The 144179-nt window shown below is 41.3% G+C and overlaps 1 protein-coding gene across 1 annotated transcript; it reads right to left on the bottom strand.

Annotated features, from left to right (window-relative positions):
- Positions 1–63852: 63852 nt before the first annotated feature.
- SV2B (synaptic vesicle glycoprotein 2B) lies at positions 63853–143355 on the bottom strand. The gene is made up of 12 exons (XM_060005477.1): positions 142890–143355; positions 114516–114696; positions 114020–114171; positions 100987–101120; positions 99454–99543; positions 93427–93537; positions 92543–92631; positions 85952–86116; positions 77962–78095; positions 74402–74602; positions 70196–70355; positions 63853–66905 (listed from the first exon to the last, which is right to left on the bottom strand). The coding sequence occupies exons 1-12, from the start codon at positions 143338–143340 to the stop codon at positions 66722–66724; spliced, it is 2052 nt and encodes a 683-aa protein (XP_059861460.1). The 5' UTR covers positions 143341–143355; the 3' UTR covers positions 63853–66721.
- Positions 143356–144179: the final 824 nt, after the last annotated feature.

The following is a 144179-nucleotide window of genomic DNA, read 5'->3' as shown; positions in this document are numbered from 1 at the left end:
CAAATGTTCATGTGCAAATGTATTTAGTACCCAGGGGTGTAGTGCTGGGTCATTTAAAGGGAACTGAAAAACACTGCTCCCAAATCCAAGGGAGAAAACAATAACATGTACACAGCACTTTAGGGTTTATAAAGTCCCATCACACACATTGTATCAATGGAACCTCACACTGTAGGGGGTTGGGAGGAAGAACGGGTGTTTTCACTGTTATTTTTATAAGTGAGATTAGCTTAGAAAAGTAACTTGCTCTAACCCACAAAACAAGGAAGTAATAGAAGTGACTAAAATACAAGTCCTGTGGCTCCCTTTCTATATGTTTATCAAAATCCCCCACCTGCCAATGTTAAACCATTCAATGGAAACAGTAAAAATCGTGCAGCCACTAAACAGAGGAGCGAGGCAACAAGATCACTTGAACTTTCATGGGGACATTTCATCAATTTGTTATTATTTACTTATTTATTGTTGTGGCTGTCATTAATAGAAAACAAGTGATGAATTATTAGTCTAAGCCAGATCGTATGTTAAACACTTCAAGTTCATGGTCTCATTGAATCTTTACAGCAACTTATAACTTAAGTGGTTTTAAACTTCAGAATTACACAAAAAGTACAGAGGAAAAGGGAGACTTAGAAAACATAAATTCTTGTCCAGTTCCTAAATCCTGATCTCCTTCCAAAGCCACTGTACTAGACTAGCATGCTTCCGTGGGACATTTAATGTATAGCAGAGTCAAATACCAACAAGGCCAATATCATGAGGGACTTCACATTATCCTGGGTTATTTGGAAACTCATGTGATGTCTCCCATCATCTAAAAGACAGGCATTTTCTCTAGTTCCACCCACTCAGTGAACAAACAGGTATGAACCCTTACCTGGGTCAGGTACTTCTCTGGGTTCTCCAGGTTTTGTGTACAGAGGTTTATATCTCAAATTCCGATCCTAGCCCTTCTCCTTACCAGCTGGAAAACCTTGGGCAAGTTACTTAGCAGCTCAGATACTCAATTTAATAGTCTGTGAAATAGGGGTGATAATATTTAGTTCCAACATCATAAGGTAAATGGAACCTCATGCATAAAGCATTTAGCATGGTGCCTGGGGCATGGTTGGTGCTCCACACTTATTAGCTATGGTTATTTTATATTTTGATGATCCTCCAGATAACAGAACAGATGTTAGTTTCATTTTATAGAAAGGAAACTGGTTCCAAGACATGAAGAATTTTGTATAATCTCACACATCTTATAAATGGTAAAACAGAGATAAGAAACCAAGTCTTCTAAATACGAAGAACAAATTTTTATTAAAACCCCCCAGAGCTCTCTAAGGAGGGTGGGTCTTGGTATCTGGAAGATTTTGAAAGTAGAAGCAGCACAGAGCCAAATTGCTCATCATAAAGGGTTGAGCGATTAAGAGACCCGGATGATTCAGAAATGGGAAGAAAGAACCTAGGAACAGAGGTTTGGAAGGGAGGGTCAGAGAAAAGGGAGGAATAATAAGACAGAAGTGGGGGGGGGGGGGGCAAGTGTGTGCTCAAAGGGATTTGAGAAATTTGCTCCAGGGTGTGCAATGTAAACTTTGCTTCCTTCTATCTTCCAAATCTCCATGAAAATCTAGACTACTTCTAAAAGCTTCTATCTTCCAAATCTCCATGAAAATCTAGACTACTTCTAAAAGCTCTAGTTTGAGTCTAGAGAGGTAAAGAGGAGCTGATCCCCATCTAAAGCTAATGAGGAGAGACAACAGACACACAAAAGGACAGGCCCCACCTAGGCATTCTCATGGAAAAGCAGTGGGGCCCATGCTATATGTTGTGTAAGAAAGATGAAAGGTGTGGAATCAGATTGTATTTATCAGATGAAGGCAAAAAGAGGGAGGAAGGGGAAGGAAATCACCAAATTCTGCACAATCTAAGAACATTTGACAAACAGCTTTAGCTTCTACAACACCGTTCTTAGTCTAGCCAGCTTGTGGTGGGGACCCAGATCATTCATTCAGGAAGCCATCCTTCCTGCCACAGAGCCTGGAGAAGGATCTTACATGTAAATACTCTTTGATAGCCCTGAAGGAATACGCCTCATTTAGAAAGGAGGAATGAAACTAGAGAATTGTCATTATTGTTCCTATTTTGCTTTTTCACCGTGGTAAATACAGGCATACCAGGAGTTTCCTTATAGCACACTGAAAAATCATGAAATCTCCTTCACTCTGTCCTTCCCCTCTCTGCTAAAAACAAAATGTGACTGATGGAAAACAGAATCTGTATTGGCCACACGTTCACTGAAGTTCAAATACTTGGATCGTTGTAGTTTAAAATCATATTTGCTTTTATGTCTTTTGGCCTAGACATAATAATAATTGCTGTAATAATTACACCTGCTGGTAGTAGGTAGCAAGAGAGATGGAGAAGAGAAACAAGGGCAGGGAGGAAGGCGGAGGTAGTCAGTAAATAAAAATAGACTGAGAAAAAAAAAATAGACTGAGAAAGCTGATCTCTCCTTAGGGAGTGAACAAATTCACCCCCCTCGTGCTTCATTTGGAAGAAGGCAGTCTCCTGGGTGCTCCATTCACCCTCCCTTCTCTCCTCATGCCTCCCTCATCCTCCATTCAAAAGGAACTAAATAAAAGACCAGGTGGGAAGGGAGAAAGATAATGGCACTTGGTACCGAATCATCTGGGTGTGAGTCCCAACTTCTGTCATTGATTAGCTGTGCAATTATAAATGGAAATAGGTATCTCTTTTGGCTTTGCTTCTTCTCATGCGTAAAACAAGGTTATGAGTATTGTCAATGAGATAAAGCAAGTACTCAGGACATTTCTGTGAATACTTATTAACATTAAAGGACAAAAAGAAACAGGAATGAAGATTTTAACATAAGACCTAAAACTGTAAAACACCTAGAAGAAAACATAGGAAGAAAGATTTATGACATTGGGCTTGGCAATGATTTCTTGGATATGACATCAAAAGCACAAACAATAAAAGTAAAATTAGACAAATGGGACTATATTACACTGAAAATCTTCTGTGCAGCAAAGGAATCAATCAACAAAGTGAAAAGTCAACCTATGGAATGGAAGAAAATATTTTCAGTGCATATATCTGGTAAAGAATTACTATCCAAAATATAATATATAAGGAACTCCAACAGCTCGGTAGTATAAAAACAAATAATCTGATTTAAATGTGGGGCAAAGAGCTTGAATAGACATTTCTCCAGAAAAAGATTTGACTTTAAATTGCTCAACTAAATGTGTCAGATTCACATCTTCCCTTTCACCCAGCTCTTCCATTACCACCCAACAGGCACATGCGTATCTTTCTTGTGAGCCAAGCGATTCTACCCATTGACCTGACTTTGTCACAAGCCCAACCAACCTCGGACGGCTGGTGCGGAGGCATGTGAAAAAGTCTGAGTCAGGAGCTCAGGGAGGCCCCCACCTGCCCACAGAATCTCAGTAGCCTGTAGGAAGGATGGTCTGAGTAGGCATGCACTCCTCTCCTTGCTCATGCTCAAGTTTTACTATTTTTGAGTGTTTTGACTCCAAATAGGATGTGGAGAAGACTTCTATGAAACAGAAAGTTGCTTGGTGAAGTTTGCATTTACTATGTCTGGCATGGATGTATTTGCTAAGACCACTCAAGTAAATATGGCAATGGAATTTCAATAACCTACACAGGGGTGAGCAGACTATGGTCCATGGGTGAAATGATTCCCATTGCCAGTTTCTGGAAGGCCTGTGAACCAAGAATAGATTTTACATTTCAAATGGTTGAAAAAATGCAAAAGAATAGCATTTTGTGATATGTGAAAATTATATGAAACTATGTGAAAATTACATAAAATGAAAATTTATTATCCGTAAGTAAAGTTTTATTGGAACACATCATGTGCAATCATTTTCATATTGCCTATGGCTGCTTTCCCACTACAACAGCAGAGCTGAGTATCTGCAACAGAGACCATATGTCCAGCAAAGCCTAAAATATTTACGATCTAGCCCTTTATAGAAAAAGTTTGACCCCTGAGCTATGGCACATTACTGCTTATAGGCTACAAAGCCATTTATCACCACATTGCAGGTCACCACTAAATTCCCTTTCATTCCAGCCTGACCGGTTTCATCAGCTATGAACTTATTGCCTTCATTCTTGCCCTTTTTAAAGCATATTTTTCATAACCTTCTTCATGCCATCTCCCTGTTCAAAAGCCATCTATATACTTTTACAGTCAGGAGAAAGAATCTTCCACTATGCCAATTGTTCTCTGTCATTTATAGAACAAATTCCAAAATAGTTGTGATGCACATATAAAGCCATTTAAATCTAACCTCGGTCTCCCCATCACTTCTGAAGCATCCTGCTGCCAAGATTCCCTCTCTGCAGCAATGCCTTTCACCTTCATCTACCTAACAGCTCCCTTACTGCCATCAAAGTCCAGCCCAAAGTACCACTCCCTTTTCCTCATATCCTCAATCAGAAAACTATATTTTATTCATCAATTGTTCCCCCAAAGCACACACTTTTTTTTAACGTTATTTTATTTTTTTATACAGCAGGTTCTTAGTAGTTATCTATTTTATACATATTAGTGTATACATGTCAATTCATCCCACCACCACCTCCCCCCAGCTTACCCCCTTAGTGTTCATACGTGTGTTCTCTACATGTGTATCTCTATTTCTGCCTTGCAAGCTGGTTCATCTGTACCATTTTTCTAGATTCCACATATATGAGTTAATATACAATATTTGTTTTTCTCTTTCTGACTTACTTCACTCTGTATGACAGTCTCTAGGTCCATCCACCTCACTAAAAATAACTCAATTTCATTTCTTTTTATGGCTGAGTAATATTCCATTGTACATATGTACCACATCTTCTTTATCCATTTGTCTGTTGATGGGCATTTAGTTTGCCTTCATGACCTGGCTATTGTAAATAGAGCTGCAATGAACACTAGGGTGCATGTGTCTTTTTGAATTATGGTTTTCCCTGGGTATATACCCAGGAGGGGATTGCTGGGTCATATGATAATTCTATTTTTAGTTTTTTAAGGAACTTCCATACTGTTCTCTATGGTGGCTGTATCAATTTACATTCCCACCAACAGTGCAAGAGGGTTCCCTTTTCTCCACACCCTCTCCAGCATTTGTTTTTGTAGATTTTCTGATGATGCCCATTCTAACTGGTGTGAGGTGATACCTCATTGTAGTTTTGATTGGCATTTCTCTAATAATTAGTGATGTAGAGCAGCTTTTCATGTGCTTCTTGGCCATCTGTATGTCTTCTTTGGAGAAATGTCTATTTAGGTCTTCTGGCCATTTTTTGATTGGGTTGTTTGTTTTTTTAATATTGAGCTGCATGAGTTGTTTATATATGTTGGAGATTAGTCCTTTGTCTGTTGATTCATTTGAAAATATTTTCTCCCATTCTGAGGGTTGTCTTTTCTTCTTGATTGTAGTTTCCTCTGCTTTGCAAAAGCTTTTAAGTTTCATTAGGTCCAATTTGTTTATTTTTGTTTTTATTTCCATTACTCTAGGAGGCGGGTCAGAAAAGATCTTGCTGTGATTTATGTCAAAGAGTGTTCTTCTTATGTTTTCCTCTAAGAGTTTTATAGTGTCTGGTATTACATTTAGGTCTCTAATCCATTTTGAGTTTATTTTTGTGTATGGTGTTAGGGAGTGTTCTAATTTCATTCTTTTACATGTAGCTGTCCACTTTTCCCAGTACCACTTGTTGAAGAAGCTGTCTTTTCTCCATTGTATATCCTTGCCTCCTTTGTCATAGATTACTTGACCATATGTGCATGGGTCTATCTCTGGGCTTTCTATCCTGTTCCTTTGATCTAAATTTCTGTTTTTGTGCCAGTACCATACTATCTTGATTACTGTAGCTTTGTAGTATAGACTGAAGTCAGGGAGTCTGATTCCACCAGCTCTGTTTTTTTCCCTCAAGACTGCTTTGGTTATTCAGGGTCTTTTGTGTCCCCATACAAATTTTAAGATCTTTTATTCTGGTTCTGTAAAAAATGTCACTGGTAATTTTATATGATTGCATTGAATCTGTAGATTGCTCTGGGTAGGATAGTCATTTTCACAATATTGATTCTTCCAATACAAGAACATGGTACATGTCTCCATTTGTCTCCATTTGTCATCTTTGATTTCTTTCATCAGTGTCTTATAGTATTCTGAGTACAGGTCTTTTACCACCTTAGGTAGGTTTATTCCTAGGTATTTTATCCTTTTTGTTGCAATGGTGAATAGGAGTGTTTCCTTAATTTCTCTTTCTGATCTTTCATTGTTAGTGTATAGGAATACAAGAGATTTCTGTGCTTTAATTTTGTATCCTGTAACTTCAAATTCATTGATTAGCTCTAGTAGTTTTCTGGTGGCATCTTTAGGATTCTCTATGTATAGTATCGTGTCATCCGCAAACAGTGACAGCTTTACTTCTTTTCTAATTTGGATTCCTTTTATTTCTTTTTCTTCTCTGATTGCTGTTGCTAGGACTTCCAAACCTATGTTGAATAATAGTGGTGAGAGTGGACATCCTTGTCTCGTTCCTGATCTTAGAGGAAATGCTTTCAGTTTTTCACCATTGAGAATGATGTTTGCTGTGGGTTTGTCATATATGGCCTTTATTAAGTTGAGGTAGGTTCCCTCTATGCCCACTTTCTGGAGAGTTTTTATCATAAGTTGGTGTTGAATATTGTCAAAAGATTTTTCTGTATCTATTGAGATGATCATATGTTTTTTTTCTTCAATTTGTTAACATGGTGTATCACATTGATTGATTTGTGTATATTGAAGAATCCTTGCATCCCTGGGATAAATCCCACTTGATCATGGTGTATGATCCTTTCAGTGTGTTGTTCAATTTTGTTTGCTGGTATTTTTTTGAGGACTTTTGCATCTATATTCATCAGTGATATAGGTCTGTAATTTTCTTTTTTTGTAGTATCTTTGGTTTTGATATCAGGGTGATGGTGGCCTTGTAAGATGACTTTGGGAGTGTTCCTTCCTCCACAATTTTTTGGAAGAGTTTGAGAAGGATGAGTGTTAGCTCTTCTCTACATGTTTGATAGAATTCACCTGTAAAGCCATCTGGTCCTGGGCTTTTGTTTATTGGAAGATTTTTAATCACAGTTTCAATTGTAGTGCTTGTGATTGGTCTGTTCATATTTTCTATTTCTTCCTGGTTCAGTCTTGGAATGTTGTGCATTTCTAAGAATTTGACCATTTCTTCCAGGTTGTCCATTTTATTGGCATAGAGTTGCTTGTAATAGTCTCTTATGATGCTTTGTATTTCTGCGCTGTCCATTGTAACTTCTCCTTTTTCGTTTCTAATTTTATTGATTTGAGTCCTCCCCCTCTTTTTCTTGATGAGTCTGGCTAAAGGTTTATCAATTTTGTTTATCTTCTCAAAGAACCAGCTTTTACTTTTATTGATCTTTGGTATTGTTTTCTTTGTTTCTATTTCATTTATTTCTTCTCTGATCTTTATGGTTTCTTTTCTTCTATTAACTTTGGGTTTTGTTTGTTCTTCTTTCTCTAGTTCCTTTAGGTGTAATGTTAGGTTGTTTATTTAAAATTCTTCTTATTTCTTGAAGTAGGCTTGTATAGCTATAAACTTCCTTCTTAGAACTGCTTTTGCTGCATCCCATTGGTTTTGGATCATTGTGTTTTCAGTGTCATTTGTCTCTATGTATTTTTTGATTTCCTTTTTGATTTCTGCAGTGATCTCTTGGTTATTTTGTAAAATATTGCTTAGCCTACATGTGTTTGTGTGTTTTACATTTTTTTTCCTGTAATTTATTTCTAATCTCATAACCTTGTGGTCGAAAAAGATGCTTGATATGATTTCAATTTTCTTAAATTTACTGAGGCTTGATTTGTGACCCAAGATGTGATCTATCCTGGAAAATGATCTGTGTACACTTGGGAAGAAAGAGTAGTCTGCTGTTTTCAGATGCAATGTCCTAAAAATATCAGTTAAATCTATCTGGTCTATTGTGTAACTTAAAGCTTTTGTTTCCTCATTAATTTTCTGTCTGGATGATCTGTCCATTGGTGTAAGTGATGTGTTAAAGTCCCCCACTATTATTATGTTACTGTTGATTTCCCCTTTTCTAGCTGTTAGCATTTGCCTTGTGTATTGTGGTACTCCTATGTTGGGGACATATATATTTATAATTGTTATATCTTCTTCTTGGATTGATCCCTTGATCATTATATAGTGTGCTTCCTTATCTCCTGTAATATTCTTTATTTTAAAGTCTATTTTATCTTATGAGTATAGCTACTCCAGCTTTCTTTTGATTTCCATTTGCATGGAGTATTTTTTCCATCCCCTCACTTTCAGTCTGTATGTGTCCCTAGGTCTGAAGTGGGTCTCTTGTAGAAAGCATATATATGGGTCTTGTTTTTGTATCCATTCAGCGAGCCTGTGTCTTTTGGTTTGAACATTTAATCCATTGACATTTAGGGTAATTATCAGTATGTATGTTCCTATTACCATTTTTGTAATTGTTTTGGGTTTGTTTTTGTAGGTCCTTTTTTTCTCCTGTGTTTCCCAGTAAGAGTAGTTCCTTTAGCATTTGTTGTAGAGGGCTGGTTTGGTGGTGCTGAATTCTCTTAACTTTTGCTTGTCTGTAAAGCTTTGGATTTCTCCATTGACTCTGAATGAGATTCTTGCCAGGTAGAGTAATCTTGGTTGTAGGTTCTTCCCTTTTATCACTTTAAATATGTCCTGCCACTCCCTTCTGGTTTGTAGAGTTTCTGCTGATAAATCAGCTGTTAACTTTATGGGAGTTCCCCTGTGTGTTATTTGTCCTTTTCCCCTTGTTGCTTTTAATGCTTTTCCTTTCTCTTTAATTTTTGTCAGTTTGATCACTATGTGTCTCGGCATATTTCTCCTTGGGTTTATCCTGCCTGGGACTCTCTGTGCTTCCTGGACTTGGGTGGCGATTTCCTTTCCCATCTTTTCAAATATTTTCTCAGGTCCTTTCTCTCTCTCTTCTCCTTCTGGGACCCCTATTATGTGAATGTTGTTGCTTTTAATGTTGTCCCAGAGGTCTCTTAGGCTGTCTTCATTTCTTTTCATTCTTTTTTCTTTATTCTGTTCTGTGGTAGTGAATTCCACCATTCTGTCTTCCAGGTCACTCATCCATTCTTCTGCCTCAGTTATTCTGCTGTTGATTCCTTCTAGTGTAGTTTTCATTTTAGTTATTTTATTGTTCATTTCTGTTTGTTTGTTCTTTACTTCTTCTAGGTGTTTGCTCTTTAATTCTTCTAGGTCTTTGTTAAACATTTATTGCATCTTCTTGGTCTTTGCCTCCATTCTTTTTTCGAGGTCCTAGATCAACTTCACTGTCATTATTCTGAATTCTTTTGCTAGAAGGTTGCCTATCTCCACTTCATTTAGTTGTTTTCCTGGGGTTTTATCTTGTTCCTTAATCTGGTTAATAGTCCTCTGCCTTTTCATTTTGTCTATCTTTCTGTGAGTGTGGTCTTCATTCCACAGACTGCAGGATTGTAGTTCTTGCTTCTGCTGTCTGCCCTCTGGTGGATGAGGCTATCTAAGAGGCTTGTGCAAGTTTCCTGATGGGAGGGACTGGTGGTGGGTAGAGCTGGCTGTTGTTCTGGTAGGCAGAGCTCAGTAAAACTTTAATCCACTTCTCTGCTGATAGGTGGGGCTGGGTTCCCTCCCTGTTGGTCATTTGCCCTGAGGAGGCCCAGCCCTGGAGGCTACAGGCTCTTTGCTAGGGCTAGTGGTGGACTCCAGAAAGGCTCATGCCAAGGAGCACTTCCCAGACCTCTGCTGCCAGTGTCCCTGTCCCTGCAATGAGCCACAGCCACCTCCTGCCTCTGCAGGAGGCCCTCCAACACCAACAGACAGGCCCAGTTCAGTCTCCTATGGGTTCATTGTTCTTTCCCCCTGGGTCCTGATGTGCACACTACTTTGTGTGTGCCCTCCAAAAGTGGAGTCTCTGCTTCCCCCAGTCCTGTCAAAGTCTTGCGATCAAATCCCACTAGCCTTCAAAGTCTGATTCTCTGGGAATTCCTCCTCCCATTGTCAGACTCCCGGGTTGGGAAGCCCAACATGGGGCCTAGAGCCCCCACACCAGTGGGTGGACTCCATGGTATAACTGCTCTCTAGCCCATGAGTCACCTACCCAGCAGCTATGGGGCTCAATTTTATTGTGATTGCACTCCTCCTAGAGTCTCATTGTGGCTTATCCTTTGCCTTTGTCTGTCTTCTCCTTTGTCTTCGTCTCCCCTGCTGAGTTCCAGTGTCTTCCTGTCAATGATTGTTCAGCAGTTAGTTGTGACTATAGTGCTCTTGCAAGAGGGAGTGAGCACTCATCCTTCTACTCCACCATCTTGAACCAATCTGATCAACACATACCTTTTATAAACTTCTGTGGTGAAACATACCATAGTACCTTGAAATGACTTATGTGTGTCTGTCTGTCTGTATGTATGTATTTCTAGCCTGACCCACCATATCCAGCAACCAGTGAGCCACAAACCACATTTTCTTCATCATTATGACTACAGCATTTGGCATGAAGAAAGAACATGTTATGTGTTTATAGAATTTAATAATAATAATAGTTATGATTCCTTTTATTGTCTTCTTTTATTTCAGTAGTTTAGGACATGATTCATATAAATAAAAGTGGCCATAGACATAAGAGGTCTCTACAGGTTTATCCTAAGTAGCTCTGTGACATGAGATAAGCCACTTGACTTTTCTGAGATGTAAATTTCTCCCATGATAGAAGATAAGGATGAGACCTAACTGGTTGACTTTATCTACCTCATGGGAGAGGATGATAATCAATCATAAAAATAACAGCCAGCATGAATTCACATTTATAAACACTGCTAGTTCAAAATATACTCTCATAAATGAGATATTTTATACTGGCAAAAAAAAAAAAAAAAATGAAGCCCAAATAACATAATGTCAGTAAAAGCTCTTTATAAATTATAAAGTACACATGTGAAATAAAATGGATTCTAGTTTCTATGGTAATAACCACCTGGCACAGCTCAAAAGATCACAACGTAGCCTGGCAGATAGCAGAGGCTGTTTGGAGGGCTCATCATACATTGCAGAGGAGCAGGTAATTTTATTTTGCATGGTAACAATATGTCTTCTGGCTTCCTCCACTTCAGCTTCCTCATGTGGAAATTAAAACACCTTACAAGTGTAAGGAAGTTAGATTTACAAGAAACTTGACATCCATTATCACTTTGCAAATCAGAAATCCATTCTTCAGAGCTGGAAGTGACTTGCCTTAGACCTTCCAGCAAATGAGAGGGAGTTGGAATTCAAACCAGGGTCCTCAGATGGTGAGTCTCTGATTTTTCCATCATACCAAGAGCCTAGAGCATTAGAACACTTGAGATCATCTATACTAACAACTTTAGAGATTAAGAAACTGAGACTAAGAGATTACACAAGTTGTCTGTCTAAGATCATATAATTAAGGAGAAAGTTAGGAATCTAGCCAGGATGCTCCCACCACCTCTGGTCCCTACATAGTTATATTTTATCTTCTGTAGTAACCAGCCTCATTGATGACCTCCAATGATCCCTATTCCCTGGCAATCACACTCTTGTATCATCTCCTCCCAAACTGAAGAGGGCTGACTTGTATAACCAATAGGATATTGTGAAAATGATAATGTGTGACCTTTGAGACTTGGTCATAAAAGACATCATGGCTTCTGTCTTACTCTTATGTATCATTTGCTCTGAGGAAAGCCAGCCATTATGTTGGAAGAATGCTCAAGGGCTCTTTGGAGAGGTCCACATGACAAGGAACAGAAACAGCCTGCCTATGTGCATGAGTCTTTTTAGAAATGGATCCTACTGCCCCATTCAAGCCTTTAAATGACTGCAGCCCCTGCCAATATCTTGATTATAGGCTCATGAAAGACCCAGAGTCAGAACCACCTGGCCCAATGGCTCCTGAATTCCTGACATACAGAAACTGTGTGAATAATAAATATTTATTGCTATTTAAATCACTTAGTTTTAAGGCAATCTGTTATGCAGCAATAAATAACGAATATACTTCCCATTGTGAGCAGTAATTTCTCCAAGGTTTGTGCACATTCACTTTTCTCCTCCTGAATTCCAAGCTTCTCTTCCTAAAATGTAGTCATAAATCCACTTTTTTAGTAGTTCCCTAAACTCACTTTCAGAGACATTAATCAAATGAGAAAAGTTACTTCAATAATCTGATTTCCCCATGGCCTTCACCCAGCTGCCCCAGAGGTTTTCCATCTTGTCCGCAAGCAATTTCCTCACCATATACTCACGTCTAAAGCCTGAGATAAAGTTGACTAGGCAGTGTGAATGTCACATACTCTATATCTCATCTGTCCTCTGAGGAACGCATAATAAGATCTGAGATGCATCTTGTTGAAAACTGGATGTTGAAATGATAGGATCATGACACTTAAATATATTCTTGTTTATTTGGTCCAGATCCCATGTTTCTCTCGTCTTTAAATACTTCTACCATCCTCCTGTCCTTTATGATTTATCATCCTTATTACTGAGAAACCAAAACCATAGAAACTGGTTGTTAACAATACTCATCCTTTTAAAAAATGTATTTATAAATCAGAGCCCCTTCTTCTTCCAAAGCAAATAAATTGTGAAACCTCTAGTCCCCCAGAGACTTGACTATTTATGCAACTCCCTTGAGAAAAGGAAATAAGAAGTGAAGATCCTGAACTCATCCCGTCTCTGCCCTAGGAAACCTAAGATACTTGTCAAGATGAAGGGAACAAGATGCTGGCCTATCAAGGGATTGATTGTTCCTCATCCTAGCTGTATGGCCAGGAGCAAATGTCATCAAGTCCTTACAGTGGGGATGAGAGTGAAGCAGAGCCAGCAACACCTTCCAGAAATATTCATAATTATAATGAGGAATACATTAGTTAACTGCAAGTGCTTCCCAAACTTTCAAGAGTATACAAATTACCTAGGGATTTTGGTAAAATGCAGATTCTAATTCATAATGCTAAAGGATGGCCTGAGATTCTGCATTTCAGCAAGCTTCCAGGAGATGCTAATGCTGCTGCTCTAAGGACCACCTTTTGAGTAATGAGGATATAAAAGAATCGTAGCTCTTAGCAATTATTATTGGTGTTGTTCATATGATCTCCATAGCAAGAGTAGTAATGCTGGTAAGTGGCCGAGTTGAGATTTAAATCCAAGACTAACTCTCCCTCCCCACTCCTATGTTGCCTCTGAAAAGGAGCAAGATATGCTTAGAGCAGGGCTGGGTGACAACTTCATAGAATCATTATGCCAGTGGTCTACCATGCCAGTAACTTTCCTTGTGACAATTCAACCCTGATATCTTAAAGGCTCCAGAAAGTAATTCCAGCAGAGGAGTGAGGAATTCGTTAGAGCCTCCACCACATTATCACATGCTGAGGACTTTCCAGGTTGCCCAGAAAGCATCTGTCAGCAAAGTTAGATTCTATCAAAAATGAAAATTGAGGCTTAATTCAGCCTGGGGAGGAAACTGATTAACCAGAAGATGGGAGATTAATCCCCTGGGCCACATCTCAGGGATGAGAAGGGGCTGACTGTTCTATGTGCATTAGAATCAATTAAGCACTGCCCACCCCAGGAATCACAGGGAGGAAACTCTCTCCCAGGACTGAATAAGCCCGGAGACAGAGGCACAGACCTTCACTCTTATGGCTTCTCAGTGGAGGGTTGGGCCTGAATAAGCAGACTTCTGGCTTTATAGGGGGTGTGACAAGGCTGCTGAGACAAGCCTGGCATTATCTTACACTTACAGCACCTTTGAAGCAGGAGTGCTTGGCATGTTTATATTATTTTGTCTTAAATATGCCAGTAGTCATGGGGAAAGGAAGCAGAAATAAACTCTGAGAGAGGAAGAAGTGGGCCATCCTCATATTCTAATACATTGGAGTCAGACACTGGGAGCTGGTTACAGATGCATCAGCAACTAGTTGCGGAAGGTTAAGGACTAGTGACGTACTTGCAATCACAGTAAGTTTAAAATTTGACTAATAAGACTTATGACTAATAATAGCTACTCTTCTGCCTCAGATGCTGCATTAGCATGATAAATGCATCATCACAGGCAATCTTTCCTGTAGCCTTACGGGGGATGGATCTGTGACCCCCGCTTTACCAAGAACTGGAGTGAAGTTGCTTGCTGGCTTCCAAAGGCACAGGTGATGCTACAGAGAAATTTGCCTTTCATAGCAGTTGAATATGTTGGTAGAGAAAAGAGATTGAGCATGAATCAGAACACAAGATTTGTGAAAGCACACGAGGGAAAAGAGAATAGAAGGGTCTCGTCATTACTGACGAAGATACAAGCATGATCACCCAATCTTTCCCAGCTATACAAAGCATTCACTAGAATATTTGTGAGCTTTATTTGTGGGCAGTGTGCTGGAGGTTCAGACTCGTTCTAGATGTGGCTACAGTTTCTTAACAATGCTTCTCTCTCGCCTCCACTTACAGCCACATTCATTGGAAGAAGGCAGTGATGATCTGAATTAATTCTCCCTAGGCTTGGCATCACAAAGCCAACATTTATTTTCACCCAGGTCACTGGTGTGCCCTGGAAACTGAGGAATAGAGCTACCTTTTCTGATCCTGTGTCCTCATCTGTAAAATGGGACTAACCCTACTTACTCTATAGGACAGTTGAGATGAGCAAACAAAATAATAGTTGTGAAAATTACTTGAGCATGCTGCACAAGTGTTAGGTGTGGAACATGTGGAGGGAAACCACTCTCCTTTCTTCCCCAGGGAAGCGCCCAGCCTCAAGCAGGTGTATTCCTATTTTCTAGTTCTCTCTCAAAGAGAATGGCAAAGGATGCATGAATCAGCCGAGCATACAGCACTGCCTTTTCTTTTCTCAGGGTCATTTTTCCTTTTTCTTCTCTTTCTACTGGCAACATGGCTTTTTTGAAGATTGACAGTGATGCTTATTTGTTGGGTCACTTCTTTATGACCAAACAGAAGTTCTCTTTAGGAAACTGAAACATGCCTCCTTCCAACATCCACACTGAGAGAGGGAAGTTGGCATGAAGATAATCAAAAAAATCACAGGCAAACTGGCCAATTCAGTTATATCTGACCTTAGGTCATAGACCAACCCTCCAAAATCTCAGGAGCAAACACAGCACACACTCCTGAGCATGCGTACACAAGCTATGCATCCTCAGTATGAAGGGAAACTCCCTGTCCCATCTCACACCCCATGTCAAAGCAGGGTCTCTACCAACTGTCAGTATCAGCCAGGAGGACCAAAGCTGGAACAGAAGTCAAGGTGGGGCCATTAACTAATGGTCATGGAACCAAAACCTCATTGACAGAGCAAAAACAAGGTTAGGAATGGGCTGAAGTCTTCTCAATATAAGAGCAGAACTTCCTAAATTCTGTGATGCTCCCTCAGGGCTAACGTGGTCTTGCCTCTGAGAGTATTCACTCAAGATCAGCATTCCTGGACATGTTCAGGCAAAGTCTGCAGAGTCATTCCAAGTTGGACGTTTCCAGAGAGGGTGGGAAGCTCCACTTCCTGAATAACTTCTCCAGTACTTTCCAACGTTTGTCTCATTCCCACAGAAGAAAACTTGGGAAGGAGGAACATGAAACTGGCTTCTACACCTGGTTTTTGTTCTCTTCTAAGTTTGTAATTATTTTCACTTCTTGCTTCTTTCTGACTTTTTTCTTTCCGTTCATTTCAATTCTTACACTTTTGGGGGTAAAATTAATTTGTGCTAATAATTTGAGAAAAGAAGTCCAATATTTTGAAAAACATTGGAGGCACAGAGGTTTTTTTAAAAAAATTTTTTTAACATCTTTATTGGGGTATAATTGCTTTACAATGGTGTGTTAGTTTCTGCTGTATAACAAAGTGAATCAGCTATACATATACATATATACCCATATCTCCTCCCTCTTGCATCTCCCTCCCACCTTCCCTATCCCACCCCTGTAGGTGGTCACAAAGCACTGAGCTGATCTCCCTGTGCTATGTGGTTTCTTCCCACTAGCTATCGGTTTTACATTTGGTAGTGTATATATGTCTCTGCCGCTCTCTCACTTCATCCCAGCTTACCCTTCCCCCACCCCGTGTCCTCAAGTCCATTCTCTACATCTGCATCTTTATTCTTGCCCTGGCCCTAGGTTCTTCAGAACCTTTTTTTTTTTCTTAGATTCCGTATATATGTGTTTGCATACAGTGTTTGTTTTTCTCTTTCTGACTTACTTCACTCTGTATTACAGACTCTAGGTTCATCCACCTCACTACAAATAACTCAACTTCATTTCTTTTTATAGCTGAGTAATATTCCATTGTATATATGTGCCACATCTTCTTTATCCATTCATCTATCAATGGACACTTAGGTTGCTTCCATGTCCTGGCTATTGTAAATAGAGCTGCAATGAACATTGGGGTGCGTGTGTCTTTTTGAATTATGGTTTTCTCTGGGTATATGCCCAGTAGTGGGATTGCTGGGTAGTATGGTAGTTCTATTTTTAGTTTTTTAAGGAACCTCCATACTGTTCTCCATAGTGGTTATATCAATTTACATTCCCACAAACGGTGCAAGAGGGTTCCCTTTTCTCCACACCCTCTCCAGCATTTACTGTTTGCAGATATTTTTATCATGGCCGTTCTGACTGGTGTGAGGTGATACCTCATTGTAGTTTTGATTTGCATTTTAGAGGAACAGAATTTGAAATCCTAAATTCTTATCCCAGGAGCTTCTTTGAAGAATATGCCAAACCCCTTGTCTTCCTCTTCTGCCGTTAATTTTGATTTGAAGTCATGTATTAACCTATCATCCATTTCCTTGCCAAGGAATTATGAGGGTGTCTTGAATATATTAACCTTACATATCCTAGGATTCTGTCATAGATTGGACAGTCTTTAGCTCCACAACTTCTAAAAGCGCGATATTCAAAGGGAAACTTGCAGCTTGACTATTCCCAAATTTTGTCAGAGATTTTAAAAAGCCCGGCTGCCCTATTTCGTCTACCACCACGTTGAAATACAAGGATCAACACTAGGGCTTAGAATATATGGAGATAATTAGGAATTCCCTAGGGAAAAAAAGGAAGTAAAGGATTAACCAAGGAGAGCTATTAAATAAGGATTAATTCTTTCTTCTCAGTTATCACACATAGAGTCTTCCTCCCCACTCCAAGCTCCTCCCCAAACCATCCTCAATCAAAGCAGGAGCCTATCAGAGGGAGAAGAATGTCTCTTTTTTTTTAATCCCTTAAATTAGAATTCTCTACCTGAAATTGTGAATGCTAGTTAATGATAAGCAAGGCCCTGGGGCCTTGAAAGGACCTATGAAGCAGAGTTTGAAATACAGAGCGACAGAATGGATTTGCCAGTTGCTTTGGTTATGCATCCAGAATACTTTTTAAACACAATAATATCTATCAACTGGTTAGCACCTTACATGTGTCTAGTTTGGGATTTTCCCATAAACGGAGACTGAGTAAGGAGTTCAGAAGGTGATGTCTGAATACACAAGTGAGGGAATGGAGACAGTGAGGCAGGGAGCAGGACAGGCCAGAAAAAGGTGCATTTTCAAAGTCACTGTGCAAAGCAGCAGGGCTGTGCTCTGCAGGGAGCTCTGAGGAGTGTACAGCACACAGCACAACTGAGCGCTGGGGCACTGACCCACTGCCTCCCCTTCTCCCTTGGATAGGGCCGCTCTAAGGGCTATTAACTGCTCCCAGCCCCACTTCCTGTTGCTACTGTGCACTGGCTGAGCCAGCTCCAGATGCCTGTGGCTAAAAGTGGAAAGAGGCTCTGTGCATTGGAGGAGGATTAGAATCGCCGCCAATGGAAGTGGGTGCACAACTGCCCAGCTGAGCCACAGCTGAAATCAGACGTGGACGGCCAGGATGTGACAAGCAACACAAAAGGGTCTGATACACATAGACACACATCATAACCCCTGTCTGCTCCTTCCACCTCATGACTTTTGTGCAACCTCTATGGAGAGCAATTTAGTCATATCTTTTCAAATAAAAAATATACATACCACTTGATCAAGAAGCTCAGATTCTAGGAATTTGCCCCGTGAATATTCTTGTTCATGTGTGAAATGTCGTATGTACAATGATGTTTACTGAAGCATTATTTGTAATGGCAAAATATTGGGAGGAAAAATCTCAGTGTCAATCAATATGGAGCCCATCAAATAAATAATGATATATCCACAGAACAATGGAATTAGGGTGATAATTAACTATATTCGATAAGTTGCATGAAACTGTCATTAACAAATCAGAATGGACACTCAATAGACAAGAAGAGCAGCCAACTGGCATGCCCATAATGATGCATAAAATGTCAGTCATGAATGGCAAACCTTGTAGCAGTTAAAAAATGAAACTTCCCTATAGTCACAGTTATAATTCCCGTTAGATCATCGTTCTGTTAAGAAACTCAAACTGAAAGTTCAAGCGTCATGCCCTCAATTCCCTTGGCTAAATTCTTCTGCCTTTGATGCTTATTTGAAGGGTGAATGGAAGGATATATTTAATATATTAGGCTTATTATGCAGTTATTAGTAGAGTGGTTTTTCTCCTGTCCAAATCTCCATTTTATTCTAGATGTCCAAGCACTTGATTGAATTAAAAGCAGGAGTCCTGTGTGTGAACAGCCAGACCTCACAGAGTTAAACTAATTCCACAGCAGGATCACTTCATCAAGCGAACTGATAAATCGCACTCAGCGGGGTTTTTCCTTCTTCCTGATAGCTTTCTTCTCAACTTTAGTATGCAAACAAAATTGTGTTAGCCTTAAGAAAACGTATCCAGAATCTTGAATCCTACTTAGTCTTCCCCATGGAAACCAAGATCCTGGAGAGGTATGTCCAGACCCATGTAAAACAAACCTCCCCATCCAGCCTCCTGCGTTCTCTGTCTCTAAAGGCAGAGAAAACTCACAAACCCAAACCACATCATGCTTTTTAAATCTCAGAAGGGGCTCACCTAGGATCCCATGCCTAGAATCATGGCTTAAAGTCAAAGTGAAAAAAAGCAATTCCTGGATTGGAGCTTCCTGGGGAGTTGGTTATCCCTATAGGGTCTCTCCTGCACCTATTCAAGCAGCCATCCCGTCCTCTGGCCTCAACATGTGTTCGGCCAAGTGTAGGATATAAACACAGTACAATACACCCAAAGCAACCATCACAATTTAGACTGTCAAGGAAGCAAAAAGCAGTCCCTACCTAGAGTTCTGTCTGGCATTCTGCTTTCTTTGCCAGTAGGGAGATATCCCTGGGGATAAAAGGAAAACCTCCTATATCAGGGTTAATTCCAAGAGTGGTAAGGATTCAGCACAGTGTAGGAGTTAAGCCTCTGTTCATTAAAACCATCGTTCTTCGACTGGATGTTTTATGAAGGACTGTGAACAATCCCATAAAACAGAAGCACTTGCCCCTCTCTTTTCCAACCTTGGAGATTACAGTTTGGATCCACAGTAGCTTAAAACAAAGTACATGGTGAGAAGGCTAGTTCATCACAATGACAAGGACTGCAGTAAAATTTCAAGGAGTTGAGCACCATTCAGCTCTGTTCACAGGCTGAATATGATGATAAAACTTGTTTATTCCCTAGTCTTCACTAGGGATTGTGGAGCCAAAGGGGCCATGGGGAGTTCTGGGGCTTAAGGGGGAAGCAAAGGGGCTTGTGGGGAAGTGAGTTCTCACAGCAAACAGGACAGGTGTGTGTGCTGGCATCTCTTTGGAACATCGGTCTCCAGACAGGCTTGTCCTATTTCCCTGTCATGTCACTGAACCTTGCCCATAACTGAAACAGGGATGCTAAGTTCACTTCATGAACTCTGCAAAGTCCAAAGTGTAGAAACACAGGTTAGTAATTTCCTGTCTAGATTTTGTAGTTAATGGAAGGGGAAACATGAGACAAGCATTTTTTAAATTTTCTTTTATAAATAAAATACTATTTAAATTAGTAGCATCAAATTTCTCTTCCATTAGGACACTTATTTTCCATTTGTCGTTAAAAACAAAAATTTCAGGGCTTCCCTGGTGGCGCAGTGGTTGAGAGTCCGCCTGCCGATGCAGGGGACACGGGTTCGTGCCCCAGTCCGGGAAGATCCCACGTGCCGCAGAGCAGCTAGGCCCATGAGCCATGGCCGCTGAGCCTGCACGTCCGGAGCCTGTGCTCCGCAACGGGAGAGGCCACAACAGTGAGAGGCCAGCTTACCAAAAAAAAAAAAAAAAAAAAAATTCAGATAAATAAAACACCTTTACCCCCACCCATTTCATTCCCTTCCCTTTACACATGCCCCATGACAATTACTCAAGTTTGGTATTTATTTGTCTCACATATGTCTCTATAATTGTATATGTATATACTACTGCACAATAACTAGTATTACTTTGCATGCTTTTAACTTTTAAAAAGTGTATGTATTTCATTCGCGTTTGGTATTTACCCATACTGGTGTGACTGCTCCAGTTTAATCTGGCACCATTTAATAATGCATTATATGAATCTACCACAATTATTTATCCCTTCTCCTGCTGGTGTGTAGTTAAGTTGTTTCCAACTTTTCACTATTACAATACTGCTACAATAAACATCAATGAACATCTTTGTACTTGTCTCTGGCACATGTGAAATGGTTGTGGCATGTTTTGAATAAAACAGTATATCTTGGAGATCTTTTTGTGCCTGTTCATGTTGTTATCCCTCATCTTTTTAACGCTTAAACAGCATCCTAGCAAATGAACTCACTAAAATATATTTAAATGTGGATTGCTGAACATTTAGATTGCCCTTCCCTTTACTTTGAGATATTAACAACAATGCTACATGTCTTTATGAGCTCACGTGACACTTTCTGTATTGTATGGACCTATAATTGCGATTGCTTGGTCAAGAAGTGTGTGCTTTCAATTTTGCCACCTACTGCCAAATTGCTCTCTAAAATAGCTTTACTGATTTGCACCACGACCAGCAGTGCATGAGGATATCCACTACTCTACCACCTCACCGTCTCTTAGTACCATCTTTCCTACAGGTTTTTGCAAGTTGATAGATTTGAAGTGACATCTCAAAATGTTTATTTTCATTTACATGATTACTTGTAAAGTTGAGCATCTTCTCATGTATTTCATCATCTGCTGATTGTGGGTCCATATCGTTTGTTCCCTTTTCTTCTGGGGTGACCGTTATAAAAGTCTGTTTCCGATAATCCCTATAGTCTAATAACTTTAGGAGAGGATAGTCCATTGAAAACTTAATTGAGAAAAGTCGAAGTAAATAACAAATAAAACGGCTAACAAGTAAAATAATTCTAAAATCTAGTAAGTAAATGAAATTAATGCATATCTGGTTCTCAGAGCTTTGGAAACTCGACAGCGATGGCTGTTCTATAAGTGAGAGATATCTGCTCAGAAGCATGTAAGTCTCTGCTAGCAGTGGAAACCCAACACTGCTTCATGCCCGCTTTGCATGAATAGGGGAATAGGGAAGGAACTAACATTGTCGAATATTGACTCTGTACACAGTGCTTAACAGATATCATCTCATTTAACCCTCGCAAAAAAACTGTGAAAGAAGTGTTATTTCCCCCCTTCGAGGATGAGGAAATAGAGACTCAAAGAGAATTAAATGTTTACCTTGAGGTCATGAAGCTTGTAATCAGCAGAGCCAGCATTCGAACCCAGGTTTGTCTGCCTCCAAACCACATGCACTTTCCACTGTACCAGAGATTCATAATCCTTATGGATACTGTAGTTTGAAAAGAAAGATGGCATTTGGAATGATAGCCATCCTTCCAGAAATAATTATTTAGGGAGCTTAATAATGCCCAAATTTTTCTGAATCTAACCATCAGGGACCTTCAGAGGCACACTTTCCCCACCACACTTTCCCTAAAAGGAAACAGTGGCCATCACATTATTGTTCAAATATTGTACCCTCTGTGGGGAATTGATATGCATTCTCTTCTGCTTGCCTTACACTTCTCCTCCTACTAGGAAAGGAGTGGTTAGTTTTTCAGGAAGCAATATTACCTGCTTCCTCAGGGGGTTGATGACTTGACAAGGCATGCTAAGGAGGAGAGATGAATCAGGTTTGAAAGAATATAAAACAAGGTTTTTTTCAGTGAGCACTAGAATTTATGCTAAAAATTTTTGAATTAAACACATACCCATAGAATATATTACACATTTTTTAAACTAGTGGTTTATTTCCCAACTACAGCTGTTGGGTGATTACAGAAGGAAGCCAAATTGAGCCCTGACAGTATGCAATTTGGGGAACTTTACAGGAATTTTTGAAGTAGTTTTCATAGCTCTTAAAATGTCTTGAACTCTGACAGACTTCCCAGGAGTTTTAGGGCAAAGCATTTTTTAAACTCCCAGTGGGGAGATGGCCAAGGTCCTCTGCATTGTACATCATCACCTGGATGTGATTTCAGCCAAAGCTCTGCTGGACAGTTCCCACTGCATCCTCCCACTTCCCACAAGCACTTTTTCACTTTCTGCCTTCAGATTCTTTTGAAGTCAAGGAAGCTTGTTCAGTCTTTGTACAGAGCCAGAAATTCAAGAGAGTTAATGCCTCTGGAGGCATTAACTCCAGAGGAGTTAATGGAGATTAACTCACCCAATAGGAGATAAAATCAGTAAGTAAATGTCCCATCTCTGGCCCTACAAAATGAAATTCTAAAGCATATTCTACATAGCCATTTACCCATAACCATCAATTCAATAATGAATGCACTCTTTCTTGGATTTCCTTCCTTCCCTCTCTCATTCTCCCTACTTTCCCCATCCCCCCTCCCCGGAGCACTTCCCAAATAAACTACTTACACTCAAGTCCTTTTCTCAGGTTCTGCTTTTGAGGGTACCTAAAATAAGGCTCCCAAATTCTCACATATATCTATGTATCATTTTAGATATAACCTCCTCCTTTAAGAAGCCTTCCCTGATTTCTTCTAAGTATTAAAAAAAAAAAGCATAGCTAAACTTCCGTTTTATCACACCATATTTTAATTAGCTACTTATTTTTCCATGTCCCTCACAGACAGTGAGCTTCTTGCAGATAGAGACTGTATACAATTGCATGCCGAATCCCTAGCACAATATCTGGCACATAGTAGGCACTCAATAAATATCTGATGGATAGATAGAGACAATAATGTGTAGGTACTGGGCAAAGTACTAGACCGTCATATACCAAGATGAACAATATTCAACATTCCCTTTGGTCAAGAGGATTCAGTGCATTGGAAGTGACAGATGTGTAAACAGATAAATTGCAAAGCATCATGTTTTGCTCTCCAGTGGAGACGTGAAATAAGCATTGCTTAAACTCTACCTTGAAAGGCAGAGAAAGGCTCTCAGAAAGATATTTGAGCAAGGACTTGGAGAAACTTGGTGTGTCTTTATTAAATTAATAAAGACAGTTAAAATAAAATGACTCACATGTGTTGAGCTTTTATTTGGTACCTGCTACTTGTACAAAGGGCTTTTCTGGCAGTATCTCATTTAACCTCCAGAGATAGATATTGAACAGTTCCATTTCCCAATTAAAGAGACTGGGGTTTGTGAGGTTAAGAATTTGTCTCAATTTGCACAAATAGCAAAAGGTAAAGCCAGGATTCTGGTTTATTTAATATCCAACATTTATTATAACAAAACTTGCTACTCTGGGGGTTACAATTCAAGATGGTGCTATAAGAGGATCCTGAACTCATCTCCTTCCCTAAATACACTGAGTCTACAGCTTCATATGAACCAACTTTCTCTGGAGAAAAAAAAACAACAACTAAAAACTGACTGAGCAACTCCTACACCTCAGGTGAATGAGAGAAGACCCACATTGAAGCAGGTAGAAGAGGCTGGGACACAATCTTTTCATAAACCCCAACCCCAGTGCTTCCACCTACAGTTGGGAGAGAACCCAAAACCTTCTCCCTGAGGAGCAGAATTTGGACCTCACATAGGGCACCACCAACATTTAAGACCTGCACCTTAGAGATGAGCCCCCAAAACATCTAGCTTTGAAAACCAACAAGGCTTGCATCCATGAGACCCACATGGCTACAGCAATCCGAGAAACAACTCTTAAAGGACTCAAATGCTCAGACTCACCCACCTCAGGGCCTATTGCAGAAGTGGTTGATACAGGGCACCCAAATTTCTACGGGAGAGGCTCACTGGCTTGTCTTAGAGCTCTGGCTAGGGGCAGGCACCTGATTGGACACACATTTGGGGGCATGCTCTTCAGACAGAGACTGACGGGTGCCATCTCTATGCTCTCTCTCTGCCTTGCTCCCGCTGGAGAGAATCATCTTCTTTTTTCTAACAAAGACTTTTTTCTCTCTTGCTCTTTCTCTTTTTACCCCCAGCAAGCACCATTTATATTCCTGTCCTCCCTTGCTCCAGCCAGTGGATGCCATTTCTTTTTCTTCTTTTAAATTCTAGACATCTTTTTTTTTCTTTATTTCTTTCTTCCTCTCTTTTTCCTTTCTTATGTCCCAGTGGGAGCCATTTCTACTCTCTCCCTCTACCTCACACTCCCTCTGCCATTCTCCAGACTACCCGTATCTCTAGGAAAGGAGCTTTTACACACATCTGGTTCCCTGGTTTTACATCTGGTGACTGGGTTTTTGTGGCTGATGCCAGGGGACACTTCTACATCACCTGGCTCTGGTAGCCAGTAGGGCTTATGCTCATGGGCTTCACAAGACTGTAGCCAATGGAGAAAGAGTTCTTAAATGGTTACCACCCCCAGGGCACAGCAAGAGGCAACAGACCTAGGAGTTTGGTCTTTCTATGGAAAAAGCTCAGTAGCTAATCATCATAGCTGCAGCCTGAGGGGCAGGCTTCTAATTAAACACACATCTAAAGGCTTACTGTAATCCCTTCCAGAGACTTTGGATGGTGAGCATTATCTTTATGCTCTCCCTCTGCCATGCTCCAGAGCATGAGAATCTCTCAAAGTGAGGGTTACATGCATCTGGTGCCCTGGTTTTTATTCTAGTGCCCTAGTCTTTGAGGCTTCTGCTCAGGGGATGCTCCTTGATCATCTGACTCTGGTGGCCAGGGGGACTTGTGTTCCTGGGTCCTACAGGACTGTAACAATCAGAGAGATAGTTCTTGGCAGGCCACCCCCTCCAGGACACTGCACAGACAGCAGACTGAAACACCCTCAGTCTTTCTGTGAAGGAGGACTCTTTGCTTGTCCTGGAGCTTCAGCCTAAGGGACAGGTTTCAGGCTTGGCAGACGTCTAGGGGCTAGAGACGTGCTCTCAGAGAACGCAGGCTGGGGATGCCATCTTTGGGCTCTACCAGAATGTTGCTTGTACAGTCATCTGGAGCCCCAACTTTTGCTACTGCTACCCAGGGGATACCTCAAGGTCACTTGGCTCTGGTGGGCAGTGGAGCTTATGCTTGTAGTCCCATAAGACTATATATATTGCATACTTTGAAAGCTGCTACCTAAAGCTTTGGCTTCAAGGCAGCATGAATCTAGCTGTTGACTGAGCTCCTACCCTTTGGGACACTGCCAGGTCTTGGCACACCTTCAACTACTCTGAGCCATTAAAAATGAAATAGGCTGCTTGGATAATCACAAAGGTTTGAGAGACAACCAAGGCCTAGTGCAGAGTTGAATGATGTTTCATCTCCTACATGAGGCCACTCTTTCAAGACTGGGAGAAGTGGCTGTCTTATCTTATGCATAGAAATCAATACAGAGAATCAAGCAAAATGAAGGAACAAAGGAATATGTTCCAAAAGAAAAAGCAAGATAAAACCTCAGAAAAAAATTTAATGAAACAGAAATTAGTAATTTGTCTGATAAAGAGTTCAAAATAATGGTCATAAAGATGCTCACTGAATTTGGTAGAAGAATGGTGAACACAGTGAATGGTGAACGTCTTCAAAAGAGATGGAAAATATAAGAAAGTACCAAATGGAAGTTACAGAGCTGAATAATACAATAATTGAACTGAAAACTAAACTAAAAGGATTCAAGAGCAGATTAGAGGAAGCAGAAGAAAGGATCAGTGAACTTGAACACAGAACAGTGGAACTCACCCAATAAAACCTGCTACTCTAGTGGGATAAAAGTCAAAAGATGGGTTATTCCCTATGTGCCAAGGACTTTCATGTGAATCCAGGCATGGGAAAAAACAAACAAACAAACAAAGCCTCAGGGAAAAGGGGTATGATGTCATTTTTGAAGAATGACAGGGCTTCCCTGGTGGCACAGTTGTTGAGGGTCCACCTGCAGATACAGAGGACACGGGTCCATGCCCCGGTCTGGGAAGATCCCACATGCCGCGGAGCGGCTGGGCCCGTGGGCCATGGCCGCTGAGCCTGTGCGTCCGGAGCCTGTGTTCCGCAACAGGAGAGGCCACAACAGTAAGAGGCCCACGTACAGCAAAAAAAAAAAAAAAAGAATGACAAACACTACCACATACCCCCACATAGCCTCAGCCACATGCTCACTCCACACCAAAGTTCAAGTTTATCCTTCTGCAGTTGAAGAGTTACAGGTTCTGCCTCCCTATCTAGTTAGAATGGTGTGTACCAGCCTCTTCCCTCTCCCTCTTTTGATTCAACTTTTCTTGAAAAAAAAATGTATACACACACACACACACACACACACACACATATATATATGTATACATATATATGTATGTGTATATGTATATATATGATTCTACTTGGAATCACTTGTTATTTCTTCAAGCACTTCTCAATTGTTTTAAATCAATCCTCAGAACCTCCCAAAAGGTGCATCTGTGCGCATCTCTCTCTCTCTCTCTGACACACACACACATGTGCCAAAGAAAGATCACCAACGATCACCTGAATTATATACATAAGGGTGATTTGGGGATATTACTCAGTAATTAGGAGATAATGCTAAAATTTTAAGGCTAAACTCTCAAGACTTCAAATTTCCTCTCAAAATGTGATCAACTCTACTGTAGAAGCAAATTATTTCAGCGCTTTCATTCTCAGTAGAGTCATAGTACTATTTTAGCAACTTCGTACAGGTGAAATATGCTTAACATGATCTATTACAGAAGTCATTTCATAAAGGTGGGAAAGAGAGAAAGGGGAAAGAAGAAAGAAAGAAAGAAAGGGAGGAAAGGAGGAAGGAAGGAAGAAAAAGAAAGAAGGAAAGAGAAAGAGAAAGAGAAAGAGAAAGAAAGAGAGAGAAAGGAAGGAAGGAAGGAAGGGAGGGAAAGAGAGAAAGGGAAGAAGGGAGAGAGGGACAGAAATTGACAGAAGGAGGAAAGGGGGAAAGGGAAGGAGAAGGAGAGGAGAGGAAGCTACTTTTCTTCAATGGGAATAAGTGTAGCTGCTGAATAAAGAAAAATAAATGGTAAGGAAATAAAATCCACTTTCCAGGTTTCTTTTCCATTAAAAAACAAGAAGCTTCTTTCATTGCCTCTGTTCTGCAGTACACCAGGCAGGAGGGGAAATTCTAGAGGAGAAAAAATATCTTTGCTCTTATTTGAAATGCAGCATGGATAGATGAAGAAATTGAGATCTTCTAATGGCTCAGAAATAGCATAACTGATTAAGCAAGGATCCTGGGATGAAATGAGTAACTCCACTTTATATTATTTAAAGGAACTGACTCAGAAGAAGGGAGAGAGACTAATCACAGAGTGATGGGCAGTTATCAGTACCATATCAAAGGTCTGTTAATGGGATCTTGGAATGAGAATTGGGCTGTGAGTTGGTTTAGTTGAAGACTGTTAAGAACCGCTTCCAGTAAGACTCTAATCCCCACAGGACTGAAGAAAGTGACGGCACTGCATAAAACATGACCACGGTTTATGGCACACTTTCTTGCAAAGATCTCAGGCAGCCTCTGAGGAATTGACAAAGCTATGATTCCATGTTAATTGATACAAAAGGCACTGCTTTCCAGATGACCTCACACCTAATTGAATAAGGCAGACACACTTACCGCATGTGATCATGTCTATTGCATGCATTATCATCATTTAGCATTTATCAGCCTTTACCAGTAGCCTGTAACAGTTAAGAGGGCTGATTCTAAGATCTGATAGACACAACCCCTATCAAAAAATTAGCTCTGTGAGTTTAATCATCTTTAAAATAGTGACAAAAAAACCCAGTACCTTCCTCAAAAGGTTGTTGTGGGTGAGGAAGACTAATGCATGAAAAATAAAATACCTGGCACACAGTGAACGTTTGTAAATATCAATATTATTTGCATTTTCTGAAAGCAGTGTGGGTGGATTTATTAGCTAGACTCTGTTCCTTGGGCAAAATCAGCTAATAATTTTCAAGCACCTATTTTGTACACAATGCTTTCATATATGCTTTTTATTCCTCATAGCACTTCAGTGAGGTATGCATTATTATTCCTACTTAAAAGCTGAGAAAATTAATGCTCAGGTAAGATAAAATAATGTGCTGTTCATCACTTGACTATAAAGACGTTTGACTTGAGCTCAGGTCTTCTGACTCCACAGCATGGACACTTATACTATATTATACATTACAGTGTTATGACTTTTTACATACATGAATTTTTATAGCCCATATCCATTCGTGTTTTCATAAGCCAGTTCTCCCAAACCAAGCCCAGTTTTATCACATTTGCCAATTTCTGTGGTGTAAATACTTCCACTATGGTCAATGTCAACAATAAGCTTGGAAAAATCTTCTATACTTAACAATCTGCTCTTACTAGCCATTATAAACCAGCTCCCAAAATTGACCTTATTCTTTTATATAAAACTCATAGAAACAGAGAGTTGGAAAAGCGGTTTCCAGGGGCTGGGGAGAGGGGAGTAGACAGGAATAGGGAGAGGTTGGTAAAACGGTACAAACTTTCAGTTGTAAGACAAATAAGGTACAAACTTTCAGTTATAAGACAACTAAGGTCTGAGGAGTTAATATATAATATGGTGACTATAATTGTTAACACCGTGTTGTATAATTGAAATTTGCTAAGAGAGTAGGATTTAAATATTCCCACAGAAAAGGGGGGCGGGTAAATATGTGAAGTGATGAATGTGTTAATTAACTTGATGGAGGGAATCCTCTTGCAATGTATACATATATCAAATCATCATGATGTACACTTTAAATATCTTACAATTTTAATTGTCAGCTATACCTCATAAGGACCTACCATATAGCGCAGGGAACTCTACTCAATACTCTGTAATGACCTATGCAGGAGTCAAAAATACATACATATAACTGATTCACTTTGCTGTACACCTGAAACTAACACAACATTGTAAATCAACTATACTCCAATAAAAATTTTTAAAAACTGTACCTCAATAAAGCTAAAAAAAAGTGGGGTAATAATTAAATATTATTAAATGTATGTGTGTATATATATCCATATCCAGTTAGCACTAAAATAAAACTTCAGACTAGTGGTTCTCATCCTTGACTCTACATTGTAGTCACCTGGCAAGCTTTTTCAAAGCCTTGATTGCCTAGGCTGTACCCTGGCCTAGTTCTATCAGAATCTCTGGAGATGATAGGACAAAGTGCCCACAACTGAGGGAAGTTAAAGCTTGATCCTGTGCCTCTTTCTGCCTATTGCTGGCTGTGTTCTTTAGCTCTCAGGCTCCTGACTTTCTCAGACCTTGTGGGTGCAACCTTGGAGCCTACCTTGGAGAGGCAGAGTGTGTTACAGGGGCCAAGCCCAGACCAGGGCAGAGCCAGCCTGTAAATCAGAGCCAGCAAACAGCAGGGAACAAGGAAGTATAACACAAGCAATGACTCAGAAACAAGACTGGCAGCTGAGAGCAAAGGAGAAGTCCAATTCCAGACCAAGAAGAGGACCTAAGGAACTGAAGGGACACAGAAGCTAAGTAACAGGCAATCAAACGGGAGTTGCCAAGGCTCAGGGTGGGAATCACACCAATTGGTTCTACCCTCTGCCCAGCCACTGCTCACAGCATACCTGTGGGCAGCTCATTTAAATTCTCTTTGCCTCAGTTTCCTCTCCTATGAATGGGAGCGATGGTATCTTCATATAATGGAAGCTAACTCTGCCTCAACCAGAAAAGACTTTTTAAATTTTACTTTATCCTATTTTTCGAGCTCAGGTACACAGATCTGATCACCCACTTAAATACATTGCACACTTTTATCATCAGTCCATCTGTGGGTCTCTTTTTAATTTGTTTTTCACTTTATTTCTTGTTCTAATCTCATTCTCTTACCGTCATAAGCACCTTCCCTCCAGTATTTAGTATACGTACTTCTAATCTACACCTATGTTTATTGTGTTCCCTTTCTATCTATGGAAATTATAGCTTATGAGTGAACCCTTTAAATTTACATAAGTAGTATGATAATAGTTTACTTGGGCTGCCGTAACAAAATACCACAGTTGCGGTGGCTTAAACAACAGACATTTCTCACAGTTCTGGAGGCTAGAAGTCCAAGATCAAGGTACCAGCAGGGCTGGTTTCTTCGGAGGTCTCCTTGGCTAACAAATGGCTGCCTCTCACTGTGTCCTCACATGGTCTTTCCTCTGTGTGAGTACATATCTGGTATCTAAATTTCCTCTTCATAAAAGGACACCAGTCAGATTATATTGAGGCCTAACCCCAAAACCTCATTTTAACTTACCTCTTTTAAGACCTTGTCTTTAAATATGGTTACGTTCTGAGATCCTGGAGGTTAGGGCTTCAACATATGAATTTGGGAGGACAAACAAATTCAGTTTGTTATCAGTCCATAACAATTATTGTTTTATTATAGTAGATTTTTTGCAGTCCTGGCACCCAATGAGCTACACACCTCCTTGGAACCATGTTCTGACTCCAGACTTGGCACATAACTTACTCTGGCTAATGGGACATTAGCCAACATGATCAAACAAAGGCTTGATAACTGTTTGTGCATTAGGGCTTGCCTTCTCTTGCTGCTGGCAAGTCCTCTGCCACCATGTGAGAAAGCCCAAGCCAGCCCACAAGTTGTTGCTGACATGAGGCCCTCCCAGACATAAGGAGCCAACGTCGTGGCTAGATGGGCAGGTGAAGCCATCGCAGACAACCTAGTAACACTTCTTCCAATTGCCAACCAACTGCAGGGGAATGAGTGAGCCCAGAAGAGACCAGCAAAACTGCCCTGCTCATCCCAACCCCAAATGTTGACTCACAGTTAATAAATAGTGGTTATAAGCCAATAAGTTTGACATGGTTTATTAAGCAGCAACAGATCTCACAGCAGCTATGGATCTCATTCTATTTCTTACTTTTTTTCATTTAACATTATGTATTTGAGACATTGCTATTTGTAGATCTGTTTCACTCCTTCTGGCTGCTATGTGGCATTCTGTCATATGCACATGTCATATTTTACATATCCATTCTCCTAGGGAGGAACAGTTGAGCTGCCTCCAATTTTTTACTCCACACACATTCTTGGAGATATCTCATTATCTGCCTGTGTGAGAGTTTCTGTGGACACACTACTCAGAAGTGAAATTTCTGTGTTGCAAGGCATATGAATACTTAATTGCACTAAATATTGTTGCATTGGTCTTCAGAATAGCTATAGCAATTTACATTCCTTCCAGAAGTGAAGCAGGGTCAGCCAGGGGACTTTTATATTTCATATTGGAGCAGGAATCATTCCCTGATGGCAGCTAGCTTTCAGCCTGCAAGAGAAAGTAAGTATAAGTCCTGAGCTGGAACAGAAAGGAATGGTCTAGAAACAAAAGCCCAGCTTCTGCCATAGGCAGATCTTAACACTCTTCATATAATTTATAAAGTCTGTAAACTATAGACTTTAGTTAATAATAATGTTTCAATATTTGTTTATTAATTGTAATGGATGTTACAATTAATGTATAGTTTAGGGATACATGTAAAAGTGTAAAACTATACAGACAAGCTAAAAATATATAGTGATTATTTAAAGGGAAGATTAGAGGTTGTGATCACAAGGGCCATGTAGGTATTTTCTGGGATGCCTATAATGCTGTATTTCCTGACCTTATTGAATAAGGGGTAAGTGTGCATTAAAAGAGATGTTTGGTTTAGTAATATTCATTAAGCTTTATTACTATATGTTAGCATATACATGTACATTTTATGTATGTTTATTACCATAAAAATATTTTTAAAGTAGAAATACACTGCAGTAACAAAGGAGATTTTCTCTGCCTGGTGAGATTATGGATATTTTTTCTTTTTCCTACATTTTAAAATATTTTCTAATTTTTTTTGCAATGCACATGAATGCTATTCATTATGTGAGAAGAGTAAACTCTACTTATTAAAGAAGGAAAGAAAAGCAGACTGTTAAAGAGCATCTGGCCAGAAATAGCCTTTTTCTTTCCATTTACAGCTTTATGTTGTGCTAAAAGTTGACTAGAAATATACCAGTTAGGGTCATCCAATTGCATGCCAAATGGAAACGTAAGGTAGAGTATAATGCACAAAAAATCTAGAACTGCTATAACATAGTTTTCCATAAGTCATTCTAATGATGTAAAAGATCATTTTTTCATAATTCCCAGTTTGGAAATAGGCTCACAAATAACAAAACTACGATGACTTTGGAGAAAACACAACGACCCACAGAAAAGATGGCAAAAAATTTCTTGCCATTTCACAGCTTCCATTTAGAAGCAATTAAACATCTGGGCTGGTGATTTCATTTGTGATGTCAAATATCACAGGGGAAATTATAAGTGAAATAGATAACAGCCTAAGCTTGATTTTGGGCAGGCATTTCAAGGGAGCCACTCACAAGACGTTTATCCTTAGATAAGTCCAACATATGATTGTATGTGAACTTATGCAAGTCATATAAGCCTCCCTGGACCTCAGTGTTCTCATCTGTAAAATGAAGGCTTGGAAGAAATGACCTCTGAGGACCTGCTAGTATTAAAATATTATGACTGAGTCTATCCAACATGCAAGAGGACAGGTCTTATGATAAAATCAATGCTGAAGATAATAGCATTGAATGTCCTATAACATTTTAATCTATAACAATACTTTTCAATCTATGTTCATTTTATCCTCAACAACTTCTCTTTTAAGTAGAAATAGATATATCATTACACCTTTTCTTGGAAATGAGAAAATTGAAACAAATATTGACATAATGCAATAGACAGCAAAAAATTTCAGTGTCTTCTGAAAATGTAGGTTCTGCCATTGTACACCTGTGGACTCTTGAGAATTCTGGTTCTCAAGGTTTAGGTGTTTTGTTTCTTTTTTATTCTCATCTGTAAAATGAGAGGTTGAGCCAGACTAGATGATATCTATGATTCTTTTATCTTATGACTACAACAAATTCACATTCTAGTAAGTAGACGAGGTCCTGATTATGAAAATAGCCTTCCCCCAATCAATGGTCACCTTATATAGCTCAGAAAACTTCGACGTGTGTGGAAATGGCCTAGAAGTCACTCACTTGGATACTCTTCATGGTCCCAACAGCCAATATAGTGCACACCAGTCTCTTCTCTGTCACTGAACTGAGTCAACAGAGACCCATGCTCTGATTCCAACTCATGATCGCTGAACCTCAGTTTTGTAATCTATAAACTTAAGGGCTTTATCAACAAATTGTGATTCTGGCAGTTTTCGATTCTGTGGCCTGGCCTTCATGACAGTGGGTCTCAAACTTTAAGGGGCATCAGAACCACATGCAGGGCTTGTTAAAACAGAGGGCTGGACGGCAACCCCAGAGTTTCTGATTCAACACACCTGGGATGGGGCCCTAGAATTTGTATTTCTAACAAGTTCCCATGTGACGTTGATGCTGTTGGCCCAGGGACCACGTTTTGGGATGTTCATTGCTCTGAAAGGGATACAGCTCCAAGAGTAGGTGGACATAATAGTCAGCAAGTTTTTCATACTAAACGCTCCCTTTACTTTTCATCCATTGGAGAAGGCTGCCCTTTGTCCACATGACTGTGCTTCAAATATTTGGAGATAATTTTCCTGCCCAGCTCCACCCTCTTATGGTCGTTTTCAAGCAGGCCATCATAAAAAGTTGTCTGGTAAAATTTAAACTATTTTCTCTAACTTGGTGGAGCAGTAGTGATTGAGCATGTCAGCAATAGCAATGCTTTCAAAAAATAAACTAAAAAAATAAACTAGTGAGGCTGGTTCATGTTGTTCTTAAACTTCTTCAAATTCTAGGACATATGTTCGAAAAATAGTCAGTATGCCACATTCTGCATTGCATTATTAGCTGTTAATTTGAATATACCTTCTTTCCCCAGTTTGATTATGTAGGTTGGATTCCAAGCTCCACCACTAATTATCTCTTGACCCTGGGCAAATTTTTTTAATTCCCTGTGCCTCAGTTTCCTCATATGGTTGTTTTAAGGACCAGAATGAGTGTGCATGTGCACGCACGTGTACACACATACACAACATAGAACAGTGCCTGTGCAGAGTAAGCCCTATGTGTATTTCCTCTTATTGTAAGTTGCTTAAGGAAAAGGACAATGTAAATAGATATGTTTAAATAAATGATTGTCTTATAAAGGAATTGATTTCTCTAAGTAACTAAATTCATTAATAATAGAGGCTAATAGCTCATACGCTTAAAAATCTACAACTGCTCACTTCCTAGGAAAATGGATTGACTTAACTTAGCAAAACTAGTGAATTCAGTGTTTGCTCATAAATACATTGACAAGTTGCTGATTTTCATGCTTATTTTTCATTTTGCCAGCACCCTTGCCCTTCTTCTGATACCACCTACCACATCTGATCACTCCATACACAGGGCTACCAGGTAAGTCCTCACAATCAGGCTTACCTGTCCCAAGGTAAGCCAACCAGAGTGCTGGCATGGAAATCTTGAAACTAGAATGGAGAAAGAAAGTCAGTCCTTGAGCGGTTTACTATAGGATGGGAAGCTCAGGCTGGATTTATATTCTATTTTCTTATGACATAGACAGGAGAAATGAAGGAAACATTTGTACATAAAAAGGAGGAAGAAAGAAAGTGGTACGTACAGAGAATTGTATGTAAAAGAAATAGAAAGTCAATGCTAAAGAGCATCTGTGTTTCTGATCCCAGGTTTTCCTGAGAACTGATAACATTTGTATTCTCAAGTTCTGTGAGACACCCCCGTATCTTTAAAAGAAATCCCGTTTCGGGCTTCCCTGGTGGTGCAGTGGTTGAGAATCTGCCTGCTAATGCAGGGGACACGGGTTCGTGCCCCGGTCCGGGAAGATCCCACATGCCGCGGAGCAGCTGGGCCCGTGAGCCATGGCCGCTGAGCCTGCGCGTCCGGAGCTGTGCTCCGCAATGGGAGAGGCCACGGCAGTGGGAGGCCCGCGTACCGCAAAAAAAAACAACAAAAAAAACAAGAAATCCCGTTTCTGCTTGATTCAGCTGGTGTGATTTTCATCCACTTGCACTTAAATGATCCTAAACAATAATATGTCCTCCCAAGGTGACGTCTTAAGGTCACCATTCATTTAGATGTAATTGAGGCTACACCCAGAACTCTCCAGTAAACTTGGGTTTTTAAATGACAGTAAAAACTACAGGCATAAAAGTATTCCTCTACGAGGTAATACCCATGATGCTCAGTTCTCAAAAACGAAAAAAAAAAAAAAAGATTTAGTGAAATTGCAGGAGGTCAAAGTCTGAATCTTACATAAGGTCACAGTCATTAGAAGAAGAATTCATGAAAGAAACAGGTTTAACCCAGGCATAACTAGGCTCATACTCCAGTTCAGCCCTGAGATTCTGGCTTCAGGGTATAAAAAAAATAAAAATCTCAGCCTTCAATGAGTTCTGCAAATTCAAGGCCTGCCTTATCACATGAAGGAGCCAGACTGTAATAGACAACCTTGATCTGAGAGAGAGAGAAAATAACTCTAAGATTAAAAAAAAACAAAAAAAGATAAAGCTTCTTTTTGGATCTTCTTGAAAAGTCTTAAGCCACATTTCTACTCTCTCGACAAAGCAATCAGAAGACAAGCTTCCAGGGTTAGACAGTGATGGATGAGAAAGATCTGCTGGTCAGTCTTGGAGCTGCTCCCGAGAATGGCAGCGTGTCATCGTTTTACAGGCTCATTGTCTAGAATAGTGTTAGAAGCTGCCCTAACACGCACTTCCTAGAACTAACAAACTGTAATCTGGGTTTAATGGTTTCTTTCTTATCTCCAAAGAAAACTTACCAAAAGTAATCAGGAAGGCTTACCATGCAAGTCGTGCTATAATTGATATTATGGCTGGAGCTAATATGGCTTCAGACTCCAATTTTCAAAGGGAAAAGAGGGCCACCCATCTGTTCTCACTGATATGTTCTATCTCACTGCCCCGGCTGACTGAAAACCTGAACCCCAGAAGAGGCTGCAGAGGAAAAATTTCAAGAAAACACAGGAGTGTGAAGCTTTTGCTTAATCAAGGCCTCCTAGGTTGAGACCTTGCTGTCAGTCCCGAGGCCTATAAGTAAGTATTTAGGCAATATTAACCTTTTAGCTTCCCTTATGATTAATATCATTTGTTCGCTTATTCCCTCTTTGTTGGATCTCTGCCTTCACAAGTTGGACTTTAATTGACCCTTTTAGTTGGCCTCTGTAGGATGTGAAAGTGCAAAATTTCCCACAGATTAAGAGAGAGAATAGTCTGTCCCAGGAAAGCATTCTAATGGAGAGAGAAAGACAGGGATCATGACAGGGTTGTAGTTGGAGCTTTCCTTTAATTTAAGACCCCCAGAAAATATACTGTCTTATATCAGTTAGTTTAAAAAAAACATCATCACAGTGTGACCCTCTTGATATAACTGCTGAAGTGGCTAGAATATCAGGTGGTTTGTAAACCCTAAGATGCATATCGGTAAGAGGTCATAGCTACTCTTTTCATAAGAGTTCTCTTACTGACCTAATCAATTCTGCCTTAAAAGTGATGCTCCTACAGGGAAGAGACTGGGGAAGAAGTCTCTGAAAACTTAACTCTTAAGCCTGCTTCCTAAAATCAAGGCTGAAGCCACGGCTCCACCAGCAACCACTTATATGACCTTGAACAAGTCACCAAATCTCTCTAAGCTTTACTATCTCATTTAAAAACACAAAACAAAAAAACAAGAAAGAACCAATGCCTACCTGCAAGATGGGCTGCTAAGTACTCATCCATTCATTCCTTCAACCAGCAATCACCTTGTAATTCAAGGTGATAACTGCAATAGATGGGTTTGTATAAAATCTTGGGGCACAAAGAAGAAGCAATCGATTGCATCCAGAGGTGTTGGGACAGGATGCTCAGGGAAGGCAAGTTGGAACTTGGAAGATTCATCATGTCATCCATGCCTAGGGATCCATGTGAGATAAGGTGGGAAGACAAAAGAACTTTGCGGGTTGAGAAAATAGGTCCGGGGCTCCATGAACAGAGCCTCCCATGGCGGGGGAACTGTGGGAACAGAGGCTGGAAAGGGAGGCTGGGGCCAGATTATGCAGCCTTAAAATCAAATGGCAAACTGCATTGGGAAACACTTTCTAAATGGCAAAATGAACATAAACGTCTGCTCTTATGATTACTTCTTTTCCTCTTTCCTTCCCTAATCTCCTTAAGTACTGCGGAGAATGCCAAATTCTCCCATCAATGTTTCACAGAGAGAAGCTTTGAAACCTTCAGACTTGAGCTTGAAACTGGGCTCTGTATACATGCTGCAGTAAACCTCAATTTCCCCATCTTTAAGCTGGGCTTGATAACACCTACTCTGCAAAAATGTTATGGACGGTAGGAATCATTTACATAAAATGCCCGGCACATTCTAAGTGGTCAATAAATGGTAGCCATTAGCATATTTGTATTGGCAATAATGTATATGAAGTGCCAAGATCAATGCCTGGCAGAGAGGAGGTGTTAATAAATCCCCTTCGTTACTCTTGGAGGTGGGAAGGGCAGTTTCTTGATTAGCCTCATTTGAAAAGGGGTCAGAATTCCACTTCTCCCAACAATTCTCATCTGAAAATTTCCACCCTCAATCATTCAATGGATCATGGAAAAACTTCTCCAAAGTGTGTTTTTCAGGCAAAGTAGTTCTATAGTCTGAATATGTAATAGAAACACACACACACGCACACACACACACACACACACATACACACACGCATGCACGCACGTACGCGCGCGCACGCACTTACATACAAACACAGCTATACAGCATTTCCCAAACTTCTGTGACCACAGAACACATGCCTCTGTAGAGCTGAACTCAGTTGGAGAAAAGACAGGTTAGAGCTTGATAACATGCAGACATCTTATCCAAGAGGAGATAAAACCTGAACAACTTACAGTAGTAGTAGTGATATCCATAATTCAGTGTCTTCTATATGCTTAGAATGTTGCATGCATTATCTCATTAATTAATGTTCATTAAAGTCTTAAGATAATAACAGCCACACTTATACAACACTATGTGCCAGGAACTCCAAGCATTTTAATAATTGTTCAATTCTTGAATTAACCCTATGAGGAAAGTATCATTACTATCTCCATTTTACAGGTGAGAAAATTAATGTGCAGAGAGATTAAGGGATTTGCCCAAGGTGACAACTTCTGAGGAGCTGAACCAGGAATCAAACCCAGACAATCTGGCTCCAGAGTCCATGCTCTTAACCACTGCATCATGTATCCATCAATTCAGGGATCCATTGCTAGACGTGCGAACTGAGGCACAGAAATAGAAGAGACACTTCTAGGGAAATCAAAAGATGCTCATGAGAGCCATGATGGATACTCAGATCATTCTCTGAGGTTCCTGGGCAAAGCTAAGAGGAGATGTAATTATTTCTGGAGAGTTGGTTATGATGCAGTAGAGAGTTTGGGACACACAAGGAGCCAGTCTCACCTCCACTGGACCCCGGGCAATTCACAAAAAAAGTGTTTATCAGACAACCCTCAACAAAAGAAGTCCCTTTTCCTGCCTGAACCAAACCCCTAGTTTGACATGGATCTTCTGGAGTCTAGTCATGGTACTAGTCTCAGCAACATGGCTTGATGCATGGGCCCCAAAGAGACCAGTGGCTTGCGGCCCCAAACTTCCCTTATTGGACAAAACCTGCTCGGGTAGCAGGGTCCACCTGCTGCTCCCTGCTGTGGTTTAGCCACATCCTCGTTAAATCCATTCTAGTTCCGCTTCACTTACCGCTTTTCAATTTAACAGATGAGCTGATATGGCTCCTCCGTTGAATTTACAAAGCCTCAGATTCAGTCCTATGTCTGGCTAAAATACTTTAGACACAATCAACTCGGTGGGACTGGAGCTGGGTACCCTGCGCCATTGTCATGGAGCACCTGCAGATGGCTTTGTTTTCCTCCCCCAGGCACAGCCACACTAATAGAACATCAAGGACTTTATTAATTTTCCAGCACACTTGCTCGTCTTCTAAGGGAAGAGAGGATTTATGGGAGCTCCGGGACCTCTCAGGCCCTGAGATCCGCCCCACCACCACTCAGCAGGCGCCAGTGCTCTGAAACCAACAGGACACCAGCCCAGGTAACTGATGCTCAGGCTGGAGGCTTCAAAACCTCTCTATGAAATAATTTACCTCCTATGGTTCAGTCAAATGATAAACTATCACACAGCCACACACAGCCACACAAACACATACACACACAAAAATTACTAGAGAAACAATGCAGAAGTATAAGACAAAGTTTTGATGTAAGAAAATCTAAAATGGCAAAATTCAGACTGGCCCATATGCTCTGGATCCAACTGTGCAGAAGTGTTTATGCAAGTGGTATGTAATAGGCTACGTGAAAGCCAGTCTTGTATTCAAGTGTTGGAGAAAGCATTTTTTTTTTAATGATTGCATACATTTTTTTTATTTGATCAATTTGACCAACGTTGTGTGAGATTTTGAACATAAAAGAATCACATATTCCACAAGAGCTTTTGTAAAGCAAGGAAGTTAATAGCCATTGATTACGTACTGCATGCCAAGGGATGTACATACAATATTGCAATTAACCCTTGAGACAAAATTACAAGGTGGGGAGTATTATCTCCTTTTTTCAGATAGCGCAAAGTAACTTGCTGGTAAATGACAATAACAGACAGAATCATGGCTCCAAATCTTTACTCCATCTCCAACAATAGGATCATACATGCATGTCCTTGGCCATGTAAACTTTCATCGCCCCTTGGACTCTGAGTTCAGCCTACATGACTTGTTTTGGCTGACGGCATCTTAGCCCACAGGATGCACACAGAGACTTTGAAAGCGCTTTTGCACTTGGACATGTTCTCTTCCACCTCTGCCATCACCAGCCAAGTCTTCTGGTTCCAAGAAGACACAAGAAGCGGAGCTACCCCAACAGAACCAAGTCCAAATCAGTCTACCCACTACCCACCCAACTCCCACACTGTCCCACAGACACACGAGCTAAATGAATCCTTATTTTTGTATGCTACTGAGATTTTGCAATTGGTTGTTACTTAGCATTATTGTGGCCATGTTTAAATGAATCTGTGACTAAGTCAGGATTCAAACTCAGACCTCTCACTCCAAATCCACAGTCTTTTGGGTGCCATATTACCACATAGTCTAAAACTTTTAATAAAACCACACTCAATATATGGGAAATTGGGCTGAACCAAATGAGATTTAAACAAGTTCATCTTTGTCATCCTTTCTCTTTTCCCACTACGACTTCTCACACTTAATATCCAAATCAGGCTGGTGCACATCCTGCAAATGACAATGAATTTTATCAAGCCTATTCCAATGCAAGTATTGCCCTGAAATTCTAAAACTGGGCTAGACTTGTTTGCAAAGAAATTTTACATAGTAATGTCTGCTATTAGGTAAACAGAATCATAGCAGAGAAACGGCTGAATTGAGAAATAGCTAAATAAATCGTGGTACATCCAAACAACGGATTATTATCCCTCTGTCTTATATATTAAAAAGCTAAATATGTATATGTGTATTTGCTCATTTTTGCATGAGCATAGATAAAAGTATGGAAAGATACATACCAAACTGTTACATTGGTTACCTCGGGGTGGGTGGGGAGCACACGTGTGAGTGAAATATTATCAGCATTTAGTTTACACATCTTTATATTGTTTTGCTTGTTACAATCTTACATAACTTTCAAGCCATTATTTCTTTGAAAATATTTTCTCCTCTTTTCCCTCCTCTCCTCCATTATGCATATGATGCTGTGCTTGATGGTCTCCCACATTTCTTGGAGGGGGGGCATTTTTATTCATTCTTTTTTCTCTCTATTCTTCATCTTGCATAATATCTATTGATCCATCTTAAAGTTCATTAATTCTTTTTTCTGCCACTTCAAATCAACTCTTTTTTTTTTTAACATCTTTATTGGGGTATAATTGCTTTACAATGGTGTGTTAGTTTCTGCTTTATAACAAAGTGAATCAGTCTTGCGTCTCCCTCCCTCCCACCCTCCCTATCCCACCCCTCCAGGCGGTCACAAAGCACCGAGCCAATATCCCTGTGCCCTGTGGCTGCTTCCCACTAGCTATCTACCTTACGTTTGGTAGTGTGTATATGTCCATTACTCTCTCTCGCCCTGTCACAGCTCACCCTACCCCCTCCCCATATCCTCAAGTCCGTTCTCCAGTAGGTCTGTGTCTTTATTCCTGTCTTACCCCTAGGTTCTTCATGACATTTTTTTTTTCTTAAATTCCATATATATGTGTTAGCATACGGTATTTGTCTTTTTCTTTCTGACTTACTTCACTCTGTATGACAGACTCTAGGTCTATCCACCTCATTACAAATAGCTCAATTTCGTTTCTTTTTATGGCTGAGTAATATTCCATTGTATATATGTGCCACATCTTCTTTATCCATTCATCCGATGATGGGCACTTAGGTTGTTTCCCTCTCCGGGCTATTGTAAATAGAGCTGCAATGAACATTTTGGTACATGACTCTTTTTGAATTATGGTTTTCTCAGGGTATATGCCCAGTAGTGGGATTGCTGGGTCATATGGTAGTTCTATTTCTAGTTTTTTAAGGAACCTCCATACAGTTCTCCATAGTGGCTGAACCAATTCACATTCCCACCAGCAGTGCAAGAGTGTTCCCTTTTCTCCACACCCTCTCCAGCATTTATTGTTTGTAGATTTTTTGATGATGGCCATTCTGACTGGTATGAGATGATATCTCATTGTAGTTTTGATTTGCATTTCTCTAATGATTAATGATGTTGAGCATTCTTTCATGTGTTTGTTGGCAGTCTGTATATCTTCTTTGGAGAAATGTCTATTTAGGTCTTCTGCCCATTTTTGGATTGGGTTGTTTGTTTTTTTGATATTGAGCTGCATGAGCTGCTTGTAAATTTTGGAGATTAATCCTTTGTCAGTTGCTTCATTTACAAATATTTTCTCCCATTCTGAGGGTTGTCTTTTGGTTTTGTTTATGGTTTCCTTTGCTGTGCAAAAGCTTTTAAGTTTCATTAGGTCCCATTTGTTTATTTTTGTTTTTATTTCCATTACTCTAGGAGGTGGGTCAGAAAGGATCTTCCTGTGTTTTATGTCATAGAGTGTTCTGCCTATGTTTTCCTCTAAAAGTTTGATAGTTTCTGGCCTTACATTTAGGTCTTTAATCCATTTTGAGCTTATTTTTGTGTATGGTGTTAGGGAGTGATCTAATCTCATACTTTTACATGTACCTGTCCAGTTTTCCCAGCACCACTTATTGAAGAGGCTGTCCTTTCTCCACTGTACATTCCTGCCACCTTTATCAAAGATAAGGTGTCCATATGTGCGTGGGTTTATCTCTGGGCTTTCTATCCTGTTCCGTTGATCTATCTTTCTGTTTCTGTGCCAGTACCATACTGTCTTGATTACTGTAGCATTGTAGTATAGTCTGAAGTCAGGGAGCCTGATTCCTCCAGCTCCTTTTTTCGTTCTCAAGATTGCTTTGGCTATTCAGGGTCTTTTGTGTTTCCATACAAATTGTGAAATTGTTTGTTCTACTTCTGTGAAAAAAGCCAGTGGTAGTTTGATAGGGATTGCATTGAATCTATAGATTGCTTTGGGTAGTAGAGTCATTTTCACAATGTTGATTCTTCCAATCCAAGAACATGGTATATCTCTCCATCTATTTGTATCATCTTTAATTTCTTTCATCAGTGTCTTATAATTTTCTGCATAAAGGTCTTTTGTCTCCTTAGGTAGGTTTATTCCTAGATATTTTATTCTTTTTGTTGCAATGGTAAATGGGAGTGTTTTCTTGATTTCAATTTCAGATTTTTCATCATTAGTATATAGGAATGCCAGAGATTTCTGTGCATTAATTTTGTATCCTGCTACTTTACCAAATTCATTGATTAGCTCTAGTAGTTCTCTGGTAGCATCTTTAGGATTCTCTATGTATAGTATCATGTCATCTGCAAACAGTGACAGCTTTATTTCTTCTTTTCCGATGGATTCCTTTTATTTCTTTTTCTTCTCTGATTGCTGTGTCTACGACTTCCAAAACTATGTTGAATAATAGTGGTGAGAGTGGGCAAACTTGTCTTGTTCCTGATCTTAGTGGAAATGCTTTCAGTTTTTCACCATTGAGGATGATGTTTGCTGTGGGCTTGTCATATGTGGCCTTTATTATGTTGAGGAAATTTCCCTCTATGCCTACTTTCTGCAGGGTTTTTATCATAAATGGGTGTTGAATTTTGTCAAAAGCTTTCTCTGCATCTATTGAGATGATCATATGGTTTTTCTCCTTCACTTTGTTAATATAGTTTATCACATTGATAGATTTGTGTATATTGAAGAATCCTTGCATTCCTGGAATAAACCCCACTTGATTATGGTGTATGATCCTTTTAATGTGCTGTTGGATTCTGTTTGCTAGTATTTTGTTGAGGATTTTTGCATCTATGTTCATCAGTGATATTGGCCTGTAGTTTTCTTTCTTTGTGACATCCTTGTCTGGTTTTGGTATCAAGGTGATGGTGGCCTCGTAGAAGGAATTTGGGAGTGTTCCTCCCTCTGCTATATTTTGGAAGAGTTTGAGAAGGATAGGAGTTAGCTCTTCTCTAAATGTTTGATAGAATTTGCCTGTGAAGCCATCTGGTCCTGGGCTTTTGTTTGTTGGAAGATTTTTAATCACAGTTTCAATTTCAGTGCTTGTGATTGGTCTGTTCATATTTTCTATTTCTTCCTGATTCAGTCTTGGCAGGTTGTGCATTTCTGAGAATTTGTCCATTTCTTCCAGATCAAATCAACTCTTGAGCCCCTGTAGGAAATATTTTTATTTCAGCTATGTAGTTTTCAACTCCAGAATTGTCACTTGATACTGAGTTATAACTTCTATTTCTTTATTAATATTCTCTATTTGATGCCTTCCTTACTTCTTAACTCATGGTTTCCTTTAGTTCTGGGATCATATTTATAATGGCTATTTTGACAATGGTTGCTGTTAAAGCTGACATCTGGTCATTCTCACAAGCAGTTTCTATTTGTCTTTTTTTTTTTTTCTGTATGTATGGGACATACTTTCCTATTTCTTTATATGCCTCATAATTTTTTGTTGGTAATTAGACATTTCAGATTATATATTTTAGCAACTCTGGATACTGGTATCCCCCTCCAAGTCTTGTCTTCATTATTTGCTCGTGTGAAATAAATTCATATTTTATGGCAAGACAATAAGAATTTAAACATAAAAATTTTTCTTTGCTCTTTGGCCTCCTCTTTCCCTTCACTGTGCATTCTGTATCTGCATTATGCATCGACCAAAACCTCCCCCATCAGCAGAAATACCTGCTCAGCCATAAAGAGTAACATTCTTCTAGCATCAACAAGACAACTCCTTAAAAGATAACATTCCGTCTTGATCTCGCAAGGGGCAGCTTAGATCTGGATTGTGTAAGCTGTCAATAATACATCATTTGGGCTTCCCTGGTGGCACAGTGGTTGAGGGTCCGCCTGCCGATGCAGGGGACACGGGTTCGTGCCCCGGTCCGGGAAGATCCCACATGCCGCGGAGCGGCTGGGCCCGTGAGCCATGGCTGCTGAGCCTGTGCGTCTGGAGCCTGTGCTCCGCAACGGGAGAGGCCACAACACTGAGAGGCCCGCGTACCACAAAAAAAAAAAAAAAAAGAATAAATAATACATCATTAAATGCACAGCCTTCTGTCTCAAAAACCTTATATAACTGTGCCTTAACTTCTAACGGTTCTCAGAGCTTTCTGAGATGCTCTTCATGGGTTATAATTTTTCTGAAACGCTCTTCCTGGGTTATAATTCTCAAATTTGGCTCAAATAAAATTTTCCATTTCTTTCCTAGATCGACTGATGAAATTTTCATCAATTCTGTATTTTTTAGTGACTGATTAGATTTTAGTGAAGTCCATCTCCCCCACAAACACAGAGTGTTAAGCCTTTGGTGTTGTTCTCAGGGAGGTACAGTTTTGGGGATTCCCACAGCACGCTAAGATGACAATGGTGTTGGCAGGGCTCACTTATCTTTCCATGACCTCACCCAGCTGTTAAACTCTACTAATTGCCTACTGATTGCTCTATTGCTTTCAATAATGCCCTGGGGCATAAATTGCTCTATGAACTAATCCAATCACACTGTGACTCCTCTGGAGGAACAGTTTCTGATATACATGTTTGATATTTTTTCTGACCCCAGGAAGGCTCCTACCAGCTGTCTTATTCCCCAGTTCTCTACTGCAAAGTAGCCTGCCTATAACCTAAATGTGTCTCATTAAAACCATGAATCTCCACCCAATTTCCTTTTACCACAACCTTCACTATTCTTGAGAGTGTCCTTAGGTTTGAACTTCTCCACACTCCATTGCAACTGAAGTCAGTTCTTTGGGGAAGAGATTAGGAGCTATCTGTTTTATGGCTTACTTGTCTCCCAGGAAAAATCTTAGAGCCACCTCTCTGCAGCTGGAGGTGAGGAAAAATAGCAGAGCAAAGCTTTACTCTGAGTGATAACCTGCTCTATTTGCTGACCACCTGGTTGGGGGTTGAGAGGGAGCTATAACCTAAAGTCCTCTCAGCTTGCCTCTCCTGGTACGGGACCACCACTCACAAACCCTGGCAAAGGCAACAAAGCCCCAGTATTCACAGCATAGCATGCCAAAGGTAGGACATTGTCCCACAAGTGGGGACTGGGACTTAGCCTCAGCATCAGGTAGTTGGGAAGCAAGATGTGAAATATAGAAGACCTTCTTTTCCTGGGAAGAAAGCCCTCCAATTGGAAGCAGAGGGAAAGGAAGCCTGTGTTCCTGGCTGCAGCATCTGGAGTGGAGTCTCCATTTGGCCGAGCAGGAGTCATGAGAAAAGGAGTGGTCTTGGTTCAAATACTACGAGCTCCCTTTTTAAATCAAATTTTCATAGATTTTCTTGTAATGCTGTTTTTTTCGCTTATTGTTTGCGCATAGGACCATTTCCAGAGGTTTTACATGGTTAGGGTTTTTTAAGTAATTTTCACCAGTTTCATGGGTGAGTGGATCAGTGGAGCCCCTTGTGCTGTTGTGTCAAAAGTCTCTGTCCAATCGATGGACCTTAGATAACATTTTTTTTTTTTTTTCCAGTACACGGGCCTCTCACTGTTATGGCCTCTCCCGTTGTGGAGCACAGGCTCCGGACGCGCAGGCTCAGCAGCCATGGCTCACAGGCCCAGCCGCTCCGCGGCATGTGGGATCTTCCCGGACTGGGGCACGAACCCACGTCCCCTGCATCGGCAGGCGGACTCTCAACCACTGCGCCACCAGGGAAGCCCAGATAACATTTGTAATTAATGAAGATGTAAAGTGAAAAGCAAAAGATCTGGCAGAGGTTTTACTCCAAACCTGACCATTTATTGATGTAGAAGCTGAGGCCCAAAGTCAGTGGTTCATCCTGATCATCCTTTCACTATCTCTCCCCACAGCTGGGATGAGCTTGGGAGCCCAGGCAGACCCACAAGAGATGTGGCAGGTGCAGTCCTGGAGACAGATTAAGGGAGGATGATGGGAATCTTCATGATGTCCAGCTCATCCTCTCTAGTTCAACAAGGTGGCTCCCATGAAGGGGAGATTTTATTCACGTGACACAGAGACCCCAACGAGGCCAGCCAGATCAAACATCACTGTACAGCCAATACCCAGGTTTCCTTAGAATTATTACATTCAGTCTTTGCTCCTTTAATCTTATGTTACTAAAATAACTCTGCTTTGTTTGACAAAAATGCATCTGGATTACAGAATCTTAAAAGAGGATATGCCCAGATGGTAGCAGTATTTAAGGAAATATAGGTTTCCAATTTGAGAATTTGTAACCCCCCTCTGATTTTATTTTGTATGATTTTCCAAACCCCCTTTTTTGCCCATATACTGTTCAAGTTGCCAGGGGAGTTTTCTGGTGTAGTCATGGTAACCATGAAGCCTCATTATGCTACCCACCCTCTACACACACACACACACACACACACACACACACACACACACACTTCACACACTTTACCCACCAACCATAAATTGCTCAAACTCCAAAAATCATTTATAGCCCGAAAATGAGTTTAAAATAACAAATCCCAAAGTTGTATGAACCACCACATGTTGTGTTTTTGTCACTCTGTCTAATTACTATTCGCACCATAGGTAAAAAATATAAATGGGATTCAAGAGCAGATTGCTTGTAGCTGAGGACTTCCTCCTTAATAGAGAGGAGAATGTGGGAGTTGTACATTCCCTGCTCTAAGAGGAAAGCTGAAATTGAAGATGACTTTAAGACGTGCTCCTTCCTTATTGTTTTCACTTTCCTTGCAGTCATAATTATTCTTGGCTAATAATGTTGGTTTTTAAAACAGGTAATTAGTGCTTCCAACACTGTAATTGAATTTCCTGAAAGCAAAGGCCTGCATTCTACAATCCAGGACCCAATTATTTGACCAAGAACTGAATCTCGGTGACAAGAGGCAAGAATTCCCCTGCATTTGCTTTAGTCAGGCCACACTTGGTGGGATGTCCAGAGCTCAGGAGACTGGCTTCAGGAGAACACTGATGAATAGGTCTGTATTCAGGGGCAGGAGACCAAGTCAGTGAGCAGATCTGCCAACCATGTCTTAAAATTAAGCCCTGGAGAAACAGAGTCTTTGGTCTAGAGAAATGTGTGGGATTTGAAATCCCAAAGTCTGTGTTTTAGGTAAATTCATCTCTAAAGAGCAGAGGAACTGCTCCTGAAAAAGGAATATCATTAACCAGAGAGATACATGCCCCATGCATTTGCCACCTCTCCAAAGCAAAGGATGGGGGAAGTGCCCTCACTATTTGTGCTGGGGCTCCTGCCTGCCCCTGCTCTCTATGGTCATGTGTTACGTGCAAGAAGCACAATCCAGGGGAGTGATTCCCATCTCCTTCTCACTCTCAGTCTGTTATTTCCCTAGCCCGGGTTACCCCACGGTAGAGCCTGAGATAAAGGTGTATGTGAGAGTAGTTTATTTAGGAGGGTGATTCCAGGGAGCAAGACTGAAGGACATGAAGAGTGAAAAGGAAATAAAGAAGGAAAACCAATGCAAAGATGCACTTGTGTTGTCTAACTGGTCCTTGCTCTTGAGCCCCTTACTGGCATAGGATCACCTGAGAAAACATGCAATGTGTCTCCAAGGCATCTGGGTAAGAAGGGGGAAGACATTTACCCTGGGCTCCTTCCCCAGTGGGTCCAGGGCTTCCCCACAGGGTACGAACTCCCTCCACGTCACAGCTGAACATTTGTGGGTCCTGGGAAGTTCTTCAGGTGTGTCCTGCTGTGGAGTCAAAGCAGCAAGTGAGGACTGAGGAAAGCTTGTCGAAGCCTGTGTGGCTTGACTGTCCAGCAGCCATGATGGAAATAGGACGCCAGGCCAAGAGGATTCGAGGTGATGCCTCGAGGTATTCAACCCACCCTTCAGAAGGGTGACAGTCAGGGCAGAGGGCAGGTGGACGAGGCCCCGGACTCCTCAGTCACTCACTGCGTGTGAAGTGGTAAAGACTTTACTGTCCATTTCTGACCCAGGGATGCAGTTTCCCATTTCCTTCTCTAGCATCTTCTCCAACAAGTTGGAGAGAAGAATATAGCATGCTTGATTTACATCCATCTGAAACTGCCTGTGTCCCCAGACAGGAATCCTGTCCCCCTCTGACCAGCTGGAATGCACGGAGCTGACCCAAGCCTATGATTCTGCTAAGGAAAAAAAAGTGTTCCCTGTTTCATCTATTCAGTACAAATAACTCCCTCTGAAACCAAATGAATAGATAGGATACCACCGGGTATAGTAGGAAAATCAGGGTACATTAAGTCTGGCCTGAAGGACCCATGCTTTTCCAGAACGGTCCCCACCTAAAGATGAATCTACAATTTGCCACCTTTTCAGTTTCCCCCGTTGGAGGACTCAGGATCTCTGAACACACTCTCCGTCTGTATTACTAGAACTTCTCATGATGACCTTTTTCTTGCTTCTGTAGGCACCACCTGCTGTCCCCTTGTGACCTGGCCTCGTTCCACATCCTGGCTTCCTCCTCACCTTCTGTGCTCCTCTGTCCCCATCATCTGATGCGTTCTCTCTCTCTCTCTCTCTCCTCTTCATCCTCTTTTATTCAGGCTAGGTTTCCCCCGAGAAAATCTTATATACAGTGTAAATTACATTTGAGAGCTCGATGCAAATGCAACAGCTATTTTTTTAAGCAAGATTATGTAAATTGTGGGTAGTTTATTAGTTTGCTCGCTGAAATTTAAAATTATGAATTTGAAGTTCTTTAATATGAGTCAGGCCAAAAAAAGTAAATACATAATGATCAAATCATAAAGACATGTGATACTGAAGCAGTCTGTTGGTATCACAGACATCGCATCCTGACTCAAGGAAACCCTAACACAAGAATTTTGGAAGAGACATAATTCTGCTGAACTTCACCCAGTCCTTTTACATCTCTTTTCCATGTAAGAATCTTTAAACTCCCTCAACCATTCTTTCTAGGGTGCATGGCCTACATCAAGCTTCTTATAAACTGGGTCTCATTTACAGTAACCACCCATGTTTCTTAGGATTTTCTTCAGGCTTTTAATATAGAATTTCCAAACACATTAAGAGTTTCTCCTGGAAAACTATAATTCAGAAAGATACATGAACAGCACTACTTACAATAGTCAAGATGTGGAAACAACCTAAATGTCCATCAACAGATGAATGATAAAGAAGGTTTGGTATATATATATATATATATATATATATATATATATATATATATATATATATATATATATTCCAAATGGAAAAATGGAATATATATTCACATATAATAAAATATATATGTATGTGTGTATATATATAAATATATATACACACAATGGAATTTACTTAGCCATAAAAAAGAATGAAATAATGCCATTTGCAGCTACACGGATGGACCTAGAGATTATCATACTAAATGAAGTAAGTCAGAAAGAGAAAGACAAATACCATATGATATCACTTATACGTGGAATCTAAAATATGACACAAATGAACTTATTTACAAAACAGAGACAAACTCACAGACTTAGAGAACAGACTGTGGTTGCAGAGTGGGGGGAGGGATGGATTGGGAGTTTGGGGTTAGCAGATGTAAACTATTATATACAGAATGGATAAACAACAAGGACCTACTGTATAGCACAGGAAACTATATTCAATATCCTGTAATAAACTGTAATGGAAAAGAAAAAAAAAGCATTTCTCCTGATTATTTCAAGAAACTCACAAGGGATGCCACACATTTGCGTATGTGTTTTCCTCATGTTCTTCTGCCTGTTCCCCCCATTTGATGTTTAGTGCCCCCCACAAAGCCTTTCCCCACTGTCACCATCACCGAGGCTGCTGTGCACAGTCTGTCCTGCAACCTCCTCTCCCATGGGGCTCCCATGCAAGTCCAGGGAGATGGCCAGTGACCGATCTCTGAGATGACATTGTCTTCCTGCCCTTCTTTCCCCTGGGCCCAGTGCACACATCTGATCTCTCCTCCTCTCCAGACAAAAAGAATTCTGCCATGCATACCAATGCCAGAAAGGTCCGTTTCATGAAACACACCAGGCCTCACACTCAGATACACTTCCACATCCTTCACCCATCTGTCTTTTCTGGGGAACATTCTGGAAAAGCACAGTTCCTTCAGGCCAGACTTAATGTACCCTGACTTTCCTCCTATACTTGCTGGTACCCTTTCTATCCATTTGGCTTCAGGGAGAGTTATTTGTACTGAATAGATAAAACACGCAACACATTTTTTTCCTTAGAACTACAGATTCAAGTACAGTAAAGGCAAAGGGGGCGAGGCAACTAACATTTACAGACATCAGATGAGAAAAAGGAGGCTCAGAGAAGTCCCCCACTTGTCCACGCTTACCCATCTAATAAATGATAAAACCAAGATTTGCTTCCATCAATATCTCTTTCCTTCTCTGTCTCCTCTCTCTTCCCCTGATGACTTTCTTTCATAGTTTTCATAGATGTGACTGAATGAAGTTCCCTGTCACCACTTTGTGTGTATCTTAGTTGAGATCTGACTATAAAACTAGATTCCATTTTCTCTGTGGCTACTTCCTTTTTCTTTAAGTTAGCCCTGAGCCCAGATCTCCCTCCATATTACGTTTACAGATCATCTGTCAATTTTTCCTTCAGCAGAAGATGCCGGTAAGGAATAAGCAAAGTCCATCCTGTCACGTGTCTCCAAATGAAGCGTATCTAACCTTGCAAGCATTCTCTTCCTTGCATCCTACCAAGATTCAGACGCAGAAGATTCTATTTCTGTGTTTTGTTTCGTGAGCCTTCCCTGGTGGACATTGTTCGCATTGTAGAAAATTAGAATTTGGAGAAACCTTACAGCTATTTGTCCACCTCTTCTATCTTAAAGATGAAGAAATTGGGGTTAAGTAACCAACCCAAGACCTCCCAGCCCTTTCCTAGATCACGCAAGTTAGGAGTGGAACCAAGAAACTCTGGGCTCCCAAATTGAGCTTCTCCTAGGATATCCAACTGCCTTTACAGGGATCAGATATGCTGAAAAGATTTGCTCCCATAAGCTCAGCGAGGACAGTGGCTACCTGTGTTTAAACATCGTTAATGTCAGGAGCGGCCTCCCGTACTTGGAAGATTTCAATTTTTAAAGAGACACATTATAAATATACAAACAACACTCCTGCATTCTCATTTATAACGCTTAGTCTTCACAAATTCCCAGCCACCCCCAGAGGTTTCGCCTGTATGAAACTACCCAGCAACAGTAAATGGGGCAGGACTGCTTAAAGAAGCATGGAGTAAATGTCAGTCGTCTGCTAGAATGATGTTAGGTGTTTCCACATGGACATATAATAAATGTTTGCTCGATCTGAATCTAGACGATTGCCCCCAACGATTAAGCAAGTCCTATTTCAGGCCTGAGCATATTACAAATGATTGAAGAACACTCTGGGCCCTTGAGAAACTATTCTGGAATCATCTCCATATTCAGATACGTCCTGAAGAACAGAGGGAAATGTTCATCATTTTGCAAAAGCTGTCTCGTTCCACTTGACAGAGCAGGACCAAAGGCTAACCACCCTCGGAGTACAAACCTGTTTTACATCTTCCAGGTAGCTACTGCCCTCTAGTGTTCTGGGAGTACAGCAAAAAGTGTACCTGGTAGAATCTAAGCCAACCTCACAAAGTTTTTCAATTAATGATATGTCTCAGTCACCAGTCACCCTAGTAGGTCCTTAGAAAACAAGGATGCTGCATTGGGATTGACCAGGTGTGGCTCCCAAGGTTTCTATTCAACCAATTCACAGTGGTACTTCCATGCTCGTTAAAATACTGAAATGCTTCCGTACCACTAGGCAGAAAGCCACTATCCTAAATTCCCTGAGCACCCACACCGTCGCTCCAGGACCAGAGCCTTCCCCTGCACTCCCCAGCGTTCTCCACCACCCAGTAACTAAAGCTTTACTGCTTGGCCAAGCAAGTACCTCCAAGACCCTGATCCAGAGACACGGCTGCAGTGTTAGGTCAGCATTTGAATCAATCCAGTGATGAAACATTTTGAATGTGACACTTAATTGCTCTTCTCCATTCAACTAGCATGTTCATTCATCCATCCATTCATCATTTATCGACACCTACTATGTCCCAGACACCATGTTAATCACGATGCATGGGGGGAAAAGGAAGATTCTATTAGATTGCAGTCCTGTGGAATCCTCTGAACTTAAAAAAGACATCTAATTTGGTTAATATTGTCCTAGTGGCCTGGAAACCTCTGCAGCCAATTACAAATCTACATCCAGGCTTCTTTGGGTGATTACACTATAGTATATGCCAGGTGATTAGGGGCCAGACTTTGCCTCCACCTCTTAATAGCTCTTTATCTTTCTAGATTTCAGATTCCCCATCTCTAAAGGGAAGAAAACAACACTTAGATCACTAGATTATTGTGAGTATTAAGGGAGATAGTATTTAACATGGCTTGTGTCATAGAGTAAGCTTTCCATATGTGTTTGCTAATATTTGGATCACAAAATATTAATGGTTAAAAATTTATTAGCCAAATCAAAAGTTTCTACTACTTTAGTCCACTAAAGAACAAAAAAGCTTAGGTCCTCAGAGCAATTCTACTTTCCAGGGACAGTGAGATGGAAAAACACTTAAAGGAAAAGAGAAACTAAAGCGTGAAAAATATGAAGAGAAAACAAAACTGACTTTGGTCATTTCACATTCACCGCATCGGTTTAATCATTCTGTAGGTGCATTCACTACATATGGTATTATTTACAGACTTATCCAGACAGCTCTAAATGGACATACAGCAAAGCTTTATCCAGCCAGCTGTCAAGTCATAGTAAACCAGGCACTGAGTCCCTTTGCCCATCATCTGCAGACTTCCTTTTCGTAGCTCATGGTATGTGGCTCTGTGTCCTCCTCGTGGCCATGGGGCCAAGGACTGGTCAGTGTAATTCACGACCGTGAAACAAACTGACTTTTCGTCATCTCCATTTGCAGGTGCTTCCAAAGAAAGATGGCAGGCTTCTGAAGAAACAGCTCCTTCCTCCACAGGCTGTCTATCAGCACATTTCATCAATTACAATAGTGCTGCTTCCTATGTATGTATTAGTATTGCTTTATGCAATAGTACTGCTTTCTATATATGTCTTTCTATAAATTCCTTCTATACCTATAAAGAATTCTTTACAAATCTTAGAGCACTTCACAGGCCCACAACAGAGATTTGGCAAGATTGTCTTTATTAACTTTGTTCCCAGACACCCATTCAGGAGCAAATGCCATGGTGGACATTACTATGCAACTTCTCACATTTGAAAAGCTAGAAGTACCCCCATCCAATCAAAGGACTGAGATGGCCATGTTTGTAGCAGTGACTATAAAAAATGTTCAAAACTACTGGTCAAATATTCAAGGAAAACTGAGTATTCACTCACATCTGGATACTTTTGGCCTCCCCCTCCCACGATGGCCCCTTATTAGCCCCCCTCCAGAGGGAATAAAACCTCTTAATCCCCCAGTATTGCTTATTGGAGCCCAGAGGCTTAGTTTGGACTTTCTAAATTTAACCTACTACTTTGGGATTTTTTTGAAAAGATTCATAAGAATAAATCAGATGGAAAGATGGACCAAAAAATCTTGAAGTTCTCTTCCTAACAACTCAACCTGCTTTATATACTTAACCTATCGTGTCAAGAAAAGAGAAGGAATAACAAAAGATATACTCTCTTAGTCTGTTAGGGCTGGGGACCTCTAGGAGTCAGACAGACCAAAAAGTTGGGACCAAATGGAAATGCACAGACCAGCTGTTTCAATGTTTGCCCTATTCAAAATGCAGCAGAATTGACAAATCTGTGTTTAACTACCTAATATTCCACACTTTTAAATTTCAAAATATCTTTTGGGTTTTATCACATAAAGTAAAAATAGGCTGAATCAAAACTGACTAATTCATGATGTGTGTATTAAACAATAAAATCGTTTTACTATCTATATATTGTGGGGCATATTTTTTTATGTATATAATAAAACTTGAGCTACCTTTCAAAATCATCGATTTAAGTTACTAGACACGCATATTCTATTCAGGACTACCAGTAAAATGCTCTTTTCCTGCCTCACTTGTTACAGCCTAGGTTCTAACATACATCTCAGCAATGTACCACCTATATTCTGATAGCAAATCTTCAGCCTATCATTTGATATTTCACCTGTAAAATATGTAGAATACAGGTTTCTGAAATTATCCTTATTAAAAATCATTAGTACGAATACTAGCAAATTAGCTATTTGCAATCCACTCTAAACACTTGCTGAGTTTTCTTGACTCATCCAGACAAACTTCAAATTGGAAAGAAAGGCGTTATTATAAAACACACTTTAAATAAGTAGAGTTTTGTCACTTCCAAAAATTTTTGAGGTTGGAAAAAATTTGCTGTCTGATTCTTCGGGAGAAACACTTTTATAAATAAGAGTCATTTATAATTTTGCTCATCAATTGCTTGCCAATTTTTTCTGAGCTTTTTTAAAGTAATTCTTTGTGAGATAGTTCAAGGTCTAATTTTCCTGGAAAGCCATTTTTGTTGGCCTTTTGTTCACACCCTATTGAAGTCACACATGCTGATTTAGAGAAATCTGAATTACGGAGATTATATATTGTAGGTGAGACGTAAACAAGACAGTTGGTTTTGAGTATTTGCTCTCCTGGGCAACAGTCACTGAGATTAAACAGATCTCCTTACCAGGTGAAAGGACCAAATGTGTAGGCCACGTTCACCTGGGGGAGGGACAGGTCCTGAAAGACCTTTGCTTTCTAGAGGAATACGTATTTATGGCCTCTGAAGTTTGAAGACATTTGAAGCCAGCAGGACCAGAAGTGAATGGACAGCTAAAGCATGTGTTGTCAGGCGACATGACAAGTACTCCTTATTCCTCAGCTCATGGCTTGAACCTTCTGGAGGGTGTAGTATGGTCCTGCTCAGCAGATCCCCTGTTCTTCCTGTAATTAGCAACTTTTATTTCTCCATTTACCTTTGTGGATAGCTCTTGTCTCTGTTTCAGTTCATCATTAATCTTTTTGGAAATCAAAAATTGTGTCAGTGCTGTCACAAGAGCCATGCATATAAATCTCCCCACCGTGCTTCTGCAAATTAAATAAAATGTGCTTTAAGCTTGCCTCAAACGCAAAGGCTCCGTGTGATTTATTTCCACACTGTTTTTAGGGCTGAGCCAAAGCATGACTCAGCTACCCACAAAAGCCCAAACTTTGAACAGGGGTACAATCACGTAGAGGCGGGGACCTTGGACAGCATGGGACACAAGTAGCCATTCTGTAAATACGTGTTGAATGAGATCCAAGTGGAGGAATTTTTGTACTCTGCCTTTCTCTTTTCAAAGGAAAACATCTTTTCACCCTTTTCAAAACACATTTTCATGCCAAGTTCAAGTTGCCTGTCAGCAGATCAGATTCACACCTAGCCATATCTTCACTGACACTCTTTAGTCACTGATGCACTGCCCCTAGTTGATTGTCTCTGAACTTGAGGAAGATGGTGATTGTTTTTCATGGACTGCCCTTTTTTGTGAGTTTCTTTCTGATTGGGCAAGTTTGAAATTATCCAGGCAATAGAACTTCTCCAACAAGTCAAATTGGCAGATTGTTGGTGCTGCTCAAAATATGACCCAAGAACTGATATCATCACACCACCCGGGAGCTTGTTAAAAATGCAGATTCTCAGATCCCACCCCAGATGGGATGCGGCCTAGCAGTGTGGGTTTTAACACACCCTCCCAGGTGATTCTGACACATGCTAAGGTTTAAGAAGCATGGTCCACCTCTCCTTTCTCCCTTTCTCCATTAGCGCCAAGATCCTCAATTTGTAGGAAGGCTGGCAATGTTCCCAGGTAATCCCAGCCTCTGCTGCAACAAAGGGAGGTCGATGATATACATGTGGAAGCAACCAGAAGGGGCATCCAAGAGAGCAGTTTCAAGGGAGGCTGGCTAAGCTGGGAGGTGCAGCCCCTTTGCCTCTTGCCCTTACTTCTGCTTCCTGCTGAACTGTGGATGCGAGGACTGGTGCTCCAACAGCCATCTCAGTCCATGAGGCAGCCTTGACCATGGAAACGGCACTAAAAACTGAGGAGCCAAAAGGCAGGATTCTGTTCCCAATAATCAGATGACAAAGCAGTCACACTGGCCATGGCTTTCTCTCCTCCAGATTCCCTTCATATGAGAGAGGAATAAACCTTAACTTATTATAAACATATTCTAAACCTGCTTGTTTGAATTTTCAGTTATACGTCACCCAACCTAATCCTAACTAAATCCCAAACGTTGAGAGACTGTTACTCAGCTGTCCCCTAGAAAAGCCAAACGTGGAGGTAGAAATGCCTTTCCCAGGACTACTGGGAGCCTCGTCCCACTAACAAATGTCCTGGTTGAATTCCTTGCCCCCATCCATCTTCCATCTAAAACGTTCTTGCAAGTCGATTAAGCAAAAACAGATTAAGTTCTATAGAAAAGGAGCAAGTGTGCCTTTTCCCTTACCTGGTATATAAAGAGAAGAGATTGGCACATTCCTTGAGGAAAAGAGAAGGTGGACAGGGACTTGACTGGTAAAGAAGAATCCTCTTACAAACAAAAGGTGCATTTTACTGATTGTAAGATCATTGCACTTTGGATTTGTTTTTTTGGAGGGGGGTTTGTTTTTGCCAATTTAATATCCATCTTGCCCACTCACTGTAAGCAGAACAAAGCAGGAGGCAGGAACTTTTTTCACCTCTGTATCCCCAGAACTGAGTGTGCAGACTGGAACACAATAGGGACTCAGTAAAGATTTGTTTATTTTTGTTTCTTTGTTTTGTTTTTTTAACATCTTTATTGGAGCATAATTGCTTTACAGTGGTGTGTTAGTTTCTGCTTTATAACAAAGTGAATCAGTTATACATATACATATGTTCCCATATCTCTTCCCTCTTGTGTCTCCCTCCTTCCCACCCTCCCTATCCCATACCTCCAGGCGGTCACAAAGCGTTGAGCTGATCTCCCTGTGCTATGCGGCTGCTTCCCACTAGCTATCTACCTTACGTTTGGTAGTGTATATATGTCCATGCCACTCTCTCGCTTTGTCACAGCTTACCCTTCCCCCTCCCCATATCCTCAAGTCCATTCTCTAGTAGATCTGTGTCTTTATTTCCATCTTACCCCTAGGTTCTTCATGACCGTTCTTTTTTTTTTTCTTAGATTCCATATATATGTGTTAGCACACAGTATTTGTTTTTCTCTTTCTGACTTACTTCACTCTGTATGACAGACTCTATGTCCATCCACCTCACTACAAATAAATCAATTTCATTTCTTTTTATGGCTGAGGAATATTCCATTGTATATATGAGCCATATCTTCTTTAACCATTCATCTGACGACAGACACTTAGATTGCTTCCATATCCTGGCTACCGTAAATAGAGCTGCAATGAATATTGTGGTACATGACTCTTTTTGAATTATGGTTTTCTCAGGGTATATGCCCAGTAGTGGGATTGCTGGGTCGAATAGTAGTTCTATTTTTAGTTTTTTAAGGAACCTCCATACTGTTCTCCATAGTGGCTGTATCAATTTACATTCCCAACAACAGGGCAAGAGTATTCCCTTTTCTCCACACCCTCTCCAGCATTTACTGTTTCTAGATTTTTTGATGATGGCCGTTCTGACTGGTGTGAGATAATATCTCATTGTAGTTTTGATTTGCATTTCTCTAATGATTAATGATGTTGAGCATTCTTTCATGTCTTTGTTGACAACCTGTATATCTTCTTTGGAGAAATGTCTATTTAGGTCTTCTGCCCATTTTTGGATTAAGTTATTTGTTTTTTTGTTATTGAGCTGCATGACCTGCTTGTAAATTTTGGAGATTAACCCTTTGTCAGTTGCTTCATTTACAAATATTTTCTCCCATTCTGAGGGTTGTCTTTTGGTCTTGTTTATGGTTTCCTTTGCTGTGCAAAAGCTTTTAAGTTTCATTAGGTCCCATTTGGTTTTGTTTTTATTTCCGTTTCTCTAGGAGGTGGGTCAAAAGGATCTTGCTGTGATTTATATCATAGAGTGTTCTGTCTATGTTTTCCTCTAAGAGTTTGATAGTGTCTGGACTTACATTTAGGTCTTTAATCCATTTGAGTTTATTTTTGTGTATGATGTTAGAGAGTGTTCTAATTTCATACTTTTACATGTACCTGTCCAGTTTTCCCAGCACCACTTATTAAAGAGGCTGTCTTTTCTCCACTGTATATTCTTGCTTCCTTTATCAAAGATAAGGTGACCATATGTGTGTGAGTTTATCTCTGGGCTTTCTATCCTGTTCCTCTGATCTATATTTCTGTTTTTTGCCAGTACCATACTGTCTTCATTACTGTAGCTTTGTAGTATAGTCTGAAGTCAGGGAGCCTGATTCCTCCAGCTCCATTTCTTGTTCTCAAGATTGCTTTGGCTATTCGGGGTCTTTTGTGTTTCCATACAAATTGTGAAATTTTTTGTTCTAGTTCTATGAAAAATGCCGTTGGTAGTTTGATAGGGATTGCATTGAATCTGTAGATTGCTTTGGAGGGCATAGTCATTTTCACAATGTTGATTCTTCCAATCCAAGAACATGGTATATCTCTCCATCTATTTGTATCATATTTAATTTCTTTCATCAGTGTCTTATAATTTTCTGCATAAAGGTCTTTTGTCTCCTTTGGTAGGTTTATTCCTAGATATTTTATTCTTTTTGTTGCAATGGTAAATGGGAGTGTTCTCTTGATTTCACTTTCAGATTTTACATCATTAGTGTATAGGAATGCCGGAGATTTCTGTGCATTTTTTTGTATCCTGCTACTTTACCAAATTCATTGATTAGCTCTAGTAGTTTTCTGGTAGCATCTTTAGGATTCTCTATGTAGAGTATCATGTCATCTGTAAACAGTGACAGCTTTACTTGTTCTTTTCCGATTTGGATTCCCTTTATTTCTTTTTCTTCTCTGATTGCTGTGGCTACAACTTCCAAAACTATGTTGAATAATAGTGGTGAGAGTGGGCAGCCTTGTCTTGTTCCTGATTTTAGTGGAAATGGTTTCAGTTTTTCACTATTGTGGAAGATGTTGGCTGTAGGTTTGTTATATATGGCCTCTATTATGTTGAGGAAAGTTCCCTCTATGCCTACCTTGATCATTATGTAGTGTCCTTCTTTGTCTCTTGTAATAGTCTTTACTTTAAAGTCTCTCTTGTCTGATATGAGAATTGCTACTCCAGCTTTCTTTTGATTTCCATTTGCATGGAATATCTTTTTCCATCCCCTCACTTTCAGTCTGTACGTGTCCCTAGGTCTGAAGTGGGTCTCTTGTAGACAGCATATATATGGGTCTTGTTTTTGTATCCATTCAGCCAGTCTGTGTCTTTTGGGGGGAGTGTTTAATCCATTTACATTTAAGATAATTATCGATATGTATGTTCCTATTCCCATTCTCTTAATTGCTTTGGGTTCGTTATTGTAGGTCTTTTCCTTCTCTTGTGTTTCTTGCCTAGAGAAGTTCCTTTAGCATTTGTTGTAAAGCTGGTTTGGTGATGCTAAACTCTCTCAGGTTTTGCTTGTCTGTAATGGTTTTAATTTCTCCATCAAATCTGAATGAGATCCTTGCTGTGTAGAGTAATCTTGGTTGTAGGTTTTTCTCCTTCATCACTTTAATTATGTCCTGCCACTCCCTTCTGGCTTGCAGAGTTTCCACTGAGAGATCAGCTGTTAACCTTATGGGGATTCCCTTGTGTGTTATTTGTTGTTTTTCCCTTGCTGCTTTTAATATGCTTATTTTTGACAGTTTGATTAATATGTGTCTTGGAGTATTTCTCCTTGGATTTATCCTGTATGGGACTCTCTGTGCTTCCTGGACTTGATTAACTATTTCCTTTCCCATATTAGGGAAGTTTTCAACTATAATCTCTTCAAATATTTTCTTAGTCCCTTTTTTTTCCTCTTCTTCTTCTGGTACCCCTATAATTCGAATATTGGTGCGTTTAATGTTGTCCCAGAGGTCTCTGAGACTGTCCTCCATTCTTTTCATTCTTTTTTCTTTATTCTGCTCTGCAGTAGTTATTTCCACTATTTTATCTTCCAGGTCACTTATCCGTTCTTCTGCCTCAGTTATTCTGCTATTGATCCCCTGTAGAGTATTTTTAATTTCATTTATTGTGTTGCTCATTGTTGCTTGTTTCCTCTTTAGTTCTTATAGGTCCTTGTTAAATGTTTCTTGAATTTTCTGTATTCTGTGTCCAAGATTTTGGATCATCTTTAATATCATTATTCTGAATTCTTTTTCAGGTAGACTGCCTATTTCCTTTCATTTGTTAGGTCTGGTGGGTTTTTACCTCACTCCTTCATCTGCTGTGTGTTTTTCTGTCTTCTCATTTTGCTTATCTTAGTGTGTTTGGGCTCTCCTTTTTGCAGGCTGCAGGTTTGTAGTTCCTGTTGTTTTTGATGTCTGTCCCCAGTGGCTAAAGTTGGTTCAGTGGGTTGTGTAAGCTTCCTGATAGAGGGTACTAGTGCCTGTGTTCTGGTGGATGAGGCTGGATCTTGTCTTTCTGGTGGGCAGGTCCACGTCTGGTGGTGTGTTTTGGGGTCTGTGGCCTTATTATGATTTTAGGCAGCCTCTCTGCTAATGGGTGGGGTTGTGTTCCTCTCTTGCTCGTTGTTTGGCATAGGGTGTCCAGCACTGTAGCTTGCTGGTTGTTGAGTGAAGCTGGGTCTTGGTGTTGAGATGGAGATCTCTGGGAGATTTTCACCGTTTGATATTACATGGAGCTCAGAGGTCTCTTGTGGACCAGTGTTCTGAAGTTGGCTCTCCCACCTCAGAGGCACAGCACTGACTCCTGGCTGGAGCACCAAGAGACTGTCCTTCACAAGGCTCAGAATAAAAGGGAGAAAAAGTAGAAAGAAAGAAAAAGGATAAAATAAAATAAAGTAAGATAAAATAAAATAAAAAATTATTAAGCAACAAATTTTTTAAAAAAGTAAAAAAAAAAAAAAAAAGAACGGACAGAACCCTAGGACAAATGGTGAAAGCAAAGCTATACAGACAAAATCTCACACAGAAGCATACACATACACACTCACAAAAAGAGGAAAAGGGGGAAAAGTAATATATCTTGCTCCCAAAGTCCACCTCCTCAATTTGGGATGATTCGTTTTCTATTCATGTATTCCACAGATGCAGGGTACATCAAGTTGATTGTGGAGGTTTAATCCGCTGCTCCTGAGGCTGCTGGGAGACATTTCCCTTTCTCTTCTCTGTTCGCACAGCTCCCGGGGTTCAGCTTTGGATTTGGACCCGCCTCTGCATGTAGGCTGCCAGAGGGCGTCTGTTCTTCGCTCAGACAGGACGGGGTTAAAGGAGCAGCTGATTTGGGGACTCTGGCTCACTCAGGCCGGGGGGAGGGAGGGGTGCGGATGCGGGGCGAGCCTGCGGTGGCAGAGGCCAGCGTGACGTTGCACCAGCCTGAGGCACGCCTTGCGTTCTCCCGGGGAAGTTGTCCTTGGATCACGGACCCTGGCAGTGGCGGGCTACACAGGCTCCCCAGAATGGGAGTGTGGATAGTGACCTGTGCTCGCACACAGGCTTCTTGGTGGTGGCAGCAGCGGCCTTAGTGTCTCATGACCGTCTCTGGGGTCCGTGCTGATAGCCGCGGCTCACGCCCATCTCTGGAGCTCCTTTAAGCAGCGCTCTTAATCCCCTCTCCTCCCGCACCAGGAAACAAAGAGGGAAGAAAAAGTCTCTTGCCTCTTCGGCAGCTCCAGACCTTTTCCCCGGACTCCCTCCCGGCTAGCTGTGGTGCACTAGCCCCCTTCAGGCTGCGTTCACGCCGCCAACCCCAGTCCTCTCCCTGCGCCCCGCCCAAAGCCCGAGCCTCGCCTCTCAGCCCCGCCCGCCCCGGCAGGTGAGCAGACAAGCCTCTCGGGCTGGTGAGTGTCGGTTGGCACCGATCCTCTGTGCGGGAATCTCTCCGCTTTGCCCTCTGCACCCCTGTTGCTGTGCTCTCCTCCGCGGCTCCAAAGCTTCCCCCCTCCGCCACCCGCTGTCTCCGCCCGCGAAGGGGCTTCCTAGTGTGTGGAAACCCTTCCTCCTTCACGGCTCCCTCCCACTGGTGCAGGTCCTGTCCCTATTCTTTTGTCTCTGTTTATTCTGTTTTCTTTTACCCTACCCAGGTACGTGGGGAGTTTCTTGCCTTTTGGGAGGTCTGAGGTCTTCTGCCAGCGCTCGGTAGGTGTTCTGTAGGAGCTGTTCCACGGGTAGATGTATTCCTGCTGTATCTGTGGGGAGGAAGGTGATCTCCGCGTCTTACTCTTCCGCCATCTTCCTACCATTAGGGTTTGTTGAATAAACAAATGAATGGCTGACTGAATGGATGCATACATACTAATCCTTTCGTGTTTATACTGGACCTTCAACTTACTCTATATAAACCAATCATGTGAGCTTTCAACGAATGGTCACAGGTAAGTGTTGGTCACATTTTCCCTTTCCCCAAAGACTATGGGAGACCTTGTAGTAACATATCAGTGACTGAGAGATTAGTCCAGAACTAGACGGACAGCATTATCGTAGGACTTGTAACCCACTCCAAGAACTACATGTCACCTTGGTCACATCATTTAACCTCTCAAGGTCCCCCTATGCAAAATAAGGAAGTTGAAGGAAATGATTGTCAGCATTCCTCCCAGCTGGTCCAATCAATCTAAGAATCCAGAATAGACTGTAGCATCTGGAAATAATCTCTAGTCTCAGTTCTTTAAGGTTTGCTTACAATTATTTTTATTATTATTTTTAATGAACTAATACAAGGTGCCAGGGAACCCTGGGAATGGGGTTATTACATGACCTCTGGGTTGTGTGCTATAAACGTCACAAACAGGCACACCCCTTTCACTATTTATTTCCAGTAAAACAAAAGATCAAAAAATCAGCATCAAGGGATGACACAATACAGCTGAGACCATTAAAAGTAACTACTCCCAAACTGGGCATCATAAAATACATCATGAACTGCAAACAGATTTACTCAATGAGGGAGAGCCTCATCCCTTTAATTCTCCACGGATGCCATAGGAAATTTCTCAGGGTAGAACATGAAATGAAAAAGAAGCGCCTGGCCAGGAATGCTGTACATTATCCCCCAATGACCTGCCACAGAGACTATTTTTAAAGAAGCATTTATCTCAGCAAGAGTGACAGCATTTAAGAAGTGGCCAGGTCCCAGTGCCAGACAATCCTTCGTGGGAAAAGGCTGCGAGCATGGCTGTACCTTTACAAAGGCCTGAATGATTGATGGGATGCGAATTGCCCTTGGTTGGTTAGGTTGTTGGTATAAAGGAGCCATAAAGATAATGCAGAAGTTAGAACTTAGGAATCAAATGGAGTTTACCCCAAATCGTTGCAGCCATTCCAATGCTCAAAAATTAATCAGGTTTTAGATTTGCAAGATCCATCATAACTAGAAATGCAGACCCTCACTGCCTTGTAAACTTCTTAAGCAGTAACGGCTCATTGAATTGTGTTATCCCATTGAAGAATAATGTTATAAGGGATGTGGTAATCCCAGTTTACACAATTCTGTTTTATGAACCTAGCCAGTGTATTTTGTATCACAAGCAAGTATATTACAGCTATATTACATTGGCTCTCTCATTACTGATGTAGCACTGATGTTAGGTAACTCCTGTAAAACACTGAGAGAAACACTAACACACAATGGTATATTTATATATTTGGGGGAATCAAGATGTCAAATCAGAGTTGATGTGTCTTCCTTCCCTGCACAGAAAAAAAAAAACGGCCAGTAAAGAGGTGGGGAACATGAGAAGCAGAGAAAACCTTTTAACCATTAAAATTGATCTCAAATCCAGGGTAGAAATGTGTTATAGAATATACTCTTTCCTCCTGTCTACCTTCTTCTACTCCAGAGAATAACCAAAAGATGGCCTGAAGTTATCACGGAACTTGGTGTTTCTCCAAAACAGAAAATACACTCAATGCAGCCATCATTTTGTTTAAATTTTTGAGGTTTCTGGTAGAGAAAGTGTGGCACTTTACAGAATTGAGAGCATCGCAAATCAATTCAAAGAACTAGTTCTTGGTGACTGGTGTTCACCTGGCCTCAGCAAGTTCACCTCTGGTGGCAGGGGTTTTACAGCTCACTGTCCCTTCCATGCAGGACAGTTCTGATGGGTGAAACATTGTTCTTTTTCTATGGAGTCAAGACTTCAGTCTATTACTGACCTTTGCCAAACAGTTTGTCCTGGGTTCCTCACCCCACCCCCACCCCTACCCCCATTCATGTTTCAAACTGGATCTCAGGAAAGTGTTCTCTTGGAACACTGAAGGTAAACATATGTGACATCCACTACACTCCCTAACTCCCATGCCAATGACTGCTTCAAAAACCCTGAACCGAGACATATCAGGTAGATTTTTCATTGGACCTGACCATTATAACAAATACGGATTGAGTTTTACTGCTAAATTTACACTTTGAAGATCTGTGGCTACACTTCCCCACACCTCCCTCAATCCCCCATGTTGTCCACCGTGTTTTATTCTCGCCTACAAAGAGGGTGCCAGAGGTCACGGAAGACTTCCCGTGTTTCTTCTGGGTGAGCAGCAACGTCAAATGCCAGGATGGAAGATGGTGAGCTTGCGTTTCACCAGTGATCTGTGTAAGAAAGGAAAGTAACTCCTCCCCCAACATGAAGAAAAGCGCCTGGATGAAAGGAACTGTACAACGTGAATTTGCTAAGTGCATCCTCTCGACAGCAAGTTAAACGGCTGTAAGAAGTTGTGCTTGCACTTCATTCCATCAGCCCCAATTTTCTGGAAACTCAAACACCAAGTCCTCTCAAAATATGGCTAAATGCTGGCAAATATTTGCAGATATCATTTCTGCAAATGAAACCCAAAGACAGTTATGTACAAAGTTAGTTTACAGAATACCTATCCCATTAAGTTTCTTTGACGAGATCAAAATAGGAATAAATATTATTCTTAAGTTCACCACCTAATCATCATGGAAAACTTAGGACCCTTCGAGGGGGTAAAGTAGATTTCTACAGATATTGCTCACATATTTGGTTTTCTATATCAGAGTATCTTCAATGCTATTGTGCCAATTTTCAAATGGAAACTATGATAAGTAATACTTTAAATGCAAAAATATATGTATCCTGTACTTCAGTATTCATATGATGACTCAACTTCCCTGCCAAGTCAATTTGTCAGGTCCTTGGGCTCCGAGGAACTTTATGGAGGACATTGAGTGTTTCTCAAATTCATTTTGAAATGAATGAAAAAAGTCCTTGCACCTCACTTGTGGAAATACCCCTTACTTAGTTTGGAGGGCATGATCCCTCCTCCCTTGCCCTGGGCTGGGGACACCATTAGCCAAGCACACAGTTCTGGGACTCTAAGGGAGGACAGCTCAGGACACCCTCAAATCAGTCACCTGAGTTACAAACATATAGACAGCTGAAATGGGTGCTAGACTAGGGGTCACAAATTCAACTTCTCCTCCTGTGCTATCCAGGTGTCCTCTGGACAGTGATGGACAGGAAGTGTAGGTGCAGTTAAGGTTCCTGGACGAGGTTCTTCCAACATTTCCCTTCCCTGTAGGTTGTTCACATCAGGACCTGTTCTCGAGTCTCTGGCAGTCGTAGAGCAATCAGGCCACCCCCAACGAGAGAAGTAGCAGCCAGAAGGATGGGGACCACTTTGGTGATCCCAACAAAAGAAGCAAAGATGGTGTTTCCCAAGATGGCACCAAATTTGCATAATCCATTGAGGATGCCAAAGGCTGTTGCCCTGTAAGAGAAGAAGAAAGTAAATCATTCTGGGAGATGCAAACTAGACCTCCTTAGATATGTGGGACTGGGTTCTTTCTTTCCCTTGTTAAAGAAGTATGGTGAAGGTGTGGGAGAGAATTTTTCTTCCTAAATGTAAAAGTAACACATTCTTATTTTAGAAATTTGGAAGTACAGAATAACATAAAGATGCAAGAATATATAACTTCACCACTGAAAGTAATCACCATTATTAACATTTTGGAGTATCTCCTTCCCCAACTTGAAAGAATGAAGCAGAAAGTGTAAGTGTTCCCTATTAATAACACTTTGACCCTCTTGTGGCAGAGACTGTTAGTTCTCCCTAAATAGCATTTCTCCAAATGTAAGACTACATTTCCCAGATTCCCTTGTTTCTGAGTCTGGCCATGTGACTAAGTTTAGGCCAATGGGATGTAAGTACTCCCAGCAGCTCCTGAGAAACTCCCTTAAGAGATGTCAAGAGTGGTCCTTTTGCTCTCTTCTTTTATCCTTTTTCCTCCCATCCTGCTTCCTGGAATATAAATGGTCTCATCTTGGACCATGGCTGAGGTCATGAAAGAGGAAGAAGAAGATAAAAAGAGCCTTTAGTGCCTATCTTCCTAAGTGTGCAGTTATTTGGGGTCTGTGTCACCCATGGCAGAAGCTAATCTTAATTGTTACTAATCACACTTCCCAGTGATAACTACTGTTAACCATCAATCCTTTTCTGACTCCATCTATATACAGAGACAATATTCCCAGCACTAGTCCTCCTCAGATTAAGCAAAATATCTCTATTTCACACCACTAGTTTATGAAGAATATGGCTATATTTTTGTACTTTAAATTCTTTTTACATTTTTTCTGTAACTATACTACACTATACCTTTATCCATTTTCACCAGCCCCAATCCCAATCCTTTTGTTTTCTGAATTTTCTTAGATATTTTCACATGTGTATTTTTCCAAATAAACTTTAGACTAATTTTTTCAAGTTCCCAGAGTGTGGAAAAATCTCATGGAGTTTTAAATGAACTCTTTAAAAACTAAAGAATACTTGACATTTTTGTAAGATTAAACCTTCGTAGAGTTCCGTAAGATATATCTTGACATATAGTTGAGTCTTCTTTTATATCTCTCAGTAAAGCTTTATGGCTTTCTTCACATAAGTGTTTCACCTTTCTCATCAAATTGATTCCTATATATTTTATGATTTCTTCTATTATTAGATGGATTTCAATTTTAATTTTTTGATATATTTTAAAATCTATAAATTATTAAATTAGTTTTATTATTGACCACCTTACCAAATTATTTTATTGTTTCTGGTAGTCTCTTTAATTCTCTTAGGTTTCCTGGATTTAAAATCACATACCATTGAACTAATGATAACTTTTCCTCTTCTTATTTCTTGTAAAACTTAGAAGTTCTTTGATTCACAGAAAAGGCTCCAAATTCACTGTTCTGTGCTTTTCCATAGCTACCTCTATCCCAATACCTCTGTCATCAATCTTGGGAATATCATTAAGATTTGATGCAGAATTGCATTTACCTGCCTTCCATACCACTTCACATTCCTTTCTGGCCAAAGAGCCACTTACCTGCTGTCCTGAAAAGTCCCCCTCCAAGAGGAGAAATAACTGCTAAGCAATGGCCTTGACCCTATGCCTTTAAACCAGGCCTCTTCCCACAGGGCATGCACAAAATAAAAGGAAACCCTGGGCATCCCTGCCCCATTCTCCACAAATGCCCTAGACCATCATGCCTCATACCCACCTTTATTTCTGCCCCACCCTTTGTTTGTCTAGTTCTGCACCTTTTCACTTCATTTCCCATTGGCAGGCCTGTTCTCACCTCCCTTTGGATTGCACGATACATATGGTTTAGTCCTAGTTCTTCTCTCCGGGACAAGGTTTGCCCTTATCCTTTGCATCTTGCCATCCACCCCACCCTATCAAGCCTTAGCCTTCCCACTCCCCGCCTATGCCAGCCCCCAGGCAGGAGAAACTCAACTACCTAAAAGACATTTGGTCCATGGAACACCAAGAAGACCAAGATGTGGCCATCATCAAAAAATCTACAAACAATAAATGCTGGAGAGGGTGTGGAGAAAAGGGAACCCTCTTGCACTGTTGGTGGGAATGTAAATTGGTACAGCCACTATGGAGAACAGTATGGAGGTTCCTTAAAAAACTAAAAATAGAACTACCATATGACCCAGCAATCCCACTACTGGGCATATACCCTGAGAAAACCATAATTCAAAAAGAGTCATGTACCAAAATGTTCATTGCAGCTCTATTTACAATAGCCAGGACATGGAAGCAACCTAAGTATCCATCATCGGATGAAAGGATAAAGAAGATGTGGCACATATATACAATGGAATATTACTCAGCCATAAAAAGAAACGAAATTGAGTTATTTGTAGTGAGGTGGATGGACCTAGAGTCTGTCATACAGAGTGAAGTCAGAAAGAGAAAAACAAATACCGTATGCTAACACATATATATGGAATCTAAAAAAAAAAAAAGGTTCTGATGTACCTAGGGGCAAGACAGGAATAAAGACACAGATGTAGAGAATGGACTTGAGGACACAGGGATGGGGAAGGGTAAGCTGGGATGAAGTGAGAGAGTGGCATGGACACATATACACTACCAAGTGTAAAATAGATGGCTAGTGGGAAGCAGCCGCATAGCACAGGGAGATCAGCTCGGTGCTTTGCGACCACCTAGAGGGGCGGGATAGGGAGGGTGGGAGGGCGATGCAAGAGGGAGGGGAAATGGGAACATATGTATATGTATAACTGATTCACTTTGTTATAAAGCAGAAACTAACACACCATTGTAAAGCAATTATACTCCAATAAAGATGTTAAAAAAAAGAAAACAAAAAACACCCTAAATGCAATGTGGTATATTGGGTTGGATCCTGAAACAGAAAAAAAAAGGACATTAGTGGAAGAACTAGTGAAAACCAAATAAAGTCAGAGTCTAATAATGTACCAATGTTAATCTCTTAGTTTTGACAAATGTACCATAGTTATGTAAGATGCTAATATTAGGGGAAGCTAGGTGAAGTGTATGCAGAAACGTTCTGTACTATCTTTGGAACCTTTCTGTAAACTTAAAATTATTCCAAAATAAAATGTTTACTTAAAAAAATGGAAAAAAAAAAAAAAAAGAAGAAGAAGCCCAAGATGGCCATGGTGGAGGATCTTGGGGCAGATAGACTTCTGGACAAAGAAGTCCAACAAAGTCCCAGAGGGAAGCCCAGAGAGGAACTGACCTCTGGTTGGTGGGATACAGCTCCACCGTGATCACATCCAGAGCATTCCAGGCAGCAATGCTTGTCCCACAGAACAGGCACTGCCAGCCAATCATCGCCGACTCACTGTTGCCAAAAAATAGGAAGAAGCAGCAGACAGCCGAGATGAGCATGGAGCCACCTGCAGAGGGAGATCAGGGCAGAAAGAAACATGAAGCCCGTGGCAGACAACACCTGAAAAAACAGATTCATCTCGACACAAAGAAAGATGTGGACCCCGTACATGGTACCCCAGCCATGGGATTAGAGACTTCTATGTGGGTCATATCACCAGAATTAGCCTCCAGGAAGGATATCGAAAACCTCACCCTATGGTGCTGTCCAGCTCAGAATAACTGAGAACAAGGCAGAGCGTGTGGGTATTAGCAGAGAATTTATTATGCTCCAGACACTGTTCTAAGGTGCCCGAGATACATCAGGATCAAAAGACTCTACTCTCGTGGAGCTCACGTTCCACTGAGAACACAGCTGCAAACGGGCAACAGAAGAACACCTGAGTAAGGGCCATGCTGCTTATTTTCATGTATGCCCATCTCTACCCCAGATATCTGAGCTGCCCTTCTCAGCTCTGCTCTGTGCCCCGGGAAGCTAACCCCCATGGACTGCATACCTGGGGGCTCCTTGTCAGTTGTGAGGAGAAAGGGCTTGGCATACTTCTTCCTAATTCCCATCCTGCTTTATAAGCCCTTTATTGGCAAAGGCTGCTTCCCCCCAGGACGACAGTTCCTCCCGGACACCACCTGCTCCTTGGTTCCAGCTCTCCCTGGGCTCGGTTACTGCTGTTTTCTCCCTTTGTCCCTGCAGCCCTGGAGGTAGAGCCTGCTGCCCACTTCTGCTAGTATCTGGGTGTCTCATCTGCCTCATTTGTTCCCATAACCCTGCCCACACCTCTAAAACCTGCCGCATCATACAGTCTCTTCCCTAGAACTCTCTGGGGTAAATTCCTTTTCCCACCAGGACCCTGGGTGATACAGCTAATGATAAGAGATCCCACTGAAAGAAGGCCATGTCAAATCCTACTGAAAACCAATACATCCAGCCCAGAAGAGCTTGGGAAGCCTGGAGTGAGAGCAGGGCACAGATCAAGAGGACGTCTGGAAATGCGGTGGGACTAGTTAGCAGAAAGGAAGGAAGAAAAGCAGGTCCCAAACAACCAGTTAGGAAACAGGGCAAGAGTCCCACCCAGGCATCAGAACCCTGGAAGAGGGAGGTCTTCAGGTTGCCAAGAAACCAGAAGGCTGGTCTGGCCTCACCCACAAGTGCCTCCCTGGGGGGCCTCCACCTGGAATCTCACCCTCAGACCTGGAGCTGCCGAGACTGGTGCCAAACCCTGCTGAAGAGCTGGGGAATGGTAACTGTCTGCTTTATTTCTATTGATTCTGAGAAGGGCTAGGGCTGTGACTGGGTAGCCTGGTAGCTTCTTTCCAACAGCAAGGAGAGAACTAGAATGGGAGGAGACTGGCATCTACTGGACCACAAGTGCCCTGAGAACTGTATCACCGACATGCATGCATCCCTCAAAGTGGCCAGCCATGGGGCTTGGCGTACAATGTTTGTTGAATACAAAATATTATCATCAAATAAATTCAGTGATAGGGAACTGACCCCTCAACTATGTTAGGTCTTCTCACTATAGGTCCCTCTGGTGCCCAGTTCTTCCACTCTCATCATTAGTTCTTATTCCCCTTGTGATGGAGAGGCCTGAGGTCAAATCCCAGCTCCCCCTGTGTGACCTTGAGTGAGGTCACAACCTCCCTGGGCTGTCTCACTTTCCCCAACACAGGGCTATGGTGAGGGTTAAATATGCTAATATTTACAAAACGCTTGGAAAAAAATCTGACCTATAATAAGCACTTCCTAAGTGTTAGTTAAATGAAATTTCTAGTTTACATCTGTCTCTCCCAATAGATCATTTTTCCCTTAAGCACAAGGATGCTGTCTGTGTCAATTATTGCTGTATTCCCATTGCCAACCATACAGCCTGGCGGAGAATTATGCTGCATAAATTAATGTTTATTGAATGAAGAAATGAAGAGTAGCAGGCTCATCAGCAAAACTTTCTTCTCTGCTGTTAACAAGGCACAACTTCTGCCCAGGAAAGGGCACAGCAGCAGAGAAAGCAGGATAAATGATTCTCCAGCAGACTCGATAGGGGATTTGTCTAAGGGTCATGGGAGAGGCAGTTTCAAAACAGGTCACCCACATCCCATGGTGACATTTATTGAGCACCTAGTATTTACTGGGCCCTGAGAATATCGCAGTTAATGCACTGTATGCCAGACCTTTTACTAAAGATACAAAGGGGGCACTGTCCAAGCTTTAAACAATCTGGCTCAGAAACAAAATACGGGCATTAATAAAAAAGCAAGATATAAAGAATAATAAATATTAGTTCCAGATATCCAGTTTGGGGGGTATGGCTCTATTTATCATTAGAGAAATCAATTTTTATCTGGGATACATTCATGATGACAAGAAGGGCTTCAGTGGCGAAGAAGAGGCTGTCCACTCTCTCCCTGCCCTGCCTGCTCCCTGTGCCCCGCCCTCCCTCTGTCCCTGGTCGAGGGGGGCCATCCATTCTTCTTCACAGATGCACCCACCCCACCCTTTATCGACCCTCATCTCCCAAGAACTTCCTCAGCTACTCCAGGACCTGACCACAGAATTCACTGTTCAACCCTGGGACTTAAAATACCAGAGACAGAAATTTACTTTCTGGTATGAAGATTGCTCTTTTCTCCTCCAAAATTGTTGTGTTTTTTTCCCATAAAAATAGGCTTGTCAGAGCTGCTCCAAGTGATTTAGTTCAAGTGCCAAGTAAAAATGTTTGGGTTCGGTCACCTGCTTTTCTTCTCTACGTTGATTAGACAGGTTGGAGAGACTGCTCCAAACACACTATTTGTCTAGCTCATTACATATTAATATTTCCAAAATAAATTTTTAAAAAAAGGGCCAGTGACAGAATGGCACAAGTGTCACACATCTACTCTCACAGTCTTTGTCTCACTGGAGCAAACAGAGGTATTATTTTAACCATCGTGCTTCCAACTCATCTAGGAAAGAGGTCATCGTCGCTGGCTCAGGTCAGTCCCACAGCATTACTAAGTGGCAACTCAGTGGCAGGCACCGTGCTGGGCACGAGTGTCACAGAAGTTAATAAGCCACCATCTTCCGTCATCAGGTTTCAGATCTAACCAGGGCATCGCCGCTAACAGGGGACACAGCTCAATCTGCCATGCCTGAGAGATGACCGTCCTCACCACAAGATTGAAAAGCAGAAATCACAGGCATGTCTTGGGCTCACCATTCTACATATTCATGCTACTACTTATTGACAAAATGATTATGTGATTTATCTTGTTTCCTTTGAGCTTTGCTGCTAGGATCTTGGAATTGATTTTTACTGATCAGCTATATCCCTGGGGCAGAACTCATGGCATGTTTATTAGCATACGGTCTGCTTCCCCTTTCTTGGCCTTGACTCATATTCTAATGGGTGTACAATTTCCCTGGCCCTGGGTGTATATATTTTGTTTCTTGTTCACTATGCCTGGCATGTGTTTCAGTAACAAACTGCTGAATGAGGCAAGGCAGACATGAGAACCTGCAATGCACCAAGCACTATGAGATGCTTTGGGTACATTATGCTCCATCTTCACAAACCCCTACCAGCTCATTATAGGTCTCCTTATCTATAAGATACGTCCCAGAGACGTAAAGGAACGTGTCCAGTCAAACAGCCTTTAGGTGATAGGATTCCAACATGAGCCTATCCAACTCCAAAGCCCAAAATGTTATCACTATTAAATAATCATAAGTAATAGGATTTATTTTAAAGCATCAAATGAAACCAATGCTCATTTAAGAGCATTTTACAGAGTGGGTACAGTGGATGTATTTAATATCCTATTGAAGTGCTAATAAAATAAGTAACTGTCACAGAATTGCTGAGTCAGGAAATGAAGATGTGTCCCTGGCATGGACCAGACCTCCACGGGGCCCTGGGGTTTTGCAGATGTGCCTCCTTGGTTCTACACCAGCAGATTCCATCTTACCTGTGTGGTTTCCTGTGTGAGATTTCTTTAAGAAAAAGTCCACTGCTTTCATACATTTTAAGCCACTGCCTTAGCCCACGAGAGCACGAATGCGGCGTCCCTCACAACTCACCGATCATCTTGAGCCTTCCGACTCTATCCATGAGAAGGGCAGATATGATGTTCCCAGGCAAGACAGACAGACTGCCGAGGAAGCTGACGAGGTAAATCAAGAAGTCGTTATCTTGCTCTAAGTCCATGTGGCAGCCCTCCTTCTGCTCCAGAAAGGTGACGTTGATAAAATGACAGTTGATGAACTTATGCTGGTAGAGGTCTGCGGAGAGAAGGAAACGTCTGGTTCACATGAAATGGAGGGAGGCTGGAGAGATTTGGGGCAGAAACAGGGATAAAGTTATGCCCCTTCCTTGGGCAGGTGGCACCGCCCCCTGGCAATCAGACAGTCTCAAAATCCAGGTGATGCGTGGCCAGGTATGGATGAAGTGGGAAACCTTTAAAAATGTAATGACCTGTTCAAGTTCCTATAAGCAAGGGGAAATGAACATTCACTGAGGGACATGTTTAAGTACAGCATCTTTCAAGCCAGATAATAGTTCTGTTTGTATCAACAAGATGGCGTTGAGGGCCACCGTACCTGGGCTACTCCTCTGAGGCTACCCAGTGTGTACAAGGGAAATGACCAGAGAATCAGATCCAGATTGAGCCAATCACTCCAAAGCCCATGCAGAACCCTGAACATGCTTCAGAATAAAAACCATTTGCTCCTTGGTTGTGGAGGAGGGAAAGAGATGACTAAGTAGAGTACAGTGGATTTTTAGGGCAGTAAAAACACTCTGTATGATATTATGATGATGACTCTTATCCATGTGTCCAAGCCCATAGAATGTACAACAGCAAAAATAAACCTTAGGGCTTCCCTGGTGGCGCAGTGGTTAAGAATCCGCCTGCCAAGACAGGGGAAATGGGTTCAAGCCCTGGTCCGGGAAGATCCCACATGTCACGGAGCAACTAAGCCCATGCGCCACACCTACTGAGCCTGTGTTCCAGAGCCTGTGAGCCACAACTACTGAGCCCACGTGCCACAATTACTGAAGCCCACGCGCCTAGAGCCTGTGCTCCACAACAAAGAGAAGCCACCGCAATGAGAAGCTTGTGCACCTCAACGAAGACTAGCCTCCACTCGCAGCAACTAGAGAAAGCTAGTTTGGGTGATGATGATGCCTAGGTTCATTAATTATAACAAATGTACCGTTCTGGTGGAGGATGATGATAATGGGGGAGGCTATGGCATGGGAGCAGGCGGCATATGGAAATCCCTGTATCTTTCTTCCAATTTTGTTGTGAACCTAAAACTTCTCTAAAAAAATAAAGTCTTAAAAAATAAGAATAACCATTTGCTTCGGAACCAGTTCCATGTTTTCTGATACCTTCTAACATCAGCTATTCTAGCAAAAAGGTCACTATATAAGGCTCTCAGGAAACCTAGGTTTGGGAACTGGCTCTGTGGCTGACCCACTTTAACCTCCCTGAGCTTCTACCTATGAAGTTAGAGGAAAACACCTAATGATCTCCACTGCTTCCCAGCTCTGACATTTCATGACTGCAAGTGTTTGCAAAAGACCTCAATAGACATTTCTCCAAAGAAGATATACAGATTGCCAACAAACACACGAAAGGATGCTCAACATCACTAATCATTAGAGAAATGCAAATCAAAACCACAATGAGGTATCACCTCATACCAGTCAGAATGGCCATTATCAAAAAATCTACAAACAATAAATGCTGGAGAGGGTGTGGAGAAAAGGGAACCTCTTTGCACTGCTGGTGGGAATGAAAATTGATTACAGCCACTATGGAGAACAGTATGGAGTTCCTTAAAAAACTAAAAATAGAATTACCATATGGCCCAGCAATCCCACTACTGGGCATATACCCCGAGAAAACCATAATTCAAAAAGTGTCATGTACCACAATGTTCATTGCAGCTCTATTTACAATAGCCAGGACATGGAAGCAACCTAAGTGTCCATCGACAGATGAATGGATAAAGAAGATGTGGCACATATATACAATGGAATATTACTCAGCCATAAAAAGGAACGAAATTGGGTCATTTGTTGAGACGTGGATGGTTCTAGAGACTGTCATACAGAGTGAAGTAAACCATAAAGAGAAAAACAAATATTGTATGTTAACGCACATATGTGGAATCTAAAAAAATGGTACAGATGAACTTATTTGTAGGGCAGGAATAGAGACGTAGATGTAGAGGACAGACATGTGGACACAGGGGGGAAGGGGAGGGTGGGACAAATCGGGAGGTTGGGTTTGACATAAATACACTACCATGTGTAAAACAGATAGCAAGTGGGAACCTGCTGTATAGCACAGGGAGCTCAGCTCGGTGCTCTGTGATGACCTAGATGGGGGGGAAGTCGGGGAGGGAGGTCCAAGAGGGAGTGGATATAGGTATGCATATAGCTGATTCACTTCATTGTACAGTAGAAACTAACACAACATTGTAAAGCAATTTTACTCAAATAAAATAAAATAAAATAAAAAGATAAATAAATAAAATAAAAAGAGTGTTCAAGCAAAGAGGCATCAATGAAACTTGAAAGAAGAAAATAAAAGATATGCCAAAGAGTAAATGTATAGAACTCACTAATATTTTTTTAAGTTCAGGCTAAACATAAATTAGGAAGATAAATCCCATAATTGACTATTTAAAGACCAAGGGATATTTAGAGACCAGATTTTGAACCTTTTGAGGCTGATATCATGGAGGAAAAAGATGTTCTTGCATAAACTGTGCCTTGGTGCCAATGCCAGGGAGAAAGCATTGATCTGGACATAATGCAAGTATCTCAGTGGAAAGTTCACAGACTTCAGAGCTAAACAAATTAAGAGATGAATCAAAGTCCCTCCAACTTGCTAGCTGTGGCCTTGGACAAGTTGCTTAAGTCCCTGTTTCCTTAGTTGTAAGATGGGAATGATAGTACATTTCTTACTTGAGGCAATATTGGTGAAGCCCCTGGTAAAACTCAATTAGTTTCCTTATAACCCAACTCCACTTGGTATTAATTTATAATGAGAGCAGTAAAAATAATGAGGAGTGAGAGAGTGGTGGCATTTTGTGATTTTTTTTTTTAATCATGGAAATTTGAAATGGTGCAATTTTAAAATATTCTTATCATCTCATTTCACGCACGAAGCTTGAAAAGATGCAGTTTTCCCTTTTCATTTATTATTGTGAGAACATATGTCTTGAATTTTGTTTCAAATTATGCTAGGTCTTCAGGAACGCACTCCAGGTATAAAATGCAGCCCTCCTGGAATGCTGTTTTTTTCTTTTTTTTTTTAAATATGGGTCATACTTTGTTCCTACCAAAGATCCTTAGCATATAGCATCAGTCTCGTTGAGATCAGAACACTTGTCCAGTACTTTTATTTCCATTTTACATGTGATCAAACTGAGACACAGACAAACTAAATGCCTTGGTAAAGGCTGTGCAACTTCTTTGTTGCACAAGGAAGCCCCAACGTGGGGCTGGAACCCATTTCTCCACATGAAGACTCAGCATGAATATCTGTGAATACTTTACTACTCCTAAAGCTTATGACTGAGCAGTTTGATTCTAGACAACAAGCCCACCCTGTTCGTGCCCTTACCTGTGTTATAAAAGATGGTCGATTCAATGGTGCAGTTTTTGAAATAGGTATCAGTCGATGTAACATCTTCAAAATAGCACTCGTCAAATAAAGTGTCCTCAAAGAGTACATGTTTAAAGTACATCTTTGTGAACCTGTGGGAAAAAATTAGCCCCTGAATGATTCATCCAGGAAAAAAAAAAAAAAAAGGAGACTTGAGACTCAGATGGAAAACACAGAAAGGCAGAAAAAAGGAGAACTGCAAACCCAAAGGTGCTGGAACGTTATTTTCAACCCAGACTAGTTCCCCATTTCTTCACTGTGTGTTTATAAATGGGGAGGGGCCTCAGGACAGTGGAGGCTGATGTCTAGTCCAGGTACACAGCCTGTGGTTCCCATATGCAGGTTCATGGACCTCCTACATCAGACTCACAGAAATGTGAAATAGTGTGAAATGAAAATGTTAATAACATCTCACTATAGGAGTTTTAAAAACATGAATACCCCTCAGATGGTCTTAGAAGGTTTAAAGGCAGTAGATGTGTGAGGGCCTCAGAATCTTTGTTGAACCAAAAAAAGTGGGGAAATGGGCACTTGCATCCACATTGTTGGTAGAACATAATTGGTGCAGCCTCTTTGGAGAGGAGTTTTGCAAACTTTTAAATGTACAATCCCTTTGACCTAGGAATACCACCTCTAAAAATTCATCGTACACATACTTGCTCATGCATTCAAAAAGACACATTCACTGATCTTCATTGCAACATTGCTGATAACAGCAATGGATTACTAGATAGATAGACAACAGATAGATAGATGATAGATAGATAGATAGAGAGATAGAGAGATAGATACCATACAGTGGAATGCCACATAGCCATTATAATTATTAGGTAGATCTATATGTCTTAATATGGAACCATCTTCAAGATATATTGTTAACTGAAAAAATTAAATACAATATGGTGTTTATTGCATGTGACCATTCCTGTAAGAAAGGATATGGCACATATGCCTGTAAATGCATAGCATATACCTGGAGAGTGACGCAAGACACTGGCAGATGTGGTTGGCCCTGAGGAGGTACAATGGGGGTTGGGCATGAGACAAACGTCATTTTTTCTTTATATCAAGTGTACATAATACTTTTTTACTTAAAAATAAAACAGTCAATAAGAGGTAAAAACCCCTAGATGATTATGAGGTGCAGCCACATTTAGGAGCTGCTGCAAGACTCCAACTCCTACATAAACTTAAAAGAAAAGAACAATATTACATTTAAAAACATATACTGACATATATTAACATCATCCCCTATTGGTTATATTTACCAAGCTTGGTTAAACTTTTAAGCAAGAAACCTTTGGCTTCATTTATGAAGAATTACAACCTGTTCATTCATCTGTCTATTCATTTATTTAGATATTCAGTCTTCAGCAAATACTTACATAGCTTTAGGTGTTATGAGTACAGAGAAGAAAGACATGGTCCCTGCCCTCAAATCTAATGGGAAAAAAATAAGCAAACAGACAACTACAAGTCAGTGGGAATCACAGGGACAAAGGTAGCACGGGGCGCTGAGGGTCATTGTTCCTCTTTACAGCCACCAGATCATTCAATCCATGACCACATGCAATGCGCAGTGCCCCTTACCCTTTATGCTCTGTTGTGTTCTGCTGAGAATGCTAAACTAGAGCCACCTCTCATTAGCTTCTGCAAAAAGACCTCCCACCCAATAAGAAAGCCTGGGTCAGTGCTTCTCAAAGAGAAGTCCCCAGACCCCTTGCATCAGAATAAAACGGGAGGTTATTGTGAAAGATACAGTTTTCTACATTCCATCCTGGACCTCTTGAACTAAGATCACCAGAGGAAGATGCCAGATTATTATACTTTAGAAAATGTGAGAGTCACTGATCTAGGAAGCCAAAGTGTTTTCAACAATTTTTCTTACGGTTAAATTTGCTGCAAAAGTTATCACTGGACTCTTCATATTTCCATGGAAAAACGAATCAGTAAGCCTTTGTTACAGGAAGATGGCTCTGATGTCAAAATTAATGTAATTGGTATGCTGAATGTATTTATTCAGGAAAGCTATTCCTGGAGACTGTCTCAGGTCTTTGCCCTTCTTAATATATCCTTCTCTTTAATACAGTGATAGGCTGGTGATGCGGCCTTCGGTGGTATTTTAATGTTCTACCAAAAGTGGGTGAGGAAGCAGAGCCATAAATCATAATAGGTCTGACACAGACAGACCTTAAAATGTATCTCCAAGTAAGTTATGAAAAGCCAAAATCATAAAAGAAGAGATAAAAGGAGAAAGGACCAAGGCATATTTTATGAGTCTTTTACATAAATCATCTCCTCCAATCTCTAATTTATATACTAAACTGGTCCAAGATTCTTCATTCAGGAGATTTCAAAGGCTGAAAGAAAAGTTAACAGAAGTATCTTGTGGACCTTTTCCTTTAAGGAAGCAGAAGCTATTGGCGAAAGAAATAAAAGAGTGGACTTAGGACATGGCCATCTTATATCTCCAAACAGTTGAAATATTATTTCATGGAGAAGCAGATTTAGAGGATGAGAAATACTGGTGCTAATGTCAACCAAACAGACTCTCTAAGGACATATGTGCTTGTGTCTCAGAATATAAGGTTGATACCAAAGTTGAATAAGAACAGTATAAGGGGATTTCCCTGGTGGCGCAATGGTTGAGGGTCCGCTTGCCGATGCAGGGGACACGGGTTTGTGCCCCGGTCCGGGAGGATCCCACATGCCGCGGAGCGGCTGGGCCTGTGAGCCATGGCCGCTGAGCCTGCGCGTCCGGAGCCTGTGCTCCGCAACGGGAGAGGCCACAACAGTGAGAGGCCCGCGGACCACAAAAAAAAAAAAAAAAAAAAAAAAAAAAAAAAAAAGAACAGTATAAGGGAAATATACACCAATCTCATGTAGATGCAAAAATTCTAAATAGAACCTTAGTTCTATGGGTTTTAGCAAACGTATGATGAGATGTATCCATCGTCATGGTCTCATGCAGACTATTTTCACTGCCCTAAAAATCCTCTATGCTCTGCTTATTTATCCATCCCTCTCCCATAACCTCTGACAGCCACTGATCTTCATAGTTTTGCCTTTTCCAGAATGTCATATAGTTGAAATTATACAGATGTAGCCTTTTTTAGAGGGGCTTCTTTCACTTAAGAATGTGCATTTCAGGTTCCTCAATGTCTTTTTATGACTTCATAGCTTAATTCTTTGGCCCTGAATAATACTCCATGGTCAGTATGTACCACAGTTTATTTATCCATTCACCTACTCAAGGACATCTTGGATCATCACTGGATAATATGGTAGTTCTGGCAGAGGGTATATGGGAAATCTCTGTGTCTTCCTCTCAATTTTGCTGTGAACCTAAACTGTTCTAAAAATAGTCTTAACAAAATAATAAGTTGAAACCCAATTTGAAATATTTGCACAAGTTTTTTGTAAAAAATAAAGGACATGTACGTTGCCTCCAAGTTTTGGCAATTATGAATAAAACTGCTATAAACATCTAAACAAACAAACACAAAATTAGTAAATCAAATTTGTCAATGTACTGATTGCCATTTTAAAAAATTCACACTGGGGGTTTCCCTGGTGGCGCAGTGGTTGAGAATCTGCCTGCCAATGCAGGGGACACGGGTTCGAGCCCTGGTTTGGAAAGATCCCACATGCTGCGGAGCAACTAGGCCCGTGAGCCACAACTACTGAGCCTGCGCGTCTGGAGCCTGTGCTCCGCAACAAGAGAAGCTGCGACAGTGAGAGGCCCGCGCACCGCGATGAAGGGTGGCCCCCGCTCGCTGCAACTAGAGAAAGCCCTCGCACAGAAACGAAGACCCAACACACCCAAAAGTAAATAAATAAATAAATAAATTTATTAAAAAATATATATATATCACACTGAATGATTAAGATATATCCCAGGAATCAAGTATGGTTGAATACTGAAAAAAAATATTATTTTAATATATCATATTAATAGGTCCAAGGAGAAAACAATATGATTATCATAATAGATGCAGAAAAACGTTTGACAGATTCAATACACTTTCATGATAAAAACTCTCAGCATACTTAAAACAAAAAAGAATTTCCTTAACTTTATAAAGGAGGCCAAGCAAAAACATACAGCAAATATCATACTTAAAAGGAAGACACCCAAAATGCCCCCACTGAAGTCAGGATACCCATTAGCATGGCTTCTATCCATCACCAAACCGGATGTCATAATCAGCACAATATTGTACATCAGCTACACCTCAATTAAAAATAGTTAAAATAAAAGAAGTAACTAGCCTAAAAGTAACAAAACTAGTTGAAACATTTATAGTATGAGAATTATACATTCACATCTATAAACTAGTATGATATTTACCTAAAATTTAAAGCACACAAAAGAATGCTGTACAATGTTTACTGATACATAAATATATTGGAAAAGTATAAAAACATACATGAATGTAAAACACCAAATTTATGACCGTGGTGATCATCACTCCTCAGGAGGAAGAATAGCATCAGGAAGGGCAACTGAGTGAGTGATGTTTAATCTATATTAAAATCTGAAGTCAATGTAGCATAGTTTATGATTTTACAAAGCTAGGTGCTCTGAATAGGGTTGTTGGTGTTATTCTCTATTCTCCACATATTTGATATATTTCATGATGGAATAAAAAGGAAAAGAAAGGAGACAAAACAATTGTTATGGGCAGGTGATAGGCTGGTATAACAATAACAAGGGGAAACTATTACAACTAATAAAAGAGCTCGGTTAGAGACAAAACAAACATCCTCAAATCAACAGGATTTCTATTGATCTGCAATAACCTGGGTAAATGTCTGATGGAGGAACAGCAATCCCATTTTCAGTAGCAAATTAGTTGTAAAATATTCAGGAAGAGGCTCTATAAGACCTATGCCGGACCTAGATTAAATCACAAAATTTTGCTGAGATATTTTATTAACTCTGAAGCCTGATGGACATTACATATCAATATTATGACTTTCAGATGTGGAATCAGAGGCTTAAACAGGTTGGTCAGAGGTGGCTCAGCTATTTACTGACCCATCAAGGCTTGGAACCCAAGTCCCTCAAGCCTTGGCTACTTCCTCAGACCTGAAGCCAAAAGGTACATTTAACACATTTCCCACCCTTGCCAGCTTCGCAGAGATTTACTGTCCTGAAACACACCCACTGCAGATGAGGAAAATTCCTACTGATGCCCCACTAAAAAATGCTTTTAACAGTGTGGGTAGCATTTCATTGCGATGTGTGAAATCAACCTTCTCTCTTCTAGATACACATTTGCTTTCTTTCTCTCTGCTCTCCCTGCTAAAATTAATCTTCCCCCATGTGTGATAGTCAATAAAGTAAATAATTTTATTTAAATTTTTAATCAGCAAAGTGTGGATAAAGTCTAAGGGGGAATACTGGTACGAATGGGGACAATGCCCCATCCAAGCTAAAGAACTTAAAGAATTTAACTCTCCAAAGAGGCTCAAGGTTTCCAAAGGTGGCATGTTTTCTAGTTTATGACCAGCAGATGGCAGCATAACTCAAGAAAAGAAACCAGGTTCACGTCCTCAGATTAGTTTCAAAAGTTCCTAATCTTTTTCCAAGGAGAAAAACCCCATTTTTATTCAAATAAATTGCTGGGGTAAAAATTATGAGCTTCAAGTGACAGTGGTATCCCCTGGTTAAAAAACTGAATTACATATATATGACAAATTAAAATGAACTCATTGCAACTTCTGAAGGAATTTATACTTTAATAATCACACAAAAACATTTGTATGCATTTGAAACACAGAAACATGGTAGAACACCTGTGTGTGCAGAATATTTACATCCACTCCTAGACAATCATTGGCCTGCTTATGCATTTGCAGACCCTTAACAATAACTCTATTGTTCCCTGGGGTCCTGGTTCCACAGATGAGGCCACCGCCTTCCTCAAGCCTTAAGCTTTGGGAGGCTGGGATCTTTTAAAAGGACAGGGTGGAGCAGAAGTTCCCATTTTCTGTGTAGCTAAGTCTTAGAACTCCAAAACCTACTTTTAAAAATCATAACAGCTCTGGCATTGCAATTAACTTTTTAATGCAGAAAGCACCATGTAAAACAGGGCCTTTGCGGGAATGCAGAGTTTCCCAGTGAGACGGTATTTGTAGTTGTCAAGGTCATAGGTTGGAGTCCGAATGCATGAATTGGTGAGGGATATTTCTAATCTATTTACGTTAGCTGTGTGATTTGGGCAAGCAACTCAACCTCTCTAAGCTTGTTTCCCGACCTGTAAAAGAGAAAGCACATTTCTTGCCTCCTGGAGTTTTTGTGAGGATTAAACAAGATAATCTCTGAAAGGCACTTAAGGAAGCACCTGGCACACAGAAGTGTCATTACCATCATTATTATTACTAACACCACAATAGAGTATCACTGAACATTGGAAACTTCATAGTTAAGGTCTCTTTTAGTGAATTCGTCTCTGCAGGGAATAACAACATATCATGGGTGACAACTAGCCATCCATAATGTCCCTTAGTTTTCAACATTTCCAAAGCGTTCTAATAAAGAAGGGCAACACTTCTTCCTTGGCAATGCCAACGCAAGATCTCTGGGCTTATATTGAAGAGCCCTGATGGTGAGAAAAGAGAGTTGCCATCCACCAACCACTAGCCTTCGAGCTGCCATCCCTGGAGTGGCCACTCTCAGCAGATTCCAGGAACCGAAGTGTCGCCAAAGAGAGCATGTGCATACATGGGCACGTGAAGGTGGAGATGTTTGTGACTGAGCCTCAGCATTTTAAAAAATCATCTGAAAATCTGAATTCCATGTCCACGGATAGTCGGTCCTAACTTTCCTGCCCCAGGGGCCTTATATTTGTAGAAATAACATTCCCCTTTTTTTTGCCACACTTTCTTTCTCATCCTAAATAACAGTGAACATTTGCTAAGGTCTGGCCGGTAAGAACATATGGACTAGACTGCCCAAGCCACCTTCCTTGGACTTCACCCAGACATACACTTCTTTCTCACAGTCACGGTCATGGCCACTTAGACACACAGGTGGGTGCAGGCTGGGGAAGTAGAACCGAGTCGGAGGAGAAAATTCATGGTGATAATTCTTGCACAGACACATTAACCTGGGGGCAGTTTATACCACTGACACTGGGCTGTGGTGTTTCTGGTGTATCATGCCCTCGACTGACCCAGTGAACTTGCTAAGGATAATTCAAGGAGGGAAACAGCAGAGGTGAAAATGCTCAGTTTAGTGGAGCATGTGGCCTGGAGGAAACTGTCCTGCCCTGACCCATTTGGGGCCTTCAGAGGGCAACCTCAAAGCGGTGTTCTGAAAGCCCAACAGGCTGGACTATCCACCTCAGTGTCCCAGGAGTAGGAAGAGGAGGAGTCAAACAGATTGAGGAGGATGTGGGCGGGACTTTTCTAACACTCCACTCATTTTTGCCCCAAAGCACAACAACATTCTTGATGACAATGGGCCATGCCAATCATCGCTTGGAGGTAATGTTAGGCGAAAGAATAACATAAGATAGTGTTATATTGGCCTCTGGATTTGCTTCTGAAGAAGCATCCAGAATCAGAGAAAAAGCTCCACAGCCAGGCTGTGAGTTGGTGCCTCACTGGTGAGAGCTCTGGGACCTCTCTCCAGGCAGGCATCACTGAGGGGCTCTCTGCGCATCACCATTAAAGATGCGAGGTCTCAGGAGAGATGATTTGGTTGACCCTCCTTGGATGAATCAACCTTAGGCAGGATGACAGGGGACAGCACAGTACAGACAGAGCCACCAGGGGCACTGTCGAGTCTCTGGCAGCCATGGTAAGCTGCGATGCTCCACCAGCCTTGGAGCTCAATCCTCGCCATATTGAATTCTTATCTTCCCAATGGCTCTCTCCCCAAGACAGTCCCCAAACACAGCCCCCTTGATCTGAGGAAAGCCCATGGTCTCCCACTTACTTGTCATTCACAAGTTTCCCATGTTGGTGAATCTGATTTTCCATTGTGAAGTTGATTGTGACACCATACACGTGTTCATCGTGAAATACCTTCATTTTGGACTTGTATGCTTCATCTTGAAAATACCGGATCATATCAGGGAACCAAACTGTCAGTCCATAGTAACTGTAATACAGAAGACAGAATATTTGAGCAGCAACACCATCAGAGACTGCATTCAGGACTTGATGTAAATCAAGACCATTTTAAATGTATCAGTATGGTTCATTAGAAATATCTAATAATATAACTCATCATATTAATAGATCTAAGGGAAAAAAATCATGACTACATCCATAGGTGCCAAAAAGGTATTTGATAAAAAACGACATTCATTCCCAATAAAAACAATAGATTAGGAATTCATGGACGCTTCCTTAGCATGTAAAAATATATATATCTCAGCTCAAAAGTCAGGATCTTTCTTAATGAGGAAACACTGCAGTCATTACCACTAACATAAGAAACAAGACCAGGATATGCATTATCAGCACTACCGTTTAACACTACGTTGCAGGTCTTAGCTAACTCAGCTACTCATGAGAAAGAACATAGGACTATAAAGTTGCAAAGCAAGAGGTAAAACTATCTGGAGGGCAGACAGCAGAGGCAAGAAGAACTATAATCCAACAGCCTGTGGAACAAAAACCGCATTCACAGAAAGATATACAAGATGAAAAGGCAGAGGGCTATGTACCAGATGAAGGAACAAGATAAAACCGCAGAAAAACAACTAATTGAAATGGAGATAGGCAATCTTCCAGAAAAAGAATTCACAATAATGATAGTAAAGATGATCAAGGACCTCAGAAAAAGAATGGAGACAAAGATTGAGAAGATGCAAGAAATGTTTAACAAAGACTTAGAAGAATTAAAGAACAAACAAAGAAAGATGAACAATACAATAACTGAAATGAAAAATATGCTAGAAGGAATCAATAGCAGAATAACTGAGGCATAAGAACGGATAAGTGACCTGGAAGACAGAATGGTAGAATTCACTGCTGAGGAAGAGAATAAAGAAAACAGAATGAAAAGAAATGAAGACAGCCTAAGAGACCTCTGGGACAACATTAAATACAACAACATTCACATTATAGGGGTCCCAGAAGGAGAAGAGAGAGAGAAAGGACCCAATAAAATATTTGAAGAGATTATATTTGAAAACTTCCCTAACATGGGAAAAGAAATAGCCACCCAAGTCCAGGAAGTACAGAGAGTCCCATACAGGATAAACCCAAGGAGAAACACGCTGAGACACATAGTAATCAAATTGGCAAAAATTAAAGACAAAGAAAAATTATTGAAAGCATCAAGGGGGAAATGACAAATAATATACAAGGGAACTCCCATAAGGTTAACAGCTGATTTCTCAGGAGAAACTCTACAAGCCAGAAGGGAGTGACATGATATACTTAAAGTAATGAAAGGGAAGAACCTACAACCAAGATTACTCTACCCAGCAAGGATCTTATTCAGATTTGATGGAGAAATCAAAAGCTTTACAGACAAGCAAAAGCTAAGAGAATTCAGCACCACCAAACCAGCTTTACAACAAATGCTAAAGGAACTTCTCTAAGTGGCAAACACAAGAGAAGAAAAGGACCTACAAAAACAAACCCAAAACAATTAAGAAAATGGTCAAAGGAATATACATATCAATAATTACCTTAAACATGAATGGATTAAATGCTCCAACCAAAAGACACAGGCTTGCTGAATGGATACAAAAACAAGACCCATCTATATGCTGTCTACAAGAGACCCAATTCAGACCTAGGGACACATACAGACTGAAAGTGAGGGGATGGAAAAAGATATTCCATGCAAATGGAAATCAAAAGAAAGCTAGAGTAGCAATACTCATACCAGATAAAATGACTTTAAAATAAAGAATGTTACAAGAGACACTACGTAATGATCAAGGGATCAATCCAAGAAGAAGATATAACAATTATAAATATATATGCACCCAACATAGGAGCACCTCAATACATAAGGCAACTGCTAACAACTCTAAAAGAGGAAATAGACAGTAACACAATAATAGTGGGGGACTTTAACATCTCACTTACACCAATGGACAGATCATCCAAATAGACAATTACTAAGGAAACACAAGCTTTAAATGACACAATAGACCAGAGAGGTTTAATTGATATTTATAGGACATTCCATCCAAAAACAGCAGATTACACTATCTTCTCAAGTGCGCATGGAACATTCTCGAGGATAGATCACATCTTGGGTCACAAATCAAGCCTCAGTAAATTAAGAAAATTGAAATCATATCAAGCATCTTTTCTGACCACAACGCTATGAGATTAGAAATCAATTACAGGGAAAAAACGTAAAAAACACAAACACATGGAGGCTAAACAATACAGTACTAAATTACCAAGAGATCACTGAAGAAATCAAAGAGGAAATCAAAAACCACCTAGAGACAAATGACAATGAAAACACGATGATCCAAAACCTATGGGATGCGGGAGGGCAGACAGCAAAAGCAAGAAGCACTATAATCCTGTAGCCTGTGGAACAAAAACCACATTCACAGAAAGATAGACAAGATGAAAAGGCATAGGGCTATGTACTAGATGAAGGAACAAGATAAAACCCTAAAAATACAACTAAATGAAGTGGAGATAGGCAACCTTCCAGAAAAAGAATTCAGAATAATGATAGTGAAGATGATCCAGGACTCGGAAAAAGAAGGGAGGCAAAGATGGAGAAGGTGCAAGAAATGTTTAACAAAGACCGAGAATTAAACAAAAAACAAATAGAGATGAACAATACAATAACTGAAATGAAAACTACACTAGAAGGAATCAGTAGCAGAATAACTGAGGCAGAAGAATGGATAAGTGACCTGGCAGACAGAACGGTGGAATTCACTGCTGCGGAACAGAATAAAGAAAAAATAATGAAAAAAAATAAGACAGCCTAAGAGACCTCTGGAACAATATGAAACACAACAACATTCACATTATACGGGTCCCAGAAGGAGAGGAGAGAGAGAAAGGACCCGAGAAAATATTTGAAGAGATTATATTTGAAAACTTCAGGGAACGAAGGTAGACAAGATGAAGCGGGAAGTTTATAGCTATACATCCTACCTCAAGAAACAAGAAAAATCTCAAATAAACAATCTAACCTTACACCTAAAGGAACTAGAGAAAGAAGAACAAACAAAACCCAAAGTTAGCAGAAGGAAAGAAATCATAAAGATCAGATCAGAAATAAATGAAAAAGAAATGAAGGAAATGATAGAAAAGATCAATAAAACTAAAAGCTGGTTTTGAGAAGTTAAACAAAATTGATAAACCATTAGCCAGAATCATCAAGAAGAAAAGGGAGAAGACTCAAATCAACAGAATTAGAAATGAAAAAGAAGAAGTAACAACTGGCACTGCAGAAATACAAAGGATCATTAGAGATTACTACAAGCAACTATATGCCAATAAAATGGACAACCTGGAAGAAATGGACAAATTCTTAGAAAAGCACAACCTTCTGAGACTGAACCAGGAAGAAATAGAAAATAGGAACAGAAAAATCACAAGCACTGAAATTGAAACTGTGAATAAAAATCTTCCAACAAACAAAAGCCCTGGACCAGATGGCTTCACACGCAAATTCTATCAAACATTTAGACAAGAGCTAACACCTATCATTCTCAAACTCTTCCAAAATATAGCAGAAGGAAGAACAGTCATTCTACGAGGCCACCATCACCCTGAAACCAAAACCAGACAAAGATGTCACAAAAAAAGAATACTACAGGCCAATATCACTTATGAACATAGATGCAAAAATCCTCAACGAAATACCAGCAAACAGAATACACCAGCACATTAAAAGGATCAAACACCATGATCAAGTGGTGTTTATCCCAGGAATGCAAGGATTCTTCAATATACGTAAATCAATCAACGTGATACACCATATTAACAAAATTGAAGGATAAAAACCATATGATCCTCTCAGTAGATGCGGAAAAAGCTTTTGAAAAATTCAACACCCATTTATGATAAAAACTCTCCAGAAAGTAGGCATAGAGGGAACTCACCTCAACATAATAAAGGCCATATATGACAAACCCACAGCCAACATCGTTCTCAATGGTGAAAAACTGAAAGCATTTCCACTAAGATTAGGAACAAGACAAGTTTGCCCACTCTCACCACTATTATTCAACATAGTTTTGGAAGTTTTAGCCACAGCAATCAGAACCAAAAAAGAAATAAAAGGAATCCAAATTGGAAAAGAAAACGTATAACTGTCCTGTTTGCAGATGACACGATACTATACACAGAGAATTCTAAAGATGCTCCCAGAAAACTACTAGAGCTAATCAGTGAATTTGGTAAAGTTGCAGGATACAAAATTAATGCACAGAAATCTCGTGCATTCCTATACACTAATAATGAAACATCTGAAAGAGAAATTAAGGAATCACTCTCATTTACCACTGCAACAAAAAGAATAAAATACCTAGGAATAAACCTACCTAAGGAGACAAAAGACCTCTATGCAGGAAACTATAAGACACTGATGAAAGAAATCAAAGATAATGCCAACAGATGGAGAGATATACCATGTTCTTGGATTGGAAGAATCAACATTATGAAAATGACTATACTACCCAAAGCAATATACAGATTCAATGCAATCCCTATCAAACTACCAACGGCATTTTTCACAGAACTAGAACAAAAAATTTCACAATTTGTATGGAAACACAAAAGACCCTGAATAGCCAAAGCAATCTTGAGAAAGAGAAATGGAGCTGGAGGAATCAGGCTCCCAGACTTCAGACTATAGTACAAAGCTACAAGACAGTATGGTACTGGTATAAAAACAGAAATATAGATCAATGGAACAGGATAGAAAGACCAGAGATAAACCCACACACATATGGTCACCTTATCTTTGATAAAGGAGGCAAGAATATACAGTGGAGAAAAGACAGCCTCTTCATTAAGTGGTGCTGGGGAAACTGGACAGCTACATGTAAAAGAATGAAATTAGGACACTTCCTAACACAATACACAAAAATAAACTCAAAATGGATTAAAGACCTAAATGTAAGGCCAGACACTATCAAACTCTTAGAGGAAAACATAGGCAGAACACTCTATGACATAAATCACAGCAAGATCCTTTTTGACCCACCTCCTGGAGAAATGGAAATAAAAACAAAAATAAACAAATGGTACCTAATGAAACTTAAGACAACACTCAGAATGGTAGAAAATATTTGCAAACGAAGCAACTGACAAAGGATTAATCTTCAAAATATACAAGCAGCTCATATAGCTCAATATCAAGAAAACAAAACAACGCAATCCAAAAATGGGCAGAAGACCTAAACAGACATTTCTCCAAAGAAGACATACAGATTGCCAACAAACACATGAAAAGCTGCTCAACATCACTAACTATTAGAGAAATGCACATCAAAACCACAATGAGGTATCACCTCACACCAGTCAGAATGACCATCATCAAAAATTCTACAAACAACAAATGCTGGAGAGGGTGTGGAGAAAAGGGAACCCTCTTGCACTGTTGGTGGGAATGTAAATTGATGCAGCCACTATGGAGAACAGTATGGAGGTTCCTTAAAAAACTAAAAATAGAACTACCATACGACCCAGCAATCCCACTACTGGGCATATACCCTGAGTAAACCATAATTCAAAAAGAGTCATGTACCACAATGCTCATTGCGGCACTATTTACAATAGCCAGGACATGGAAGCAACCTAAGTGTCCATCGACAGATGAATGGATAAAGAAGATGTGGCACATATATACAATGGAATATTACTCAGCCATAAAAAGAAACGAAATTGAGTTATTTGTAGTGAAGTGGATGGACCTAGAGTCTGTCCTACAGAGTGAAGTAAGTCAGAAAGAGAAAAACAAATAGTGTATGCTAACACATATATATGGAACCTAAAAAAAAAAAAATGGTTCTGAAGAACCTAGGGGCATGATAGTAATAGACAGAGATGTAGGGGATATACTTGAGGACACGGAGAGGGGGAAGGGTAAAGCTGGGATGAAGTGAGAGAGTGGCGTTGACATATATGCACTACCAAACATAAAATAGATAGCTAGTGGGAAGCAGCCGCATAGCACAGGGAGATCATCTCGGTGCTTTGTGACCACCTAGAGGGGTGGGATAGGGAGTGTGGGAGGGAGACGCAAGAGGGAGGAGATATGGGGATATATGTATATGTATAGCTGATTTACTTTGTTATACAGCAGCAACTAACACAACAATGTAAAGCAATTATACTCTAATAAAGATGTAAAAGAATAATAATAAAAAAATTTTTTTAATAAAATACAAAATTTTTAAAAAAGGATCAGAAATTTCCTAGTTGTAGAAGCCACTAGAGTTGGTTGCCTGTTACTTAGAGCCAAAATCATCCAATCTGACACAGACTCTGTAAGTTAGAACCAACTGTAACCCTCAGTGTATAGATGAGGCACCTGAAGTGCGAGGAAATTAATGAACTTAAGGAAGACAGAGCTTACCTTAAAGCCATGGTGAACCAGACCACAGCCAGAATCAGTGTGTTCATCCTGTAGGGCCCCATCACACAGTACAGAGCATTTTCCCAGACCTATAACACACAGAAGAGATGGGTTGTTAAAGGCAGAAACTTGTGACTTGGAAGAGCTCATTTTTAATATTTTCTATTAAATTGCCTAGGAACCCATTATCTTCCAGAGGCAGCAATTCTGCTCAAATAACAAGGAAAGCCTCTTCTCTTCTTACTGGCTGGTCTCAACTTCTAACCGTCCTGTAGCACCTGGGAACACAACAATGCTCCATGCATGTGACAAAAAGCACACGGAGTGGAGATGTCAAGGCAGTGAATAGCCTTGAGCAGTGAGTTCTGCTCCCCGCCAGTGGGAATGGGTGATATTCCAAACATTGAACCACCTTTTACACCAGGAAGGTTATCCAGGCTCAGAAGACTCTGGCCATTGACTGCCTCAGTGTTCAATAGTTGATTCACCTCACAGGAGCCTTGCCCTTCAAGAAGACTTTCTCAGAAATCACCAACAAATCTCAAAGGGGTCATTTCTTTAACCCACTCCTTTCTTCCTATGGATTATTTAATGAGAAGGTGCTAGAGAGAAAGGTTTTTACTCAGACTAGACATTGCACCTACATTCAAAATCTCTGCCTTGGGAAGGAAGAACAAAGGAAAGAAACGAAGGTCTATAGTTTGTGGCTCAAGGGCTCACAGGTAAGCATGGGCTAGGACCCGAAAGTCCCTATCCAAGGTAGCTTCCTGCCCACCACACTGTCTTGGGCTGATGGGGGTGTTTAGGATCTCTATTCTTCATCCACTGACGTTACAGATTTCCATAGAGCCTCCCTCTCAACAACCCCAGGTCCCCAGCTGTACCTGCTTGAAAGTGGTCTTGAATCTGACTAGCCAGCGCTGGTACCAAGTCCCTGTTGAACTTTGGATCTCAATGAATTCATCCATTTGCTTGGGAGTTTTAATGTTGGAAACCTGTAAAGCAAAGATTGGCTAGAGAATCTTAACCCCACTTTGACTTTTCAATTTTTAGTTTAATGTAACTGACTTTATTAACTTACTTAGGGCTAGAGGAGCTTTCGGTGACCCTACAGTTCAGTAATTCTTAGCCAAAATTGTACATAGCATCTCTTAGGGATCTTTCTCAGGTGGCTATGTCCCACTGCAGACAAAATGAATCAGAGTTTTTTCACTCAATTATGGCTTTGGGAAATACACTGAATTCCTGTTTATATCTGATTTGCCCATAGTAGAGTTGACTCCACCTTAAAATTCACAAGTCTATCCTTAATGGATATTAACATCACAGAAGTCTAGAACCCATATAGGCAACAGTGTGTGTGTGTGTTTGTGTGTGTGTGTTAGGAAAGGGGGTTTGCTATGCAAGACATTTTTAAAACACAGCAGAATAAAAGACATTATGTCCTCCTTCTGCACAGCAAAGGAAATCATCAACGAAATGAAAAGGCAACTTACTGAATGGGAGAAGATACTTGCAAATCATATATCTGATAAGAGACTAATATCCAAAATATAAAAAGAACTCATGCAACTCAACAGCAAAAAAACAAAACAAAACAAAAAGATCCAATTAAAAAATGGACAGAGGATCTGAATAGACAGTTTTCCAAAGAAGACATACAGATGGCCAACAGGTACGTGAAAAAAAATGCTCAACATCACTAATCATCAGGGAACTGCAAATCAAAACTACAATGAGATATCACCTCACACCTGCTAGAATGGTTATTATCAAAAAGACAAGAAATAACAAGTGTTGACAAGGATGTGGGGAAAAGGAAATCCTTCTGCGTTGTTGGTGGGGGTGTAAATTGGTGCAGCCACTATGGGAAGTAGTATAGAGGTTCCCCCTAAAATTAAAAATGGAACTACCATATGATCCAGCAATTCCACTTCTGGGTATTTATCCAAAGGAAATGAAAACACTAACTCGAAAAGATATCTGCATTCCCATGTTCACTGAAGTATTATTTATAAAAGTGAAGATATGGAAACAACCTAAGTGGCCATCAACAGGTGAATGGATAACAATGTGATACACACCCACCCACGCAAACACACACACAATGGAATACTACCCAGCCACAAAACATTTTTTAAAAAATCTTGCCATTTGCGACAACATGGATGGACATCGAGGGCATTATGTAAGTGAAATAAGTCAGACAGAGAAACACAAATACTTTATGATCCCACTTATATTTGGAATCAAACAAACAAACAAAACAAAACAGAAACAGAAAACCAAGCTCATAGATACAGAGAACAGACTGGTGGTTCCCAGAGGGGAGAGGGGTTATGGGTGGATAAAATAGGAGAAAGGCGTCAAAGGTACAAATTTTCAGTTATAAAATAAGTCATGGGGATGTAACATAGAGCATGGTGACTATAGTTAATAATACAGTATTCATTACTTGAAAGTTGCTAAGAAAGTAAATCTTAAAAGTCCTCATCACAAGAAAAAAAATGTTTTTAAATGTGTGGTGACAGATGGTAATGAGACATTGTGGTGATCATTTTGCAATGTATACAAATAACTGAATCATTATGTGGTGCACCTGCAACTAATATAATGTTATCTGTCAATTATACCTTAATTTTTAGAAAGAGAGAGAAATTATGTCTTCCTTGCTACCCCTGGTTTTCCTGGAGGAAATCAAAGAGATAGGGAATGGAAATAAGGCTGTATATCTCAGGGCTCCCCCAAGGGCCCCGGAAAGTGTTAATTTGTCCAATGTCAGCAGGTAGCCCCAGGGAGCAATCCTGACTCCTTAAGACAGCGATTTTCAGTTTAATCAATGTTTAAGACAACCACTGCCTTCTATAACTAACCATCATGTTAAGGAGATTCCTGACCACACAAACTCTTAGCCAAGTTATCAAGGTCCGTGCATGCAGACCAATTCAGAGCAAAATAGAAGAGTGTACTCAAAAAATTCAAAACCAGTTTCTATCACCTCCTCCAACAAATCTTTCTTTCTAGGGAGAAAAGGCTTTAGTCGTAAGTGTCTCCATCTCTTCCTTCAGCCAAGGGACTGAGAATGTGAGGAGACAGAGAGAGAGATGCGGCTGGATATCCACAGGGGGAAATACAGTTCCTGAATTAGGGACAATTGCTTCTTTAATTCCCAAGCCCTGAGCCTAGGAGGGCTCGGCTTTGTTTTTCTAAACACTGAAAACAGTGGTTCTTCTCTTGGGAGGGCCGGATACCCTTTTGAGAACCTGGTAAAAGCATAGGTGCTCTTCCTAAAAATCACAGGTATGTAAGCGTGCCAGAGCCTCCTGGGCTGGTCCTGCCATTCCTGGGTGTGTGGCCTTTGCAAATGCTCTTCTGCCCAGGCCCACACAGGGACACAGGAGAGAGAACGCAGCAGGCCCTCCAGTGTGACTCTTGGCTGGAACTGGTCTTTGTGTTATTAGGTATCCCAGGGAGACCAAGAACCCAGCTGCAGCCGAAAGAGGCCGAGGAGAAGGTTGACCCCAAGTCAGGAAGCACGTTAAGAATCTCACTAAATGGGACTTCCCGGAGGTCCAGTGGTTAAGACTCTGTGCTTGCACCACAGGCGGCGCGGGTTCAATCCCTGGTCAGGGAACTAAGATCCCGCGTGCCTGAGGTGTGGGTGGGGGAGAGGGGAAGGAAATACAAATTTTGTCTTTGCTTTGCTCCTGGGGAAAATAACACCCTATTCCCTCCGGATCTGGGAGTGGGCGTGTTGACAACTTGCAAAGCATAATTACTCTAAGTTACAATTAACTAGGATACTTGTCTTTGCTTCAGTCTAAAGAAGAATGCAGTCTGTGTGGTCTGTGCTCACCCCAGCCTTGCAGAGCATGGGTTCTCAGGGGAATACTTCAACCCACCCAGTGGACACCTGCCAGGGGGCTGTTCAGAAGCTTGTGAGGTAGCGACAGGGGCTGGTGAAAGCCAGGGCTCTGTAGGGGAGGGGAAAGTATTCCTCTACCCTCTTAGGCTCCCTGGCTGGTCTGGAAGTTAAACTGGCAAAGAGAGATTAACAGGAGGAAAGCATCCACATTTTACTGAATTTTTACATGTCCGTGGGAGCCTTCACGAGAGAATGAAGCCCTGAAGAAGTGACCAGCCCAGGAAGTTTTTATACCTTGTAGAAACAGTAAATTTGTGAAGAACTGACAAGACAAAGGGATTTGGGCTAGGGTGAAGAAATGGTGAAGAAGTAATTAGGACGATAAGGGTTAGTTTAACAAGGTTTGTTGATACAGCCTTCTTGGCCCTAAGTTCCCCATCTCTGCTGAGAACAATGTCTTCTTTCCTCCTGGTGCCCGGAGAGCACCTTCCATGTGGGAGACTTATGGCCTGTTTCAGGGAAGAAGGGGGAGCAGGGGGAGGTCAGAGTGACATTTCTACTTCTGCTGTTTCCTCAAGCTCCTTCAGCTTCCGATATTCAATATGCCGAGGTGCCATATCTTGGGGTATCATGTCCTGAACCCCATCAGCTCCAAGGTGGATGTGAGGAGGGCCACATCCAGGGCTCACCATGAACACTAAGAGCCTGGCCTACCCTAAGCTCTTCCTCCAGGCCCCTGAGCATGTTTACTGTGAGTACCGTCTACAGAGGGGAGCACACAGGATCCTAGCAGACGACCCCATTCGGCAGGGCTGAGTATCACTCCTGACTCCAGCCACTGCCCAGCTGTCTGAGGTCAGGAACACTTTCAGGCTGTTTTTCTTTTCTTTTCTTTCTTTTTTTTTTTTTTTTTTTTTGGTACGCGGGCCTCTCACTGCCGTGGCCTCTCCCGTCGCAGAGCACAGGCTCCGGACGCCCAGCCTCAGCGGCCATGGCGCACGGGCCCAGCCGCCCCGCGACACGCGGGATCCTCCCAGACCGGGGCACGAACCCGCGTCCCGAGCATCAACAGGTGGACTCCCAACCACCTCGCCACCAGGGAAGCCCCCTTTTCTTTTTTTTTTTCCTGGCCCATCCAGTCATCCTCTTCTACAAAATTACTATGATCATCAAGTCAGTTTGGAAATACTGAGCCCGTGACCTTTTTAATTCCCTTTTCCTGAGAAAGGGTGAAATCTACTAAAAGCAGAGGTTATACCCGAAGACTCAGTAACATCGCCTAGGAATAAGCAGGAGCTTGGAGAGAAGGCTATAGAATGGGTGGGGTGGGAGGCAGGACTGAACCAAGCATACCCAGACCCCAGGGGACAGGGCGCTCCTGCTAGCATCTGGGGTCCAGACCTGCAGTCCAGCTGCAGCATGAAAACCCATCACAGGGAGCGGCGGGGATGGGAGGTTGGGAGAACCACCAGTTCCCTTATCATCTTTCATTTGGAGTAGCTCTGCTAATTGTGCTTCTTCTTCCTTTTTTTTTTAAGTGTGGGAAATTTTTAATAAGAAAGTTAATTGAGGAAGGATTAAGAAAATGAACTAGCTAAAAGTTCTATTTTCAATTACATTTCGTTTATCCAACCGGAAAGTCTATAAATATTGTTAATGGTGCTTCTTAATAAGTGTTTGTGATAAAAGGACTGGTCCCATATTTTAGATAATTTTAGGAGTGTTGGAATTGGGGAAATATTCCACTGGACAACTTTCTATAAAATCTATTATTTGAGTTTATTTGTTTAAAAATATGACATAAAATATTTGGATAATAGTTAACATCTATGTAGTATTTACTCTAAGCCAGGCACAGTTTAGGTGCTTGATTTTAATCCTTACTATAACTGTATTCATAGACATTGTTATCCCTCTTTTCCCAATGAAGAAAATAAGGCACAGACAGTAACGTGCCTAAGGCCACACAGCTAGAACATGTTAAAATCAGGATTTGGACCCAGATTGGTCTGGCTTCAGGTTGTAGATTCTTAGCTGCTATGGGGTCCTGCCTGAGAATCAGGGGTTTCAAGTAACAGGTTAACAAGAAAAAGTGTTTTACTCCAGACTCAAATTACGGAAGCCAAAGAAGCAAAAGCAGTGAGTTGGAGTAGGTGGGAGTTAACTCAGGAAGGCTTCCTTGAAGAAATGGATTTGGAGTTGGTCTAAAAGGGGGTCATGCAGACAGGTGCACAGGGACCCTGCCGTGGGTATTCCTCGTGGTTGGCCACAGCTTGGTGGGAAGAGCACAGTTCATGGTAACTAACAGGACCTCCCCGTGGAAACTGACATTGGCCAGTTTTTCATTTTTTAAACTAGTGAGAAAGAAAATGCAGGCTAACAGCCAATGCTGGTAACGATGCTGAGAAACAGGTATCCTATCATTGGTGGTATCACAGATCATTGCAACCCTACTGAAATGTAATTTGCAATGCATCTCAAGAGCTATAAAAATACTCATGCTGTTTGAGGCACTCATTTTATTTCTAGGAGTCTACTCTTAGAAAACAAACCCAGAACATGAAAGGAAAGGAACTATGTGCAGGAAAAGGTTCATTGCAGCAATATTTGCAGGAACAAGGTAATAAAGCAGGGCATATGCATCTCTAACATTGGGGACATGTTTACGAAAACTGTGTTAATGTTTCTAATATTAATGTCCGTTAAAAGGATGATTCTGAATACTATGAGACACATATAGAATGCCTATAAGTACTCCTGAATAATCTATATGCATTGATATATGTAAATATATGTACATATGGTTATCCCCATACGAATATAGCTAGGTTTTCCCTTTGCCATATTTGAACACTTAGCAGTACCAAGAAGGTATCCATCAAAATGCAAAGAATAATTATGATGCAGTAATAGGAATGTCAGGGGCTTTATTCCCCTTTTGACAAATTTTCTGGGATATGCTTATATAATAAAATTATTTTTTAGCAAACCAAAGCAGTGAAGAGGAGAGGCCCCCTCCTGTTGGCATAGGTGACCATGCACTCACCGTGAACACCTTCTCTGGGGCCCCCTTAGCCCTCATGTTGGTGTCGTGAACGTGCTTGAGAATCATCCAGGCTTCGTCGTGTTTGCCCATCTGGTAAAACCAAGGAGAGAGACATGAACAGTCTTTTGCTGATTAGGGGTGGAAAACCCTACAAGCCCAACAGGTGCTGATACCCAAGTCTGAGGCGATTGGCCATGGATGTGTTACTATCTAGGGCTTGTGAAAGACTAGGACAAGTTTCTGTCGCAGCCCATCTTGGAAGGATAGTAAGGTTGTACCTTCAAGGTGTAAATGCTGGGTACTATTATCATTATAGGCTGTGAGTAACTACTCGTAGTTTAAGGTTGAATAGACTGCAGGGTGGGAGTCATGTTCCTCCCTGGCAGGACAAAGCAAAGACACAACATGTGATGGGTTGAACTATGTCCCCAACCCTAAAAATATGTTGAAGTTCTAGCTGCCAGTACCCCAGAATGTGACCTTATTTGGAAGCAGGGTGGCTGCAGATGTAATTAATTAAGGTGAGGTCATACTGGGGTAGGGTGCACCCCTAATCCAACATAAACGGTGTCCCTATAAGAAGAAGCCCATGTGAAGACCCAGAGACACATAGAGAGAACACCGTGTGGTGACAAAGGCAGAGATGGAGTGAAACAGCTGCGAGCCAAGGAATGCCAAAAAATGCAAGCAACCCACCGGAAGTTGAAAGAGGCAAGTAAAGCTTGCCCTAAGGGCTTCCAAGGGAGTGTGGCCCTGCCAACACCTTGGTTGGGGACTTTTAGCCAACAGACCTGTGACACAATAAACTTCTCTTACTATGAGCCCCTCGGTTTGTGTGCCTTTGTTAGAGCAGCCCTAGGAAACTCATACACAATGAAGGGTAGCTTTTGAGATAAGCATGGATAAAAAACCTTTTTGCTGCATCTGGAACCTGATCAGCGGGATGAAAGAAGAAATTCAACAAGGAGGGTCAGTCTGCAGAAAGCTAGAAGGAGGCTTATAAGTAGACTCTGAGAATTGGGGCTGTAAGAGCCTTCAAGTCCTATCGCCCCTCCACCAGCCCTGCCTGTCTGACCACCGCAAGCACGAGAGCCTCACCACCACCACCACCAAGCTGGAAACCTCACAGGACCCCGGGAGCAGCTTTCTGGAGGAGAGAGGTCCTGCAAAGCCAAGAGTCTTGAAGGGCTTGGGAGCAGTGACAGATTTACAACCCAGCTCACAGCCGTAACATGGAAAAACTGCAGGCAGCTTTGAAGAGCCTCATAATCAGGACCTCTGGGGAGAGTGGGTGCCAGAAGCATCCTCAGCAGAGCCCCCTCCAGCTCCACCCAGCCTCGGGGAGCAGTGCTGCTGCTCTGTGCTCAGTGAGCTCCTGAGTCCCTCCGGCTCTGGCTGTCCTTGAATCCCAGGCGTGCAACCATCACGATGGATTTAATGATGGGCCAGGTCAGCCAACATGGGACCAAGGGGCTGGAGCAGCAGGGCTGGCAGCAGGGCTTGCCCTCACACGGGTTGGGGGCGCTGACTCACCTCTAGCAGAAACCTCGGGCTCTCTGGCATGAACTTCAGGGCCACCATGGACACAGTGCAGGGCAGAGCGCAGACGATGACAAACACTCTCCAGCTGTGGAAGTGGTAATTGGTGCCCATGCTGAAGCCCCAGCCTGTGAAGAAGCAGTCAGAGGATCTCTGACACACGGTCTTAGAGTGACCTTCAAGAACTGGCTTTCAAACCATGGGGCACAAGAGCATCACCTGGGGAGCAGGTTAACATGCAGACTTCCTGGCTGTGTCCCCAAAGCCTCTGATTCTGAAAGGCACTGGGAATCTGCATCTTGTCAACCCCAGAGGCAGGCCTGGCCTGACACTTATGGGGCCTTGGGTAGGAGTACAAATAGAGGCACCATCCCATATTTCTATATATTCATTAAAATTTCAGTTAAACTCTTAGATAACAGAGGTTCCATCCTCCTGCTCAACAAATAAGGAGCTGGAAGGCCAAGCCCTGACCTGCCCAAGACCCACCTTTACAGGACCCCCTTCTGTCCCCCAACCAGCCCCTCCTGTAGAATGAGGGGCCTCATGCCAACATGTGTGGTCACACCACACACACCACCGTAGTAAGAGTGGGTGTCCTTGTCATGATCCCTTGAGTTTAGTGGGGAGTCCTAGGTCCTGAGTAGCCAGAGCATGATCTGGATGGAGTGGGATTGTGGCCTTAGGGACGCACGTTGCCTCATGGGAAGAGGTACAGCTGGAGGAAAGCCAGAGCAAGGCCTTACGTGACCCAGGGTTTTGATGGGGCATTAGTCTTACCTAAGTCAAAGGGCAATACCAGCTCTAGGTGATTCCAATGCACAGGGTTCAGGACCACATTTTGAAAAACTGTCAGTGATAATACTAATTTTTTTTAAAGAAACTGAGCTTCTACACTCAAATGAATTCTACCATCATTGAAATGGAGAGGTGAATAGCTCCTACTCAGCTTTCATTATTCAAAACATTTCTAAAATTCATTTTCCGAAATTGCCTTCAGGATCTACAAAACATTCCTTCAAATAGCTTCGTAAGAAGCAAATTTTCCTCTTGCAAAGGACGATAACACAGTGAAAAGTGCCTGGACTTTTGCAGTCACATAGATCAGAGTTCAAATCCTGGCTTTCTCACATCGTTATTGTTATGTTGGTGGGTTTTCACAGCTGTAGAAGGCAGGTAATGGTACTTCCACAGATTTGCTGCGTGTGAAAGCTCCTGGCAGCCAAAAGAATTCACCTGCTTTGAGGGTAGATTTGATTTGTTTCGAAATAGTTACATGACAGTTAGTGCCAAAGATGTTGAGTAAAATAGATGAATATCAGCAAAAGGATTATTTTCTTTTAAAGCCAGGTTATGAAATAGACTGGTTCTCTCATGTCACTCAAAACGATCTCTGAAGACAATTCCAACAGCATTTCTGAAAAAGACCAAACTTTATAAATAAATATATTGATTTCTAAAGTTCAAACGGTGAACATTATTCGGCTGTAAAATCTCTATTCCATTTACTCGAAAATATACTATATGGCCAACTCCGGAGGTGGGCAGTTTATGTCTTGAATTCTCTCTTACCATCGCGATTCACTTTGTTCTACTTGCAGGGGACTCCTAACCAATATCTGCTGTTTCTGCAGATATTTCTTACTCTATTTGCACAATGGAATGACTGGCCGGAGGGAATCCCAGGTGAAAAAAACATGGGGCTGTGGCCGCTTTTACACAATGGCCACAGAACATAATACACATAATACATCCAACATTCTCAATCACAATCAAATCTCTTTTTTGCACAGCCTGTCCTGTTCTCCTTCCATCTCACAGGAGTTTTTTCTTTTATAAATTTATTTATTTATTTTTGGCTGCTTTGGGTCTTCGTTGCTGCGCACGGGCTTTCTCTAGTTGCGGTGAGCGGGGGCTGCTCTTCGTTGCGGTGCATGGGTTTCTCATTGCGGTGGCTTCTCTTGTTGCGGAGAAGGGGCTCTAGGCGCATGGGCTTCAGTAGTTGCGGCGTGTGAGCTCAGTAGTTGTGATGCACGGGTTTAGCTGTTCCGAGGCATGTGGGATCTTCCTGGACCAGGTCTCGAACCTGTGTCCCCTGCATTGGCAGGCGGATTCTTAACCACTGCTCCACCACAGAAGTCCCTGTTTGTTTATTTTAATTTTAATTAAGAAGTCTTTCCTCTCTTGAGAGTGACAACAGAAAGAAGAAGGCAAAACCATAGTAAGATTTCCACATCTTCAGCTCATGTCCGAAAACCACTCTGGCGTAATCAGAAATAAAGCTGACCAAAGCTATATAGCAGTCAAACTCAGGTGGGTAACAAGAGAAGAAGGGCAGAAGCAGGTATGTTTAGAAAGTATTCTGCCTCAGAGATATTTTTTTTCTTAATGAAAATATATGCAAATTATCCAAAATCCATTATTCCCTCATGCCTCTCTGGTTTTTATGGTGATTTTAGTAATCTGCACTTATCACATTCATTAGGCACACCTTTGGGGCCTTAAATCAATTAAAATTAAACAGTGAACTGCTTCCAAATATATAAGACTACTATTAATTTGGAGACAGGGATTGTTCTGGTCACTGATCTTTTAGCTTGCCCTACTTTTCTCCATCGGGATTTCTCAAACAGCTGGTGTTGCTGACTACAGTGGGAATTAATCTTCCATAATATATCCATTCTGGGGGGGCTATGCCCATGAGTTCCCAGAAAAACATTCTGAGTTTTGTAACTTTCTTTCTCAATGACTCAGTCACCCAAATTCCTGGTGCCAAGACCTCCTATCACTTCATTCCTGCAAAACCAGTTAAATGGTTTGCACAAGCTACGTACAAACATCAAGTCTCCTTTCCGGATCACGCTTGCATTTGTCCCTGCTGAGTGGAGGGGGTTTTAGAGGATTAATGTCTTAGGTCTGTTGGGAAATATCATCAAATGTCTCTGTTCACTGTGGACAGAACATCTGGTCCTGGTAAAATGAGGTTTAAAATAAATAATCACTCCTGTTGCACTGTGATTCTAGTCCGCCATATTTCTAGGATGGGTTGCCCTCAAGTTAATGCTTGTTTCAATTAAGCCTAATCATCCAAGAGGCTGGTATTTTTAAATGGAATGTAAAAGCCATAGATTTCTTATAGGCATACAAATAGGAAAATATCCTATCCATTTGGAGTAAGATACTTAACCACAAGCCCTGCTATCAGCCAGGAGCTATGCGGTCCCTCTGCCATGGGCATCCCCCTTAGTCTTGGTCAATGTGTCCCCAGCCTGAATTCTTTTATTGCTTTTTTAGAAACCAGACACCCAGACATTGTGTGTTTGTGTGTGCAAAGTGAAGTGAAAAAATGATGTAGTTTGTAGTGACTATTGTGGGTTGCTCCCCTCACAACATCCTTCCCATCCTTCCTCTCCACTGGGTTGCAGACTTGTGGTTTGGGTGGGACTGACTCCATCCCCAGTGCCAGGAATGGAGAAGAAAGTATATGAAACGCCCAGGACCTGGCATGCTCTGGGGTTTAGTGATAGGCTGAGGTGAGCACATGACTTAAGTGGATCCAATCAGAGGGAAGCCAAGGACCTTTGCTCATTGGTTGGTTGTGAGGGCAGTTCCCTTGTGGAACAAGCAGTCTGAAAATAGGGCTAGAATTGCTAATGCAGCTTGAAGGGAAACCAGCCCAAATACTAGAATCGTCTCCAAAATTTTCTCACCATTATTTGCCTCCCAAGAACTGCTGGATGTTAGGGCTGGCACAGATCGGATCTCCACAGTCTATTCTCTTTGCTTCCTTCTCTCCATTTTATAGATAAAGGAACCAAGGCTGGACAAGCTAGGTGACCTGTCCCAAATTACATAGAACCACTATTTTGACTCAGCTTTTATCCAGAGTCTATTTGTTTCCCCCCACCCCAACAAAACTGTCTAACTCAATTTATATGTAGAAATAGTTTCTTAGTGTTAACACGTTTGGATCAATTAACAGGGGAAGTGATATTATAGCAAGAATTGTGGGGACAAAAGCAATTCCTTGGACCCATATAACCAACGGCCTGGATAATTAATGTATGCATTTTGGGGAAGGGTAGAATGCAGAGCCTGATATCAGGAGTAATACAATTTTGTATCTAAAATTATGTAGAATTACCTATGGTAACAAAATTATCTGGAAAACCCTTCAACTCTTTATTTCATTATTTTTGTTCGTATTTCTTCTCTGTTTCTGATACAAAAATCCAGTGGGATATGGCAAAGGTAACGTGATGGTCCCAAACCCATTTCCTCTACCTTGTGGACACACAGCTAGGTCACATTTCCTAGTGTCCTTTGCCGTAGTGTGTGGTCATATTACAGATTTGGGGCCAATGGGATGTGAGCAAAGAAGATGTGATCCAATTCCTAGCCTGACCTTCAAAAGCACCCACATACAACTGTCCATGCTCTTTCACCGAACCAACATGTAGGTTACCTGTTGAAGAGGGTAGATCACATGCTGGAGGGAACCTGAGCCCTGGGATTACTGATAGAGCAGAGCTGCCTGCAGATCAGAAACACCAGCCGGGCTTTGCAGGAGGGGAAAACTTCTTTGGTATTAAACCACTAAGATTTCAGGGTTTATCAGGTTCTCAGGGTAATACACCCAGCATCCCCTTAACTAATAAAATAGGGATTGTCTACATCAAAGCTTCTTCTTAGAAAGATAATACAGAAGCCTCCATTAACCCAGAACACACATCAGAGAGGGTCAGATTTTAAACAAGCATACCAGGAGAAAAAGGAACCCTGCTACACTCTTGGTGGGGATGTAAATTGGTGAAGTCACTATGGAGAACATTATGGAGGTTCCTTAAAGAACTAAAAATAGAGTTGCTATATGATCCAGCAATCCTACCTGTGGGCATATATCTGGACAAAACTCTAATTCAAAAAGATGCATGCACCCCTATGTTCATAGCAGCACTATTTACAACAGCCAAGACATGGAAGCAACCTAAACGTCCATGGACAGATAAATGGATGAAGAAGATGTGGTACATATATAAGATGGAATATTACTCAGCAATTGAAAAGAATAAAATACTGCCATTTGCAGCAACATGGATGGACCCAGAGATTATCATACTAAGTGAAGTAAGACAGACAAAGACAATTATCATATGATATCACTTATATGTGGAATCTAAAAAATGATACAAATGAACTTCCAAAACAGAAATAAACCCACAGACATAGAAAAAACTTATGGTTACCAAAGGGGAAAGAGGGGGGAGGGATAAATTAGGAGTCTGGGATTAACATATACACACGACTGAATATAAAATAGATAACCAATAAGGACCTACTGTATAGCACAGGAACTATATTCAATATTGGGTTGGCCAAAAAGTTCGTTTGGGGTTTTCTGTAAAATGTTATGGAAAAACCTAAATGAACTTTCTGGCCACCCAATATTTTGTAATAACCTATAAGGGAAAAGAATCTGAAAAGAAGAATTGAGCTGCACAGTGGAAGATGGCGGTGTGGGAAGACACGGAGTTCGCATCTTCCCACAACTAGGGTGCCTGCCAGATGCTGGTGGGGGACCTCAATGCCTAAGGAGACGGGAGGAACCCCTGAGTGACTGGGTAGGATGTGGGGGGAGTGAGGGGGAAGGAGAAGTGGAGGCCAGACAGGACCTGTGCCCCTGAGGGGTGGCTGGGAGGGGGTAGGGGTTCCCATGCCTGGAGGGACCCTTGGGGGCTTGGAGGATCGGGGTGAGCATGCCTAGCATTTCCCCTGTCCAATTGGTCCCTGGGAATCCTGAAGGGCTCCCAAACTGGTTACTCCACTCTCCAAGGCCCCCTCCAGGCCGCACTGGTCCTAGGGGCATAGAAGGGAAGTGCAGGGTGTGGTGCAAAAGAGGAGCGGCAGACGGAGGGGGAACCCTCCAGGACTGGAGGATCAGGGGAGGCATGGCAGCTGTTTCCCTCAAGCCCTGGGATGCCTGCTGAGCTCCCAGGTCTGGTCCTCCATTCTCTGAGGCCCCCTCTGGCTGTTGAGGTCCTAGGGACATAGGAGGGAAGGAATGGGGGAAGAAGAAGAGAGGCCAATGGGGTGGGGCCCTCAAGGATCAGAGGATGGGGAGAATGCACCTAGCGTTTCCCCCACCCACTCGGGCCCAGTGAGCCTGCTGGGGTCCTGGACCTGGTCCTAAGACCTCCAAAGCCAGGGGCACTCCTGGGCCCCTCCTGCTGTGTTGAGCCTAAGCCCCAACCCCAACCCCCAGGGCCTTTTCCAGTCCTAAGCATAGGCCACGCCCACCACCTAAACCCTGCCCCTGCCTAAGCCCCACCCCCCCACAGCCAAGGCCTTTTCTGGCTTTTTTTTTTCCTCCGCTTTTTTACTATTTAGATTCTGTTTTACCTTCCAGTTGTTGCTTCATCTATATATATATATTTTTTCTTTCTAATATATGTTAGTTTTCTAATCTTATTTTATTTTTTACTCTTTGTTATTGTTCTGCTCATTTTTTTTTCTTTTTCCTCTTTCTTTTTTTTTTCTTTTTATTTTGCCTCCCCACATGGCTTGCAGGATCTTGGTTCACAAGCTGGGGGTTGGGCCAGAGCTCCTGTGGTGGGAGCTCTGAGTCTGAACCACTGGACTAACAGAGAACCTCAGATCCCAGGGAATATTCATTGGAATGAGGTCTCCAGGAGGTCCTCATCTTGGTACCAAAACCCAGCTCTACCCAACAGCCTACAAACTCCAGTGCTGGAAGCCTCAGGTGAAACAACCAGAAAGACAGGAACACAATCCCACCCATCAAAAAAAAAAAAAAAAATTAAATGACAAAAAAAATATGTCACAGATAAAGGAGCAAGTCTTGTAGGATAAAAACCTACAAGAATAAATAAATGAAGAAGAAATAGGAAACCTACCTGAAAAAAGGATTCAGAGTAGTGATAGTAAACATGATCCAAAATCTCAGAAATAGAATGGAGGCACAGATTGAGAAAATACAAGAAATGTTTAACAAAGATCTAGAAGAACTAAAGAACAAACAAACCGAGATGAACAACACAATACTGAAATCAAAAATACACTAGAAGGGCTTCCCTGGTGGCACAGTGGTTGGGAGTCTGCCTGCTGATGTGGGGGACGCGGGTTCATGCCCCGGTCTGAGAGGGTCCCACGTGCTGCGGAGTGGCTGGGCCCATGAACCATGGCCGCTGGGCCTGCGTGTCCGGAGCCTGTGCTCTGCAACGGGAGGGGCCACAGCGGTGAGAGGCCCACATAACGCAAAAAAATAAAATAAAATAATACACTGGAAGGACTCAATAACAGCACAACCGAGGCAGAATAACGAATAAGTGAGCTGGAAGACAGAATGGTGGAATTCACTGCCCAAAACAAAATAAAGAAAAAAATGAAAAGAAGTGAAGACAGCTTAAGAGACCACTGGGACAACACTAAACGTACCAACATTTCAATTATAGGGCTCCCAGAAGAAGAATAGAAAAAGAAAGGGTCTGAGAAAATATTTAAAGAGATTATAGTGGAAAACTTCCCTAACATGGGAAAGGAAATAGTCACTCAAGTCCAGGAAGTGTAGAGAGTCCCATACAGGATAAATCCTAGGAGAAACACACCAAGACACATATTAATCAAACTAACAAAAATTAAATACAAAGAAAGCATATTAAAAGCAGCAAGGGAAAAGCAAAAAAATAACATACAAAGGAATCTCCATAAGGTTATCAACTGATTTTTCAACAGAAACTCTGAAGGTCAGAAAGGAGTGGGAGGATATACTTAGTGATGAAAGAGAAAAACCTACAACCAAGATTACTCTACCCAGCAAGGATCTCATTCAGATTCAATAGAGAAATCAAAAGCTTTTCAGACAAGCAAAAGCTAAGAGAATTCAGCACCACCAAATCAGTTTTACAACAAACGCTAAAGGAACTTCCCTAGGTGGTAAACACAAGAGAAGAAAAGGACCTGCAAAAACAAACCCAAAACAATTAAGAAAATGGTAATAAGAACATACATATTGATAATAACCTTGAATGTAAATGGATTAAATGCTCCAAACAAAAGACACAGGCTGGCTGACTGGATACAAAAACAAGACCCATATATATGCTGTCTACAAGAAACCCACTTCAGACCTAGGGACACATACACTGAAAGTGAGGGAATGGAAAAAGATATCCTATGCAAATGGAAATCAAAAGAAAGCTGGAATAGCAATACTGGTATCAGATAAAACAGACTTTAAAATAAAGAGTGCTACAAGAGGTAAGGAGGATACTACATAATGATCAAGGGATCACTCCCAGAAGATATAACAATTATAAATATTTATGCACCCAAGTTAGGAGAATGCCAATTCATAAGGCAAATGCTAACAACTATAAAAGGGGAAATTGACAGTAACACAATAATAGTAGGCGACTTTAACACCCCACTTACACCAATGGATAGATCATCCAAACAGAAATTAAATAAGGAAACACAAGCTTTAAATGACACAATAGACCAGATAGATTTAATTTATATTTATAGGACATTCCACCCATAAGTGGCAGAATACACTTTCTTCTCAAGTGCACATGGAACATGTTCCAGGATAGATCACATCTTGGGTCACAAATCAAGCCTCGGAAAATTTAAGAAAATTGAAATCATATCAAGCATTTTTTCTGACCACAACGCTATGAGATTGGAAATCAATTACAGGAAAAAAACTGTAAAAAACACAAATACATGGAGACTAAACAGTGCACTACTAAATAACCAAGAGATCACTGAAAAAATCAAAGAAGAGATTTAAAAATACATAGAAACAAGTGACAATGAAAACATGATGACCCAAAACCTATGGGATGCCGCAAAAGCAGTTCAAAGAGGGAAGTTTATAGCAATTCAATCTCACCTCAAGAAACAAGAAAAACTCAAATAAACAATCTAACCTTACACCTAAAGCAACAAGAGAAAGATGAACAAAGAAAACCCAAAGTCAGTAGAAGGAAAGAAATCATAAAGATCAGAGCAGAAATGAATGAAATAGAAATGAAGAAAACAATAGCAAAGATCAATAAAACTACAAGTTTGTTCTTTGAGAAGATAAACAAAATTGATAAACCTTTAGTCAGACTCAACAAGAAAAAAAGGGAGAGGTTGCAAATCAGTAAAATTAGAAATGAAAAAGGAGAAATCACAACTGACACCACAGAAATACAAGGGATTATAAGAGACTACTACAAACAACTATATGCCAATAAAACAGACAATCACAAAGAAATGGACAAATTCTTGGAAAGGTAAAATTTCCCAAAACTGAACCAGGAAGAATTAGAAATATAAACAGACCTATCACAAGTAATGAAATTGAAACTGTAATTTAAAATTTTCCAACAAACAAAAGTCCAGGACAAGATGGCTTCACAGGTGAATTCTATCAAACATTTAGAGAAGAGCTAACACCTACCTTTCTCAAACTCTTCCAAAAAACTGCAGAGGGAGGAACACTCCCTAATTCATTCTATGAAGCCACCATCACCCTGATACCAAAACCAGACAAAAATATCACAGACCAATATCACTGATGAACATAGATGCAAAAATCTGAACAAAATACTAGCAAACAGAATCCAGCAACACATTAAAAGGATCATACACCATGATCAAGTGGGATTTACCCCAGGAATGCAAGAATTCTTCAATATATACTAATCAATCAATGTGATACACCATATTGACAAATTAAGGAATAAAAACCATATGATCATCTCAATAGATGCAGTAAAAGCTTTTGACAAAATCCAACACCAATTTATGATAAAAACTCTACAGGAAATGGGCATAGACAGAACCTACCTCAACATAATAAAGGCCATATATGACAAACCCACAGCACACATCATACTCAATGGTGAAAAATTGAAAGCATTTCCACTAAGATCAAGAACAAGACAAGGATGTCCACTCTCGCCACTCTTATTCAACATAGTTTTGGAAGGCCTAGCCATGGTAATCAGAGAATAAGAAATAAAAAGTATACAAATTGGAAAAGAATAAGTAAAACTGTCACTGTTTGCAGATGACATGATACTATACACAGAAATTCCTAAAGATGCTACTAGAAAACTACCAGAGCTAATCAGTGAATTTGATAAGGTTGCAGGATACAAAATTAAGGCACAGAAATCTCTGGCATTCCTATACACTAACAATGAAAAATCAGAGAAATTAAGGAAACAATCCCATTTACCATGGCAACAAAAAGAATAAAATAACTAGGAATAAACCTACCTAAGAAGGAAAAAGACTTATACTCAGAAAACTATAAAACACTGATGGAAGAAATCAAAGATAACATAAACAAATGGAGAAATATACCATGTTCGTGGATTGGAAGAATCAATATTGTGAAAATGACTATACTACCCAAAGCAATCTACAGATTCAGTGCAATCCCTATCAAACTACCAATGGCATCCTTCACAGAATTAGAACAAAAAACTTTGCAATTTGTATGGAAACACAAAAGACCCTGAATAGCCAAAGCAATCCTGAGAAAGAAAAATGGAGGTGGAGGAATCAGGCTCCCCAACTTCAAACTATACTACAAAGCTACAGTAATCAAAACAGTATGATACTGGCACAAAAGCAGAAATATAGATCAATGGTACAGGATAGAAACCCCAGAGATAAACCCACTCACCTGTGGTCACCTAATCTATGACAAAGGAGGCAAGAACATACAATGGAGAAAAGGCAGCCTCTTCAATAAGTGGTGCTGGGAAAACTGGACAGCTACATGTAAAAGGATGAAATTAGAACACTCCCTAACACCATACAGAAAAATAAACTCAAAATGGATTAAAGACCTAAATGTAAGGCCAGATACTATAAAACTCTTAGAGGAAAACATAGGAAAAACACTCTTTGACATAAACCACAGCAAGATCTTTTTTAACCCACCTCCTAGAGTAATGAAAATAAAAACAAAAATAAACAAATGGACCTAATTAAAAGCTATTGCACAGCAAAGGAAACCGTAAACAAGAGGAAAAGATAACCCTAGAATGTGAGAAAATATTTGCAAATGAAGCAATGGACAAATGTATAATCTCCAAAATATACAAACAGCTCATGCAGCTCAATACCAAAAAAACAAACAACCCAATTAAAAAATGGGCAGAAGATCTAAATAGACATTTCACCAAAGAAAACATACAGATGGCCAAGAGGCACATGAACAGATGCTCAACATCACTAATTATTAGAGAAATGCAATTCAAAACTACAGTGAAGTATCACCTCACACTGGTCAGAATGGCCATCATCAAAAAATCTACAAACAGTAAACGCTGGAGAGGGTGTGGAGAAAAGGGAACCCTCTTGCACTGTTGGTAGGAATGTAAGTTGATAGAGCCACTATGGAGAACAGTATGGGGGTTCCTTAAAAAACTAAAAGTAGAACTACCATATGACCCAGCAATCCCACTACTGGGCATATACCCTGAGAAAACCATAATTCAAAAGGACACATGTATCCCAATGTTCACTGCAGCACAATTTACAATAGCCAGGACATGGAAACAACCTAAATGTCCAACGACAGATGAATGGATAAGGAAGATGTGGTACATATATACAATGAAATATTACTCAGCCATAAAAATGGAAAGTGACTGGATCATTTGTAGAGATGTGGATGGACCTAGAGTCTGTCATACAGAGAGAAATAAGCCAGAAAGAGAAAAACAAATATCATATATTAATGCATATATGTGGAATCTAGAAAAATGTTAGAGATGAAATTATTTGTAGGGTAGGGATTGAGACGTAGATGTAGAGAACAGACATGTGGACACCGAGGGGGAAGAGGAGGGTGGGACAAATTGGGAGATTAGGTTTGACATAAATACACTACCATGTGTAAAATAGACAGCTAGTGGGAACCTGCTGTATAGCACAGGGAGCTCAGCTCGGTGCTCTGTGACAACCTAGATGGGTGGGTTAGGAAGGGTGGGAGGGAGGTCCAAGAGGGAGGGGATATAGATATACATATAGCTGATTCATTTCATTGTACAGCAGAAACTAACACAACATTGTAAAGCAATTTTACTCCAATAAATAAATAAATAAGAATAACTGTATCTCTTTGCTGTACATCTGAAACTAACACAACATTGTAAGTCAACTATACTTCAATAAATACACACACACCAAGGAAGGGAATGGGTAGAGAATTGTTGGTCAGTTTCAGGGGCAGTTTCTGTTCCTCCCTATGGTCTGCAGGATTCTGAATGATGGCAAAGCCTACACCCATAATCAATGGTTCACCAAACATAATTTTGAAGGGTAATGATGATATTACCCAGGATACTCAAAAGGCATAATCAAATCAAAACTGCTGCCTTCTCCCTACTTTACTCTTAATAAAATCCAATAGTGAAAGTTAATGTTGCCAAGTCCCTGCCCAGAAAATCCAGTTTTTGCAATTATCCAAGATAATAAAATTGTCTCAGCTGAAACCAAGACCTTGTCTGTAAGGGCTGCTCCACGTTTGCAGCTGAAAGAGTGACAGCAGGCACTAAAATGGAAGGTATATGAGAGCACCACACTGAGGGGGAGGGGGCATCATGATCCAAGGTCAGGCCAAGGCCAAGTCATCAATTTGACCAAGTCACCAACTTCTTGGCTTCTGTTACAACATCTATAAAATGGGGTTACTGAGCCTAACTTGCTGTGAGGAGGAGGGGTGGAGGAGATGAAGGTTGAAGTCCTTTCAAAGAAAAGGAAGGAAAGGAGAGAAGGAGGGAGGAAGTGAGGGAGGGTAGACTGTATTATTTCCAGGAAGACATGTGTACTGAAATTAGCCTTGTGTCTCCAGTGTTAGAATTTCTTTAGAAAGATCAAGGTCATACACAGGAACTGTGAGTGAGTGTGGGAATAAGGCTGAGGACAGGGAATGTTGTTCGGATGCAGGTGTCATAGTAACAAGGGCCCCTGGGTTCTTTTAAGCCAGTGCACTCACCATAGTGTGGAATGATGCTCCAGGCCATGGCAGATGCATAGATGCCTCCAGTCATCCAGAAGATGCCTAACCAACTGAGATGCTCTCCTCGTTTCTCCCGGGACAAGAATTCAGAAAAATAGGCAAAAACAATGGGCAGAGAACCCCCAATACTGCAGAGAGAAAATGCCAGAAAGTAAGAACCAAGTCAGACACTAAAAATGGTCATAGCAGGAACCCAATTGCCTTGTTCCACCCTTAGGCTCAGTGGTGAAATAACCCAGTGAATTCGAAAGACCGGCCAAGGCAGTGTCAGATTATTTTGACCTTATGACTGACTTTACAACCTAACCCCTTTCTAAGGTTCAACTTTAACACAGTATCTTGGAAGTCAAACAAAAACTCAGTTCAAAGTTTTCTGGAGGTACTACTCAGAGTCAGGGTATCAGGATGGATGGACCACTGGTCCTGGGGTTGGTGTGGGGGGAGGTCCAGCTGAACCTCTGTAATTACGCACCCTATGCCTGAGATGAGTCTGCAGAAGAGGAAGGCTCCATATCCCTGTACGAAGGAAGAGAGGGAGGCGAAGGAGGCGTTGACGGCCAGGGACATGCTGAGAACTCGCTTCCTCCCCAGCTTATCAGCCAGGCCCCCCAGGATGAAGGCTCCCCCCATCATTCCTAGGTAGACTATCAGCCCTGTGAGGAGGAGAAAGAGAGAGGAGAGGGTGGAGAGAGAATACAAGCGATTAGAGACCATGCAACATTTTAGAAAATCTGATGCCCATTTTAATGCATCCTAGAAATTCTGTGTCACAGACATAAAAGGTGGAATGTGACAGATGTTGGTGGCCAATTAGAAATGTTGGACAAATGTGACTTCTTAGGAATGGTATTCAAAAAATAATAGTCTCACCAGGTTTACATATATGTATACATACTAAAATAGATCAACCATAGCTGAGTTTGATGTATCTTTTTTCAGATGCATAATCTTCAGATGAGGGAAATTCTGTCATTTTATTTTTAAGCAAAAAAACAGTTGGTGGGCTTCCCTCGTGGCGCAGTGGTTGAGAATCTGCCTGCCAATGCAGGGGACACGGGTTCGAGCCCTGGTCTGGAAAGATCTCACATGCCGCGGAGGAACTGGGCCTGTGAGCCACAACTACTGAGCCTGCGCGTCTGGAGCTTGTGCTCTGCAATAAGAAAGGCCGCAACAGTGAGAGGCCCGCGCACCACGTTGAAGAGTGGCCCCTGCTCGCCACAACTAGAGAAAGCCCTCGCACAGAAACGAAGACCCAACACAGCCAAAAATAAATAAATAAATAAAAATTAAAAAAAAAAAAAAGTGTTGGTGCTACAAAAGTCCTTGTGGGGTTATGTTTAGAGAAATTTTCCAGGGAAAATTGTGGCCAAGCAGGTATGGGGAGCAATGGGAAGGAAAAACATGGTGCAAGTGAAAACAGCAATTCCCAACAAGACAGTTTATTTTATTAAACACCCAAGAAGGACCTTTTCCAAGCCACAGCCAACGTTCAGATGTCTTAGGGGAATGTGGAAGAGAGTAGCAATGAGCTATCCTTTCTTCAACACATGTAACTACTATGTGCCTTGTAATAGAATCAGTTAATTTATGATATCATTTAAATACAGTGTTGTACACACATTTATGGAATTCCAATGAAGCCAGCAAGCATCCTCATAGAGGTGGCAAATCTCCCGAAGCACATGGATAATTCTTTCCTACTAAATATTGAGTACTTACTAATTATCAACGACTGTGCTAGTACATCATTTACTAAACCCAAGAAGCAAATTTTGGAGAATGTCTTTCATGCAGTGGAAATACTGAATACAAATTAGGTAAGTGTTCTTTTGCTCAGCCTTGACTGTAAATCAAACGAAGAACATCATTTGTCTTTCACAGAAAGGAAGCTTCTCCTGACCTGCGGATGCTTTATGTATGCAGATGTGTGCTGGGAAGGGCCCATGTAAAGCAAAGAGCTTCATTAGCTGGTTAATCAACTGGCAGGTAGGTCCCCAGAAGGAGCAATTCAACTATGCTCTGCTTTATCTTCCCAGTGGCAGATTTCCTTCTTTTATTATTTTTATTCCATGAGATGAAAAGAAATGATAACTTTGGTGTTGTCAATGGTTTTCACTAACTAGGATTCCCTTCCCTCATGTGAATTGTAACTTTTCACCTCTACATCACTCAAAGTCATGAAATATGTTATTTCCTTTTTCTTTTCCGTATATGTCACTTCATGAAATATGCCTGAGTCTATAAGCATTCATTAAATGCCTCTTATTAGGTAAGTGCTATTTTTGTTAATGGGGACACAGCAGGGTACAAACACATGAAAATCCCTGCCTTCATGGCACTTACATTCTAGTTGGGGAAAAGAGATTATAAATGAGTAAAAGATACAGTAAGTGGGATGCTGATAAGTGTTATAGAGAAAAGGAGAGTCAGGGTGGGAGGTGACAGTTCTAAATAAGATGGTTCAGGAAGCCCTCAGGGAAATGGGACATTTTGGCAAAGATCTGCAGGGAGTCAAACATGGGGATGTCTCGGGGAAATTGCTGGACCTGTGCTCCTAGACACAAGGTTTCTCTCCATTACAATTTTACCAGTTTCTCAGCCCATAGCTCAGGAAATGCAGTGAGCAATTTCCCACTGTATTAGGTCACTGACACTTGTGTTTGAGAAAATGAGTCAAGACTTGCAAACCCAACTCAGACCTGGGTCATGCTGTACTGTAATAACGTCTGGGTTAGTCTTCCTGTTAGACTGTGAGTTTATCTGCCTGATCCAGCCCTGACTGGCCAAGGGCTTTCAGCATCTGGTTCCCAGCAGACTTAATCCTGCCCGGTTCTTAGCCATCAGGTGTTAAGTGGGATTGCCTTACTCACTGATGAGGGTGTCTTAAAACCATCATGACCTATCTCCAGCAAGAATGAATTCGGTCAGGTGCTTGGGTGAGCCTCAGGCTGTAGCTTCCCTATTATTCTCACCAAGTGGTTCTAGTTTGCAAGACTGGCTTTGTGTTTGGTCCCCATGCTAGTTTCCTACCAGCATCTGATGCCCCAACCAATTGGAAAAGTCCCAAACCCTGTGTGTGTCCACCCAGGCTTTCCCCAGGAAAGAACTGGGTTCTACTTCCTCAGACTTAGACAACCCACCTAACACCTTGACCACAGCCAAGAGCCCCACATCTGAGATGCCCTGCCCTTCCTCCCCACTCCCAGTTAGACCCCTGGGAGCTCACCACCAGTCCAGTTCACACTGGAGTTTCACACAATTCCTTATACTTGGTAATTCAGACTTCTAGACCAGAGCAGAGAGGGAACTTTTTTCTCCAGTTAGGTCTGTTAGGCTTCCAACATTTTTTGGCCTCAGTTTAGTGCAACTCCCCGCCAAGAATTTCCAACATCCCATTCAGCCAACAGAAAACTTGTGTTTCTCTCATGATACTTGGTCAGTAAACATTTGGAATAAAAAAATATATATATTGAAAGCGAAGAAGGAAGAAGGGGGAAAAGGGAGGGAGGAGGGAAGTCCCACCCAAATTGCAGCTCCATGAGCAAAATAGATGCTATGGTTGCTTTAAGCCACTGAGTTATACAGCAATAAATAATGGGACAGTAAGTGCCGAACAAACTTAAGGAGTCTAATATATCATATAATAGCAGCAAAACGGCAAACATGGGGTGAGTACTAGCCACTAGACAGGCTCTGTGACAAGCATTTCACAGGCATTGTTGATCCCCTCTCATGTTTACAACAATCCAGTGAGGGAGATACTGTTATTATCCTTATTTTATACAGGAGGAAACTGATCCACAGAGAGATAAAGTAGCTCCCCAGTGTCAACAACTGATGGAAATATCAAGATTTGGGACCAGTACTTCTGACCTCATAGTCCTGCTTCAACTACTATATTTCACTGCTCTTTATGGATAAGCATTGGTCAGACTTCGTAGCTCTGCATCAGTTCATTCTTTCTTCATTGGCTCGTCCCCAGGATGGCCTGCTCAGTGGGGCATGGTTCTTTCCATTCAAGGAGATAAACCACAAAATCCGTGATTATCTCCTGGTGAGAAACAGTGCTCCAATAAAGGTATATGTCAGGTATTTTAAAATCACAGAGGAGGAGCACAGCCTGGATACACCTCACACAACATGGGAAGGCTTCCAAGAGAAAGACATTGAGCTGTTGTTGAAGGACACATAGAAGTCAGCCAGGTCTCCATCTTGGTGACGGGGGTGTATCGCAGGCAGCAGCAGACAGCACGTGCAAAGACAGGGAGGCTGAAAGAACAACTGATGTGTTTGGGCAACTACCTGCAAGTAGTTCAGTGTGAGTAGAACACAGTACTCGTGGGACACCTGGTGAGGGATTGGGGCTGGAGGTTAGGACAGAGGCCAGATCATAAATGGCTCAGAAGTTGTGTGTGCATGTATGTATGTGTGTGTGTGTGAGAGAGAGAGAGAGAGAGAGGGAGCACATGCATGCACATGTATGAGTGCGTGCACATGTGGTGTTTGCATGCCTATATGTGGGCCTACAAATTGGGGGGAAGAGAAGATAAGAATCAGAGGAATGGTCAGGACATTTGCTAAGAACCAATCTGCACGCCCCATACCCTGGTCCCACCCCAGAGAAAAACACTAGCGTCCAATAAATGTTCTATTTTTTTCTTACTTCAATAAAGCTATCTTCAGCACTTCTCGAATTTCACTATGTACAAAAATCATGGAGGTATCTTTTCAAAATCAGATTCTGATTCTCCAGTTTGGTAGGTCTGAGTTGGGGCCTGAGAGTCCACATTTCTAGCAAGACTTGTGCTGCTGGTCCACAGACCATACTCTGAGTGGCAAGAGGCTAGAGCACACCCAGCTTCAGGACAAGACAGGGAGGGGAAGTGGTAAGAATCCTGACTTTGGAACCCAAAGATCTCATTCACTGGTTGTATAATTTGGGAGAAAATCCTCTCACCCTGTAAGGGCCTGACCTTCACATCTGTAAACTGATCATTGAGAGAGCTAATCTCCAAGCTGCCTTCCCATTTGTTTGTTTCTAAAAAGTATAAATCATGAAGGATGAAATTCTGTGGAATTTCTGAGGAAGAAGATTGTCAGACTAAAAAAACAAACCCAGACACAGATGCTTGATTAAACTTTCGTGATAGTCACACAAGACATGTTTATGGATCAGATGTGGCCCTAAGTGGCTTCTGGGCCACCAGTCTGCAATCCCAGCAGTGAACATTGTGCCAGTTATTGAGCTGTTATCTCTCAGCTCCAAAGCCATCCTTCTAGCCCCTAGTTTGTCCACAAACTAATACAAGTACTTTGCAGGCTGCTCCCTGCTAGGCCCTGCCAGTAGGGGGCACTAGAGAGAGGCTTCAAGGAGGGGGCCTCTGCTTTTTGCTCCTGTCGTTTCACCTGCGCAACACTTTTTCTCTCTGGCCGCAGCAATTCCCTTCCACAGCAGCAGCAGCTGAATCCAAAAAGCAGAACCAGACACATCCCGCCTCCCCTCCCCTCCCCTTCCAGAGCAGCACCAGCCAGCCTGGGCCCTCTCTCCAGAGATCTGAGCTGGCTCCATAGGGCCCCCTTTCCCTGAGCTTCTAAGTTATCATAATTCTAATTTATTCCCCCAGGTCCTAAGGGTGCAGCTGCTCCTTGCCTTCACTACCTCAGTATACTTTTTACAAACATTTCACTTACCCAGTTAATAATTTTTTACATTAAATTCTCTCTGTTCCAATAATTGCCATGATTTCTGTCTCCTGACTACATCCTGACTGATCCAGACACATAAGCAAATGGATGAATCTTAGAGATTAGACATTGAGTTCAATCCCTTAGCTGTACTGGATGAGGAGACTGAACATCAGAGAAGGTCAGGGACTCTCTCGGAAGCTCTCTGCTGGCCCGGGATCGGCTGGCACTACACTCTGGTCTCCTAGCTCCAGGCCGGGTGCTTTTGCTACCAAACCTCACTGTCCAAGGCAAAGGAAGAACTAGAAAGAACAAGAAGGGCTTCTCAAAATGCTGTCGTAGGGGGATCAGAATATGCGGCCTCCAAATGTGCCGCTTTGATATAAGGATTATTTTGAGCTGAAGACAGTTAGAAAGAGCAGACCCCAAAATAAAGCTCTGCCGTCCCTCACATTTGCCTAAAAGCAGGCTTAGACTCTAAATCACCAGAGACTCTTATCAACATAGTGCTGCACAAAAAGGAATCTACATAACAAACCTCACTAAAGCAACTCTGTATTAGTTTGCCCCACAGATTGATTTACCTTCCCACAGTTTGCCACTCTAGGAAGCCTAAAATCCTGTTAGTTTGTCTTGTCACTTCTCTACAAATGTATTGTTCTTTGTGAAGATGCTATCTAAGCCCAGATTCTAACCATCCTTAGAGTTACTCACAAGTATATGCACTGTGCATGGCAATAAAGTCTGTTTGTTTTTCTCTTGTTAATCTGTCTTTTGTCAGTTTAATTCAAAGGGTCCCCAGCCACCAAACCTAGAAGGATAGAGGGAAAAAGTTTTTCCTCCCCTGTACTGTTTTGGGACGCCATGAAAAGGAAGAATGGAAGAAAGATGAGCCTATCCAAGGAAAATTACTTCAGCATGAAGCTGATAAGGGACTAGTTAGAAAGCTAGGAAGTCTACCCTCCTTCAATGCTATTCAACAAGCTCAGTGGCATCTTGAGGCAATGTCCCCCCTAATAACACCAAGGTTTTTGAGGTAGTTAAAAACCATGATTTAGAGTCTAAGCCTGCTTTTAGGCAAATGTGGGGTAGGGCAGAGAGTTTTTTTTTTTTTTTAAGTCTGCTCTTTCTCAACTGTCTTCAGCTCAAAATAATCCTTATATCAAAGTGGCCCATTTGGAGGCCACATGTTCTGACCCCCTATGACAGCATTTTGAAAAGCTCTTCTTGTTCTATCTAGTTCCTCTTTTGCCTTGGACAGTGAAGTTTGGTAGCAAAAGCACTCTGCTACTTGCAGAGCAGGGGCATGGAGGTGAAAGGAGGGGGATGTGGTGGGGTGAGAAGGGCTTTCAACTGGTGGTAACACCACAAATAAAATGGAAAAGAGGGAGGAACCCACACTGATAGGTGCCCATAAAAGGAAGAGCCCAGTCTTGAGACACAAGACTTGAGCCGGTTGTGGTCACAGTCCTGGCTCCATGGGTTACCAGCAGCATGACCATGGGCTCCCCACTCAGCTTCTCTGATCATTGCTCCTTCTTTGCAAAATTCAGATACTAGTGATTATCTTGTAGAGTTGTTAGGATTATGTAGGACATTGGGTTGAAAGTACGTAGCAGGATGCTTGGCTCGAAAGTGAATACATAACTGATCAAAGTTGCTACTGTTGTTATGAGCAATGCAGCTTAGAATGGGCTGGTACCTGAGAAAGCCACAGGATTGGAAAAAATGACAATAAGTTGGTGGTATTTTAAAATCAAATCAACCATATATTAGAATTTGAGAAAAGAGGATCAAGATAAACCTAAGAAACTTATTTATAGGAGTTTTTTTAAAAAACTTATTTATTTATTCCCTTTAAATGTACCTCCCTCTATCTTTACCTAAAAAGGAAGCCAACTTCCAACAAAAAGCTTTCTTGGACTAAAGTTTTTTCAAGTTTCTTCTAACAAGACTTTGGTGGCGGGGGGTGGGGGGGGGGACTTTTTTCCCCTAACTCTTCTGTTTCTTAAGTTCCCAGATTAAATGTCATCTCCTGAGAGAGACACCCCTGATGTCCCAAACTAGGACTCAACAAACTTTTTCTGTAAAGGGCCAGAGAATAAATATTTTACTTGCAAATAATTTACTCTGCAGAAGTCTTGTGGTCTCTGTGACATATCCTTCTTCCTTTTTTCTTTATAATCCTTTAAAAATGTAAAACAAAAATACGGTAAGTCTCCTCCATACAAACAAGTTCCATTCCAAAAGCGTGTTTGTAAGTCCAATTTGTTCATAAGTCCAACAAAGTTAGCCTAGGTACCCAACTCACACAATCAGCTATAAAGTACTGTACTATAATAGGTTTATAGTAATACTTTTCACACAAATAATTCATAAAAAACAAACACAGAAAATAAAGAAAACATTTTTAATCTTATAGTACAGTACCTTGAAAAGTACAGTAGTACAGTACAACAGCTGTCATCGAGGGGCTGGCATCGAGTGAACAGGCAAGAAGAGTTACTGACTGGAGGAGGGGGAGGAGGTGGGAGATGGTAGAGCTGAAGGATCGTCAGCAACAGGAGATGGAGGGCAAGCTGTAACTTCACACACGTTCGAGAACTTGAACGTTCGTATGTAGGGGACTTACTGTAGGCCACAGACCTGTAGTCCATAGTTTTCTGACTCCTGTCCTGTTCCATATGAAATTCTGTCATCTCTGCTTGTCTTTCGGCACCATACTACCATTCCTTCACATAACATATGTCTATTTGCTATTATGTATTTATTGGCTCAACGTTTGTCAGATGCCTTTGACTGCCAAGTCCCAGAGGAGGGGGAGGAGGGGACCTGTCAGTTCTGTCCGAGTGGAGTTCCCACTGTGTCTCTAGCACCCAGCACAGAGAATGACACCTTGTAAGCACTCCATTAATATTTTTTCAAGAAATAAACAAAATAATATTAAAATAATTCACACCCACTGTAGAAAACTCTGAAAAATACATTAAAAATGTATAAAAGGTAAAGTCAAAACTATCATACCACCACTCAAAGACAGCTGTTATTAGCGTACTTTATTCTTTGTATTTGTACACATACAATTACATGGTGGAGACCATTCTGTCTTGGAAGTTCCATAATCTATTTTTTCCACTGATAAGTAACTCAGCAAAGAACATCTTTGTGCATATGTCCTTGTCTGTGTTGCTAGTTATTTGCTCAGAATTGATTCCTAGAAATGAAATCATGAGGTCAAAGGGTTTCTTGAGACCCAGCGTTGAATTTCCTTCCAGAGAGCTGGTATGTAACACAAACCTCTTGCCATCTCTAGAGATGCTCTTCACACAGACAGAATACACCCGCAGCACCAGGGGCAGCACGTTGAGGAGATAGACAATCAGAATGTGCTGGCTTATATGTGATGGGAAAGAAGAGCCTCCTGCAGGATAATCTTCTTTATCTAGCAATTAACCAAGGACAAAGAAAGCATTTCTCACATTTTTTTCACTTGAATACATAGAAATTAAGTGCATTAATATCCTAGGAAACTTCTGAGCTCCCTTTTTCTGCAGCCACTCCAGTATTTATTTGACTGCATGCATGTGCCTTGCAAGAATAAAAATCAGCATCTCCAGATGGAACCATTTCTATTCCACTTCTTTATTATTCATCCAAATATACTTTCTTGAAGGGTAATGTTCTCTTGGACTAGGGTCTGGGAGTCACAGATCTATAAAGTTTACTGCTTTATCACGTGGTAAACGCGATAAAGGTTGAACACATAAGTGAACCCCTGGGAGAAGTCTCACTTTGGTACTAAGTCATGGAAGAACATCAGGTTATCTATCTGCATACCCCTATGAAATCAGATGCCTTGGGTAGTTTGGCCAAGTGCTTTGTTTATATAACATCTGGATGCTTGGAAACTTCTGGGATAAGTAAATACTTCCTTTTGGGTCTAAAGCATTTAGCACAGAAAAGGTTTGGTTTTAACAGTATGTCTAGTGGAAACCAACCTGGCAGTCACTGTATTGGACTCTTCTAGTACTTTATGTGTCCGATAAACTCAAGTGAATGAATCTTTGGAAGTAGGTTAACTTTCCCAGTCTACTGAAAGTTGGAGCTCTCCAAAAGGTCACATAAGATATTTGGAAACAAGTGTGGAGAAGAGAAAGGAAGGGACAAAGGAATTAGCATCTTTTAAGACCCTACCATGTGTTAGATACTATGCTAGGTGATATATAGAATAATTTTAATTTGTCATTCCAACCCTGTGAGGGAAGTATTGTTTTCATTTAATAGATGAGGTTAGGAGCTTTCCTCTCTGACCACAATTATTGAAATATCTGAGTAAATTGCTCTAATATCTGATAGAAGAAATCCACGTTTACAGTTGGGTGATTCATCAATGCCCCAAATTATGGAGTAGCTCATGAGAAAAGGTGCGCTAATACTATTCAAGGACACCAGGGTTGGAGGTATTTGTCACTCTGCCTGAGGATGCAATACATTCACTCATGCTTGGTTCTTCAGCTCGAGAGAAGCCACAATGCTATGGAAGAGCAGAATCATCCGTCCTGGAAGGTCTAGGTTTGGCATGTGGCCAATAGATCCAGAGGTAGGGGTCTGCAGATGGATTGGGGAATCAGAGACAGAGCCACTTGCTTCAGCAACATGGTGTAAGGATAGGATCTTAAACCGGGAAGAGGTTCTTTCTCCAGCAATACTTAAAGGAAATTAAAGACCCTGCAAGGCAGCCCAGAGACTTTATCAACCCAGGTGACGCATAACCAAGCTCAAGCCACAAGGCAATATTCTGAGCCAAGCAGTGAGCCTGTAAGTATACCCAGACCCCAGATCTCTAGCCATGTCTTCGGTGAGTAGAAGACAGGCCTACAGCCATCGTGGAAGCAACTGTAACAGAAAACTTTCAGGACACTAGTGAGGTTTCTGCCCCGGGCTAGCCCTGGGGCAAAGGGGTATCTGTCATGTCCCTTAATCTTCTCTCAGGATGTTGTTCTCACAACATCCTCAAGGAATATTTCTTAGTGCCTCTTCTTGATAAGAAGAGGCACTAAGAAATATTCCTTGAGGATGTTGTGAGAACCCTGAAATTGCCTTGTCCACATACCACCACACTAGAGCCATCTTAGAAAAGCAGAGATTTCCTTTTGGTACCTCTCAGTGCCCGTAAGAAGAGGTGTCACCTGGACTAAAACCAGTAGAGGTGTGACATCTCTGATAGCTCTCCTGGACACCGTGGGCATCTCAGATATGACCATTACCCAGTGAGCCTCGGCAGTCCCTCAACCATTCCACTAAAGCCCAAGTTGAGGCTGCCATTGCGGTCACTTCTAGAGGATGGAACCATGTATCTGATGACATCTAGGACCAGTCCAGGAGAATCACGGTAGTGCTAATTAATTGCAGGGTATGGCTCAGAGTTAGTAGCTGAGACAGGAGTAGTTGACATAAAATCAAGAATGGAAACCAAAATCTTTACAAGGAAATTTGCTCAGCCCCCTTCTCTATGTATCAGCAAGTGTGGGAAAGGGGCATAGAGATTAAATAAGTCCAGCCCAGTCCTCTGGTTTCAAAAACACTCACAATATAACAGAAATAAATAGGTGGAAACAAGTGAAGTGGTAGAGCAGGGCAGGGGCCAGAGAACGGCCACAGCAAGAACTCTGACAAGCTGATGACTAGAAAGAGGGTGGGGGCCAAGCTTTGCTATCTTAGAATAAGCAGATGGTTGGGGGTGGTAAAGGAATGGTTGGATGGGGACAGCAGGACTGAGCCTCACACAGGGATCAGAAGGTGATGAGGCTGGTTATTGGCAGAGGTCAAACTCACGACCTTACAAAACTTGGATGCCTTTTGGTACAAAGACTCTGAACAGGCTACCTTGTCTTCAAAGAACATTATCTTCTATATTAGCATAGAGTTGATTTAAAGCCAGACTGGAAAAGATCTGTCTTTCTCTCTGGGACACCTAGACATCTGGCTCTGACTCATGGCTAAGATAAGGGTAATGAGATTTGTGATGTGCTGTTTAAAGTCTGAAACTCCCCTGGTAATCCCTAGAGACAATTTGTTTACTCATGGTTTTCAGTGTCATAACTGGTTAGTCAACCTGGCTCTACCACAGAATCAGAGGGACAAGAAAATCTCTCTGGGAACTTCTGCCTTGAGGTCTCCTAAAGTGAAGATTTCTTGCACAGATCTTGGTGGTTTTATCTGGAGACAAGCCCATATGAGAATAAGAAGGACCTTGGGGAGTGTGCCTGGATGTCTTTTGAATGTCCAGTTCTTGCCTACAATCTCTTTCTCTCTTTCTCCCTTTAAATAAGAGCCTATGTGACTATACTCAGAGGAGTCTTGTGAGTCCTCTCAAATATCCAAACTGATGAAATCTTTTCACCTCTTAGCCCAAGGATTTCAAAATCAGATGCCTACAGGGGCCAAGCAGTAAATGCAAATGAGTGAAGTTGAGCAGGCATATTTAATGGGGAATGGTAGGAATGGTGGAATACGGGCCCATCTAAAGGAAGCAGCCATACTTAACTTCAGCCAGTTGTTGTGTTATCGAATATACACTCTATTCCTAGAGTTTCAAAAAGAGCCGGAAATCTGATTTCTAAATAAAATTCCTTGCTTTCTAAAACACTCTACTAACAAAACAATTATTTTCATCCATTGTTTGCAAACCCTATGTGACAGAGATCGGCACAGGTTTTAATATTAGTATGTTAGGAAAGTGGGTATTCACACTTTTGTTGAAATAAAATGTATCTCGTGGGTCAGATCTCAATTTTTTTATTCCTATGACAATTACTCTGAATTTTCTCTTTACCTTTGTATCAGGTATTGAGTACCCCCTGGATAGTGATATTCTATGCTCTTTCCTGTCTGTCTTCACATTGCTTGTTTCTCCATCTGGCATGCTCTCTGTTCAGATCTTTGCATGGCTGGCTCCTTCCAAAGCTTCCATGACCACTCATCCACACCATCCATAGTGGTGTCTCCCTCTGACAGGTGGAATCACAAAGCCCAGTTAGAAGGCCATTATATCCCAAGTGGGTGACACTGACAGCTTGGAGTGGAGTGATTGGTGGCAGTGGAAATGGTAAGAAGTGGCTGGATTCTGGTTGTATTTTAAAGGTAGAGTCAAGAGAATAGATGGTATGTAAAGCAGAGATTGCATCAGCTCTCCAAAGAAGTGAGTGGCAATAGAGAGGAGCTTCCTTGGCTGAGTACTGAAATGTTCCAATGTTTAAGGGTCAGGAAGATGAAGAGAAACCAGCAATGGAGAATGAGAAGGAGTGGCCAGTGGAACAGCAGGGAGACTGGAGGCAGGGGTAGCCTAGACATCCAATAAAAAAAGTGTTTCAAGGAGGCGGGAGGGCTGAACTCTTACAGTTGCTGCTGACAGGTCCGGAATGTGGAGGACTGAGATTGGACCACTCGATTGACCAAGTGGGGGTCACTAGTGATATAGACAAGAACAGTTTTCTGAAGTGTTGGGGACTAAATTCTGCTCAAAATTGAGCAAAAATGGAAAGTGAGGACTTGGATTTAGTGAGTTTTACTGAAAACAGAAGAGATGTGTGTGAAGTCAGGATTAGAGAAACTGTATCATGTTTGTGTGCTGATGGGAATGACTCGAGATAGACAGAAAAATAGATGAGGGAGAGGAAGGTGAGAATTATGAAAGTGGTACCCTGGGGAAGTGAGAGTGGATGAGAATCTAGCCTGAGAGTAGACAGGTGAGCCTCGTAGCTCCTCCACAGCAACAGGAATAAGATGTAAGCCCAGGGGCAGTTAGGAACGTAAGTGTGGAGGTAGGCACTGTGGGAGTTCTTTTCTGGTTGCTTCTGTTTTCTCAGTGAAAGAGGAACTGAGTTCATTATGCTGAGGTTAAAGATGGGGAGGAGGCGCTGGGAACGGGAAAACAGAGGATGAGGCATGAAATTGTCATCAAGGAGACTGGGAAAGTGAATAATTCAGGGGAATGAAGGATGATGGCTGGCAGCACAAGGGTGCCCTTGAGGTTATTGACAATAAATTTAAAGTGAGACCAGTGGACAACATGGTGTGTATCTCACCAGCCATGTTCACCTACAGGGTACAGGGACAGACTGATGAAGAGTGAGGTGTAACCAGAGCTGAGGGACATGACAAAAAAGAGAGGCACAAGGAAGTTGATGGCGGTTATGATTCTGGCTCGCAGAATTTAAGTTCAGTGAAGAATGGGATGAGGACAAAAGCGTGGTGAGTGACAGACCAAAAGGCTGTAGGTCTCATGAGGTTGAACAATTGTGGGAGCTGGAAGACTGGATAGAATGAGCTAGAAAGACAGAAGAAGGGGTACTTGACATTGGGATTGTGGAGGGGTTGAAGTAATTGATAACAATAAGACCTAGGGTAAGACCAGGACAGTAGGTGATTAGAAAGGGGGGATATCATTGCAGAAGACTTTAAGGAAAGAAACTAGGATATTGGAAAGTGCTTACTGAAATCACCAAGAATTATAATGGAAATAGTGACAGTAAACCTGGCACTAAATTCCTCAAGGAATGAGGGGGCATGACACAGGGGGCCAGTAGATGACTGCAACAAGGATGCATGCTAGGTGATACCCTCTGAGGACAGGAGATGCAAATGAGGAATGTTTTAAGGAGGAGGAAGGGAGAATGGTCTGGAAATGTCATGGGGGAGCCAGGAGGAGCAATGGTACAGGGGTGTGGAATATGAAAAAGGAAACAGCCACCCACTAAGACTGCAGGGCTAAGTAACATCCTCAGAGGAGAATACATTTCAGTTGTAGCAAAAAGGCAAATGACATTAAGGGAAGAGGTGGGAGATGAGATAGGGGAAAAAAAAGGATGCACAGTGCCATAGGGGAATGAAAGTCTGGGTGATAATGAACATCTTGGGAGACATGGACCTCTCATGGTGACCAACACGTACAGTGACAAAGGGTGTAAACATGCTCCCGAAGGTCTCAAAACCAATTTTGGTAGCACGGTTGGTAGTATTAGGGGGAAAAGAAGTATTGAAGGACCTACCTAGAGCACCCTGAGTTCTGGATCACCCCCTGCTCCTGCCAATGGAAGAATGGAGTTTAGGAAGGTGTGGGGGGGGTGGTAGAATCATCTCATTTATTGTCTGTTTCCCCCTAAAACGTTACTTCCATGAGGGAGGCACTTGTATGTCATTCATCAATGAGCCACTCAATAAATAATTGATTCCTTAAAGAGTTATTCAATAAGATAAAAAATATATATATACAAAGCAAGATCATATTTATTGGTTCCTTATTGGGCACTTTGATGAGCCCTTGATGTACACTATCTTATCACCCCTCACAATAGTTCTGTGAGGTAGGTACTAATAATATCTTAATCTTATAGATAATGAAACCAAAGTTCAGGGAGGCTAAGTGACTTGTCTAAGATGGTAGAGGTAGTTAGTGATAGAGCCAAAATATTAAGTCAGACTGTCCACCTTTAAAGTGTTTATACATATGGTAGACTCTGTTGGTCACATTCCCAACAGGACTTTTTCCCCTCTTCTTCCTTGTTAAAGGAAGCGTGGTTTTGTTAGGTATTAAAATGTGTTCAGAGAAATTCACACACACACACACACACACACACACACACACACACACACACACACACACACACACACACACCCCTAGGGGATGAAGCATAGTTAACTTAAGATGGTCCTTTGAATCCAGCTCTTAATTGAGGGAGAGCAATAAGACATACAGGGATGTCTGTCAAAGGCTACTAGGCAATGTTTTTGTGCAATAAAAGAGAGAACATTGCAGAAGAGGCACTTTCTTGCCACCATCGCTCTCACTTTCTGCTTGGAAAGCCATCATGGGAGGATGTAGAGCATAGAGCTACGGTGGTCAGCTTACGACCATGACGGAAAGGCCAGAAGAATGTCCTTGCCTAATGTCCTGACATCAGTAAGCCATTGACCCAACCCTGGAACCACCTACTTTAAGAATTCTTGATAAGTAAAGAATAAACATCTTCATGATTCAAAGTCATCGTTACCGGCAGTTGAATACATCCTAGACACATATCGCCTCCTAAAAAAGAAAGCATACAGATGAAAGATCATCTGATTGATTTACATAGTCATTCCTTAAGAGCAAAAGGCAAGGCAACTCTGTGTAGAGGAAAGACCTCTGTGCCAGTTGTCGGGGGCCCAGGTCCTGCTCTCAGAGCTTGTGACCTTGAAGAACTCGCTTCCTCCTTGGGGCTCAGTTTCCTCCAGTTAGAAATGAAAGGCATGTTAGGAGTTCTCCTTTATCCCTTTCACTTCTAATATTAGACGATTCTATAATGTTGTAAGTAATGGCTTATGCCTTATAATCTGTCGTTACATCTCCTTCGAAGGATAAGACTTTCCTTTCTAGGACCCAAGGAGAGGTGAGGCAGAGAGGCCAAGGAAAGGATGCGACTTCTTTAGGCTATTTGCTGCACGTCCCCAGTGGAGACTGATATATGCCTCTGAGTCAGCAAAATCTCCGGTGTTGAAACAGATGATGCTCACTTTGCACATTTTAGCAGCCTGGGCCCGTCTGAACGGAGAAAAGAGTGCTCACATTCAATCTGTTCAGTGGACCCCAGGGGGCATGTCAAAGGCTATTACATTTCCAAGACCATCTATCTGACTCTCCCTTCCCTCCTCCCTGCCCTGCTAATATCTGAGACTTCTCTGGAAACGAAATCAATCCTTTCCAAAGAAAAACCCAACTCATCTGGGCTTGTGCTGCACAAGGGTTATAAATACAGAGAGATTTTACACCTGCTGGCCTGCAAAGGGCCATGATAGCTGTATAGTCATGAACTCCACATTGGACAAGAGTGTTCCATTGTCTGATGTGGTTCCTGGCAGAAGGAGGGTAGGGAAGTCCTTTGTGCCTCTGCTGCTCTGGTCTAAAAAGGTGATGGAGCATTCCTTGGGACCCTTTTCACGGGTGGATGGCAGTGTTGCTCTTCAGCAATATGACAGCCTATTCTGGGCTCACAATCTATGCCTCAGATCACTGCAAGTCCCTGGTGAAATCGGCACCTGGCCTTTCTGGTCCAGCTGGCTGGGACGTGGACTACGTCATACTCTCACCTACAGAGATAAGCTGTAACTGACTCTAGCACTCTGATGGAGGCCCAGTGCCTACTTGGCAACTGTATCTTATCAGAGTCATGCATTTAGTGTAAAGGTTGCTCAAGGTTACTTATGTAACGGTCACCTAGAGACATCTTCCATAGATGGGACAGCAAGGTAAAGGAGCAGCAGTAGACTTTGCAGGCAGACATAACTGGTTTCAACTACTAGAGCCATCACTAACTAGTTTTGACAAGTTACATTAACCTCTTAGAGACTAAGTTTTCTCATTTGTAGAACAGTGAAAATAATGCTTCCCTTGCAGGTTGTTATAAGGATCAGAAATGTCATATATAAAATGCTTAGTATAAAAGAGTTTATCAAACTGTAATTTTTGGTGGCGGTAGTAATATAATTATTATAATTTGATTTTAATTTAAAAGAAAGGTAACAGGTTGTACCAGTCCTGGTAAATAATGAACCCTTAAGCATTAGTTCTTTGCTTTTTATGAAGAAATCCGTACATGAAAAAATAAACCTTCCAACCTCATTACTATAAAGTAACCCACAGTGAACACGAGTGGCAATGAGTGACAACGCAAGACAAGAAAACTACCTTAGGAACCATATGCATCACTTACGGTCTTTGAGCAGCACTTCCTTCATCCTATAAACTTGGGATTACCACTCTGACCACCTCACAGTTTCACTTCAAGATCAAATGTGAGTATCTATGAAAATCATTGATAATCTCTTGGATATCAAAATCCATTGATAATCTTGTTTGCAAATGTAAACAAGATTTTTGGGTACAGCCCCATTTTCCTTACACTGGTCAAGGTGTATGCAAATATCCCATCCATCACCACAAACTCAAGAAGGAAGCCGTCTGGGGAGAATTCCTAGGTAGCACAATAAAAAAACCCTGACAACTCAGTAGCTCCTAATAACCCTGAGTCGCTGTGTAAACTACCTAGTTTTCTAGCCCGGCTGCACAACAGAATCACCAGGCACCATCACTGTGAAAAAATGCCTATGCCATACCTCACTCACAGAGTCCCTGACAGCATTATTCTACAGCAAGGCCTGTTTTTGTTTTGGTTTTTGTTTTTTAAATAATATTTATTTATTTATTTGGCTGAGCTGGGTCTTAGTTGCAGCACATGGGATCTTCGTTGCCTCGTGCAGGATCTTCATTGCAGCATGTGGGATCTTTAGTTGCAGCATTCGGGCTCTAGTTCCCTGACCAGGGATTGAACCTGGGCCCCCTGCATTGGGAGTGAGGAGTCTTAACCACTGGACCATCAGGGAAGTCCCAGGGCCTGTTTCTTTTTTTAACAGCTCCTCAGGTGACTCAAATGGGCAGATAGAGGGGAGAAGCCCTCACCTGGAGCAGTGGTTCTCAACTGGAGGTGACTTTGTCCCTCCAGGGGATATTCTGCAATATCTGGAGACATGCCCAACCCTGCAACTTCCCCTCCATTCACAGTAAATATAACAGTTTACTTAAGGATTTCTCCCATTCATTCCTGCTGTATTTTCCATGGTCTGAAGATTATATTTTCAAATATGTGGATTAACAGCCCTATGAGCTTTTTCTAATTCACTAAAGTTTTCCATGGTGGGGACAAATATAGGGGAATACATATAAATAAGTAACTAGCACATTTGTATTCCCCAAATTAATAAATCATTAGTTACCAAACATCTTTTATTTAGGTCTCAAGGAGTGTGCTTACAACTGTGGAGAAAAACAAAAAACCTTCAAGTCTTTGAAGGTCTCATGGCCAAAGATGTTCTGCAAAAAGTGTAGACAGAATGTACTGAGACATCTTCACTACAATGAAAGTTCAAACAAGTTAGAAGCTGAACATCATCAGGTTGTTGGATCAGAAGATCCAACAGATGGGTCAGATGGATCAGAAGAGCAGAATGAGTATTAACTGAGGACATACTGTGTGCAGACCCTGAGCTGGGCAGTTAGAAGGGTGATCTCATTCAATTCTCCCAACAGCCCTGAGAGCTAAGTACTCCTCTCCCCCTCCCCCTCCCCCTCCCCCTCTTTTTCCAGACAATGCTATTTACTCCATGTAAAACTAAAACCTACACACATAGAGATCCAAATAGCTTAGATTCAATCTTGATGAAAATCAGAGTAGAAATCCAGGATCCATAAGTTCGAATAAGTGGTTGATAGTTGGTTTTTGACACAAATGCTTTCAGACTGAGGTAGGCTCTATCCTTCGACGTAGGACTAAGTTGAAAGGCACAAAAAAAAAAAACAGCTGTAGACAAATGGGAAAAATGCCTCACTCAAAGCTAAAGCCGTACTTAACATGTAGCCCGCATCATAAAACTGAGGGTTTTGTTTCAAGAAGGTCTCCTTGCAAGATTTTTCTTACAATTAACCCAAGGGTTAATTGTGAAATAACTTTTAATCTTGAAATTACGATGCTGGTTTTTTGGTTCCTTGGTTAGCTGATGGGTTGGTTGGTTGTATAGGAAATTGTTTTTCTTCCTTTATGTTTGTCACAGAAAATTGAATTTACTCATCAGCTTTGTCATAGTCAACCCTCTGACTATGAATTCACTGATTTTATTGCAATAAACACAGCCAGCTGTGTAAAAATGTCAATCTCTTGAAGTTAGGAAGGGTTGTCTTCTTTGCATAAGTCATCGGTTTTCTTTCTTGCATATATTAAATAAGAAAAAAAAGGTGCTTATAGCAGAAATATTTTGAAGCTCTATATAAAAAAATCTCAATTTTTCAAAACACTCAAACAGCTTCTACTGTTTCCTCTATGTACTAGTCCAGGAATTGCATATTTCTCCCTTGGAGTACTCCAGTAAACTTCTGTCAGATCTCCCACTTTAGTCTCTCTCCCTGACAATCCATTTTTCGTCAGTGTGGGGATTTTGCCAGTTGCTAAATATGTCTACTCCAGTTAAGCACTCCAGAACTGGGGAAATAACCACAGGGTGGATTTGGGGACCTACCGGGCCCTCTGTGAGATGGGCCTGAGCCAAAACTCCATTGATCACCTGGCCTCCATTAGTCCCTAATCTGACTGATAGAACACAGTGATGTTTTGAATCTCCTGGAATTAGTACCAGTCCAGATCCAGTGTCTGGTAATCCTCAAAAGGTCTGATTATTCCCTTTTCTCCAACGCACAGTCACGCTGGTAAAAGCCAAAGGTCCCTTGGGGAAGACTGGAAGAAAGATGAACCAGTATAAATTTTTGGCAGCGGCCTGGGATCCTTCCTCAAGGGGACCCAGCCTCCCCTTCACTCATGGATTTTGGGTCTATAAACTGGCTCAAATCTGGGAATCAATTGAGGGGCAGTGACTGTTTTTATGAGACAGGTTAGACTTTTGTTCACTTGACCTGGAATTTTTCTGCTCATACAGATCAAATAAAAATTTAGTAGGCTTCCTATGTATTTCACTTCTGGGAATACCACAGTCTCTTAGAGTCAGGTACTGCTTTGACTCTGCTGTCCATTACAGTAATCATGCCCACCTTGACTCTGGTGGTTAAGTACTGTCCCTTGGCCCCTGCCACCCAGGGTCCAATTACTCTGCATTTAGGTTTCTCACTTCAGTGACTGAAGTCCCCACTGCGAGGCCTGGCTTACATTTAAGAGTGATCACAGAGCTCTTCAAGGATGCTGGGGGTCCCCTCACAAATTTATTTCTCATAGTCACGGTGAAAGGTGTGTCCTGTGTAACCCCCCAAGGCAGGTGAATAGGTTTTAAATGACAAATTCACTCTAACATTCCAATCTCCCTAAGCCTTTGAATCTCTTCCTCTACATTAAACCAAGGCAGGTCTGGCATTCAAGTTCATTTACTGTGGGCCAACTTTTGGTCCATGTTTTAGCCAACCAACCGACCAAACTAGTAGAGCCCTTTCTAACTCCACGAGCTTCAACATTAAATGCAGAAATCTCTGTTTATCGGGTCCATATCAATTAATGTGGCCCAATCCAAATTTATGTTCCTTCCACCATTACCCCACCCCCCTAATATCCATTCCCACACATATTCCCTGAACTTCTGTGAAAATTAGAAAAACCAAGTAGTTCTTTTGCAGTGTAGCAGAACTCCTCATGGGTCATATTTTGACCCTCACTTTTAGGGACCTGCAGGGACTTGAGTTTAGTTATAAGTCCAGAAGAAAAGAGGGGTGGGGGTCCTGAGGAGAATCAACAATGTCTTGCAAGGCAGGTGCCTTAAGGGGAGGCCATTACAGCTTCCTCATCAACGCAGGGTTAACCCCCTCAAGACGAGTGGAGGGCCTGCTTCTATTGGCGAAGAGAACTGATCAAAATTTAGGAGTTCAGTGTCCCCAGCTGCATCAGGGTCTTCCCACACATCCCCATGCCAACTTCCAGGATCCTATTTCTTCCCTATCAATGCCTTTACTTTAACAGTAGACATGCTGTGAGGCTGGGAATTCAACCTGCACTGTAATTCAGCCACTCAGAGGATGAGATACTGGGTTTGGTTGTCAGCAATCTCAGGAGATAAAGGTGTCCTTCAGGGCAGACATAGAAGATTTTGGGTCATTTATGCAGTGCTTGTGCTGGGAATTCGAGTCCTCAGTTCATTCATTTCTTTTCCCACTTTGTCAATGATATTAGGAGCAACCAGTCAATCTCATACTCGTTACTTTGACAGCAGTTAGTTTGACAAAAATGCTCACCTAGATCCTTGCCTCTTGTAAGTATTTGAATAGGAGTATCCAATGATGATATCTTGTGTATCCCTATTGCCACATCATGGTGTGAACAGGAAGTGCTCTCTTTACTACAGGAAATAGAGTCAATAGTGTCTAAATCTAACCAGATTAGAGAACTGATTCCAGAAGCTCCAGAACCAATTCAGTAAATTCATCCTTAAGATTCTGTTCCTCTAGAACCACTCCCAGTACCAAAATCACAGGAGTAGAGTCATCATCCTAAACCACCTTGTCACTCCCTTCCTCAAAGCCATTTAATAGCTCCTCATTTAATAGCTCTTGCATTGCCTGTGGAACCAAGTCCACACTCCTAAATATGGCAATCAGTGTAGACTCTATTAAGGGAGGCCTTGGCTTTCATTCTATTCTGAAGAATCCCATGATCTAAAAAATATAAATAAGGACAACTGATATAATCAAACACAAAAAGATTATATGAAAATTCTTAGTGGTGGATTTCACCATCATGAGTATTTGTTTCCATGAGGCTAAGTAAGTATTTATTGAGCACGTATTTTGTGCCAGGCTCTGGGGTACAGGTGGCCCCTCCTTTCAGGAACTGACACACTGAATTCAGGGCTAAAGAAAAAGTGGCTCATAAATCAAGTGCTCTGCCCTGATGTTCACTTCGAACTTGCATATAAAACAATTAAAGGATAATCTTTCATGACAGCAGAGTAATACATCCATCTCCAAGCTGCTATGGAAATTCAACACGCAATTTATTCTAATGAATCCACTCCATCTGACATTGTTCCATGTCCTCCCTTAGCTCATAATGACACCAAGCCCCAGGGGTCCCCTGTTACGTTCTAAATCACTATCTGAAGCGTAGGACTCCCTGAGCCTTCCCGCTGCAGATAGCAAGAAAAACTAACAGCCAACAAAATACCCACTGAGCAACTAGACCCTTCCAGGAAGTCAAAATTCTGAAGGCAAAAGTGGAACTCTTACCTAAAAATGAGGCTCTCTTTCTTTTGATCAGCATGAAGGTAGGAATCACCCACAGTTGCAGCCTAAGGGGTATTTTTACAATTACGAGAAAACTTTGGTGGCAATTTACCAAATGCAGGCAGAGAAGGATGCTGTTGCTTTGGTCCATGTGTCATCAATACTAAGTGGTATCCTAGCTATAAGGAAACAATGATTAGAGATGCCAACAATTTGATGTCATTTGAAAAAGCAAATGTCATGCCAGACAGTCCTAAACTTCCTATCTTTAAGTCATTTTAAATGATTTTTTCTACATATAGCTAGAAAATACATAAATAATATTGATACCTGAAGGGGATTAAAAAGAAATATATTGATAGATTCATTCATCAACCACCTAAAATCATGGAAGACTCTGAGAGGAAGAATTCAGATCAGCACAAGGTCACACAACCACTAGACAGCAGAGCAGATATAAAAACAAGCCACTTAACTCTACAACCTGCCAACCTCAAGTTCTATCCCTTACACTGTCTCTGTTTTCTTCATATTTGAATAACAGGGATAATACTGAATATTGTATTGCATAATTGCATAGTGCTGTTTGGTATTTTATATTTCTTGTATGAACTCTATTTTCACCATTAGAATAAAACACACTGAGTGCTGGGACCTGCCTGTCTTGCATTGCCATAGAGGGAATACAGGCATGCGGAAATGTCCAGCAATTCTTTTAAAAATAAGAATAAAGAGTCTAATTAACAAATGAATGCATTCTTTTTGTCTTAAAGGGGACCAACCACTTTATAAGAAGCAGGGCTGACCCTTCGATGCTAACAACATTTTCACAGGACTTCTTCTTCCCCAACTGAGACAGTTCTAGACAAGTGACTCACTAAAACACAACCCTTCAAGGAAGCAAACTTTCATCTTTCTAAAACCTCAGCAAAGTGGCACAGCGGTACCCAGATATTTTTGTTACCTGGCCTGGGGATGCTTCTTTTATTTTCTGAATGGTTCATCCATTTCCAGGAAGAAAATAACAAAATAGTCTATAATTTGAGGCCCGAATTTGGGGGTAGGAAGAGTTGTCCTTCTGAATTCTTCCCCTGGAACATCAACTAGGAGTCAAGTCCAGAGGCATATCACTTTCAGTTTCCTTTTTTTTTTTTTTTTTTTTTTTTTTTTGCTGAGTTGCAGGTCTTGAGGGATCTCAGTTCCCCCACAAGGGACTGAACCCAGGCCACGGCAGTGAAAGCACCGAGTCCTAACCACTAGACCACCAAGGAACTCCCCCAGTTTCTTTTTAAAATAAAAGAGAGTTAAGAGAATGAGAAGACAGGTCACAGACTGGTCGAAAATATTTGCAAAAGACACATCTGATAAAGGACTGTTATCCAAAACCTACAAAGAACTCTTAAAACTCAACAATAAGAAAACAAAATCCTTCTTTAAAAATGGGTCAAAGACCTTAATAAACACTTCACCAAAGAAGGTATACAGATGGCAAATAAATATATGGAAAGATGCTCCACACCATATGTCATCAGAGTAATGCAAATTAAAACAACGGGATAGGGCTTCTCTGGTGGCGCAGTGGTTGAGAGTCCGCCTGCCGATGCAGGCGACATGGGTTCGTGCCCCGGTCCGGGAAGATCCCACATGCCGCAGAGCGGCTGGGCCCGTGAGCCACGGCCGCTGAACCTGCGCGTCCGGAGCCTGTGCTATGCAACGGGAGAGGCCACAACAGTGAGAGGCCCGCGTACCACAAAAAGAAAAAAAAAAACAACGGGATATCACTTCACACCCATCAGAATGACCAAATCCAGAACACTGAAGACACCAAATACTGGCGAGGATGTGGAGCAACAGGAACTCTCGTTCATCGCTGGTGGGAAAGCAAAATGGCGCAGCCACTTTAGGAGACTTCGGCAGTTTCTTACAAAACCAAACTTTTTCTTACCATGCAATCCAACAATCACACTCCTTGATACTTTCCCAAAGGAACTGAAAACTATGTCCATACAAAAACCTGCACGTGGACATTTATAGCAGTTTTATTCATAATTGTCAAAACTTGGAAGCAACCAGGATGTCCTTCAGTAGGTGACTGGACAAATAATCTGTGGTACATCCAGACAATGGAATATTATTCAACACTAAAAAGACATGAGCTATTAATCCATGAAAAGACATGGAGGAAACTTAAATGCATATTACTAAGCAAAAGAAAGCAATTTGAAAAGGCTACATACTATATGAGTCCAATTATACGAAATTCTGGAAAAGAAAAAACCTTATGGAGACAGTAAAAAAAAAAAAATCAGTTGTTTCCAGGGGTTGGGGAAGGGGGGAGAGATGAATAGGCAGAGCACAAAGAATTTTAGGGCAGTGAAAATTCTCTGTATGATACTGTAATGATGGATATATGTCATTACACATTTGTCTGGCCCATTGAATGTGTAACAGCAAGATTGAACCCTAAAGTAAAAATAAACTATGGACTTTGGGTGATTATGATGTGTCAATGTAGGTTCATCAACTGTAACAATGTACATCTGCTAGAGGATGTTGATAATAGGAGATGATGTATGTGTGGGGGGAAGGGGCATAAAGAAAATCTCTGTACCTTCCTCTCAATTTGTCTGTGAACCTAAAACTTCTCAAAAAAATATTGTCTTAAAAAAAAAAAAACAGCTAGGAAGGGGAAAGAAAGAACTGGGTTAGCACTTGAACAGAAAAGGCCTTTTCACCAGCCAAGGTAGGGAAGCTTGACCTTAAAAGCCTATTATAAATAACTTTGGGTTAAAGAAATATGCAATGTCACCTGAGAAAATCTAGTCCTGAATTTGGAAGAGTCATCATTATCAAGCAATCAACTTAGTAATAATAACAACCTCAACAATAATAACTAAAATGAGCACCTATTATGGGCAGGCACTGTTTCAGGCAAGTTAAATGCATTAAATCCATTTAGCCCTCAAAAACCCTATGAGGTAAGATACCATTAGTATCTCCATTTTGCAGAGAAGGAAACCAAGGCACAGAGAAGCGAAGTAATTCCCAAAGTTACCCTCCTAAGAATTGACAGAGCAAGGGCTCATACCCAGGCCACCTGGCTGCAGGTCCAGGCTGCTCCATTGTCTCACTGCAACTATAATTCACTGTAAATGCTGAAGGGAGACTGTCATAATACAAAGTAACAAGAACAAACAGTAGTTTAGGGGCATGGAGAGCTGATTGCTTTACCAGCTTTATGTCACTGAATCTTCACAACAGATGTATCATTACCCTATTCCATATATTGGAAAACTGATAATTAAAGAAGTGATGACTTGCCCAAGGTCATTGGAAAATAAATGATATAGCCAGTTGCCAAACCCTAGTGGCCAGACACCAGTGTCCACACCACTATTCCCCACACCATGCTATGTCTCTGTTGGAAGCAATCCATGGTGCTCAAGTAATCTATGGGATGCTTGATGACTGGAAAGAAGTCTGCCCCATGGCATGACCTCCTTCCTAAAGACCATGTGTGAAAGAAAGGCGGTATGGTATAGCAGAATGAACACAGACCCTGAAATCAGAAAGATCTGGGTTGAAATCCCAGCTCCAGCAATTACTATGTGACATTAAATACAGCTCTCTGAGCCTGTTTTCTGATGTGTACAAATGGGATAAAAATCCTATAAGCACCATGGTGACTATGAAGCTGACATGAGACAGCACATGGAAGAGCCGGCCTCACGAGACCCTCCAAACACCCACCTCCCTGGATCCATAAAGGGGGCCCCAAAAGTGCATCGGGAGTCCATCTCTGCTCAGGGGTCTGCCTGCCCCTCTTGGGCTGAGTCATAGCATCTTCATGATAAACACTGAAAGTAAAATTGCACAAATGTGGGCTCTCCAGATTGGGACCATGTTCCCTCAACTCCTAGCATTTGCCCTGGGAGCCAGCAGGAGCTGTTACCATTGCTGTTAATGAGGTTACTGGGCACCAGGGTGGCAGAGAGAACAAGAGGGAGTGAAAGCGTTACTGACATACCAATTTGGACTAATAGGGACCCAAGGTTTCAGTTGAGAATGTCACAAAACAAAATAATGGTCTTGGAAATATTTAGATCAATTGGGGATGGTTTGGTTTGATCAGGAGGTTGGGGTTTGTTTTGGTTTGGTTTTTGCCCTTTTTAAAAAATCTATTGAAACTTAGAGAAACACAGCAGAATTTTGTTGATAAAAAAATAATAAAAATAATTTTTAAAAAATAAAATTTTGTTGGTGTTTAAAAACTCTGGGTGACGTCTTGCTTATTGAGTCATTTCTTTTGTTTGCATATACTTGGTCTCTTCTGGTTTCCTGATGGCCGTATCTGACAGAGTTCTCATCATTTTAAATGTCTCTTTAATTAAGCAGGAATGGATAAAACCATTTGTGTGTGTGTGTGTTTGTGAGTAGTATATTTCACTTATCATAATTCAAGTTTCATCCATGTTTTAGCATGTGTCAGAATTTACTTCTTTAAGGCTGATTTGGGGGGGGGGCATTTATATTCATTAAGGATATTGGCCCGTATTTTTCTTTTTTCTTTTTTTTTAAATTTTATTGAAGTATAGTTGATTTGCAGTGTTGTGTTAATTTCTTCTGTACAGGAAAGTGACTCAGTTATACATATATTCTTTTCATATTCTTTTCCATTATGGTTCGTCACAGGATATTGAATATTGTTCCCTGTGCTATACAGTAGGATCTTGCTGTTTATCCATCCTATATATAATAGTTTGCCTCTGCTAATCCCAAACTCCCATTCCTTCCCTCCCCTACTCCCCTTCCTTGGCAACCACAAGTCTGATCTCTATTATCTGTGAGCCTGTAAAACCATTTTTAAGAGCCTCCAGGGACAATTCTCTATGCAGATATTTTCTTTATATTATATCCCAATCTTATTTATTGTGGCTCAAAATCAGGGGCCAACAAACTATAGCCCATAAGCTAAATTCAGCCTACTGCCTTTTCTTGTAAATAAAGTTTTATTGGAACCAGTTGTGCCCATTAGTTTACAAATTGTCTATGGCTGCTTTTGTGCTAGAGGCAAAGTTGAGTAGTGGTGACAGAGGCCATCTGGAGCTTTAGAGAAAATGTTTGTCAATCCCTGCTCTACAGCAGGCATTGGGACCAGAATGGCACAAAGTGTTTCATAGCAGGTATCCCTACCATAATCAGATAATTCTCTATGTTCGTTAATGCTTGTTTGTCCTACTTTATGTAAGTTCTTTGAGAGTCAAGGACTACATCTACCTTGTTCAATATTTTCTCCCCAGGGCCTGAGCACAAAGACTAAAACATGGTACACAAGTAAGAGGTATCTTTTGAGTGAATGAACTAAGTTGTTAGATGGATTTTGAGTTCTTGTGGGTCATAACTATGTCTCCGTCTTGAGGAAGAACCTGACTCACAGTAAGCTCTCTGTAGCTGTATATTTGCTAAACAATCAATTGCATGGACTCTGAAATTAGAGAATGAATATGTTTTGCAGGACATTTAATGACCAAGACTATTTTGTCTATATTTTGATGAATCTCTTCTATGTCACACAATTTATGCCCATCCTCTCTCTAACTTCACAGAATCCTCTGTGCCGCAAGCCCTGATATCTGATGTTTGGCTCTGATGGTGCTAGTCTCATCAATGATTTGCAAAGCTGGTCCTCCATCCCATGGAATCCATCTGTGCTTCACAGCGTGATCCCCAACAGCCTGAAGGGGCTCTGTGGGTGGCTCAGCCCAGTATTCATCGCCAAGGCACATGGGCATTCAGCCCACTAACACTTATATACAAGAGAAACCAGGAGCAGATGCTATCAGGTTCTGGAAAGACATAGAGAGAAGTACTGAGTGGAAGAGACCCCTGGCTTGCCACACACAAAATGAATTTGTCATTTGGCTATGGAAGATGGTTTAACATGAAAAAGAGAGAAACCAGACTCTCAAGGAGGCAACAAGACTTGGAAAAAAGAACATAACCTTTAAAAATTGTGAATCACTATGTTGTACACCCGTAACATACAATATTGTACATTAATTATACTTCAATTTAAAAAAAAAAGGCTTGGAAAGAAGAACTAAGAGCTTGGGACTCAGACAGATCTGGGTAGGCACCCAAGCTCCAATACTTACTAGCTTTGTAAACCTGTGCCTATTAATTTCTCTGAGATAAAAATACCTTAGTGACAAAATGGATGTAAAATGATAGTGTTGCAAGGACACTATGATAGATTTAAGATACCTAACAGTGACAGGTGCTATACAAATTTTACTGCTCTTTCCCCTTCAGATTTTAATGCCACAAAGAGAATGACCTTTGAAAATTTCTACTTACCAAGCATTCCTTTCTTGGAACTAGACAGACACATGTCCTTCTCTGCACTGGGCAGGGCAAAACTCACCACAAACACTTCCACGCCATCAGCCATCAGGGCCAAACCCAAAACAAAAAAGAGGGTCCACTGGAAGCGTCCGTGGCCACACTCATCAATGATGGTCTCGTACTGGTGGGCCAGCTGCTCTTCTTCTTCCATCCTCTCGGCCATCAGGTCTGCCTGACCCCGAAGACCATCCACCCTGGAGGGCGCCATCTTGGTCTGCTTGGCCTTGATGTCATCTGGGTGAGGGATGCCCTGGTACTCGCCCTCATAGATCTCATCCTCCTCATCATGGCCTTCTGTAACATCACTCTGTGCATCTTCTTCTGGATTGGATTCATTACCACGATAATAGCCATCACTGGGGGCATAGCCCTCATAGTTGTCATGATATTTGTAGTCATCCATTCCTTGGTTCTGGGACTGCCTGCTTGCCTCTTGAGCTATATCCCTTGCACTGTGAAAGAGGTTTGGGCTGTTTCAATAAACATCATCCATTCTATGTACAGAGTTGTTTAAATGTAGACTTCTTGGGTGAACGTGACACCTGTATTCTTCGCCTTGGTCTCAAAGGCGACCTAAGTATCCATGTGCACTCAATGTCTATTGGAAGTCTTTGGAAAGTTTCAAATCCTGGTCTGGTCTCCTGCAGCAATCCAAGGGTATTGTGTTGGAGACGTTGATTAGAAATGGGTCCAGCTGTTCTCCTTGACAAGGAGTCTGTGGGACTTGGCAACTTGCTGACTGGCCTGGTTTGTTCTGCTACTGAAGGTTATACCCTGGAGTACAGAGAAAGGAAAGAGAAGAATGTTATGAAATGTGGAAATTCTGACAAAATACTCTCAGAATTAAACAAATATGTTTATTAGTGCCAGTGCTTCATGTGTAATGTGGAGGAAATCTTGGTTAGACATCAGATTCATACCAAATGAAGGAGCCTTAAACCGGTGAAAAAGAGCAGTGGTCAGAGAGGCCCTTGGAAGCATTGATTAACCCATGAAAGGGGTCAAGTCTTATACAAGAATGAAATATAAAGCGAGCAAGAGATTTTCAATACAAGACGATTTTGTGTTATGGGTTTTCTGTTAGGGTAGATCAAGCTTTTGGCAACAGGGCAGGTTTATTACAGCTCAGCTTCTGTTATGAGGAGGCCAGCTTTTCTAACTTTGGCATGAAGTGGCTGTACAATTTTACATCTAGAAATGTATGGCAAAGAAATATCCAGGACCATTTTTCCCAGGGCTCAG

Source organism: Delphinus delphis, chromosome 2 (assembly GCF_949987515.2).
Source record: "Delphinus delphis chromosome 2, mDelDel1.2, whole genome shotgun sequence".
In the NCBI taxonomy this organism is placed as follows: domain Eukaryota; kingdom Metazoa; phylum Chordata; class Mammalia; order Artiodactyla; family Delphinidae; genus Delphinus; species Delphinus delphis.
Note: the sequence above shows the minus strand (reverse complement) of the source record. Positions and strands in the feature narration are given on the sequence as shown.

Coding starts and splice junctions, on each gene's coding strand:
- SV2B (XM_060005477.1), bottom strand. CDS start 143,340: ATGGATGACTACAAATATCATGACAACTATGAGGGCTATGCCCCCAGT. Junction 114,172..114,515: donor AGACTCATCTCAGGCATAGG/GTGCGTAATTAC, acceptor TTCTCTCTGCAG/TATTGGGGGTTCTCTGCCCA. Junction 101,121..114,019: donor GAGCATCATTCCACACTATG/GTGAGTGCACTG, acceptor GCTTCTTCACAG/GCTGGGGCTTCAGCATGGGC.